Raw genomic sequence first — 144,179 nt, 5'->3', positions numbered from 1 at the left:
GTATACTTTACACCCGAAGACGCATTTTTGGGTTTAGGGTTGTCCTAACTCCCACAAAAAACAATTTATCATAAAATTCAAACGATAGACACACCAATGGTAAATATTTATAGTCTGTAAGAAAAATTACCGCTCTAGTTTTATAATCCAGGGAGAAAATATGGGAATACGTTTGTATAATGAAAAATCAGACCACCTTTCCTCTTAAGTCATTCGACAATTGGCCATTCGACGGAATTAAGATTTTGCTTAACACATACTGTAGAAATTAAATAATTACCACGAAAATATAATTCTTATAAAAATGCGTAAAACATGCTTAATTTATTAATATACACAGGTAAATGTATTCACTAAATGCAGCACTAAGCACCCGTCTTGTGTTCCATACAACTTAAGTTCCGGAACTTGACTTGTAGTCAGTAAATGTGCAGCAGCGTAAAAAGCCGCGAAATGAAGCTTCGAATTCGCAGTAAACTGGCATAGACAGTTAGTCTTTTTTACTCTACTTCGCGTTTTGCACGACAATGTTGACGCGACAACGCTCATTTTTGAGAACACAATTTCAAACTATCGTTCTATGAAGCATTATTTCTATTTAATTGTTCTTCAGCGGCTTAATTCCATTTGAAAGGGTTTGAACTAAAATATTTTTACTATTTACTTTCATGTGACAGGTGATCGAACTACGCTTGGTTTGGTTTACTAATACAGTGCCCTATTGACCAATGGTTTCGGAAAGATTAATGATTATGGCAACTTAATTACAAGTGATTATATTGATACTGATTTGTTAAACGTAGGCAGTGGCAAGCGGTGATTTTTTTATTGGTAATCTACAAAAAAAAACATAAATTTGTACCTACATATGGATACATGCAGATACCATATAAATTGCTATTTTTCTGTGGTTCTGTGAACATCATCTCTTTGCTTCAGTTATCAATAACAAAATGTTTATATTTATTTTATTTATTTGTTTTTTATATACCTACCTAAAGATACATATTACAAAAAAAAACGTATCCCTAACTTTGTGTGGCCAAGAGCCCTGTGTTGAGAGAAGGGATACAACAACATAGAAAGTGGAAGCATGGGTATGCGTATATACTACAAATAAAAAATATTTTTGTTTATTTCAAACTTAAAGTACAAAGATAGTACTTTGGTGGACTATTGCTAAAAGCAACATCTCCCAGCCAACCAAATAACAGACTGGTCAAAAGAAGAGTTCGTCGATGATTTGTTCTAAAAAACCATAAATATATACTAAAAAAACCTGATTAATGAAAAATAACAGCTGTTCATTAATTTGGAGATAAGGCTTGCATATATTAACTTTTTTTTTAATAGTACATTATGTTTTACATATTAAATGATAAGGAATGTGGAATCACATAATGAGTTTGGAAAGATAAAGGAAACGAAAATCAAGGAAAGAAAAAAGGATAAAAATATATGTTTAAAAAAAAACCAGTAAAATTCAGGGAGTTCGGGATTCTGAGGATATACCTATATAATAATCTTTGAGGCGTTTCTTGAAGGTGGCTAGAGAAGGTGCATTTCTTTATATGAAGAGGCAGTTCATTCCAAGGCTAGCAGCTTGAACGGAAAAAGAATAGCTGAAAAATGATGCGCTTTGTCGAGGAATGGAAAGTGTTTCCTTCTGAGAAGAGCAAAGCGAAAGATCAAGGTCAGAAAGGTAAGTGAAATTCTCAGCAAGATATTTTGGAGCGCAAGGATCGTGAATAACATTTTAAAGAAGTGAGAGGGACTGAAAGTTTATGCGCTGATAAAAACAAAGCCACTTGAGTTCGGAGCGAAAAGGATACATGGTCATACTTTTTGAGATTAAAAAAAATACATTAACATAATTTCGATAAACATCTGTACAACACGCTTAATAGTAGATACTATATATAAACACATGTAATGTCTCGCAGCAGATGTTACCAATAATCTATCGAATCAACTCAAACGGCAATTACTATTAATTTCGCGATATATTATGTAGCTATATTCGAAACTATTTTAATATCTAAAACAATTGTACAAAAGTTTATAAAAAATTCAACAGTGACATTCAGTAGATATTATTTTAATTATGGTTGAAATGTCAACACGAAGTACTGTGCCGACTCAAAATCTCAAAAAGGATCACGTCGAGCACCACCTGTCATGTTATGGCATGGCATAATATGTCAACTATTTCATTGTAAAGAAATCATGTACGAAACTTTATTTTTCAAATAGACAATCTTAAAATAATATCGAAATCTGCAAGCTTACTTATGTGGGAAGTCTTGTTTAAAGGTTTCCGCTCTTTTACTTCACAAAAAGTCAACAGATGGAAGAGTTGAGGAAATGCGGATGATTAAACATAGACAGAAAGGTGAATGTTGCACAGTGTGTAAAGTGGCTACTTAAACTAGCCACTGACTGTAAATGCCCAGACTTCTTTATTTCCTTCACAAAAATGTTTTCCCTCTCTATTACAACAAATTTAGATTTAAATAACTCCCTGGGGAGATAATCTAGCTTGTCTACAAAGCATTGTTGATCTAATGAGGTTTTAACAGTTTGATAGGCAAACTGGTACCCGAGTAAATGTTTCTTAATGTGTTGGCAATCATTTAAAACGTTTAAAATCAGGTTATTAGTTTTGCAGGCGTAATTTTTTTATTTATAATGAGGTATTCACTACCTATCGGAATTTATCGTAGAAATTACGTAGGTATACAATAATCACAATGGCGATCACGCATGATAAATACCGATAAATCAAAGCCATCACTATTCCTTGATCATGGCACCCCCACTCTTTCCGCAGGGGGCGTGTCCACCGGAAAACCGCCAATCACTTGTGGCGTGGGTGTGCTACCTCAACCAATCGAGAGGCGTTCTAATACGGTTCAAATTCACATTTAGAAAAAGAACATGATGAGTTTTAAGCCAGTTGAAAATATGTTTTATTCATAATATTCAAAATAAAAATGGGTAAGTTAGTTCAATATTGTAAATTAACCTCTACGTACACCACAAATAAGAATTTGTGGTGTATGCGTTCGAGTAACATGCTCAGATTCAGTTCGTGCCAAAGACAACATTATTTTTTGTGACTGATTAAAAAAGAGGTACTAAGAAATTTCATAGTTCAAATAGAATATTTGCTTATCAAATGTGTCAGAGCGAAATTCACTCAAAAATAAATGACAGGTTGACACAGATTTTTACTTGATAGCAGCTATCGAACCGAAAACACTCACCCAGGGTTTTATTTTTAACAGAGCTGTTCTTCATTCGTCTGGACACAAAAAAAAAACAATTATATAAAGTAGGACTACTAGTTGATTCTGAGGATGTTAAAGATCTCGCCCTCTACTAAATACTCAGTTACTTTATGGCTTTGGAGGTGGAGATTTTGCGAAATGAGAACTCTCGCCATACACACAGCAACCTGGATTGAGGACAGGGATTCAGACCTGGGCGTGGATAACGAGAACTGATTCACGGGGATCAGTCACAATAGATCTTTATATGTCGCAGTGACGTCAGGATCTTGCATAGCACTGGCCCCCATTTTTTTGAAAATAATAAAAGTATCTAGGTCATGTGTGAATTTTACACAGTGTGTAAAATTTACCTTTCTGCCTTTAGGTACCTAGTTGACTTCCATTTTCACGCATGACATTTTTCGTTAGTAGGCATATCGTCGCTTCAGTTCGTTTTTGTCTAACAGACCATTTTTAACTAAATTTTGTTAACTGTACAGGAGTTCTGAGATAACTTTAATTCTTAAATTTCACGTAAAAATATTTTTTTTGAAAAATTGTTTAAGGGGTTTTCCAACGAATGTTGTCGTAAGTTGTGGTCATTATTTATGACTATTTTTTAAAAGAAACTTTTAAGCTCTATTTCTGCAGATTTGTGTTTTGGTCTGTTGGACAAAAACGAACTGAAGCGACGATATGCTTGGTTTGTATAACATTCCCGTGCTTGTAAGTTCACTATAGAGAATGAAAGAATAGAGAAAACTAGCGAAATCTTTAGTTGAAATTTTTAAATAATAAGTAGGTATATATAAGGTTACTATTTGCAAACCCAGCAAAATCCATCTTTCTTTATTTTGAGCAAATCACAAGAAACTGATACAATACTTAACTTCAACTTTTTATTACAATCAGTAAATATTTTATACGTAAGCAGTGATGACATAAGCATTATTAAGTCAAGAAACAGTAGTAAAATATTAAATTCGATTTTATACATTCCAACTTTACAATACTCAAGTAGAGGTTGCCATGTTTGCAACAAACCCGATAATTTAAATATATAAATATAAGTTATTACATCATTACAATGGAATTCCATCAAGAATTGTCAATAAATAATTTAATTAAAATTTTCATAATGTTATGTAGTGTAACAACATCAGCGTGTCTAGTAAAGCGAGGATGTATGGAAATTTTCTAATAAAAAAATCATATATGATATGAGGATATTAAAAGCAAACTTAGAAATCTCCACCAAAAACAGAAAATGTGTTATTGATGCCAAAATAAACTATATATAAAAACCTACCTACCTAAATAATAGCGTAATTCAAAACAGATTTCAATTATACTACTTGACACCGCAAACATAGCATTCTCCATTGAGTTAGTGAAGCGTAATTAGACATCTCACAATTCTCTTTTCAAAGTTTTTCGCAAATATCTTAGTAACTTCTTCAATGGAGATTTCGATGTTTGCTTATAATACCCTCATATCTCAGAAAGGGGTAGACCCATCGTATAGTTTATATATCGTAGAAACTTTCTCTGGACTCTCTCGGTTATCTATATTTACATTATAAATAGGTGACAGATTTGAGATTCATATTATTACTGAGACCTCACCACTGAGCAGTAAAATAATTGTACTAAATTAATCATGTTACAATGTTATATATTTAAAGAAAGGTCATTAGTGACAAATCCAAGAATTCGCATTGTATTGTTTGAAATATTGTTATAAATATCAAATACAATATTGTGAAACCTCGTTAAACACTTTCTCCTGGTCTACTACTTCGCGCAATAATAGTTTCTCACAAGTGCGAAGAATCGCTACCATGGTAGAAACCAGAAACCCGATACAAGTTGTAGTTATGAAGGAAGTTTGATACGATGGATTGACGGAGAGTCGTGATGTCCTCCGCCCGATCTAACTGCGGCTAGAGATAATTGTATCTCAGAACAGAGGAAACACTATTTTCTTGCTTTATTTCTAGTAATTTCACATACTCTATAGCAGAAGCTGAAGTAACGGGTTTAATCGCGTGAGATAATTTAATCGCTCAGTTCAAAAGTTAAGCTTTTGCGTTTAATTTCATTCAAACACATGGAAAACGCGTTAATATCCATGTTTTTTACACTCTAAGGGTTAGATGATAAGAATTTACAAATAAAAAAAAATATCGAGTATTTTAAAATAAAATTTACAACAATCTTACTGTAATAATTAAAACTAAACACAAGTTATTGCGATTTATAAGGTCGTTACTAACACGAGCCACTTAAACGATATTTTCAGTGGACTTAATCAGTTTATTTATAAGGAATTTTTACATCCTTACCTACTCATATTATGTGTGATTCTTAATTGGTGTAATTTAAATTTTAAAAATTATTTCTGATTATCTTTGTTGCATTGTATTCTTTGGAATTTGATTATTTATTACATTTACCTTTTTTTCTAGTATGTTTTTCTATGTCACTATAATTTGATCTAATTAATTTTACTATGTATTTTTATTGTTATTTATTGTGGCTTGACACGGGCATAGCCTTAAAAGCCTTAAAAAGTTCATAAATATTTAAACTAGTGTAATTTTTAATGAATAAATAAATCAATAAAATTATAAATGTGAAAGTGTGTTTCTGTTTCTTCCGCCTCTCAAGGGAGCGACCGATTGACATATTTTTCTGCATATGGATAGCCGTAAATGTGATAAGTAAAATGGGATACTTATTTTTCATCCCGAATTAAAAAAAAATGCAATGAAAAAAACATAATAAATCAACAACGGCCAACAACATAAATTTCAATAGTTTAAAAATATATTTTTATGTTTTATAAATTATTATGTTTACATGTTTTTTTTCTAATACAGTCTACTTTTATATATTTAGTGAATGTTATAACAACGTTGACTTGCTTTATCTGCGGTTAGTTTGGTCCAAATGTTTGCAGACTGGCTAGATTTCCTCCCTAGGGAGTTATTAAGATCTAAATTTGTTGCAACAGAGAGCGAAATAAAACCAACTCAAATATTTGAAAAACCATCTGGGAGTTTCTCACTTAAATCTCTTCCCCTAAGGGAGATCCAGTCCTGAAACAATGATAATTAAAAGTATAAAATTTGAAAATTGTTTTCAGGCGTTGCCTAGTAGGTGATTTCGTTCAGCCGGATGAATCTCACCCGCATGAAAAGGGTTTTAGCTCCTTTACTTCACAAAAGTAAAAAAAAAGTCAACAGATGGAAGAGTTGAGGAAAAAACTAGTATCATTGTATTTTTACAAACAATTCCTTTTTACCTTTTTAAAATGTTTTCCCACTCTGTTGCAATACACTTCGAAGAAAACTCTGTGGTAATCGGGGTCCTGGTTTTATTTCACTCATGGTAGGTACAGTACCGTTTATTGTGCTCGGATATAAGATCGATAGGAACATAAATATTTCAGTCAGTTTTAACCAAACAAGTAACCCTTAAACACCTTTAAAATCATCTTCCGTCGCATTTCTATAGTCTTACATGTATGTGGCGGATGCTAAAATGATTTGCACGTAATATTAGAAATAAAGACATTAAACTTAAGATGCAAATGGAGGATCAAATGATTCAGAGCATTAGTCAGTTTGTTTCGGATATCCAGACTACGCTCAGTTTTTTATTATTACACCTTAACACGCGAGGGAAAATTACAGGCAGAACATATCCCAAAAGTCAAGACCCCAGTATGAAAAATCTATAGGAATATATTTGGATGATCTTTAAAGAATACTCGTCCAAGTTATTGTTCTTCACACACCAAACGGTATTTTGCATTGCGCCAGGACGCAAGACAAATATGTAAATATTTCAGTTGAAATGTTAATCATATATTTATTAAGGAATTACGAGGATGTGAGTCAGAGAGCGGTTTAAAGAATAGGTCGGGTGGGTGCTATGGTATTTGGACATGCCACTGTAATTGGACATTCTAAATTTATTGGTCCAAAATAAATAAACATAGGTAATGCGTTCATTTTGCAAAAAAACTCGCCAAAAAAGTGTCTATTTTATGATGGGGATAAATTTGTACATTTACTCATTTGTTTTAGCACCCACCCTATTTGAAGTGTTTCTGTCACTCTTTCTCAGATGTGTCCCCGAATAATGCGAAAAGATAGCTACACGTTGGACTGCTTATGTTTAACTAAAAGCGAGCATTCCCGTTTTCCCTACGGAAACACTGCAATTTTTTTTTTAAAGAAAGGGTGTCAGAAAGAAATTTTCAGTATCGGCGAGTTTACCATTTTTTTAGAAATAATGACTGTTTCTATAATGTACGTCTGAAGACGGCGGTTACAACTGGGCGCTTTTAAGAGTTTTTGGATGGTCCTGGCATCTATAAAAGATATTTTATAAATCCTTATAATAAACTGTAACTACACTTTAGATCTAAATTGTGTAAGAAAATAATCGTAATCCAAAGAGAAAATACAGGGATACGTAGAAAAGTCAGACCGTGCATCTCTTGATGTTTTCCCGTAGGTAACTACCGTATAGCAATCCATTTTTAATGATTAACGATCTCAGTGTGTTTGCGATATCCTACTTCCACATAATATACGTTTACATCTACTTTGTATTTTACATGCAGTCGGTGCATTTATAATCAATCATGCGGGTAAGGTAATCGATCGATTAAATACTCAGGAATTCATTTGATTGCGCCAAGAATAAAACACAATTTTCGTGTAATTTCGCATAACTATGTGAACCAAAATTGCAGTAATTTCCATTTATAATTGACGAAATGATATTTTCCGAGGAGAGGTAGAGGTAACTAATTATGTATTAAACGTGATGATTCTTCATTTATATTATTAATAAAATATATAATATCAGTTTCTTATTCATGGGCACATTTTTTTTTTTTTTAAATCTTTAAATAAAACACACACATATTCTTATTTGTGCTCCAATAATAACAATGTAGGTACATGTATTTCATTTATAAGTTGTTTAACACATATTTCCGACCCTTCTGTTAGAAAATTGTTTTTCTTCTTCATAAATGTTTTTTTCCAATATCATAATATTATTTTACCGCCTTATATAAAATATCCTCAAAATTAACATATTCTGTTGAAACTACCGTTAAATTAAACTGTAAAGAAAACTGGCAAGTTAATTAATTTATTGATAATAAATTACAGTAAAATTATACATATATGTAGTACAACAAATACAATAACATTATGAAAACATTACAGATTCATATTTAAACTCTAACCGAGGCAGTTTTTTTTCAGCTTTAGAAAAATATACGAGTACTTTAGGACTTGAAATGATCTAGGAAAACTAATGTTTATTTTTTATTATTGAAAAGTAAAACAAAAAGGGGCATAAACGGGCATAGCCTTAAATGCATTAAAAACCCAAAGTACAACATGGTCCTTCGTTCTTCATGCACTTATGTCATTCTTACAGCTTTCTTGAGAATAGAGAAAAAAATACATACTATTCTCTTTTATACTTCAAGATAAATATGAATTTGTATGCAGTAAAGGATAGATACCAGAGGCGAATGGTGATTTTATTTACAGGTAAGCTATAAAAAATATCATATATTTGTCCCTACATAGGAGGTACATAATATAATGTAAGTAATATGTCCTATAAATTAATATTTGTCTGTGGTTCTGTGTGATACAACAACTCTCATCCATGAAATCAACTCAAACGACGTAACTTCGTGATATATTATATTATATAGATATATTATCCATTACTTTAATACATAATTTATTAAAAATTAAATAAAAAATACCACTATGAATTCAGTCGATATTAGGTATTCAATTGAAATGTCAACTGGCCGAATTGTTTTAGTAATTAAAAGTGTTAAAAACGGTCGCGTGGAGCGCTGTATGTCCTGCAATATGACGCACGAAAGTAATTATGGTCTTATGTCAAAAGTGCCATTTTAAAGAAAAATAGCCCTTAAGAAACAATGTTTGAAATACTGTTTTCCAAATCAAGAATCTTCAAATAATTTGTGTAATCTGCAAGTTTAATCTAGGAGAAAAACCCGCACTGGGGTTAAGACATTCAAAATATAGTATACTTATTTGTATGAAAAAATAAGTTGGAATAATCGGCTAGTTTCTTGGCTCACCGCAGGCGCTGGGCGCGCTTTATTAAAAATTATATTTATATTAGGATAAAAATACAAACGGTGGAAATGATTAAAAATAAATGTTAATTATTTATTTGTTTTTCTGTAAATAAAGTTACAATAAAACATGATTATGGTTGGTCAAATATAATGGGAAGCTGCGCATAATCGTTTCTATATACGGTTCGCCCCTGATAGATACATATATACAGAACTGTGTATTTAGTTTATAATACTCGTATAATGTGTTGAATACCCAATGACTTAACTGAAAAAATAGTAATTCCTGCCTCGATACAGGGCTAACTAGTGAGGCAGGTAATTAAGAAATAAGTTTCATTCAACCTTTGAAAATAGTTTTTCATAGTATTAAAGTTTTTCAGATAAATAATGTCACTGACAGCTGCAAGCGCCGCAAGCTAGTGTCGTGTCTATGGTAAAGAGTTTCAAAGACATATATATGAACGAAGGGAATATGTGCATTTATGTCTTACATGACTTTTTTAATGTGTCGCGGGGTTCATAGCCCATTGATCGATGACCAACACCGATGAAGCAAATCAACATTTTATATTGAATATAATACATTACACTCTTCAAGACTAACAGTATTGTACATAAAACGTCTGTCTACGTCAGAGCAACGTCCTGCAGACATACCAAGGAACGTGGCCTATAAAGATACCACAGGGCATCGTAACGTCCAGTCAGCTCAGACAAGTCAGCCCAACCAAGTCAACCCGGTCGTGCAACAAATCAGCTCCAACGTGTAGTTCGGGTGCAGCCAGTCCAACTCCTCGTCGCCGTAACACTCGCGCGACACAAAACAATTCATGATTTATTCACTATAAAATGTATACAATGTGGAACACCAACCTTGTCTCTGCTGGGCTTTAAACCCTATACAAAAAGCAATATAAATATGTGACTAACATTTGTTATTGTGATGTTTGTATCCTATGTTCGCAGTGAGATAGTCGCAATTTTTCGTGTGAGGAGAAAGTCGGATAAGAACCCCACGAGGGAAAGCGAGCTACATAACGTAATGTACATGAATATTATAGGACTCGGGTGTCAGCGATGCGGGAATTTGTATCCAGATGTCCAGATAAGAATGACGACTTTACAAACAAGCGCGCCAAATTTCAAACAAAATTAATTATTTGTAATCTTTAGATCCAGATTTAATAATTTTGATTTGAAATCGGTTAGGCAAGCCCGGCTTTTGGGCTTCTATGGTAATACCGCCACTGGTAGATATACCTGTTTGTTTGAATTGTCTTTGTATTAAGTTCTTGTTTTATGAAACTATGGGACCTTAATTGGGTTATTAAAGCGGAATATTTCTTAGTCGCCATTAATTTGGGTCCGCCATGTTGGCTATTTTTGAAGTCTATCGTACAGCATACGGCATTACCGCATCCATAATTTAGCTGGCCATTGTGGGTCTGTTGGTTGGTAGCGGTTCCGTCAGAACATTGCAATTTAGAATGATTTGCCGTAATGACGGTCCTCCGCGGCCAGAAAGCGGATTGAGCATAATGAAGCGAACAATTTGCATATATTAGTTGCATCACATGAGTGCCGCCCCCGGCCCATCTTGCCGCCCCCGGCCTCGCTTTGCCGCCCTGACTCCTCGCCGCCCGCTTGCCGCCCTACTGGCCCAGTATGTATGTATCTACTCGCACCCGTTGTGTCACGAGAGAGAACCATGATAGCGATATATCGATCTTCACGTAATACTTACAATATCAGTATCATCATCATTCCTTTTCTGCACGTTGGCGTTGTGATATATGGCACTGCATTGGTTCGCAAACTGCAGCGTTTCAGAATATCGACGATATAAGAAAAAAATATATATTTATTTTCTATTTAATTTTTTAAAGACATAGGATGCGGTGGAAATGCAATTACTAAGCTTCATGTAGCCAACTTTTTTTTAAAAATTATTTTATTTATTTTACAGAAACAAACAGTCGACAATGATTTAATAATAATAAAAAAAATACGGTGTAAAGAGAGACCAGCGAAGTTTCTAAATAAAAACTATACATATTAAATTGTGGTACAACAAAAGGGTGTGTTTATGTGTATTCGTGTGGGATTAAGTGTTTAGGTGTGTGTAGGTGTGCGCATCATTAAATAGCAAGTGGGATCGTATCGCAGCCAGAAAGAGAGTCTTAATTTATTTAAAAATAAATTAAGGGGCGTGTTAAATATATCAATAGACGAAAAGAAAGCATTATAGTTAGAGCAAGAACGATAGAGGAAAGAGTGTTGTGCATAGTTAGTGATACAGATTGGCAAATGGAATAAATACTTATTTCTTGTCAGGCGAAAGGGGACATTGAGATTAATTTTGGAGAGTAGGTTAAAAGAGTCAACTATATTATTTAATAATTTATATAAATAGCATAATTCAGATATAGTGCTTCTATTTTTAAGGGTAAATAATCCATTTTGTTTAGCAGGTTGATTGTAATTGCAAAGCGTTTTATTGTTTTTATAATCTAGGTATTTTTAAAATTTTCATCGAACATTTTTAATCCTTTCTATGTTTGTTATGTATTGAGGGCTCCAGACAACGGAAGCAAACTCCAAGTCACTGCGTACGAAAGTGTTGTATACAGTTTTCAATGTGTTTGGTTAGTTTATTAAGAATCTCGTATTTAAATAATGTAAGAATTGCGCTAAAATATTAGGTAAACGAGTGTATAAGATATTTTTTTTATTGATTCTAAAACACAAAAAAAACTTTCATTGGTTCTTTTATAAAGTTGCTACACCTAGCGTAGGAATTTTCCCCTTGCCACCGTCAAAACTATTTCTTAATTATTGTACGTCTTCTGTATTTGGGTGGTTGAAGAACACAGATTTGTGTGTAAAATAGAGCCAGATGCTGGTAGTAGAGTGGTTGGCACGTTAGCCTACCATGCTTGAGGTCCTGGGCTCAGTTCTTGGAAGTACTACGTCACGATTCATGTTTATTTGTTCGTGGCCGTTGAAATTTGTGGAGAACAATTTCACGAATCTTGCAGTCACAACAACCAAGACCAAACACTTCGTGTTTTTCTACGAACGTCATGTGGAGTTTATTTTTTAAATTTATGCATAAAAAACATTTCTCCACAATATCCATATTGATTTTGAAAATACTATTAATTATTAGTTTTTAGTATATTTTTTTATTGAGAAATATTTTTCGACAAAGTAATTATAAAGTTATAAATGTTTTGTGCATACATAGTTAATCATAACGTTTCTCACTCTCTAATAAAGTGAAAAACTCGTGTAAAGATAAGGAGTTCGTTTCACATTAATTTTTATATTTATATGTATACATATGTATGTTTTATTTTATTTGCATTTTATTTTTACTATATAGAACAGATTCTTTAAAATTAGTTATTATATTATAAAATATACACAATTTTTTACTGTATGGAGTTCAGGATAGGGTGGGTCTCATGTGTTTTTAAATTTATATTTAAATGTTTTAAAATTTTCTATTGATTTAAAAATTTCCGGATTCTAAAACCATTCCATATATTTTTATCGGTATTCGTAGTATTGAGATTCCTGAATATTCGGACTTTATTTGTTTATTTAATAAATAATTCCATTAATTATTAAACACCTATTAATTGAAAATAAATTGTTTATATTCTAAGCAGATACACAATGCGTTGTATTATAACTTTCAGGAAGGTAGGTACTCAATTTTTGTTTTATGAAAAAGGTAGTACAGAAGCATTTCAAAAATAATTTTATAACTGAAATGTACACCGCAAGACAAATAAATTTACGAGTTCTCAAAAAAAACTAAAATTGACATATAATGAATTATTCTTGATATTTAATTAGTTTTTTTTATATTGTTTGACATATGTGATGACTACTCGTTATTTTAAGGTTAAAATAAAAAATCTTACTCATGAATTGTACTTAGAAATTGCCATTATATATCAGGTATCAGATTACCCGAACCTTAGAGACCCATAACGGTTCATTTATGGTCGAGTGTTTGTGATGGAATAATAAAAGACATGTTATTTTTTAATTCATATTTAAGAAGTAGGTTCTTATCGCTTTATTTTAAATTAAAGTATTTTACATTTAAACATATTTATAACATATAAAAATATTTAGTACTTAGTGAATTCACCTTTATTTTTTATAACATGTAAAATTCTATTATTTAGAGAAGCGTAAAGCGAATCTAAAATTTCTGATGTTATTTCTTCTTCCCAAACTTGAATTAAGTTTTTTTTTAATTCCTCAATGTTTTTTGATTTTTTTTTCCCGACTTTTTTTTTCATAATCGCCCATAAATTTTCTATCGGGTTCAAATCAGGGCTATTCCCGGGCCACGTCAACGATTTTAAGCCAATTTTCTCCTTGAATTCATTGATCTATAAAAAAACAATAAATTATTTATCATGTGGTCACAAAATGCATTTAAAAATATATATATTTGTACTCACAGTGCGGGCTCTATGGCACGGCGCAGAATCGTCCTGAAAAATTGGGTCCGCGGTATACTGCGTAATGTCCTCGATTGTTGGAATAATATGTTTTTTTAACACTTTTTTGTACTGAATGGCATTCATCGTACCCTGTACAAAATTTAGATGTCCTAAACCGTATGCTGTCATGCACCCCCAAATCATCACGTAGGGTGAATGTTTAACGGTTCGAGTGACGCACGACGGATGATATCTTTCCCCACGTTTTCGTCGAACTATCTTTCTGCCGTCTGGACCAAAAAGGTTGAATTTTGATTCATCAGAGAAAACAACATTTTGCCAATCCTCCAAGGTCCAATTCTGGTGCTCTTTCGCCCAATCCAGTCTAGCCTTCTTCATTTTGTCCGTGAGTAATGGTTTCTTTGCGGGACTCCGTGCTTGGAAACCATGCTCCAACAGCCGCCTGGACACTGTTTTTACTGAAAATGTTGATGTGCTGGTAGACTGCACCTCTGCGTGTATTTCAGGTGCCGTTAAAAATCGATCGCGCATAACAATTTTTTTTATTAAGCGATCATCTCGGGCAGATGTCACGCGCCCCCGTCCGCTTCCTTTTTTCCGTTCTATGGATCCAGTTTCTTGGATTTTTTTAAATAAAAACCTCACTGCACCTTCTGAATACCCAACTCGACGAGATATTTCACAATTAGATATGTTTTCTTGCGACAATGTGATTATTTTGGATTTTATCGCAATCGACATTTGCTTTGCACTTTCCATGATTGTTGTGTTATGTTCACTCAAACGCGGGTAAAACAAGACTGTTGAGACATTTTAAAATGTAAATATTGTAGAAAGGTGACACATAGTGTCCTTAATTTATTAAACAAAAGAAGAGGTATCGATAAAGGATTTCTTAGAAAAAGGGTTCAGTAAAGTCAAGGTAGCAGGTAAACTCGTAATTTTTTTTGTCTTGCGGTGTATATAATTTACGACAGAAAACATAATGTCTTACTAGATGTACAGACTCTACGTGCACAAAGGAATTAAGAGAAAACGCGGACTTCATATTAATGCATTTAGGTATTATTTTCTCCCTGGATTATGGCACTAGAGAAATGGTTATTTTACATACTATAGATATTTATCATTGGCGTGTCTCTGGCGTTTGCTTTTTAAATAAATTGTTTCTTATGGGCGCTAGGACCATCCAAAACCCCCCGTCTTCAGACGTAAAACGGAAAGGTACCGACATAAAAAATCATACTGATGTTCTTTCTCAAAACAAAACAAAATCCGTTCAGTTTTGGTGTGCGGAAATCGGGACAACGGAACGTCGATTTTGTATATTTTAGTTAGGAATAATCAGTCCGACGTGCAGTCGAGAGGCGTTTGCGAGAGAGTAACGGAAAAAACAATGTTTGAACATCTATTTATTAAAATTTTAACTCTTAACGGAGTCTTATAAAACGTTACCCTCCCGGGACCGGAATAAATGGAGGTGTATCATACTTCCAATACCTGATATTACTGGAGATCAGGGCGCTCAGCAGCTCAGCATTGAGCAAGATGATGAGGAAGAAGGCTCCATAAACATATTCTTCAGTTAGCATAAGTAATGTAATGACGATAGGTTACGTTTTTTTAGTTTTGGTATTAAAATTATAAAGTAGGCACTTATGTAAACAAGTATTATTGTCGGCCTCCCTACCATGCAAGAGGTCTCGGGCTCGATTCCCGACATGGTTGATATGAAATATTTATCGAAAGGGGTGTTTTCACACTAAAATATTTCATTGTCCCTGGACTGGTACCTGAAGCGTAGGACTGATCATCTGACCTTCATGTAACAAAAATGATCGAGATATACCGCGATTGATCTACCAATGCAGTGCCCTATGCGTTTTAAGGTGCGGAAATTGAATGATGATGATGTACATAGATACCGCGCATTAGATAGTCTAAAAAAATAATATAATAGGCCAGAAACCAGAAACAACCAAACTGAAGCCGACTAAACTACTCATAAATGAGTGGTTTTTTGTTTTGGCGCCGATTTAAATTAAATTATCCCGTATTGTGTCATTTGTAAGTAGTGTCTAAATACTGCTGGGATCAAAGGGGAATAGGATGAGATCACATTTCATGTGTTAGTAGCGAATTCACAAATAATATTATTTCAGAATTCGATTATTTTACCGTCTGTCGGATTGTAAAATAAAACAGGGTAGACATTTTGTTAGTATTGCCAGGGTAGTCAATTTTTTTATCCGGCTTTCTATTTAAAAAAATGTTTAATATTAAACAGTATTGATTTACTTAATTACTAAACGATTATTTAATCTTTTTTTTCCGTTTACCTAATAAAAGTACCCTTTTTATCGTGCAGGCAATAAAATATTTTTTGTGATAACAGAACATTACACAAAATTATCTTATATTTGCATCATGATCATATATTGTTCGCGATCAGGTAACACTACGCGGCCACTTCACGCATGCGCGCAAGCGGGATGTCAGACTTTTGGACACAGTGCGATGTACGCAAACATGATTCTACGCGCCTTCTGGTATATTATAATTCTATGTCTGAAAACTTAGTTTTTATTCGTTATGTACCATAATGGCATCGTTTATATAAACCGTTTATTCATAAGATTTATTCAAAGCGAGTTAAACACGACATTATTCTGTAAAGCTCGGTGCTCCGCCCCTTCCCTGCGGCCCTGGGCGGCTTCGGGGCCCCTATTTTTACGTGCGTTTATTTCTTTTCGTAAAACATGAATAAATTTATCCTAAATATCAGTACCGGTCTACGAGTATGTAGATTACGTCCATTTATTGATCGCATAGTCGGGGTCAGGGATTGTATTAACTTATGGAACATAGTTATCTTAATTAATATTCATTAAAATAACAACAACTTTTAAAATGACAATGTTTGTTATCAAGTGTCATTATATTATTTTGTTATTTGCAATTATCTGCATAGTACGAATTTACTCGCAAACGAGTAGGGGCGTATTATTTTAAAAAATAATACGCAATTAATTTTAATTGAGGTTTGCTAAATAAATCAAATGTTATCACCATAGAATTAAGAATAGTCCAGAAACCACATACGCACATCAAACAGAAGGAGTCTAAACTACTCTTTATGGAGTATTTTTACGTTTTGACCATTAGTACGCAACTCCCGATTTGAAATCAACTATGCCAAGTTGTGTCGTTTTAAAGTGTAGAAATACTGCTGGGTTAAAGAAGAAACAGGATGAGATCACATTTCATGTGTTAGTAGCAAATGCATGTGTAAGTAGCAAATGCATAACTTAAAAATTTAAATATTTTCCATCTGCCAGATTGTCAATGAAAACAAAATGGACATTTTGTTAATGTTGCCAGGGTAGTCAAATTTTTTACTATACTTTGCTCATCTAATGAGAGAACTATAGAAAATTGGACCTCTCGGATTAAACAACGCCGTAGTGTACATTTGACCGGCATTGTCTTTAAAACATGATGGCATCAAATATTATTTTACATGACATAAAAATATCCGCTTTATGTAAAATAAAATTTGTTTTATTTTTTAAGTTCAAAGTTCATTAATTTAATTATTGACAAAGCGAAGAAAACTGTCAAAAGTCGGAATAATCCTCGTGCGTACATGAGAAGATGTATGCATGTTGAGGAAGCGTGGTCTGTACCCACGAAAATACAGATTAAAGTGGAGTTATATCATCTCTGCTGAGGAAACGTCGTAATGGTTGGTTAGTATTTTGTGTAAAAACAGAAATACGACCACTTAATTTATTAAATAATTTTCACTATTTTTATCTTTGTTTGAACATTTAAATTCCTTCAAGGACGTGACATTCAATTTATGTTTTTTTTTCTTTTATTTGGATATACGAAATCAAACAAAATAAAGAATAGTTTACTGAAAGCGATGAAAGGAGCTTAGGATCTACACTAAGCAGTATAGGCACGACAACGCCAAACGTTATGTTCGGGGCTCGCGGTCGAAACGCCGAATTATTTTTATTCACTAAAAAAGTTGTTTATTACGACTTAAGTACACCGAATGGACACCAAATCACGTTACGTTTGTATGATAAGTGATAACACGTATCCGTGGAGCGGAGCAGACGGGCAGTAAGACGGTAGTCCGATAGGAAAATACAGCGGATAGCACGTATTTGTAGGCCATTTGCTTTGCTTCGATATTTTTAATTATAAATAGAAAAAACGTGAGAAATCTCACAAAAAAAACTTATGACATGTTATCTCATTCCTTTGAAGTATATTTCTATGTTTTTTTAAATAAAAAAACACCACGAAACAGGCCCAAAAAGCGGCTTTTTAACTGCGTCTATTTTGATCCACTTCGCCATTTGCGTTATTTTTTTAACCATCGGGATTTACGCGTTAATTTGCATGAGCTGACGACTGGTTAAAGTTGTCCACTGTCCAAAATTTAGACAAAATGGCAAAGTTGCTTAAGGTGCCACCGAAGTAAGTGATAAAAGTAGGAGTAATATTCAATCAAGTAAATAAATAATACCGCATTAATGAATACTTGATGACAACCCCTGATGCTGGAGAGCCCCGGTAGAATATTCTCGCAAACGATTAAATTATTATTGGTCAAATTATAGTAGGAATGATTATACACCTTGTCTTCACCATCTTTCGCCCATTTAGCTTTATGGAAGGAAATCTTTATATACACTTATCGGCACAGATTCACTACATTTCCCATAACATTTAATACCGCATTAATTCTGCTATTTGAATACAAATTGTAAATTATTTGAACGATTATGCATCATCTCACATTTAATGCAGCAACCTTTACTCGTGAAAAGTGGAATTGATTTCAGATAAACAAAATGCAATGTATTTTATTTATGTCGATAGATTTAAAAACCAATTGACTTCTTGTACCTATCTAAAAATGTTGGAAAATGATGAGAGAAAAAAACTGGCTTTTAAATTACACTATGATTTCATAGGAATAATAGCAGTAACGCATTACCTAATATACGCTTAATTTATTGGTGAATCGACGTATTTAAATACTTAAGTTTAAATTACTGTAAATGCCTACTCTGATCCATTAATTAAATAAATTAAAACGATGCATATTTTAATAGGTAATCTTAATCTTAATAGGTACTTTTAATTTCAATTGGTATGTACACATTTTTTTCTTAAGATTTAAATTTACATCTGGTTTTTATTTTTTTTTATTTTAAAAAATCTTCTTTTAGTTGCTTTTATGAGCACCCACCATTTTTCTTTCTAAAAGCATTAAAACCATAATGAATGAAATTAGATTTTTTTCGAATATTAAGATGGCATTTTATATTACATAACTATGTTCCAAAAGATTATAGTTAATATATTTTTTCCGTATGCTAATTCATATTCGGTACATCTTCTTTGTATTTAAAATGATAAGAAAATAATGTGAATAAGATGGAAGAATAATAAGAGTTAGGAATGAACCTATGAAATTACCTACATGCAGAAAAAAATACCACTTAAAATATAGCTTGATTAGAATGACAGCTGTCAAACTTATTTCATTAGTGATGGGAAATTTCTGATCACTGATCAAATCGATTTTATCAGTTATTTCATGCAATCATGAAACTCTGTTTCCGAAAATTGATATAAAATAACGCGATAACAAGCCTATTATAGCGTGTTTAACACAATTATTCACCGAAAAATGTGACATTTATACTTTTTTCATGAACAACATCCAATGAATTATTTTTTTATTCGATCAATTTGTCTCATCTCTAACGTTTTTGCAAAATAATGTAACCTTGTAAGAACGTCGTTAATAATTAAGTTTATTTTAGATTTCTTTTGGTTTTAAAGCTGATTTTATTCATTAATGTTGATTTATGTTTCAAGCATTGTATTAAAAAAATAAATTAACACGCCAGATACAATTAATTTTTTTGTGTCAATATAAATAACTCCTTTGACGTTTCTACAAAGTTATGTCGTCACTTTTTTTGACAACTGTCATTCTAATCATGTTACATTTTGAGGACTATATTCCTGTTATTATATACCGACATTGAAATAAAATATTGCACATTCTGAGAGCATAGCATTAAGATTTATAAAGAAAACGGAGCCATTTTAATATGAACGATTTTTTAATAGACAATGTTTTGAGTATGTCCAAATCTTTTAAGACAGGATGGATATCCTCTCTAGGGAGTTATTTAAATCTAAATTTGTTGCAACAGAAAAGAAAAACGTTTTTGAGAAGGGAATATGGACGCCTAGGCATTTACAGGGCTTATGACCTGTCATTGACTGGTTTAAGTGGATACTATATTCCATATTCACTTCTCAAATATGTTTTCCCCCTATGTTGCAGCAAACTTGGATATTTTTTAATATTTTAATTGCATTTTACAAAGAAATAATCGTCACCCTGATCTCAAATTGCAGAAAACGTTAAGTTGAAAAAAATAAGTGTCAATAATCAACTACTGGTATGTAATTTACCCCTTTCCGGTTTTCCACTCCGAGGTGTCGCCCTCTCGAAGCTTCTAAAGACATTGTCACGTGACTGAAAGAAATAAAGCATTTTTAACAACAATGGCGTCCTCCTGCGGCGTTAATCAGTAGCCACACGCTCAACTTGAGGAGTGCGGATAAAGAAACGTATCTTTATTCTGTCACAATGGTGATTCAACAAAAGGGTAGTGAAATATTAAGTATTAACGTAATATTATGGCACGAGAAGACCTCTATGGCGGCGCATTGTGAATTAACTGTAACACAATGTCGGGAGTTAAGGAATAATGCAATATTCAGGGAAAGGAGTGGAACAATGATGGCGACTTAAGACATAATATATATTACATAAAGCATTGTCAAATTAACAGCATGGAGTCCACGGCGCGTGAGGACTGAATTACTGTAATCAACTCCTGAGGGGTATTTTCTACATAATAAGCGTTCATTTCTTCTGGGGTTCGTAGGGGTGAACTATTTATTTTATTTGAGATTTTAACACTATTGATTTTACGATAGTCGATTTTAAAATAATATAACAAATCACCCTTTTAAAACTATCAATGATACTTCACATAGTAAAACAGCATTTAAAGCATGTATAAATCTTGATAAAAAATGCTTGCTTACGTACTGAATAAAATTCATATAACCACCTACGTGAAAGCTTTCTAGTTTTATGAAATGTGGCAAAGTGGATGTTTAGCTAACAGTGCAACTTGATTATAAAGGACTCCTTTTAAATTTTCTATTAAATTATGCCTGGGATATTTTTATTGCTTGTTCAAAGCATTTAATATACATACATGTGAAAAAAAATGTTCAAAATATTTAGTAAAATTTAGATATTTTCATTGAATTATTTGACAATATTAACGCGCTAAAGGCTTTTACATAAATACTAAAATGTATTTAAAGTAGGTAAAAACATTTAAAAGTAAAATACAAGTACATGCGTACATTGCAAGTTAGTATTTTGTACGTGTACCTATACCAACCAGGGGCGAATCGTGTATAGAAGCGATTATGCGCAGCTAACCATTATATTTGACTATCCATAATAATGTTACGTTGACTTTATTTACAGAAAAACAAACAAATAATTACTCTTTCTTATAAATCATTGCCACCATTCGTATGTTTCTCTAAATATAAATAAAAATATTAATAAAGCGCGCCCAGCGCCTGCAATGAGCCAAGAACCTAGCCGATTACTCCAGCTTATTTCTTCTAAAAATAAGTGTACTATATTTTAAACATATTAAACCCAGTAGCGGAATTTCGATCCAAAAGTTAACTTGCAGATTACACAAATTCTTTGAAGATTCTTGATTTGGAAAACAGTATTTCAAACATTATTTCTTAAGGACTATTTTTCTTTGAGATGATACTTTTGACATATGACTCGCAATACACGTGGCGCTCGACGCGGCCTTATTCATTTTTTGGCATTATTCATTTCTAGAACAAATCAGCCAGTTGACATTTCAATCATTCAAATACGTAATACTTACTGAATTATAAACTTTTAAATAAGTTATGTCTAAATTAATGGTAATATAGCTACACAATATAATATATGACGAAGTTACGTCGTTTGAGTTGATTTCATAGATGAGAGTTGTTGTATCACACAGAACCACAGAAATAATAGCAATTCATAGTATATTATCTAATTAACATTATATTATGTAACTATGTAGGTACAAATAAATTATATTTTTTATAGCTTACCTGTAAATAAATTCACCGTTTGCCACCGATAGGGGAGAACGGGACGATCAAAACTAAAACAGAAAAACTCAAATAACTTTTTGCAATATAAACCTGGCGGAAATAAATATTTTTCTCACTCTAAAAAAAAGTAGCTTTGGCTTCCATTGTCCGGGGTACAAGGTAATAAGAGGCACAGGATGAGGGTTATGAGATCCACACCTGAACAGTAAGAGTCATCACAATAATCTCTTTAACAAAAATTAAGAAAACATTCATGTAGCCTTTTTCTTACAAACAGTAAAATGTAATTGAGCATTCGAAGGAACGTCCAAAATAATCAAATGATATTTTAAAAATAATAATCTCAAATAAACTAACAAAAATTACAAACATAATATTGGGGTGAATCATATTATATGAAACATTGAGCATGTGCCCAATTGCCCGATTTACCACAAATTACACAGTCACTAGATTTATTTTCAACATCGTCGCAAATATAACGATGAGCTAGTATAATCTCTGAATAAAAATCTTATGCCTTTTTCGTTTATTTTCTTAACTTTTTATTTCTTCTCTTAAGATTTTTTTCCCGGTTGGTGTTTCTATATTTAGTGAGACAGGCGCCGTGGCGCAATTGTTTAGACGGCTAACTATGAGACTGGCGTCGCGGGTTAGTTTCCCGCCAGTTGCAAGAAAGAAATCCAAGAAACATTTTTTTCTCAATTGGTCAAACTAATCATTTCTCATATTGGTGGCACGATTAAGCGTATACAAAGACCACTGCAACTTTTCTATCATCCTGTGACGTTAGTGAGAGATTTGAAATTATCAAACACACTCTTACAATCTATATAAACTGTGTACTGGAAGTAATGCGAGCAACTCAACCACTATTATTCCAAAGATAAATTTTTAGGGTTCTATTTTATGGTTGAAACACCATGATGTAATAAGCTGTTATTCCATGTCTCTAACAAATAATTGATAAAATGACAAACTTGTGACAATATTTTTTTTTATTTTCACTCTCCTTTAAATACTCCGCAAAGATCTGAAAAAATTAGAAGCTGGAAACAAAAAAACCAAAGTCGCTGCTGATGACTGATGCTGATGACTGTGCTCAAGCACGATACACCAACAAAGATGCGATGCAACTGGATAAATGTACTCTCCCAGAGTTGCTCTAAACTTTGGAACAACAAACCGCTATCTAACACTTTCAGACTTACATACCATAGAATGGATTCCATTACTCCCATTACCCCGTGTTCCTCTAATATTCAATTCGTTAATAGGAAGTCAAAAATACACAAACAGTTATTCCCTTCTCAAAAATGTTTTCCCTCGCTGTTGCAACAAATTTACATGTAAACATTCTTGTTCGTTCCTCCTTTTTTTTAAAAAAAAATGTGAATAATAGGTATATATCTACGTACAATATTCAAAAAACTTTTTAACCTACTTATATTCAAATAACTGGATATAAATATTAAACACGATAAATATAAAATCCCCTTGGAAAAACTAGCAATAAATCAGAAATAAATTGTCGGTAAATCATTATATGAATATTTCCGCAAACATTTCCTTTGTTATCCCTTAGTCCAGATGTTTGTTGACCATAAATAAGTTTTATGAAAAGATTTCCCGCCATGTTTTCCGCCGTTTGTCACATCCCTTCCTCTACATGGGCACAAGGGGAGGTTTCCGACGACATATTTCTTGGTCTCTGTTATGAATACGTAAATAATTCTTCCCCTTTTAAATAAATAAACTATAGTTTTTTCACGTAGTTGATATCATATACCCAAGTACGTTCTAAATAGAAATGGAAAATAATATAGCCACGTTAATATTACCTTAAAATAATATATTTTTTAGTTCCTAACAAAGGCGGAATGGTAAATGTTGCACAGTGGATAACGTCACCACCTTAATCAGCCAATAACAGTTCATACGCCCGGTAAATGTCCTTCTCCCACTCCCCTTCACAATAATGGTTGCAATCAATTTTAACCTCCAGAAATATTAGTTTTAAAGATTACTTTCATCATCAACATTCTCTTATGCGCACCTTATGGTGCATAGGGTGCTGTATTAGTTTATCAATGGTAGCATATCATTATATATTTTTTTGTTTCATGAAGATAAAGTGATCACTTACAATTTAGATACTGCCTTTACAGGGACTATGAAATATTGCAGACCTGTATTACATTATGATTAATAATAACAATTATAGTACCGAGATTAGAGCACGGCTATCGGCAACAAACAAATGCTATTATGACTTGTTTAAACATCTGGGATCCAAATTTTGCACTAGAAAAACTAAGACCATTATTTACAAAACTCTCCTCAGACCGATCATTGTATATGGTGCCGAATGCTGGGTTATGACCAAAAGAGATGAAAATATGGTATTAGTATTTGAAAGAAAAATATTAAGGAAAATATTTGGTGCTGTCAACCAAAACGGAGTGTAGAGGAGACTGTTTAATTTAATTTATTTCACTGTATGGTGAACCCAACATTGCACAATTCATCAAAATAAGAAGATTACAGTGGTTCGGCCATGTGCACAGAATGAATGATAACCGTACCCCAAAAAATATTATTTATACAACTCCGGAAGGCAGACGAAGCAGATGCAGACCAAAATTAAGATGGCTGGATAATGTGGAAAGTGACCGAGCAATTGGCTTGACAAACTGGAGAAGAGCCGCAGGGTGCAGGGACGAATGGAGACGAATTCTGGAGGAGGCCAGGGCCCACAACGGGCTGTAGCGCCACTGATGATGATGCATTACATTATATGAAAACCTTCGGTCTGCTAAATCTTTACATTCTTTTGTAATTCCCATATAATAAGGAAAAAGCAATTCTTTGTGTTTATCCAAATTTTTGTAGACAAGGACTGGATTCTACCCCCTAGGGAGCTGTTAATTTGGACAAACTCAAAACATTATTGACGAATCCACCCAGTCCAAGAAGAAGTATAACAATTGAAAAATAGAAAATAGATGTTCAAATATAGTCAGAATGGTTAATGTCACACAGTGTGTAAAATGATCACTTAAACAAGCTAACAACAAGTCATAAGCCATGTGGATGCCTAGACTTCTATATTCCATTCTGTGAAATGTTCTTCGTGTCTGTCTAATATGTTAATAAAGAAAAGAGAAACAGGAAATAAATTATCCGATTTTGTCAAAATAAAAAAACGTTTACTTAAATCAGTTTTAATATTAAGTTACTTAAATATTTCTATTAATATCTTTCTTCTTCTTTCTCAGCCTGTTTCCATCGACTTCTGGAAGAAGGCCTCTTCGATTTGCATCCGTATCGCCCTGTTCTGTGGAGACTGCATCCAGGCCACGCCGACATGCCAGTCTAGGGTCTAGGTCATTTTTCCTCCTTAGTTGAGGCCGCCCTACATTTCTTTTTGTTGTTCGTTCTCTCCAAGTCAACAGGATTTTTGTCGATTTCTCATCCGAGCTTCTGGCTACGTAGCCTGCCCATTGCCGTTTCAGGGTCGCTATGAGGTGTTAGATACCAGTAACTTTTGTTTTTCATCTAACCTTTTTATTTCTGACTATCTCTCGAGCTTATCCCTAACATGGTTCCTTCCATAGCTCTTTGAGTCAGTCGTAGTTTCTCGGTGCTTTGTATAGACAGTGTCTCCGCTTCTTGGCTATATGTAGCAACCGCCAGCATACATGTTTAATTTACTTTTCACTTCGGATCGATGGATATTTTCCAGTTTTTGAGGTTGTATGTCATTTTTCCAAAAGCTACCCAACTTTATTCAATTCTTAATTCAATCCCTGCAGTCTGGTTTTTCATAATCAGATATTATGCCCTAATGATATGTATTCCTGTAGATTTTCTACGTCCATCACCTTAGTTTTTGTTAGGTTCACACTACTCTGGCCCACGTACTTGGACATCTCGTTCAGCTATTTTAGCATTTCGGCTAATCACTCTGGAATGCTGCTTATAAGTACAATATCACCAGTAAAAAGTAGATGTTTCAGATGTTTTCTATGTGTGCAGATTCCTGTATTTTCCCAATTAAGCTTTTTAAAAACATATTCTAGTGCCAATGTAAAAACTATTCTTATACAGTTGGTCAATGTGTGGATTTATTTATGAACTTTTAGAAGGAATCTTCAGCGGTAAGTAAATGGTGGAATCTTGGCTATACTTTACATAATATATCTATCTGTGATGACGAGTACGTATGGTGGGTGGAGTAGTGAAGATGATGGGGTTGCGGCGAGGAGTGGAGTAGGGGAGGGATACCCACACTCGAAACACGAACCAATGGCGAGCTACTGTGCGAGCGGTCACGCAAACTTCTTAGCCACTCTCCACCAGTGTGACCAAAAGTAAAGAAAATTCGTAGTACTATTTTTTTGAATAATATTGTATTCGTTTTTTTCAAAATTTAGTAAACCGAATTTTAAGATCACCTTTCGTTCCTGTGTGCCCAACGGTTTCGAGTGCTATCTTAGTTCAATGATCCTAATGTATTGAAATTAAATGTTATAAGGCAATATATTGTTTTAGGTGCTTATCTAAGTATAATAAACTATTACTTTATAAGGACGCTTTTTATATCTGAAATCTAACCTCATCTGGTATTTCACTTGAGACGTTAGATTTCATTCTTTATTGCCGTCTGTTTATGTAAATCCACATTTCTTCAATAAGAAATTTAAGTGCTACGGAAATTGTATATAAAATTATTTTCTTACACGCTGTAAAAATTTGAATATTTAAATGGGAAAAAAAGCGTTTTTTTACAATTTAAAAAACTGTCGAGTGAATAAATATTTTTTACTACATATTAGTAGCAGAAAAAATATTATTAAATTTGTAATTTTGAATTCCCGCGAAACCGGCATTGAATTAGCCACCCCCTTATACGTTACGATTCATGTTCATTTTGAACTTTATTTGATTTTTTTTAAAAAACATCGTCACAAATCTTGTCGTCACAATTATCAATGCCAAACATGTCGCCTTTTTCTAAGGATATGTTTTATTATATAATTGCCTTTTTAAAGTTTTGTATGAAAAACTTTCTCCACTATTTCCATATTGATTTTGAAAATACAATTATTTTTTCTAAATCCATTTCATATATTTTTATCTGTACCTATTTATAATATTCAATATTTCATTATTATACGGCAAAGTTTCTTGAAAATGTATAAAAAAAATTGATATTAATACGTTTTCAGTGATTTCAATATTGTCGGTTCACTTTTTAAATGTCAGCACAACTCACCGATGACGACTCTAGGTCTCCAAAATTAACCAATGACAAAGTGACACATTTCCGGTTACCGGAAAGCCAACCCACCAATGACGACTAGTGACGTCACAGGCGGAGTAATTTCAAAATTACAAAAATCATAGCAATGATAATACGACACAAAAAAAGAATTATGCTTAATTTGAGTATATTTTTTTTAAATGTCTGAACTTCCTCATTTATTGAAATATGAATTGTCTTGAGAAAAATTTTGCCGAATTATTTTCAAAAAAGTTATAAACATAGGTGTTCAACAGAAGACAGAATGTTGTATGCAAATATTAATAAATACATGTTTCAAAAATTAAAACCTTCTTAAAAGACGGTTAGTGTTCTAGAGATTGTTATTATCAGAGTGTTTCATGGTTTGTTATAGGAAAGTATTATAAGGATTACATTTATTTATTTCATTTCATTTCAAGTATGTGTACCTAGATATGAATAAATAAAATGTATATATAAGCATGTTAAATAAAATAAGCAATCATAAAAATGTATCGCAAGCCACAGGCCAGTCTCGGCCTCCAGTTAACAAAAATATTGTGAGAATAAATAAAATGGCCTCAAAATTGAAATGTTTGAGTAAACAAGAATGCAAATACTTTTAGTCATAAAAAGACAGATCGTAAGCGCCGTTAATACCAAGACTTTACAATAACCCGTATTAATGTTATCTATCTAAACTGTATCTATCTAAATAAGTAATTTAAATTAAACCATGATTTTGAGGGGACCAGAGAGTATAGCGACGACAGTCAGACAGACAAAGAAGAAATTATTTTTTGTGTATTTGGTCCCTATAATTAATTTAAAAAAATATTTGTTACAAAGTGATTATCCATTATCTAATTATATTGATATAATCGATATAAATATATGAAATATACCTATAACAATGTTTTGAGTATGTCCAAATGCTTGCAGACTGGCTGGATCCTCTCCCTAAGGAGTTGTTCATATTTAAATTTGTTGCAACAGAAAAGGAAAACACTTTTGAGAAGGGAATTAGGGAGACTAAGCATTTATAGGGCTTATGACCTAAAACAGACTATGACAGGTCTCTTGCAACAAATATAAATAAACTTACCTTTACTTTTTATTGACTTTATATTATTGTGTGTAACTCTCTAAATCAAGATAATTATTTTGTTTGTATAAGTTTATTGTTTCATCATCATCATCGTACCCTTTCAGAACCTAATGGTGCATAGGGCACTGAATTGGTACACCAGTCCCAGCGTATCTTGATCATTTTTGTTACATGAAGGTAATATGATCAGTCTTACGCTTCAGGTACCAGTCCAGGGACTATGAAATATTCTAGTCTGAACACACCCATTTAAATCAACATTTCACATCAACCATGTCGGGAATCGAACCCGAGACCTCTCATGGCAGGCTAACGCGCTGACCATTACACCACAAGGTCAAAGTTTATTGTTAACTTATATGTTACTATATTCACTTTCGCTATGTATTTCCTGCAAGTAAATCACTTGCCAAACTATTGTTTAATTTTTATTTTCTTATTTTATTAAAGAAAGGTATTAAATAATCTAATTATAATTTAAAATATTTTTGAATAGTATCAAAACTTTTTTAGAACATTGAACGATGCGTAACCTATTTCACAAGCAGTTGGAAACACGTCGTATGAGGGCCCATGAATATGCTAAGTTTTTAAAGCTGTATGTGTAGATATGCCTTCTGAATATTAAAACTTGGAAGAGAACCAGTAAGGTGACTTCCTGCCATGTATTAGTGACTTTTACACATTCATTTCACCACATTTACATTTCTACATATATACAAAGACACGTTCAAAGTACAAAAAAGTATTTTTCGTTCGTGTATAAGTTAATACGACCAAAATAATAAAGAAAGAGAAGAGTTTGTAATGGCTCTAATATTTAAATAATTTATTCAAAGTTGCTTCAAATTTATACCCCGAAATGTCGAGACTATTGCATACTAATAACGTAATAACATACGTAATTATGGGTATAACTCCACTCGTCTACTTAATTGAGATTTTTTCAGCCTATTTAATTTTATCACAATACTCTGATTTCGAAGAATATATTGTATTTTTGTTAAACTATTTTTTTTATATATTTTTTTTTAAATATGGGAATCGCATTTATTACCCTGCTTATAATGCACAAATTTTATATTTACTTCAAATGGATAGTTATTGATTTTTTAACCCTCAAAAATATACAATTCTATATCTACTTCGAAGAAAAACATTATAATGTTCATACGATACGACGTTGGTGACTCATTGCATGTTAAGTTTAGTTTTTGTAGGACGGCCCTTCACCCGTATTTTATGGGTAGGAGAAGCTAGTACCTAATAGTTCTAGATAACATTTTTTTTAAAATCATTTAGTCTGCTTCAAAATTGTTTAAATTTCTTTATTAAGGTTTTTTTTTATTTTCTTTTCTTGATTTTATTTAGAAGTACAAAATATTTATCTTTATCATTTTTTTATCAGTATGTATTTATACTATGTATACTAGTTATCTAAGTAGTAGTTTTAAATAATAATACATGTAATTTAAAAAGAAAAATCTTCGTTTAGTGTTATTCAAAACTGTTTTAACATTTTTATTAATACTCGTATGTATGCTTTCTTATTTTTTTTTCTTTTTTATACAGGTTCAAAATATTTCTTTGACTAAATATTTTATTTTCGAAGTATTTTTATAACTATTAATATAATTTTTAAACTGTGTTTCTTTTTTTTTTTGACTCCTTAATTTGTCAATAACTATTTAGTTATAATTTGTTTTAAATACTTTATTTTACTTATTCCACTTACATGTATGTATTTTATTGTATATGCAACTTATATGTAAAAGGCACTAAGTGCCGTTTATTTTAATGAAATAAATTAAAACAAATATAATGTGTAAGAATCGGTAGGAATGTTTCGGCTGAGACCTATTTTAAGAGCTTCTCTGCATCTTAAGACGAGGAAACGACAGGAAACTCGCCAAAAGAAGGCGGACTGTTGTCGTTGGTCAACAGACCTTCCGGGATCGGAGTGGATACTTGAAGGTGTTCGGCATTTAGTGTCCTGCAGTCATTGATACCTTTTATTGTCTCAACTACGGGGTCCGGCAGTAAAACAGGATAGTTTCATAATTTAATTATTTCATACACAGTATTTTTTAAATTAATTTAACATGTTTATAAAGTACAAATATGGCCATTTGTCGAACATTTAAAAAAAACTGTTTTCTAAACACTACGTTTGCCAAACGTCCTTCATATGCATTCTTGGAGTCGGCTTTGGAAGTTTTGCATGACCTTAAACAGTATATTGACGGATATTGCTTCAATCTCGCCCCGATTGCGTTGTTTGAGGACTTGGATAGTTCTGGGTGGATCGACCTCAAGCACTCTTGTTTTAAGAAGAAGCACATACAAATTGAAAATATTTTCATGAGTTGCCACTAGGCACTATCTCAAACGTTGTTGTAATACGAGAATATTAATTGTAGTGAGGAAGTTTAGTGGTTTTTAAAAAAATGATGTTTGTTAATAGACTATTAACTAAGCCAATTTTTAAAAAAGTATGTATCTTATTATCACCGTTATTATTATTTAAAATTTGTATTTCTGAAATTACTCCGCGTTTGACGTCTCAAGTTCTCTTCCGCTTCTTCTCGGTTAGTTCTGCCGATTGGTCCGTTGATGGTAAGTAAACCGGAAATCCTTCACAGCTCTCTTATCATCGATTAATTCATATGAACTAGTGATGTCTTTCAAAGTAGTTCGTTTTTATTGATTTTTTCGTACATTTTCAAGAAACTTTGCCAGACAATTCAATGCTCTAATTTTTACCGTGCGTAAAAAAACATTTTTTACCCAATTTCCCGTAGGGCTGAAGTTCCTCAGTACGTTTAATTTGTACCGTTCCACAGTTATCATTAAACGATGAAATATTTCTCATTGTTAGTTTTGAAATACCAATTGAATGTTATTTTAGTTACCTACTTATTTAAAATCGAATAAAATCATAGAAGGACCATTCTGCCTAATAACATGTTTGAAGGAGTCTTTTACGATTCAATAATCCGTCACCGCCTTTTGGGGTTTTTTCCTGGTAGGTAAAATTTCCGAAATAATAACTAAGATTATAGTACATTTTATTATTCAGAGAACTGTGGCATTTCACGTTTATAGGTAGACTATAGTCCATTTAAATAAATGTATCTCGGTTAATAATACGGGATCATGATTTGAATAGCCGCTGACGACAGTAGACTTAATATGATAATGGCGGGTCGCCTCGCTTTACGGGGGAATCAAATATAAGGTATAATCATTATGGAATTATTAACTCGGAAATTCAAAGAAAACTACTATTCCGGTGCCGATTCGTTTTAAATTATTTGATTACACTCATTTGAGGAAAGGCTTCGTAAACTGTGAAATTGTCTCTAGAATTGGTACAGCAAAACGTTTCTAGAAATTTCCAAAATCGATAAATGAGATTACAGCCATAATATAATAATTATCCATACGACTCGTGTTTATTTTCTTTACAATTATTTTTCTTTATTCGATATCCGTATTTTGTATTGTAATAAAACGACTTCTAATAGAAATATAGGTATTCTGAGGAGTAGTGTAATTCTTTTGTAATTCTGTTGTTAATTAAATAGGTACATATATATTTTTTAAATTTACCTATGTTTTTAAAACACGTTATTGTAAGACATCATCCCCCCTTTATGTACACAAGTATTGTTTTTTTTCTTTTACGTAATAGTCCTCTGTGGTGTAGAGGTCAAGACGCTTGACTAACACACGCAAGGTTCCGGGTCGATTCCCGGTGAGAACACAAAAATTCAATGTGATTTCTCTCAAGCCTGGGTGTTCCTAGATGTGATCACCACTGTAATTGGGCCTCCTGGCCTGTTGTGGTGCAAAAAAACGAATTTCGTTGTAATGTAAAAAAAAAATCCACCTTAATTCCAAAATAATATTTTTTAAAACGCCATTTAGTTCTAAATAACACGGGGTAATTTTAATAACTTCGTCAATAGGTGGCATTTCTGTAGGTCGCAAAATGCTTCATTGGTTCTAGTTTTGCTAGCAAAACCCTAGAAAATAAATTTCAACATTTTATTTCAAATTAAGCCTTATTTCAAAAGAAAACCAAATGAATTTTCAATAGTGCTTCATTTTGAATATAAATCAATTTTCATAAAGTAAAGTCATAGAAAGTCCTTGGTTCCTTTAGCTTGCTAGTAAAATAAGTGTTTTGTTTGTTATTTATTTAACATTTTATTGTGATTTTTAAATAATATGAATGTTTGCTTTTTTTACATCTTTTGAAAAATAAAACCTTCATTTAAAAAATATGAACAATTCAAGTTGAACTTGCTAAAAAGAGTTGGGTTCTTGTGTTTGGCAAGTATATAAAAAATATATAATATGACAAATGCTTTTTTCTTTTCTTTTTGTTTCTGTTTGGAAAAAAATACATAGCGAATAAAAAAGAATAAGTAAATAAATAATTTTGTTGCACAATTGATACAAATATAGATGTGTATTAACGCACAAGCTATGACTACGTGGGATTTTTTAAGTTTTTTTTTAATGTTCTTGTGATTTATCTAAATATTTCGATTTGGAGGCCATTAAAGAGTTGTAAATAACTCACGATTGCAAAATCGGAGTCAAGTTGTAAAAGAGTGGGGCTCGTACCTCGGACCTCTGATGCGTAAACCCGCAACACTAGCCACAAGACCACAACCCGGTTCAAATATATTTTTGATTATGATCTTGTTTTTTTAAATAATATTTCGATCCGACCCGATTCCGATCATATTTAAAGGAAATCAATGAAAATATTTTAAAAACGTCAAAACTTATATTTACTATAAACCTTAACGTATGTATGAAAGGTTGGGTATGAGTATTTATCTATAGCTGAAATGTAGGCTTAGAAAATTTTCTACTGAGTTCTCGGATATTTGATTATTGTTATTAGTCAGTACCGTACCTGTCGAGACATTCCGCCAAATAACGAAATAACAGGCTTCGGCTTGTGGGTCCGCCGCCGCCGCGCGCCGAGGGCTGGTCAACCAATTTGTGGTACTTTATGATATTCTAATTTGTACACAGGCTTACCTTTGGGGAAGATCCATCGGAAAATGGCCCCCAAATGTTCTCAATAATATTAAATGCTCAAAGTTCTGACTAAAGTTTCAAACGTATGTTTAGTCAGGTCGTCGTAAATGTTTAACGACTTTGTTTTAATGCTATACTTAAGCATACAAAATATTTTAAGATGTGTTTTATCTTTGAAAATTGCTTCGTTCTCAATGTCAAGGTAGTTTGGAAAGCTAAGCTAAGACAGAGTGGAAACAAAAATTAAATTTAATTTGTATTTTAACGTGTATATATTTTTTGTCGTGATAGAACTTTCCATTGGTAATACTGTCTCTTCTCAAACTAATGGCGGCATTTTTTTTTACATTTATTCTGACACAGTACTTAAATTATAAACGGAACACCATGCACTCGAGCGACGCTTGCAAATATTGGAAATTTTGCAAACTTTGGAGTTCAGTTTGCTTAACGAACAGGGCTCTTCGTGAAATCAAGAATTTAACAACATTTCAGAAATGGTTCTTTCACAATCCTGTGATTTGACGCCATTGCATTATTTTTTATAAGGCAAATTTACGTCCACGGTCTGTGGAAACAAACCACCAACTCTTGAAATATTGGAAGCCAATGTAACGCGCGTTATTTAGGAAATAATGCCGAATTTATATGCAAAAAGTGACAAAAAATTTGACCGACAGAATGCGTAATGTAATTGCTAATCGCAGAAGGTTTTTGTCTAATATCATTTTCAAAAAATAAATGTCTATTTTCTACACACTAATACAACTAGATAAATTAAATAGATAGGGTAAATGAATGCTTTAACACGGGGTTTGCCAAGTGAGATGTTCGAACAAAAGGAAAATAATACTGGGTCTTACTTACAAACCTAGTATAAAGTTAAGCCTAGCCATAGTGATAGAATAAGAATAGGAATACCATTCTTAATCTATCGTTTTACCTAGGTGTAACTGTATACCAGGTTTATAAGTAAGGCCCACTAAATATTATAGGTATGTAAGACATTTAAGTTTGTTAGTGAAAATTCTTAATGGAAGTTAATTGTTATTTATTATAGAAACTCGTGGATTAAATTATCACTCGTCTTTTATTTCTATAATAAATTATAGGTATGTATTTAAATAATATTAATTTGGCAGAATGGAATATTAGCTATAAGGTGGTTCGATTTTATAACTAACATTGAGGTCCGAGAACGGACGCAGCAGCCTCCTATAAAGAGCGTCTTGAGGATGCGGCGGTGGACCTGGCTTGGAGACGTGCTACGCATGCCCCAGGAGAAACATGCGAGCTCCTAAACCCAAATTGCCTCTTCTTTAAACCTGCGGGCTCACGCCGTCCTGGAAGGCCGTCGATGACGATCTTTTGACTTTATTCGGCGGAATTTACGGGCGTACGATTAACGTGGGAAGAGGCGAAAATGCTGGCTGGCGATAGGGTCTCCTGGAGGCAAGTGGTGATTTCCACATGCTCCGCTTAGGAGCGGATGTGTAAAAGAAGAAGAATTTGGTAAATATTTTTTTTTATTACTTTTTATACTTTTACGCTTTAATATGGCTTTACTTATTTTATAACTACTTTTTTTATTTCCTTACCTCTTTTTTAATATTCATTCCTTCTTCCCTATTTTCCCATCTGATATTTTGCTACATTTTCTTATCTTTTTTGTGAAAATATATATCATTTATTAATATAATAGGTATAACATTACATATATATTTATATGATTGGATTATAATCCAAATATTCTGAAAGAGATCAGTTTGTTCCTAAAATTTATTTTAGAGCGAGATCTCATGCACTGTTTTACGCACCCAGAAGCCATACAAATGCAAGTCAGAATTCACCCATTCATATAGCAATTTGCTTGCTGAATACGGCTTCTGCGGATAATATGAATCTCTTTTTTTGTACATATCGGCAGTTAAGCTATTACTATTATATTCCTATTCATTAACTTCAAACTTATAAATATTTACAGTTTGTGTTGAGTTAAACAGTCCGTAAAGTTATTTATTTAATACATTATATATTTATTTAACACATTATATACTTATAAGGGCTGGCATATTGCTTTAAGGCAATTTTTTCCTACCTACCCAAACCGTTCAGTTTGATAAAATTACAAGTAGGTATATGGACATATTCTTGGTTATTATGCACAATCTTATAATTTTATAAATTTAAAACAAAAATTATTTAAAAATTTACACTATAATATGAAAAGAGGAGAGAAGAGGGGATGAGAAGGAAAAACAGAGAAAGGAACAACTTAAACATTTAGACAGTGACATTTCAATATTGATTTAAACGTAAATAAAGAAAGGGCGTTTCTAACTTTCTTTGGTAGATTATTCCACAATCGAGCAGCTACTGTAAACGAGGAGGCTAGAAAATTAGAGCGATGAAAGGGTATTAAAAGGGTTCTCTCGTTACTAGAGCGAAGAGATAGTTTATGTTGTAATAGAGGTAGTAATAGAACGTGAATGTTTCTTCTGTGCCTGATACTGAGCCAATAATGCAGGCTACAATCGTCTATCTAATTGTTTTCTGGTGAATCCCGTAATTGGCCATGTTATTTGTTGTTGCTTTATATGAATTAGGTTTTAAAATAAATTTAAATATCGATGCATTTACGCAAAAGTTTGTTGTAGATTTTTCATGAAAAATTATGTGCCAGAAAATAAGAATCCATTAAGTAATTATATTTCAATTTTCATTGACATTGTCGCCCAACTGGATGTCTGGAAGTGCTGTCGACCGAAGAGTCCGGGTTTGATTCGGGGAATTCGCGATTACAAATGCGTTAATGCGGCATTTTTAGTTACAAATATGCGGCCCCAAAGGACTTGGTCGCTGCCATGGCAGCACGCGATCGAGTAATAAAACGTCATGCACCGGTCCTGCATTATTTGCAATTTGCTGCCTGCAATTGTCCAATGGCAATCCACAGTAACTTAGTAAAGGTACCTGCATAGTATAAATTGGAACCTTACTGTTGAGGTCAGCATTTTCTTCACGCTTTTTAGTCCTTTAAGGTTAACTCAATTTAATCACAGATATAAGTAGGTGCCTACCTCATAAATAATATGATTAGCTAGGCACTTTTAGCTAATTTGTAAGAGTATGTAATAGAGAATCGCTTATTTTTTAATGTTGGTAAAAATTTAGATAGAACGCCAAGCAACCCCTGTTGGGGATACGTTCTGGACTAGAGATGGGCATTTTGTTTTTTTATAAGATTAGCAGTAACAGTTACCGTTTTACGAATTAAGCTGTTTCGTAAAGACGCTTAAAAAATAACCGTTCAGTGCAGTGTGCGACCCCTCCCTAAAGCCCTCTATTTTAGAGGCTTGTCACAGATGGGAAATATAGGATATGGAAGTTATGAAAAATACACCACAAAATAAGAACCATTTCAGAAAAAAAAAAAAAAAAATTTGCATCTGGCTGGAATCGAACCCGCAACGCCTGTTTCACGGTTGGCCGTCTAACCAGCTAGGCCGCGTAAAACACTATTGTATTGTACAAATTAATTGCACCTAATCAAATGTTGTGTTATCTACATATTCGAACAATGGAAGAAGAATTTTGTTTATATAGCAGATAAGTAGTTTAAATTTTTAATGATTATTATAATCAGACGGGTAGGTTCCTACATTTTATATTATTGATTTTTTCTCTTTAAATTACCATCTCGGAATTTTCATCGTTGCATTTATTTTTATATTATACGTAATTTATAAATAATAGGCGCGATGATTTTGCTGTAAGTGCATAATTTTCAAATGATTTATCAGACGACATACAGCAAGTTGATATAATATGCACCCCGAGAATAATCAGTAAAATTAATTTCGGTTTACCAAACAAAATGACTTTTTTAGATTATTTTTTCCTTTTTAAATTAATAGGTATTTTTCGAAATTATGCTTTTTTGTACAAAAACATACTTTTTAAATATAAAATATTATTTGATTTAAATTATTTATTGACAGTTCTTGATGGAATTCCATTGTCATGATGTAATAATTTTTATTTACATACAAGTTATTATTTTTAAAATACTTAGTACACTTCCACTTCTTTGTTTGATCAATTAGCGCTTTCACCCTCTAATGGGCATCTTCAGACTGGTGAATATCGTCAGTGTAGGTATATTTAAAAAATAAGTTGAAAGAGATACAATACGTAATATTTCAATGAAACAGAGTGGGACAAATTATGGGAACATGTGTTGGCAGTGTACTGTAAGAGAAGATTCTATTCTATGAAAAACAATTATTGTTTTATTACAACTAACGGGACTAAGGAGAGTGAGTTTGCGAATTATATCTGCTGATTTATTAAAATTCTATCGCTTTTATTTTTTAACCTATTTTTTCAAAAAATTATATCTGTCTAACTTTTGACCTTTATGTCCTACACGTAAAATACTTCATGTTTTTTGTTTCGCCAAATTATGTTTTAACATGGTTTTAACCCAATTAAATGTGATGCATAGTTTGATATATCGTTATTATATCTATGTGAAGCTAAATGTTCTTTCAGTCTTTATTTGATTGCTCTCCCGATTTGTCCTATATATGAACCAAGACAAGTACATGTTAATCAATACATTCAGCTTTTTTCGAATTTGTTGACCTGATCTTTACTATAAATTAATGTTTTGCCCAAAGATTTTTTATTATAAAATATTAGTTGTTAACACCAGCTGTAACCGTTTTTTTTCTTCCAAATTTAAAAATGAGCACCATGAGTAAAATAAAATGGTAAAGTTTATACGTCATTCGGAAGATTTTTTTCAGTCCAACTATTTGCTTTTACGTTACACATCATAGAATTAAGAATAGTCCAGAAGGAGCGTAGAATCATATTTGAATACATCGGACTGTGTTCAATAATTCTCCCATTCCGCTTTATTTTCACCGCGTGCATTCGTGAAGTCGCCGGTAATGTTGCTTGATGGGAAAAATAAAAAATCATAACACAAATGTAAGGTTAAAAAAAAGTAATCTGTTAATTTCACTAAAATTTTATTGGGCACGCGGAAATATTGATTGACACAACAGAGGAGATAAGTAAAGGGTTATTTAATAAGAGTAATTGAATTAATGAACTTTGAACATAAAATATAAAACAAATTTTATTTGACATAAAACGGATATTTTTGAATCATGTTAAATAATATTTGTTGTTTTAAAGATAATGTCGTTCAAATATCCCCCACGGCGTTGTTTAATCTGAAGAATTTTCATTAATTCTTTCATTAGATGAGCACAGTAGGGTAAAAAAAAATACTACCCTGGCAACAATAACGAAATTTCCATTTTGTTTCTTTGAGAATCTGACAGATGGAAAAAAATAAATATAGTAATGCATTTGTTATATACACATTTATTTACAAATTACAGATGAAATGTGATTGCATCCTGTTTCTTTAAGATTCTAGCAGTATTTCTAAACTTTTAAAGGACGCAACACGAAATAGTTGAATTCAAATCAGGAGTTATGTACTGAGCGACGTCTACAAAGAAACTAATGGGTCAAAACGTAAACCTACTCATTTATGAGTAGTTGAGTTGTCTTCTGTTTGATGTACGTATGCGGTTTCTGGACTATTATTAATTCTATGTTACACATATTATTTAATTTGACTACAAGCTTTCAAAACGGAATGACAAGTAGACGAAAGTAACCGTTTTCCACACCTCTCTCGATATTTGCGCAATGTACGGTAAAGACGCTATTAATTATTGACTAATTTGTTATAAAATAATTAAGGATAATTACATTATAAACCATTGATGTATATACACGTTTTTTCTAGGCTAGACCGCGAAACTTCAGAGGGATATTATTCATAGTAAGCTTTAAAAAAAGTAATAATAAAAAAATTACAAAAATTCATTTAAAAAATAAAAATATGATCTCAAAATGGGGAGAAAATCTTTAATTTATCTTACTAGCGTCCCTTCCGCAAACCCCTACCACTCCCCGACAAAAAATAATTGCGACAAAAACGTATTTGACCAACGAAGCAATACGCACCAGACGCGGACAAGGGAAGCGGCTGGGTAGGAGAGGAGTAGGGATTTATTGAGGGACTGCTTGTCCGAGAAATTAAGGATTTACTTCATTTTGAGATTAATATATTTCTTTTACTGACTTTTTTGAAAAAAAAAAAGAGTTTTTTTTTAAAGCTTACCATGTCGAATATTCCTCTGAAGTTTCGCGGTCTGGCCTTGAAAAACTGTGTATATATTTATATACACTAGATGCAGCACTAAGCATCCAACTTGTGCAATCAAGTTAAGTTTCGGAACATAACTTGTAGTAAGTAAATATGAAGCAGTAAAAAAAGTCGCGCCATACAGATTAGAATTTACAGTAAACTGCCATAGACAGTTTTTTACTCTACTACTCGTTTTGTACGGCAATGTTGACGCGACAACGCTCATTTTTCAAAAAAAAATTCAAACTATCGTTCTATGTCGCATCATCTCTATTCAATTATTTAACTAATTTATGTTTTTTTTTGTCGTGTTCTCTTCATTTGGAGAAAAACGGACGCAACTTATGTTAACATCCAATATAATGTAAAAATAAGAACTTCAAGAACAGAGGGGGTACTTAAATATTATTGAACTAGGTATTTCAGAATTAAATTACACAATCACGACATGTTCATAAAATATTAAAACAACACTGCGAGACTTCTACCCATTTGCTCGATAAAAAAATAAAAGACGGACATATTGAAATAGGCATTTTATTCAAATAAAATAAGAAAGAGTACATAGGGAACACTATTATTTACTTAAACGTTCTGGCCAACACATTTTTTGTAACAAACCCAAATTGTTTCCTAAGAACAGCTTTATCCAAAGGTCACGTAATGACTAACATCAAATTACGCTTAATTAGATGCTAATATTCAAAATATAGGATTTCTGAGGAGTGGAGAGCGGGTCCCACGCGGCACGGCGCGCGCCGCATCACCCAACAATTTTATATAAAATTATAATAATTCCACTTGAACACTAAATTGGTACCGCGAAGTATGTCGTGTGTACGCCGCGCCACGCCGCAGTTTTCCTCGTAAAATCGGGCGACCAAAAACTTCAGTCACTGAAAATCACAATTTACGATCCACCACAACTTAAAAAATGTTTTATATCTGCCGTAACATTTGTCATTGTCTGTTTCCAGGCGGATCAATAAAAGAGAGTTCTGCGTGTAAAATAGAACCAGATAAAAATCCTGAAAAGGGTAATTTATTTAAATTTTTATTGATAAACCCTTACGGGTTACATACATTTAACAAAATGTTTTCACTTTTGAAATTTACATTCTACTGTTAATGATAATATTTTTAACATCTTTTGTAAAGGTTGTCTGAGTCTTTTGTTTAGTTTTGTCTGGTAGTTTATTGTATAATTTCAGTCCATGGTTTATAAGTCTCGATTGTCCTTTTCTCGTTTTAACAGATTGTATATGATATTTCTCTGAAATTCTCGTATTGTGTTCATGTTTACTACAGTTTTTTTCAAGTTTTAATTCTTCGTCTACAATTACATCAGTGGCTAATTTATGAATAAATTTTAAAGATTCTAGTTTAAAAAGTTCAGTTACGTTTAATTGTTTAGTTTGTTCAAAAAGTTCTTTAGTTGCTGTTAGTTTAATTATTAACTTTAATCGGGTGGAGATAAGTTCGCCTAGTAGTGAAGTTAGATTGGCGCGTTCGCCTTCCGTGCTTGAGGTCGTGGGTTCGATTCCTGTCAGGGTGGACTTAAAAAAATAGTTTTGAAGATAATAATAATTATAATAATAATGATTTTTTAACAAAAATTACAATTTCTTTATCTACTACATACATACTTAGGTAATAGATTTCTCTGGATTATGTCTAGTCTTCCTAACTAGGTACAACCTGTTTTAAGACAGACATTTTCATGCAAAAATAAACACCATCACATGACTACCTACCAGTTAATTTATTATGTAGTTATACAATATATATACCATTTCTTATTTTAGAATGTTTTTTAGTAAGTTTTCCGATTTTTCTCTATCTAAATCCAGTAACCATTTTACTACAAATTTGTTTAATAGAATTCGGGTCATGGTTTTGTAATTTTCTACACTACAACATTTAAGTGTTCCTGGACTGGCACTTGAAGCGTAAGACTAAAAACCGTCATCAACTTTGGTAAATAAATGTGTCTCTGGTGGTTGAATTGGAGTCCTAGTGCCAACTAGGAAGAAAAGTGTGGAGTTGGAAAAACAAGGATGAGGGTTGGCTGAATGCTGTCGAAATGCGATCTCTCAGGTGAACGCATCGTAAAGCCGTGTACGATAGGTCAAACATGTAAAGCTGAAAGGTCTGCAAGCGTTTGGACATACTCAAACATTGTTGAATTAACTACCTGGTAAAAGAAGAAGTATAAACATTCAAAAAAAATTTTTAAGCGTTGCCTAGTAGGTGATTTGGTTCAGCCGGATAAGTCTCACCCACGTGATAAAGGTTTCAGCTCTTTTACTTCATAAAAGTCAACAGATGGAAGAGTTGACGAAATGTGGATGTTTAAACATAGGCAGAATGGTGAATGTTACACAGCGTGTAAAGTGGTCACTGAAACCAGCCAATGACAGGTCATTAGCCTTTCATATTCCCTTCTCAAAAATGTTTTCCCTTTCTGTTAAAATAAAATTTAAAAAGTAATATAAACCTGTCATAAAAAAATGTGTCCCGCCGAAAAGTCTTTAGACTTAGTGGATAACAAATTCTTAAATGTATTTTTTAATTATAAAATAAACGCTGCTCTGCAGCACTGAAAACTGAAAGCATTATAAACAAAATCAAGAAAGACGTGATGCGTTGGATTGGACAGGTAGAGAGAATGGCTAAAAAGATGTAGATGCGAATGTTGGTGGATGACAGAAACGAGGAAGATCGAGGAAGACATAACATGACCAAATTATGTTTTATCCTATCTGCCTACTCAAAGGGGAAACATTTTCAAGCATTTATCGTATTTGGTCATGCCATATCTTTCTCTATCTTTGTCGTTTTCAGTTTTCATTATCATTCGCATCTTCGCACTTTTCGTTCTTTCGCTCTACATGTCTAAACCAACGGCGCACTCTTTAATTTTGCCGATACATACAACTTGTCTCAGCTTTGCACTCTGCATGGATTTATAATGGTCTACTAAACAATGGTCCCACGACTCAGACACCACAGAAAGTAATTCTTTACATCACAACACGGTATTCAGACTATTCAGAGTATAATAGGGTGACCAGATGGCAGATGGCCACCTTATCATCTTGGAGATTCCTTGGCGTCTCGCGCCTCGTGGCGAAAATTACATTGTAGTTTCTTGTAGCAACTGGGAATCCAATAATAATGATTTATCACGTCAATAAGATGACCCAATAATCAATTTGTTTTTGAAATATATAATTGTATTTTTTGCACCACAACAGGCCAGGATGCCCAATTAAGCGCGTAAGATTTTTTTTTTAATACAGTTTCCCGTAGCACTGAACTTCCTCGTTGAAACACCATATTTAACGAGCTTGTAACGTGTTGTATCTATTTAATTATGCATCTTTGAGTTTTACAATGTAAACCATGAAATATTGTATTTAAAGGAAAATATTGAAAACATTCATAATTTTATAACTATATTATTTATTTGATATTTAACTTTCTGTCTGTACTCTAGTAAGAAAAAAAACTCTTAAATGTCCTTGGCACGGGTCACCCTAATAATTACACATTATTTTTTTAATTTTATATATTTTTTAAACATAAATACATCTTTTTAAATATAAATTGATTTTTAGCACCGCAAACAACGTAGTTATGCAGAAAGCAGTCAGCAAAAGAAAAGTAAAACCGAGATAATAGCACTTTTGTAAAAAGAGAGAATAATTAAATTCACCAGTTGGAATGTTTTTTACTTTGACAAATGATAAGTGTTGCATACATTATTTTTTTATGGTATGAAAAATAATTTAATGATGTATTTGACCATTTCTAATGATGTTTAAAGTCTGGCTGACAACACAACCTTATATGTGCATTTCGCAGAACACATCCAGCCCTAGTAAACCTCTGATGTACATGTATCGAACCTATTATCAATATTTATATTAAGCTACTAAATTATAAAGAATCACTAAATTCATTTGTTATACTTACATAAAAACAACTTTATTTTGTGTTAAAGGATTTCTGGCGATCTTTCAAAGTCTGGCTGAATCGAAAGGTGTTTTTTCATTACAAATATTTTTGAATTAATGAATTTGTAAAATCAAAGCACGTGTATATTTATCATCTTTAATTTATTTGAGAAAACTAGATTTCTGGAGGCATTAATCTTCCTACCAGCATTTATACCGTATGATTTCCCTGGTGCTGTGAGCGCTTTCTGCAAATTGAGAAATGCCGTTTATGTGATTACCATTATTTTCAGAAGGTAAGAATTACAGTTTTTTGTATGAAAGCGGCCTGGCTGTTTTTAACAGAACGTAGAATTGACTTTACGGCATCCGATAACACCAATATTATTTTTGTTTTTTTTAACTGTGCTTGCTGCATAACTACGTTCAATTACAGCGCGATCACCAACACCAAGGCGTGAGTAGGTAAAATCAAATTTAGTGATCGTGTCAAAAGCAGGCAGAACCGAAGGGCATGTATGACAAGATGTATGAATGTGGGAGAAGCTAGAAATGTATACCAGGATAGACGTGTGTGGCAGTCCATTCTCTCTGCCTAACCCTACGGGGAAATGGCGTGATGGTAGTAGTAGTAGGTATCGTGTCACTGTAAAAAATAAACCCTAATCTTCAAATTAAACTAATGAATTTTAATAATAATGAATAATATTATAGCACAACATGATTTATTTATTCATTTTATTCCATTACAAACAATGAGTAATGAAAAAAATAATGTGACCTCACTGGGGTTACCCGTGCCTAAGACACTTAACAATATACTTTTTTTTTACGTGTGAGATGTTTTACAAAGAATACTTAATATACCTAGAGAGATAATAGACAAAATGTTATTATTGTAATATTTTAAATAATTTTAGTGATAATGATTTGTGTAATTTTTTTCTCTTCACTGAGAATCGAATCCGCAATCCCCGTGAGTGACAAGAGCTTTTAAGCCACGAGAGCTGAATTATTAAATAATTGTCCTTCATATGAGTTTTGATTTATTTTTATTATTTGTGCAGCTTCATTATAAACTTACCAATACATCGCTCATAAAGCAAGAATACTCCAATATTCAAAATATTGTATCACTTTATTATTACTCTCTGGCGTTTATTTTTTAATTTTAATTTTAATAGTGAAGATTTATCATTAATATAAGATTTTGTTTGTTAAATATTGATTATTTTGTTGTAATTTATCTAGTTATTAAGTTCCATCTTCCTTCTAATATTTTACTGTAAGTTTCTATTTTCTGTTAAATATGCGCTATCAGGTTTTGGTGGTTTTTTTTTTATGATAGTGCCTATTTCAATATATGTTAAAATTTTGCTAGTTTAGTTATATGTTTATTATTACAATTATTATTTTATGTTATTCCTGTACATATATTTTTGTTGTCTATTGTTTGTATCTATATTGTTATTCCTTTTCGTTTGTGTTTTTCTTATGTTTATTGTAAATTAATGTAACTTGTTTACGACCGATGTTATCGTGTTTTGGTAGAAGGCCCCTAATAATGGAGAAAAAAATGTAATAATTTGCAAATAAATACATTTTTTTTAGTATCTACCTCATATTATGGTACCTACACAGTTAATTTAAACAGAAAATATTAAAATTTGCAATCATTACAATTACAAATGTATTGTGAGTTTACCCAGTGGAGACACAAGACACGTATTTCTCGAAATGTGTAAACTTGTTTTTAAGCCTCACGGAAAATCAAAATAGATTAATCGTTATTTAATTCTGAAAAAAGGCAAACATTTTCATAAAAAATATAAATTTACTATGATTTTGAGAAGTACCCGCTAAAGATATCGAATTATGCGCTGTATACTGCAGATTACTGTTTTACTGGGAGGTTTCAACGAGTGTCGGCAAAGCAGGGAGCTGTTATGTCGAGCTGGTTGTTTTTCTTCGCCGTTTACTATCTCGCTCTTTTGACCACGTTAGTTTTTGTGACAGCGAGTGACATATTTTTATGAGATACGTATTTTACGTATTTGACAATCATTTTAACTAAGCACACGTAAGTCAGAAATTCTGAAATTGAATTTATATAAATATTCAATACTACCGCCCCTTGAAACTTATTCTTCCGTAGACAGTTTTAGGTTAAAATTTTGACATTTCGTTAACGATTTTTGCCGGCAGACTGAATAAAATTCTATGTTTGGTCGAATTCAATGATTAAATCACGTGAATATTATTATCAAAATCGATTGTTGATGCCCTTTTCAATGTAAACAACGTATCTTCATCGTCTATTTTTAGGTTATTCAATGATCGTTTCCAATTTGGTATACCACAATAATCAAAAATATCTTCAATAATTATGAATATTTACTTAATGTTCGCTTTTTGTATTAGAATATTTCCTTTTATCTTATTAGTTTATAATAAACCTAAATCCTTCTGTCACCCTATTTCATAAACAAAGTTAATCCTTATGCAAGGTATTAATGTGCCTTCCTTTAGAGCATTCTCATGTTAATTAGAATAATAACTTCCCCTAATATTGGTATTTCACTGAAATAAGTGATATTGAATTTATTTATTTAACAACCCACACATCTGTCAAAAAAAAAACATAATTATAAAGAAGTTAAAAACACTGTATTCTTCATAATTACTTTAATTGTTATGTATGTTATTAGTTGCATTCATCTTGCTTCATACCAGTCCTATTTGATTTGAAAAAGAAGAAGCGTTAAATATAAAAAAATCAAACATTTAAAATCTGTACTGAATATGCAGTTTCCGCTGTAATGGTCGGTCAAATATAGATTTATTAGTCCTTTTACAGATAATAAACCATAAAACATTTTTACAAAGGGCACACTCATTGTGATTTTTCACAAAAGCGATGTTAAAATAGAGTAGACTCAGATGAAAGTCAGATTCTTGACAATCTGACACGCTCGGTAATCTGACACCACTTCTACCTTATTCATCAAGCTTTTTCTTAACAAAGACAAACATCACAACTCTACCCCTTAGGGGGGGGCAGACAGGATAGAATGCCACATCACCATGTCTTTGCACACATACCTCGCTTCCTCTACAACTCTACATTCATACATCTTCTCATGCACGATTATTCCAACTTTTGACATGTCCATCTTCTAGTATTGTTGGATTTGGTTATGCCATGTCTTTCTCAGTCTTCCTCGTCTGCTGCATCTTTTTAGCTGTTATTTCGCTGTTCATTCGCTAAACATTTCTTAAACAAAGCAGCGTTCTTTTCTTAGCCTTATATAAAGCACATATTGAATATTAAGGTACACAGTAGTAAATCAATGTTTTAAATTCATAAACAGTTAAAATTGTTTTGTACATTTAGGTACTGTATTCTTAAGTGTTTCTCAGTACTGTATTTACAGTTAATTACTTCATATTGTAATACAATATTAAATTATTTATTTATTTTACATGATACTTTTATTTTTTCTTTTCAATATTAACACATAAGTGAGCACTACCCGTGTCAAGGCATTTATTTACATTATTTATATTATGTTCCTATGTATAATAGTTAGTAACCAAATAATATAGCATATACAAACACACATATATGTATACATATGTAGAACCATGGCAGTTTTATGTCTTACAGGTGATAGTATGGCTCAGATAAATCCCTTCTGATAATACGCCACCCTTCCAGTCCCTGTCAGATTTTCAAGAGTAGTCTACTGTATACTTATTTTATTAATTCATTCATAGTGACTTATGTTTAATTGCATAGATATAAGTATGGATAATGCACATGTTAAATACAGTTTTATCTCATAAGCTTAGATATCTAGCAGAAATGGGTCATAAAATAACTTAATCACTATTTCCACAATTAGCTTTTAGCAAAAGCCCGGCATCGTGCTTACTTCATGAATATTTTTTGATAATTTTTATCTTTCTAGGTGAGTCATAATGCCTCCTAAAAAGGTAGAAGAACCAGAGAGGAAGCCATTGATCGGTCGCGTAGGAACCAATCTGAAGGTTGGAATTGTTGGTATTCCCAATGTAGGGAAGTCAACTTTCTTCAATGTTCTGACAAAAAGTCAAGCCGCTGCAGAAAACTTCCCTTTCTGCACCATCGACCCAAATGAAAATAAGTATTTTTTTAAATAATTTTGTTTATAACGCTTAAATATAAAAATTGTTTCGTACTGTCAGTATTAATATTTCGCTTAATATGCAATCGTATTCATATAGCAGTTGTAGACACAACATAACCTTCTTCGGGAATCGTGGAAGAGTCTTTTCGACTCAATGACTACTCATAAATCCGCCTCATAGTTCAGTGGTTCGCTCGTTTGTCTACCAAACTTAAAGTCCCATGTTCGATTGCTGATAGGGTTGACTTGCTTCTGTAGCACAATCACAAATAACTATCGACGTGCTTAAAAACATGCTAATCATTTGAGCGATCACAATGAACAAAAATAAACATGCTTAAGTTATTGCAGTCATAAGTTAACTCGTGTGTAATCTCTAAGTCAACGCTCGTGTCGGGTTGTTTTTTGTTTTCCTCATAAAGAAATACAGTTCACCAGCGAAAAATCGGCATTCACTATAAAAAATAATACAATATATTGTATTTGCAAAATAGTGAGGAGTATCTAATACAAAAAAAAGATAATTTAGTTACAATTACTGTGGCGACTGTTTTTTTTGACATTTGGCTTGCCAACTGCGGAAATACAAAGCATGATAAAGAAAGAAAAATAGCAGTTTTGGAATATTTTCCATATTTACTCCGGTAAAATTCAAATATGTGATTGCGCAGCAAGATTATACATCGCGAAATGTAAATATTTTGACATTTAATATTAGGTGTTCACGGATACGTTAAACAACCATGATGAGAAATTTTTATCACTTTGCTTATTAGCACATCGATAGTTATTTGTGATTGAGCTACTGATAGTATTAATGTTATAGTATTTTTTAAAGGTGGTTTTACCCTTCTATGTCACTGTTCCTTGATTGGCACCTGCAGCACACCTCCTTGTAACAGATGAGTGAGATACACACATTTGGTGTTACCAAGGCAGTGCCCCATGTACAATCGGGTGTGGATAGGGGATGATATATATTGTAACCTAACCAATGAAACAAAAAGCTTTGCATTGTGTACAAGAATGATACAGTGTGTGGTTTCATCTTAAAAGATATTTGGATTGATTTGTTCCTATGATTTTTAGAATCTTTCTACCAGAAATATATGTTTTTTAAAAATCTGTTATATGCTAAGCCCACTCTATACTTTCATTACTACCCTAAAACACTTAAGGCAAGTGTGATGAATGCACAGTATAAATACAATGTTTTCAGAGTATCCAAAACAGTTTTTTTTATTCTCCTACATTCAATTCTTGAATTACATGTTTTTAGGTCTTACTTTTAAGTTCTAATTACTTACTGCTCAAATTTAGGGTTACTTACCAATGTGTAATGTGTGCCAATTTATGATTAAATACTACATTTAATATAGTTGTGCCTGCTACTGTAATAAATAATCTTAACCCCGGGATAAATTTTAATACTTGGATATAGTTTTTCCTAAAATGTGATATATTTTAATAGGAAGCAAAGAACTCTTTTTGTATTATATTATTGAAAATGTAGGTATTATTGGATGGTTAAATAACGACATTAACTCAAAACACCCGATTAGCAGTAAGATTCTAAAGCTTTTACATACATATTGCTTTGTAGTAATATAATAAGAAAATACCCCTGTATATGCACAGGTTGTAGTGTATGCAATGTTGGCTATTTATTAGACAAAACTATATTTTAAAAATATTTAATATAGTTTTATTTGTTTCAGCTGTATTATATATTTAAAAATATTTATTAAATAATGTTTGTAATACTTATTTTTTTCATATTTATTTTTAGACTAACCTGATAATTACATACTTTCAAAAATTTTAATACTATAATAACATTAGTATTAACTCATGACAGCCTTGCCTAAGTACTATTTTAGTCACTTTAAGTTCTTGCTTATTTTATTTTAAATTTGAACAGAAAATGGTTTTAAAAATAAAAACCGCTCATTTAAAAAACTCATATTAGAAACTGTCAAATATTTACCAAAAATGTGTGATGATAATAATGGAGATGAACTAATTCCATCTAAAACAGATGTCTTAGGTTTACCTTTTAATAATAAACTCGGAAATCTAAAGATAGATAGCGATGGATGTTGGTCCAAATTAGAAGCTCAAACCAATTACCTGGAAAGTCCACCGACAACTTTTATTATCCTTTGTAAACCAGGATTAAATGAGAAGTTCCTCGGCGACAAGATAGCGGAAAATTGGAATTGTATGCACGTAGATCCCGATGAAGTTATTCAAGAACAGATCAATTTAAGAAGTGATACTGGAAGGTGTTTAGAGTTCAATCTAAAATGTGGAAATGTTGTCACAGCCGACATTATTTTAAAAATAATAGAGAAAATTTTACAGTCCGAAGTTATAAAACATAGAGGATACGTTATCTCAGGGTTGCCTCTCGTTGAAACATACAAAAGCAACGATTGTTGTAACACGTTGTATTCTGAAGAGGCGTTTTGCACTGTCGAAGATATCTTAGTAAATTTAATTATGGTTATCGATTTAGGAGAAGCAACCAAATCATACATTGGAGAACTTTCTGAACGTGAAAGTGAAAATGCTGAATTTATCTCGAATTTGGAATCTCCTACTGGCATCGTAATAAATTCTAATATTGATGATGTCATCGACTTCAGAACCAAGATTTCTGGAATTGTACAAATTCCAGAGGCACGGGAATTCTGCAGGAAAATTTCCTTAAAAGACCAAATTAATTTCATTGCTAGTTTAAAACCGAATCCAACAGTCTTGATAAATATATCGTGTCCAAATGAAGATGTTGTTTTTTTAAGAGCGCAACATTTTTTTGGCTTCCCTAGTTGCGAAATTTTAAGTACGCCTTTTAAAAGTGATAGTTACGAAAACATCTCTGAAACCAATCGAAACAATAAATCTTTTGAAATTGTCTCAACGTATCAGTGCTGGAGACCATTTAACTTTCCTAACTTCGTCGAGTCGCAGCTAAAAAAATTTACTAGGAACTCAAAATCATTAATAAAACAGTATATTTTACGTTATAATCCAGAATATGTGATAACCCTTGATGGAAGACGTAGTGCTGTTACAAATTTGAATATAATTAAAACCAAACTTTCCCAATTACCTTTGTTCCGTGTAATTTTACCCACCGTTTTAAAATGTATTAATATAAATGATCCGGAGCTTGAGAATATTCGAAATTCAGAAAGCCTTTCTAGTGAAGAATTTTTGGATAATATTGAATATAAATTGAAGCTGGATCCTCAATTTCCTTATTCTGAATCATTGTGGCGAACGAAATGTCCTGTTGCTCTGAGTGAAGGGAAAGCTGTCCTCGGTTTGCCTAAATTCGCGGTGATTCTTTTTGATCATGTATATTTGCTTTCTACAATTGACGCCCTTAAAACATTTTGCATTAATCCTCGTCCGTATTTAAAAGAGGAATATTTAACACCTACATGCCGAATAGCTATCGTTGGAACAACAAAATCTGGTAAAAGTACTCTCGCTAAGTGTTTAAGCTGGATATTGAATGGTGTACTTATCGATTTCAATAGAATACACCGGAAGCTTTTATCAGAAAAAGAATCTGTAATTCAACAAAAACATTATGCTGAAGCCTCGGTGTATCTAATGCAAGTGCGGCAAGAAGTATGGATTGAAAAAGAAAATGCACGTGTAAAAGCTCTCGAAGAATGGAAACAGGAACGATTAAATGTCGTGGAGAAATACGCAGAGATAGATGAATCTGAAATTCATGAGTTACTATTATCATTTAAACAATCATCGAAAAGTACACCGGTAAGTTCGAGGAGAACTTCTAAAAAGTCATCGTCTATTCGTTATTCTTCTTCAGTACGTCGTACATCTACGAGAGAACCTTCAGCAAAAGGTACTCCATCTATGATACCTGCACTAACTAGTAGTACGTCTGCGATAAAACAATTAAAACGTACTACACAACGCCCTGCATCTGCTTCCGTGGCAACAGAAAATAGGAGACAAACATCATCCAGCTATACACGTCCCCCATCAACTGCATCATCTCTCTCAAAGAAACGATCGTCAGCCAGTTTTCTATCCACGGCTGTCGTATCTTCAGTGGGAATTCTGAAATGGATTGTAAACAAAGTATTTGGCGGAGTAGTAGATGAGTCCGTGTTTATTGGGTTTTGTCAAAATGTCATTACGGAACCTGATACGCTTTTGAAATACGCTCCGTTACTATTGAAAAATCCTTGTATACAAGAGTTGCCATCTCATGAAGAAATACTAAAGCGCGCAAATGAAGTCATAGCGGGTGAGGACGCCTTTGCTGATGCAATAGTTACTGATGAAGAGATTATCGATATTCTATTGACGAAAATAAAAAATATTGACAAAAACACTAAAACGAAAGGCCCGAAAACATATGGGAAATGGATTATAGATGGTATGCCTTGTCAATTGAAATATTGGGACGCTTTAGCGGAACATAATTGTTTGCCTGACGATGTATTCATTTTGAGAGAAAATGAAAATATCGACTTGGAAACATTTCTTCGACATAAAACCAGGAGGAGAAATGAAACTTCACTTAATAGTATTTTCGACCAAATGAACGAACCCTTATTAGAACTTCGACAAAGTTCTTTGCAGTTACGTAATAAATCTTCAGTTATATCTGAAATATCTAGAATGGTCACAACGCTATTAGAAAAGGATTATTTTGAAGATAATAAATTGCGGCATGTTCCTTGTGAAATAACCGCTGAGTCGCTTCAAGCATTTAAGACATCTGAATTTGATGATTTTTTAAATAACATCAATCAGTTCAATGAGGATTACAGTATTTTAAAGTCATTAATAGAAGGTTTTATGATATCTCCATTTGAAATCATCATTCCGAGTACTTGGTCTCCGTCAGAATTAATTTCGGAAACTTTGAAGTTACTTCGATATCGATATGGAGTAAATTGTAAAAAAAATGTATCAAAAAATAATACTATAGTAGAGGTTCAGTCAGAGAATGAAGTTAACGACATGAAGTTTTTTGGCGTGTGCGGTCCTTACTGCCCCGTAACATTCTACAAGCATTCTGTTCTTTGGAAAGGGAAAGAAGAGTTCGCACTGAGATATAAACAAAAAAGTTTTTACATGTCGTCTTTGGACGCCCAGAATGAATTTTTGTCTGATCCTGAACATTTCATATTCTCAGAAATACCGATAGACCCTATCCCGCCATGGAGAATATGTATCACTGGCCCAATAGGGAGTGGGCGGACTACTATTTCTAAATTGTTAGCGGAACAGCTCGGTTTGATCTATGTGAATTTCTGTAATTTTGCATTCAGTTGCTTATTACTATGTCCTCGGGACAGAAGTCGTAATTTTTATAATTGGTTAAATGAACCTGAAATAACAAATATTCTCAATGAGTCCATTTTAATGCAGTCTGACTCTGATTTGGAAATCATTGATCAAATGAAGAATTATTTTATCGACCAAACTAATCTGTTACCAACAAATATTTTAAACAGTATTCTATCTAAACTTTGGTTTACAGAACCATTCTGTAAAACGGGAATTGTAATAGACGGTTTCCCATGTCATCCCGCTGAACTTGATATACTGAAAGAACACTTTTACTTGCCGGATGTAATTTTAGAGCTACGCACAAGTTACAAAGAAGTTTTCAGTCGAATGTTTCGATTAAATTGTTCCATATGGAAAAATCAACAAGCAGCATACAAAGAGCAATACGAAATCGAAAAGCGAAATCGTATAGCAGTCTGGCAATCTCGTAGGAGTGCACTTTTCACCGCGTATTCTATTTATTTGGAAATTGAGCATTTTGTTTTTATTACTATTGATTCACATCATGGTTCGGAAGCTGAAGATCCCATTACTACATATAAAACAAATTCGTTCATCTGGGATAAACTGCCTTCGAATACAGCTTTACATCCCTCAGATGATTTTCAACGAAGTGATAGTAATCTGTCAATAAAAACGCGTTCTGTTTTCTCAGATTCAACCTTGAGTTCGAGGTTGCCATTATTTGAAATATCGGATGAAGGAATTGAGTTTATGGTGTTTCAAGTTGACGGCGCTCTCCCTGTACCAGTTTTTAATAATGATTGGGAAACTGAAGAAAGTGCACATGAGCGCATCAAAACGCGTATTGAAGTATGGTACCTATCGGATATGGAAATGTTATCCAGTTTAAGAGAGTTATGCGAAAATGAACTTTTACCTTGGATTACAGTCGATTCATTAAGAAAAAATGAGAGAACTTTAAAAATTATCCACAGATTTATTTCCGAAATGAAATGTAGAAATGAGTCATTTTTCGAAAACACGTTGTTAATTGACGAAGAATTGGCCGAACTATTACTTTTAAATGGATTTTACTTTTTAAGTAAATTTGGAGTAACTTGTCCAGTAAGAGTATTTGAAGACGACGATACTCTTGTTCAGATTTATCTTCATAATAAGTTTATGAAAAACATTTATCCCGTCATGCATAGATCATTTATTTATTTCTGTTCTGGAAATGAAAACTTTGTAAAATTCTGCGAAAACCCTTTGAAGTTCATATATTCTTCAAAAATTGATAATGTCATTCATATCCCTATTCGATTAGCTATTACAGGACCACCGAAGTGTGGAAAAACTACTCTATCTCATAGGTTTCAAGAAGAATTTGGATTTCGTATATTGACCAGCGAACAATCTATCCGTTGTGTGGTCGAAGATTTTTCTTGGACTTTTTTGGCTCGAGAGATCCAGAATGTCTTATCCCAGGGTGAAACCGTCCCCTGTGAGCTTGTAATGAAAGCCATAAAACTAGCGTCCACTGACAGTAAGTCTTTATCGCAGGGTTTTATTTGCGATGGATGTCCTCAAAAAACAGGATGTACAGTTTTTCTAGTAGAATCCGAAATATTCCCATTCATGATTCTAAGTTTAGAGTGTTCTATGGACGTTTGCTTTGAATATCTGCACACCACTCCGGAGTACATTAAAAATATGCCACGGATCTCTATCCCATTCTTATCGCATATGTATAATACATGGTCCCAAAAGCATAGTTTTTTTGTAATGTCTGTTCGACAATGTTACCAAAATTTAGAATCTCTTGATGCGTCATGGTCCAAATGGCATTGTTGGTGGGAAGCGAAAAATTACTTTTCCAAGTATGTTGCGGATATTTCTCGTTTTCTAGCCAACGTTTCTGCAACAGTCATACCCATGGACCGACTCTGTATAACTCAAGAAGAATTTTACAAGCATTGCAGCCAAGTGAGAGACTATTGCCCGCAATGTTTATTAAATGGTATTTTGACCAGAAGTGGCCAGATTTTCAACAGAATTGGGCTAGTCCAGTGGACAAAGATATTTTATTGGATTTGCCACGAGCATTATGAAGAGTTTCTAATTTCCCCATATATTGTTGAACAATCTTTGCCAGTAAATCTTCCAGAAAGGAGATACGACTTTCACTCAAAAGATTTTTATGAGAACGGACGCTGCATAGTCACATTCTCTGATAATTTTCCAACAAGGACGATCGTCAATGGATCTATGGAATTCGCAGCTGAATATATGAACGTGACTTATCTTTTTTCTGATAAAAAATCCCTCGATAAGTTCATGGCTGTACCAAAGAAGTATTACGATAAAAAGATTCACTTCGAAACAGACAATCCATTACCGGTGTTAGAGGTATCTCAACTTCCAGTTCTGGGATATCTAGAGCAGTGTTTAAGTGATATTGTAATAAAAGCGAGTGGATACGTTGCCAAGGTGAGGCCAAAGTATCCCGGATTATCAGCTTCCGTGTCGGCGGCGATTCTATTCGGACTATTCTTGAAATGTAATAATCCAAAGGTGTCGCCGAACAATTTAGAAACATATTCCAAAGTTATGGAGGATTTCGAAAAAAGGTGTACAGTGGTGAAAGAAACTCTAGACTTTATGAGGTCACACAAGAACCCTTTCATTGAGAAGCCGGTGTGTTGCGGCATGTCTGATACTTACAGTGTATTCTCGTCTATGAGTGGAGAATCTTCAACACTGTCTGTGAGGTACTTCAGCGCTGATGAATTTAACACGAGTCCTCCAAAACTTCTACCAGAAGATTGATTATTACTTATCTCACTATTATTCGTTCATTCCTTTCTTAAATAATGTTTGTTGGTATATTTCTTTTAATAACAAAAATAAATATTTCGATTCCCTTTATTGATGTGTTTATTTTAAATAGTTTTTAAAAAATTAAATTTTATTAAAGCGCAAGATTAATAATTATATTTATTATTTTATTTAGTATGAGAGGCTGCCGATAAATACCTGCCCTATTGATGGATGGTAAACATGATTTGGTTTGACGTATCTATCATTAGAATAAATATAAACTAATAATTAGTTTTTAGATTTAGAATATTGAGTTTTTTTTGGGTTTCCACGTCTCGATAGTAGATACTTAAGCGACGTTTCAGACAGCAATGCTGCATGTTATGTAGTTTTTTCTCTTGTGATTTGCACCTTAAATTTGGGCAATATTTGGAGTATATCCAAATCTTTGAAGACGAGTAGGTTCTTAATCTTCTTAGAATTTTTTCTAGCTGAATAGGATGGCAGTAAATATAATTGTGTAATTGTAGTTTTAACAATGTACAAAATGGTTAATGTGAATGAATCCCCATTTCTTTGTAATTTATATATATATATTTTTATTTTTACTAAAACTGAAATCCCACCAAGCCACTTTCTGTAGCTTGTTGGTGGAGATTATATTTATACTGACTTATATAATATTATCTACACTTATAAAAACAATGAATTAACAGATAGGTATAATTAACAGCCGGAAAAATCAGAATATACATGTAAATACAAATATAATTTTTTTCTTATTTTTTTTTTTAATACAAGAAAATATATGAAAAATAAAAATATTTACACATAAGCTAATATTCAAACTTTTGATTGAGTAGCAACTCTCATATTTTGCTCTTGTTACACGTCAAATTTAAGTTCTTCGGACAATAAATTAAAAATGCCAGGTACTAAATATTTGAGAGTTCTATTATCGTATTTATTACATACTTTTGGTTCTACCAAACTATCACTATACGTGAACGGTGTATTATGGTTATGTTTGAGAGGAATTTTGAATAAATTACTATTAAATTTTTGTTCAGGAAAACATTATCATTTCTAATTAATTATAAATTTATGTTTTTACTTGGCAGTGCACTGCATGAAGTAAGAAAACGCCTTTAATTCTAAGTAAATCTTGGTGTGGGTATATTTGTGTTGACCAGTGAATTTTGTTCCAGCACGTCGTGTACCAATTCCCGATGAACGCTTCGATTACCTCTGCCAGTTCCACAAGCCTCTCAGGTTCTTATAAAACATTTTAACATATAAATTAATTAACCGAAATATTGTGCATAATTATTATCTGAACAGTTGCATTCTACCTAACGGCCTTTTCGATAATGCTTCAGTTTTAATGTCGTAATAATCATTAATTACATTCCCAATTGATTTTTTTTGAGAACACAGAACTTGATCATCAACGTCGAGGTATAAAACAAATCAAATCATCACTGTATTGATTTGCAAACCGCTTCATGCTGGTAAATGGTGAATTAGAGTTGTCAGCTAAATATTAGATATGAGGTTCTGCAAGGGAAGCGATTTGCTGAATGTCGATAAATCCAATGTGATGGTTTTTGAAAGAAATTAAACTATGAATAAATGTTAAATCACTGTGAATGGGGTTATACTAAAACAAGTAGAGGAATTTGTGTATCTGAGAAGTTTGTTTACTAGGGATGGAATGACTGAGAAATATATTGATAGGAGGGTGAGTGCCGAGAACAGAGTGAGCGGTGCACTTAAATCAACCTTGGCAAATAAATGTTTGTAGCTAGAGGCAAAATTAGCAGTTCACGATGGAGCTCTGGTCCCGACCCTGGTGTATGAGATCGAAGTATGGACTTGGAAAAACAGCGACGAAAGTAGGCTGAATGCTGTCTAAATGCGATCTCTTAGGCGAATGTGTGGTAAAACTATATACGATAGATGCACAGATGTGAGATCCGTACATTATTCAAGGCGGAGGTAAGCATTGTCGACAAAATAAAAAAAAGGAGCTTTGCGTTGGTTTGGACATGTAGAGCGAATGGACAGCGAAAGAACGGCTAAAAATATTTACAGTGCGAATGTTGATAGATGCAGAAATAGAGGAAGACCGAGAAAGACATAGCATGACCAAAGCCAACAAATGCTTGAAGGTGAACATGTTAAAAGTCGGAATAATCAGTGCGCGTGCATGAGAAGATGTATGAATGTAGAGGCAGCGAGATCTGTATGCAAATACAGAGTGATATGGCGTTCTATCCTCTCTGCCTACCCTTACGGGGAAACGGCGTGATGGTTTGTTGTAGATTCTTCTTATTTTAACCCGTGTGTTTTTTTGGTTGGCTGAAAGATATTGCTTTCGGCAATAAGTCCGCCAAAGTACTTATTCTTTGTGCTTGAAGTTTTAAAATAAAAAAAATGTAAAATAATAAATTGATTCCAAAGGATGAGAGCGCAGGCCCTTTTCCCGGACGTGTCTTTCTTAAGTTTCGCATATTCGCTATCAATTTTTGAAAAAGTAATTTGGTGAAAATTTAATATCTCTATCTTTTAATATCAAACCGCGAAAATAACAAAATATAGAAATTTTAAAACCTGTCATTGTACCCCTTTCTCCGGTATTGTTAATTTGTCAAATACCTACGCATGGTCACTTAGGTACATTCATTTATTCTACAAAGTTTCCCTGTGAATACAGTATTAGTTTATAATTGGGACCGCAGCCATACTTTAATTCAACACGCACGCTGACAACGTAAAAAAACAATTGATTTCAAATCATAGGACATACTATTATAGAATATTTTTTTATTTAAAAAAAAAAAAAATAGCGTTTTTATAATTTACCCAAATATTTCAATTTTGGTGGCCATTTTCAACGAGTTGTAAATAACCAACTATAAGAAAATGGAAATCAAGTTGGTGTAGAGTGGGTTCGAAAGGTATTTTAATAACATAAGTATCTACTGTAATTTGTGATCCATTATTGTATTTAGAATGAATTGGGTCTTCTTTCTGTAATGTTCTAAATATCTGAATAAATAAATGAAATGAACCTCGGACCTCTGATCCGTAAGTCCGCAATACTAGCCACGGGACCACAACCCGATTCATATATTGGAATGGCTGTGGATCCAAGTGTAAATGCAGAAGAAAATATTTTTTTGTAATATTTCTTGTGTCCGAAAAGCCATTAAAATCTAAATTTACGGCAGTAGCACTACAAAAAATTTAATTGAAAAAAGTTTAAAGCTAAATCATGATTGCGTTTTCGTAAAAATGGGTTGTTTTATCTTACTTTTTTCATGCAACCCCTTTTGGTTCAATTAAACTTTAAACTATTTTTAGTGCAACTGTCCTTAGCGGCTCTTATCTCAATTCCGATTTTTCTGATCTTAATCGCGTCTACACACATTAATCCGATTAATGTTACAAAAAAACATTTCTCCGACGAGATAAGTAAAAATGCTTAACTACTATATTTTGCGTTTGTCCAAATATTTGTAGACAAAATACCGGATATTACCATCTTGAGAGTCATTAAGATTAACAAATTTTAACAGAGATGAAGAACATTTTAGAGAAGGGAATATAGAAGTTCAGACATTTACAGCGCGTATGACCTGTCATCGGCTAATTTAAGTATCCACTTTCCACACTGTGTAACATTCACCATTTTGCCTATGTTTGAACATCTATATTTCTTCGATTCTTCCATCTGTTGATTTTGAAATGAATCTTTTCATAACAATAAAAGTTTCAGCTGTTTAACTTCACTAAAATTTAAAAAAATCTCATTATTTCATGTCTTTTTGTTTCCTGCCGTACGCTAAATAAATAAATTATATACAAATAGCTGACCCGACAGAAGTTGTCCTGCCCAAACGTCGGCTTGCCTTGGAAAAATACTTTTCATTGATAATTAGGTACCTAGATACTTGTTTGTGATTAAATTTCAAAACTAAAAATTGACAGTATTACAAAAATATTGAATTTAAGTAGGTACTTGTTTATGGTTGAATTCCAAAACATAAAAAAAAAATTTTTTCAAACGTCAAGCTCCGGTCGTCTCACCAACAAAGGGTGTACTTATGCAGGAATACGATTTTTAAAAATGTATTGAATTTAATATTATTTTAGTATTACCAAAAATCAAATAAAAAGAATTAAATGGGTAGAAATTATATTGAATTTAAGGAATGAATCTGATTGAGATCCACAAAACACAAACGTTGTTTGAAAACATTCAAAAACAAACTTTTTTTCTACACAAAAAAAACAACATCTTTCAATTTTTTTGCAAATGCATTCTCCTCGAATGCAACCCTGGTAGATCGATGAATAAAACATTTATGCTCCTAAATTATTTTTTTACATATTCGATTGAAGATTTTAATATCCACGAACACGCACAGCGCAAAGTTCTATATTTCTCTGAAAACCGCACGTAAATCGGTTTAGCCGTTTAGGAGGAGTACGGTGACATCACACGTACAGAGGAATCGCATGACTATAGGTTTCCTAAATACACCTACAACTCGCGATAATTTCCGTTGTCAGGTAAGATAAGTAAAGATGTAACAATTTCCCCATGAAGTAAAGCCCCGGTTCCTCCGCTACGTGAACCTTATAATCACAATTCAAATGATGTCAAATCACGCGTGACAGTACGCAAATGATTGCCTCCTTTGCAGGGAAATTCAACCTTCACACCAGCAAGATGAAAATCGTTACATTGATGAAGGTATGTATACCTCTAACGAATAACCTTTTCATAAAAATATTAAATTATAATATTATAAAAATTTCCACGTTGCCCTTAAATCTCGTACGATTAATCGACCTTATGGTGCTCTAAAAATGTTCATTACGTAACAGCTATACAGCAAAAGGACAGCTTTTCGACAAAAATCACAAAATGAATTAATATTGAGGCTGTTCTATAATAAATTTTGAACTATTTTATATAAACCAAAAAGCAGTAAAAAAAATTCAGTACCAAAAACGGTAAAATGTGTTTTTTTTAAACAATAACACGATATCTAGAGATTCGTTAGCAAAAACACATTGTTGATATGACACGTATAGGTTTTATGCTAAGAAACAATTGACATAGGTACTGTGTTTTTGCTTATGATTATTACAGTGTTTTTTTAATAATTTGCATAAAGTTAAAAAATTACATATCCCAAAATATCTCTCAATTTTACTTCTTTGTAGAAATTTAGACCTTAAATAAATTTAAGTTAGCCGTGTAAAAAAAAATGTCTCAATGAACAGGATAAAGAAAGCTTAAAACTAATAAAATTTCATTGGAGTATTAGAAAAAGACGAAAGATAAAATATATAAAAGCTTTTGGGAAAAGCGGAGCTGCAATTCTTGGTTACGAAAGTCCACGATGTATGCGAGGGAAGCGATTCGCTGATGAATGTCGATAAATCGAATGTGATGCTTTTTGAAAGAAATGAAATTATGACTAAATGTGAAATCACTGTGAATGGGGTCATGCTAAAATAGGTAGAAGAATGTGTGTATCTGGGAAGTATGTTTACTAGGGATGGAATGAATGGGAAATATATTGATAGGAGGGTGAGTGGTGGGAACAGAGTGAACGGCGCACTTAAATCAACCTTGGCAAATAAATGTTTGTCGCAAGAGGCAAAATTAGCAGTTCACAATGGAGCCCTGGTCCCGACCCTGATGTATGAGAGCGAAGTATGGAAAAACAGGGATGAGAGTAGGCTGAATGCTGTCTAAATGCGATCTCTCAGGCGAATGTGCGGTAAAACTATGTACGACCGATGCGCGATCCGTACATTATGTTTATGTTGGGCTGAGATAAGCATTATCGACAAAATCTGATTGGTCAAATAAGTAGAATTGTAACCAAGTATTTTTAATTGGTAACTTATATTTAAACAAAAGTTATTATATTGTTAATTACTAAACGCTTTACATACATGAATTATTGTGTGCTGATCTATAATAGTTAACAATTAGAATATCTTTGTTTTTATTTCGGCCGTGCAGTCTTAAGCACGCGATTTATTCGCTTTTTCTATTAGCTGTTAGTTTCTTAGATTGATCTCCTCTGGCATTTTCTATGTTGTGCATGCACCACGGAGCAGAGAACCACGTAGAGTAGAGTTCCATTTGAATTGCTAATTTCCCCTTTCGCGACGGAGCCACCCTCGGACCAACCCTGCGAGACGATTGGCGCACCCTTTGCCAGAACGTCGATTGCCTCAGCCAAAATTACGCTTTTTTCCGTGTTGGAAGAACTCGTATTCGGTTGGTTTGCATAGGAGCCTTATTGGATACCGAGGGGTTAGGCGAGAAATCAAACTTCTCCTTGATCTTTTCTGTGTAGGTTTGGGCCAAATTCCCTGGTTCCTGTGTACCACCCGGAATCGAAATAACTTTGCATTTTAGCATTCCTCGCTTGAACAACCGAACTTTGTGAAATGTAACTTGCCCCTTATTTGCATTACATTCGGAGCTAAGGGCTCCAGCTACAATTTACAATATGTATTCGGTTTTTTTTTACCTTGTTTTTATTTTTTTTATTTTAAAATTTATTTATTAACCTATACGGATTATTACATTCAATTTACAAAAATAATATATACATTTTTTATCCATACTCTGTTATTTATTTATTTATTTATTATATATACGGCCTTATTATATGTAAGCCAATTACAACAGTTACACGAAGAAACATTAATGCAAAAAACCGACCTAAAATAACATAAAACTGTGTAGCAAAGACAAACAAGGGCAAAACAATAATGGTATATAATATATTAATAAAAACGAAAGACATAAGACTTCGAGCTAAACCATGCCAATCCAACTTCATCCCACACTGTTTAGTCGCGAAGAGATCTACGAAAAGCCGGAAGATCTATCGCAAAGAATTCCAAGTCGTGTGATGAATTGACTAATCTACACATTCTGGACATTGGGGCATAAAAACAAAAGTTGCTCTTAAATGATTTTATAAATAACAGATTTTGACTTCCAGTGACATGGTTGGGAACATGAAAAGAAATTGATTGCAACAGAGATGCGACATCACTTATAGCATTAAGTATTTTGAAAATTCATATAAGGTCCATCTCAGTTCTACGTCTCTCCAATGAGGATAGATTAAGAGATTGCTCTATTTCAAAATAGGAATAATGACCCCTTTGTAATCCGAGCAACCATGCCACTTTTCTTAGGAAACGGTGTTGGACAGACTCGACATAGTCAATATAAGTCATGTAGAATGGAAACCAAATAGGAGAAGCGTATTCTACATGGGGTCGAACTAGTGAGCAATAAAGAGTTTTGATTGTATTAATATTTTTGATGTCTGTCGTCACTCTATTGATAAAACCGAGAAGTTTGAGAGATTTGTTAACAATATTATCAATGTGTTCACGATAGGAGAGTTTACAATCTAAAGTAATGCCAAGATCCTTTATTGACGAAACCATTGAAAGTGAAGTATTTTTTAGTTTGTAGTTGAATTGTATAGTTTTGTTTCGTCGCGAGAAAGATATTATTTTACATTTGTCAATGTTAAGTTGAAGACAATTGATGTCGCACCATTCATTAAAACAATTAATAAAGTGTTGTTCAAAAAAATATTTTTTACATCTTTTGATAAGTTTGTCTGAGTATATTTTATCGGTATTGAAATAAGATATTGAAATTAACCGCTATCGAATTAATCTAATCAATTAAAAAGATTCATCAATGTTTAAATATGTCCAAATGCTTGCAGACTGGCTGGATTTCCTCTCTAGGGAGCTATTCATATTTAAATTTATTGCAAAAGAGAGGGAAAAAGCATTTGGACATACTCAAACATTGTTGAATTAACTACCCGGTAAAAGGAGAAGTATAAAAATTGGAAAATCGTTTTCAGGCGTTGCCTAGTAGGTGATTTGGTTCAGCCGGATGAATCTCACCCGCATGAGAAAGGTTTCAGCTCCTTTACTTCGCAAAAGTCAACATATGGAAGAGTTGAGGAAATGTGAATGTTTAAACATGGGCAGAATGGTGAATGTTACACGGTGTGTAAATTGGCCACTTAAACCAGCTAAAGACGGGTCATAAGCCCTGTAAATGCCTAGACTTCCATATTCTCTTCTCAAAAATGTTTTCCCTCTCTGTTGCAATAAATTTTAAAAGATTCACGATTATACATCCTTAATATATTTTTTAAGCTGTTTCTTGTATATTTTTTTCATTTATGAATAAACAATACAATACAAGGCATCAATTAGTTGACCTACCTTCGAAAAATATGTCGTTACCTAAGCCTTATATATTTTTTTTTACTTCCAAAGAGCTTAAAGAAAAAAATATATATAAGTATCTACCTGTACAAAAAATATGCAAAAATTAGACAATCAATATTAACGTAAACAATTTATTCAGATATATAAACAGTTTATTAACAATCATAACAGTTCCGTTATCTACTACATTTTTGTTTTTAAATAAGCAATAAATTTCGATGGTAACGGTACTAATATTTTATTCGTGCGACATCGGATAAATTTTCTACGAAGTTTTAAAATATGCCCATTTTGAATTACTCGAAAACGAGACGTTTCGCGTCCTGTGGGACAAACGGCACGTATGACGTTTTGGCGCCAAACTTGTACGCAATGTTTAATGGAAGCGCAGTCGGCGGTCATAACGCGTGACGTCAAAATGACGTGATGCCAACTGCGAGCCGTTTTGTATGTGCTCATTTGTAAACTCGAAAATTATAAATGAAAACTTGTTTTGAATACATTATATTTTTAACGTTATTCCCGATTTGTGAAAATACCCTGTTATGTGTAGTCTGTAATTTGTACTTTCAAAATATAGATAGGTATTATTATTATAGTCATTATTTTGGATTATTTCCTAAACAGTTTCAAAGATACGCGCATTGTTTACTAACTTCAATGAATTATTTATTTATTTATTTAACTTTTTGTACATAATGTTATTTGTACATTGGCGGGCTTATTGCTAAATGGCAATTTCTTCCAACCAACCAATAAAATAAAAGTTTTATTTTTATAATTCAAGTTACAGAACATATTCAATAGAAAAAAAAAGATTAAAAATTTAAAGATATATAAAAATAGAAATAAACGTATTTGTTTATAAATTACCTTAAATCGAAACTATTACTCAATGGGAAAAGGGAAAAAAGAGGAAAGAAGAAAGAGGAAAAAGGAAAGGAGGAGAGATTAAGGAAGAGAATTACTTGTTGTGTTGTGTGCCTCCTTTGTTTATAAGCTTTTTCACATCCCTACTGGGGTGTTCTAGGCTGCGCGCCTTCAACTGAGGCGCCTAGTTGCGTTTGTGTCAAAATCGACAAAATGAGTTCTTTTTAAATATCCCCTTTATTTTCATACAACCACGAAAACGCCTTAATAGCATAACATTAAACATTTTTAAACTCAATAGTTTTGGACCAACTGGCCATTACGAAAAGGGAAAAAGGATACATTTTCCTTGGTTTTTCAGCGTTCCCAAACTCATAATTAACCACCCAAATATATATATTTTTTCATGTTTCCTTCATAGATACAATAACAAAACATATTCTTTGTCAACAGTAAAGTTCCCGCTTTTCTGAATGTGGTGGACATTGCTGGGTTGGTAAAGGGAGCCTCCGAAGGACAGGGCTTAGGAAACGCCTTCCTCTCCCACATCAAGGCATGTGATGCCGTCTTTCATCTTTGCCGTAAGTGAATACACATTTTATAAATTAAAATCTATGACGTTTATTGAAATAAATAAAACAGTTAAAACCTTTATTAAGGGCCAAGACACAAATTAATTAATGAATAATTAAATTAGCCGGCCGCCGACGCTAGATGTTTTATGTATAATACCTACTTACGCAGTCCCAAATCCCGTCTTATATTTTTCAAAAATTGTACAATTCGAATCGACGGGCTCTCAGCTCGACTTTTGTCTCCGAACTGACAAATATATTAATACATAGGTGCTATTTATTTAGGACGCCGTGCGTGAATACTCTAAAGCTAGGGTTTCCTAGGACAGCGGTGCCCGTATCTCACGGCCGTAGTGAACGGTGATGCGGTGGACAGCCGTCGTAGAGGTGGCTAGAGAGTGGTTTTATATTTTAACGGTGTTATCAACACCGTTTTCCTAGGAAACAACTCTCTAGTCACCGTTACGACGGCTGTCCACCGCATCACCGTTCACTACGGCCGTTAAGATACGGGCACCGCTGTCCTAGGAAACCCTAGCTTAAGTAGAACAGATCGTCAGATCTGAAAGAAGACAAAGAAAGAAGAAGAATAATATTTTTATGGAAACACGCGGTTACAGCGTTTCGAAATATTCCCAAAGTTTGATAGAATTACTGTAAAAAAATTGATTGCTTTGTGGTTTCAATGCATTTAGAGTATTTTTTAACTTATTTGATCTGGGATTATGAAATATTTTTTAAATAAATTATCTGCAACAGGCGAACGAAGGGTGACAAGAAAAATATTTCGCGAATTTTTACCTTTTAAGTTCCTGTATTTGTTTCTCATAGAATTTTTAAAAATTAAATTTGAGATTTCAACCAATTCGATATTTAACTCGTACTGAATAACAGTCCAATCATCAGTAATATTGTTTCTGTTGGAATGATACGAAGTCAAGTTTCTAATATCTGACCGTAAAAACTAAACAACTAAACGTAACTGAACTCTTTAAACTAGAATCTTTAAACTTTATTCATAAATTAGCCACTGATGAAATTGTAGACGAAGAATTAAAACTTGAAAAAAATTGTAGTAAACATGAACACAATACGAGAATATCAGAAAAATATCATACACAATCTTTTAAAACGAGAAAAGGACAATCAAGACTTATAAACCATGGACTGAAATTATACAATAAACTACCAGACAAAACTAAACAAAAGACTCGGACAACCTTTACAAAAGATGTTAAAAATATTATTATTAACAGTAGAATGTGAATTTTAAAAGTGAAAACATTTTGTTAAATGTATGTAACCCGTAAGGGTTTATCAATAAAATTTAAATTAAAAAAAAAATAAAAAAAATATTAGTGAGATTCATCAAAATTCATAGTTTCATTTAACAACGTTTGTTTATGTAAGTGCCGAATCACAATAGAGTTCTGGCGCCGACGCTAAAGTATGACAGCAAAGTGTGGAATTGGAAAAATAATTATGAAAGTAGGTTAAATGCTGTCGAAATGCGATCTCTCAGGCGAATTTGTGGTAAAATGTTGTATGATAGGTGCACAAATATCGAGATCCGTGCACTATGTAAGGCTGAGACAAGCATTATCGACAAAATCAAGAAAGGGGCGCTGCGTTGTTGTGGACATGTAGAGCGAATGGAGAGCAAAAAACCGGCTAAAAGGATCTACCATGCGAACGTTGATAGATGCAGAAAACGAGGAAGACCGAGAAAGACATGACACGATCAAATTCAACAAATACTTGAAGATGTACATGTCAAGAGTAGGAAAAATCGGCGTGCGTGCATGAGAAGATGTATGTGTGTAGAGGAAGCGAGGTATGTATGCAAAGCCAGAGTTATATGCTCTCCATCCTTTCTGCTTACCCCTACGGGGAAACGGCGAGATGTTGTGTATGTCCAAATATCCCTTAAATCAGACTAAGGATTTTAAAGGTTTAAACTAATTTACCTTAAGAAAATCAATAAGAAAAAGAATTTTGAAAAGGTTTTGGACCAGGAACTATGAAAAAAAATATTTAAAAAATATATATATTTCACGTCGACCATGTCGGGAATAAAACCCATTCATAGACGCAAACTAATCACAATATTACTAGGCCATTAGTTCTTTATAACCAACTGTCCACAGCGAGAGTTTTTTTTTCAAAAATTTAACAAAAAATAAATACATATACAAAGTTACCCAATCCAAATTTATAAAATATTTTATTTTATTTATTTGTTTATTTATTCAAATTTTTCTCATACAAACTATAAACAATAATAAAAATAATGTGACCTCACTCGGGTTACTTTTTTGAAAAATTTTTACATTAGAGAATAAACAAAGAAGACTAACTTAATAAACAGAGATAATTAACAAAATATTCACAGTTTTAAAAACTAGGTATATATGTACATCTATATTTATTATATTACAAAACGCACAATGAAAAGAACATAAACCTAACATAAGCTATACACTTGTGGAGCGGTTGATTCAATATTGATTTGGGCGAATGAGACAATCCATTTTACTTCTACATTTTTTTTGCACCACAACAGGCCAGGAAGCCTAATTACAGTGGTGAATTACATCACAGAGCACCCAGCATTTTAATTTTTGTGTTGTCACCGGGAATTGAACCCGGAACCTTCCGTGCGTGAGTCAAGCGTCTTCTACCTAGCTTCACTATCCACATTGCCTTTTTAAACATTATAAATAGGTAATTCCCTTTTATACGATCTTTAAAACTAGACAGGAGTGGACAAAAGTAAATATTGTTTATTTAATTAAATTAAAGAAAACGTCAATAAGAGAGTAAAAGAACACTTTAGATGCCAAAATAATAATCATTTATTCTGAATCGGCAAACCATCTGATATTATAATTTCAAAAAAGACTTTGGATTTAAAGTTCTTTATGTTTAAAATAAAATGTTGAAATAAGACAACTTAGAAATTTTAGAAATTAAAAAAGCAAATCATAATAGAAAAATAATAATAATAATAAATAACCAAATAAACAGTATTTCTACTACAAAAGTCGACTCCTGTCTAGTCTTAAAGATTGTATCCATCTCACATTACGCTTCCCATCCTTCTAAGAAAAAAAAAATACTAGATTTATTAGCTCCATATATATTATTTATAATGTAGCCACTCCACAGACCCATAGGCACTTTCTAGAGTGCCCGGTGTATTATTTTGTTTATATGGATGTGTAGGAACTCTCACGTCAACTACAATACGATTTATTCACAAATAATAATTATAAAATGAATTAAAAACAAAATAATTCAATATTATCTCATAAAACATAAAAAATAATAACATTAGTACTTGCGACTCTCAATCTTATTTATTTTGACCTTGTCCTTGGGTGCAATTTACAGTCCCATCTGTCGTCGTGATCTTCATCACGAATTGTTGTTTCTTGGTGGTCCTCGTACCACTCTTCTGCTACCGCGTGCCGCCACTAAATACCAACAGCTTATTACACCGGTCTCTCTGTATTACCGTCTAATGAGGAAGTTCGGCGGTTTTATTTATTTATCAGTAGACTATTTAACTAAGTCAAAAAACATTTTTTTAAATTTTTATGTATCGTATTATTTGCGTTATTATTTTTTAACGTTTTGTATTTCTAAAATAATTCTCCGTGTGACGTCATAGGTTCTCTTCCGCTTATTCTCAATAATCTTTTTTCAACATATCTTTAACGATCGAATCTGGGTAAAAATGAATACATTTATCGAGTATGCTCGTCATACGATAAAAAATTTACCGCAATAGATCTTTTCAACGAAATAAAATACTGTTGTAAAAATGTATCGAAATTGCGATAGAGACGACACAAGAGCAAAAGTTTTTTTTTAGTTACTATTTTTTTATCGTTTTACTTATTAGTTTTCATTATTTTATTATTAATTATATATATGTACGCGTATGTATGTGCATTAGTGTATGCCTATATGTTCATGTGTGTATGTATGTGTATGTAAATGTATATATATATACATATACATATATATATATATATGTTCATGTGTGTATATGTATGTATGTGCATGTATGTATGTATATAAATGTATATGTGGATGTGTGTGTGTATGTATATGTTTGTATGTTGTATGAGTAAATTTTTATAATTTTTTTTTTCATTGTTTAGTATTTACTTACTATTTCTTCTTCTTCTCTTCCTTCCCTTTTTCCCATACCACTTCCTTTCACCCCTAGCGAACTGTACGTTTTGTTTTTTTATATTTTTGTTTCCATATGAAACCCATAATTGGTCTTGTTATTGGTTGTTATTCTTTATCTATTGTTTATTATTATGACTGTGTTGGTTTCCAAAATAAATAAATAAATGAAATTCTCGATCAGTTCTGCCCATTGGTCCATTGACGGTAAGCAAACCGGAAATCTTCCATAACTTCCGCAGTGCTGGAGTTCCCCATTTTCCCGGCGTTGCTACTACTGGGTTAGTGACTCCACTTTGATCATTTCTGTTTATCGCATCTAATGAATGAAATCGCACTTTTTCTTTTGACTGTCATGCAGTTAAGATTCCAATTTGGTATTTATCACAGTGCAGCTTAATTTTATTTTCTTGTATACGTCAGGGGAGATTCCGATGTCTTGCGGGGTGCAGGACACCCCCTGGCACAGCGCCACTCGGTTAACTTTAGACTGACTACCTTGTCTGCGTAATCTATAAGCGTGAAAGCACTACAAAGATTGATATGGATAATCAACGAATTAATTTTTGTGTTTTATTAAAATAAATAAATAAATAAGACTGTACTAAGCAGTCTTAATGGAGACCTTGCACCGACAAAGTAAATAGTGGAGGGAGTTGTGATTGTCCCGCACGATGCACGACATGAAGGCAGAAAACATTAAAACACAAATTATATCCATTATAGCGCAAAACAGACGATAAAACTACGTGCAAATGACTCTATTCCGTTTTATTCCCTCTATTTATCCTCTTGACGTATTTTTCAACGAAAAGCGTTCCAGAAATTAAAAATTATTAGCGATTCTACCATTTTTCAGTTTGTATCTTTTTTACATAGTGAGGATTTTTTTATTTTTTGTTATATTAATTTTAAAGGAATAACGAGCTAAATCTTCATTTAGAGGCTTGTCATCGGGTAGGAAAGAGGGGATATGGAAGGAGGTAATGAAATATACACCACAACACCCAGACTAATTTAGAAAAATCTTTCTTTGATTTTTTTCTTGCAACTGGCGGGAATCGAACCCACGACGCCTGTTTCACAGTTAGCCGTCTAACTAACTGCGCCGCGAAGTTTTTTTTTTCATACATTGAGGATAGCGTTAAGATGCATTAAATATTTATAGCGGATTTTTACAATTCTAATGATATAATTACACTGGTTGGCTTTTTTTTTTTGTTTTGAGCCCTGACGCCATTCCTCTTGGTTCTTATGTTAAATGACTTGCTGAATCCGAATATAACCCCCGTTTTCCTCCATCACCCTCTTTTTTGCGGGAGCCCTCCTTATTTTTATCACTTTTTGGTAATAATTTTATGGCCATGGATTTGATTTGGAGGGCTGTAAATTCAAAATTCATGTTTTAGAACTTTTCACCCCTCTTATCCCTCTAAAAGGCTAAAATAATCATTTTCATCCCCTAAATGATCGAAAAGTGATAAAAATAGGTGGGGGCAAATAATAGTAATTTTTATTATTACTGCAAAAGTTACAGAAGAATAGAAAAAAAAAAAATAATATGTATAAAAATATTTTCTTCAATCGCCCAACTCCTAAAAGATTCTTAACCTTCAAAACACAATGGGTTTTATAATTATTATATCAGTGAAAAAGCGAGATATTTTTCTATGATAGACGGATATTTTTTTTAAAACGGAAATAAAAAAAAAACCTTTTTAGACCTGTTGTTGGCACACTGTATACACCGTGACATTCATTATTCTTCCATTATATTTGACCATCCATATTTCTTGAATTTTTACATGTTCTGATATTTTGTATATAAAACAATTACCGTTTGTTAAATTTAAAAAAATAATTTAAATACAGTTCTGTGTGTTGTCTGTGTCCAGGCGGATGAAGAACACAGTTCTGCGTGAAATAGAATCAGAACCTTGGACGAGTGTTTTTGACTCGATAGCTACTCTCAGGTTAAAATCCGGGAAAGGGAAATCAATTGAAGAAAAGTTTGCCTGAACGTGGTTTTACACTTGTATATTTCATTATCACTGTACTGGCACCTGAAGCGTAATACTGATTACCTTACTTTCTTGTAACATATGATAGAAATACGCTGCAGTTCCCCATGCACCATCAGGTGCGGATAAGGGTTTGATAAAAATGATTAATCAAGTATAATTTTGAAATAATTTGTTTCTTTTGATCAGGTGCTTTCGAGGACGATGATGTAATCCACATAGAAGGGGACGTCAATCCCACCAGGGACTTAGAGATCATCGGAGAAGAACTTCGGCTGAAGGACGAGGAGTATCTGATGCAGAACATAGACAAACTGGATAAGACAGCTGGTCGTGGAGCAGACAAGAAACTCAAGCCTGAATTTGTAAGTCAAAACTTTATTTTATTCACAATATATTTACGTAACATTTATTGAGACACAAATCCCAACTCCATGGAACCAAAGTCCGGAGTTGAGTTGGGACGAATATAAATATGCATAACACTTTAATAAAATGCATATTACAATATATATTATACAGAACAAAAATATCATTAAAAAATACATGGCATATTAACATATAAAAGAACATACAATGAAAAAACATTTGAAGTACAATAAGATAATCAATTTCAAAATATCTTCATTCTAATATTTGCTTCCCATCAGTTTTAAATTATCAATTTGTTATAAAAATGTTTATTTTTATATACCGTCTCAAGTGAGTTCTTTCCCTGGGAATAATTATGTTAAATACATTATGCAGGCATATGTTTTATTCATAAATTAAAATAACTTATCTGACACATCAAATCGGTTGGTTATTTATTAATTTGTAATAACAGTTATAACTAAGATTAATCACGTTCAAGATGATAATCAGGATAATTAGATTAATAATGTTAAATAAAACTTAAAACAAATTAAGGATGAATACGATAGCCGTTTACTATCCGATGTCCAGTCCGGCCCGTTTTTATGTCGGATACCAGGGCCCCGATTACAATGGGAAGTTAACAGAGTTATCTTTGACTGTCTTTGCAGAAAAACCGATATTTGTGTACGAAAATGAGTATATTTGCATGAACATTTGAAGTATCTTCGTCGGTAACCTATAATTGAACATGTTTAGAAGAAAAAAATGTATGCATATTCTGCTTTTCATACAGAAAACTTAATTTTACTGTGTAGATAAAATTGAAGATAAATGTTAACTTGTCATTGTAATCGGGGCCCAGGGCCTGTATTATTTATTTATTATATATAAGGCCTAAGCCAATTACGACAGTTATATGAACAATCTTATGAACATGAAACCGATTATAAAACTAAGTAGCAAAGACATACAAGGCAATAAAATAATGGCATATAATTTTCAATGAGAAGTTAACATTTATCTTCAATTTTATCTACAAAGTAAAAGTAAGTAAACTGTAAGAAAAATATAATCCTTTTTTTTCTAATAGTGAGTTATTTACAACTCGTTGAAAATGGCCATCAAAATTGAAATATTTGGGTAAATTATAAGAACGCTAGTATTTCTTTAAAAAAAAAAAAAAAAACATGTTTAATTACAGGTTACTGACGAAGACGCTTTAAATTTTTATGCAAATATACCTACTCAAATAGCGTTTGTGAATACAAACCGTGATTACATACTGGCCCTGGGCCCCGATTACAATAGGAGGTTGACTAAGTTACCTTTAATTGTATATAAATAAAAATCGTGTTTTTAAACAAAAATGTGAATGTTTAATCTGTTAGGTCTCCATTTTAATACGGGGTTTGATACTCTTAAATTGACCTCATCAACAAAACGTCATATAAACCACTGCTATTTTTTTATTTTATTAATAACAAATAAAAATACAATATTACAACTAAATACAATTATTTACATGAATCAAATACATATATTTACATTAACGTTTCCCATTACGTAAAATAAATAAACAATTCTTGTGTACATAATGGGGAGTGACGTCTTACAATATTTTCATTAAAAATATTTTTATTTATTTATTCATTCGAAATTACACTCGTTTAAATATAAGTGAACTTATTAAGGCTTTTTAGGCTGTGCCCGTGTCAAGCCATAATTATTAACAATAAAAAATACATAGTAAAATTAATCAGATTAAAATATAATGACATGTGATGCAGTATAATAACAATCCAGAAAAAAAAGTTATTAGTAATAAATAATAAAATTCCAAAGAATACAATTTAAAAAAGAAAATCAGACATAAATATTTAAATGTAGATTATAAACGACATAAATTTAGATTCATACATAATCAAATATACAAAATAACAGTACCTATCATTTAAATCAACAAAATATAAGTATATTGGTAAAATATAGTAGTATTAAAAAAAAAATATAAAAAAAAATAGTATCATTGAAATCAATAGAAAAAGAATATATATATATAAAAACACAATTGAAATGATAATTGAGATATGGTTTCTAGAAACTCATTCTTCACTGTAGTAAGAAATAGGAGTAATAAATAATATGCCAAATAAGATTGAGTACTAAATTGAATAATACATAATTGAAAACATAAAAATATCAAGAAATATAAATAGCAAATAAAAGTAAAAGTATGGAAGGAAAGCAGATTTGTATTTTTTTTCTAATTGCTAATCTCGAACTTCAAAAAAATGACAATCTCATACACGCTATATTTATTTTCAATAAGAATATTGATCTTCTCGAATTTTCAGGGCGTGTTTTCTAAACGAATTGTTTTTTATAGGACGCTCTGCAAAAAATCAAAACTGTTTTGGTTGATGAGAAGAAACACATTAGATTTGGGGATTGGAGTGCGGCGGAGGTAAATATGATAACTACAGTAAAAATCCAATTATCCGGATTAAGGAGTGCCAGATTTTATTGCTTTTGAAATGATACAGTAAATTGGTATCACATTAAACACTTACTTAAAGTCCGGAAAAGTTAATTGCACAGTTAAATTAAAATTAAAAACTCCTCCTTTTTTTTATTTCCTTAAAAACGATCTGGATATTTGGCAATCCGGATGACTGGAGTTCGGATAAACAGAACTCTACTGTATATATAAAATTCTTTACAATAAATCATCTCATCGTTTCTTTGAATCCCCTAAAATAAATATGTGTATATTTATGTTTTTCCTTTTTTTAAAAAACTGTTATTACTATTTTATTTTATTTTTACATCTGAGCATGTTTTTCATTCTTTATTTCAATTCTTAATTTTTAATTACTCTTACAAATTTTCTTCGTTTTTAATATTATTTCCACTTGTAAATACCCACTACAAACTATAAACTTTAAAATATCATTTTTTCACTTAAATTTTAATTTTTAAACAACTTTCATTTATGTTTTTCTTTTTCCTTCTCTTTTTTATCCTTTCATAATTAACCATACATATAATTGCTTTATAATATGGAAACTTCTCTGGTCCATTAGAATTAAGTCTAATTGTGTAAAATATTAAACTTTGTAACTGTACTGTATGTTTCCTAAATAAAAGAAAATAAAAAATAAATAAAAAAAAAATGGTTAGTTAAAAAGTCAGAATACGTCTCCATGTTGTCTTGACCATATTTTTTTAAAGAAACTTGCTTGGTCTTTTTATAAAACTTTGTTATTTTGAATATATTTTTTATGTTAAACCCCACACGAATGAAATACTTGTGTGTTTTGAAAAAATATATGTATCTTCTATTTAAGGAGAGGTTAATTATTTTATCTATTCACGAAAACACGTTTTTCGTATTTAAATGTATCAACAATAACTCACGCGACGCGACGTCCGTATGGCTTCAATGTTTATCTCAAACTATATTTTCAAAGGCTTAATTTGCATTTGAATAGTTATTAATTTCACTTGGTTCACTCGTGGTTCACTCCATACAAATTTATCAAAAAATTACGCACGGCAAATTAAAGAAAATTAATAATGTTTAAGTAAATGACAGACCAAATACACATATTTAATTTTTTTATTTGCTTTATAATCTATATTTAGTGTTAAGAAAAAAAAATGCAAATCATCCTTTTAAGACTTTAAATTGTATCCATAGCTAATTTTAGTCGTCCCCGTGATGTAATGGCCAGCGCGTTTGCCTACCATGCAAGAGGTCTCGAGTTCGATTCCCGACATGGTCGATATGGAATATTTATTTAAAGGGTGTTTTTACACTAGAATATTTCATAGTATTCTTATACTTGGGAGTTCATATAACTGAGGATGGAAGCATGCACAAAGAGCTCGCACCCGCCTAGGAATTGCTGGAGCAACTTTTAACATTATGCGTGTTGTCTGGAACTCTTGTCTATACTCGGTCAAAACGAAACGCCTATTGTTCAACTCTTATATAATGCCAGTGCTCCTGTATGGGTGCGAATCTTGGCACCTTACCAAAGCTCAAAACACCAAACTTCGATTTATAACTAACATTGAAGTCCGAGAACGGACGCAGAAGCCTCCTATAACGAACGTCTCGAGGATGCGGCGGTGAACCTGGCTTGGACGACACGTGCTGCGCGTGCCTCAGGAGAACCTAAACCCGAATTGTCTCTTCTTTAAACCTGCGGGCTCACGCCGTCCTGGAAGGCCGTCGATGACGATCTTTCAACTTTATTCGGCGGAACGAGGCGCTGGATTGACGTGGGAAGAGGCGAGAGTGCTGGCTGGCGATAGGTTTTCCTGGAGGCAAATGGTAATTTCCACATGCTCCACTTAGGAGTTGATGTGGAAAAGAAGAGAAGATATTTAATAGTCCCTGGACTGGTACCTAAAGCGTAAGACTGATCATCTTACCTTCATGTTACAAAAATGATCAAGAAGTGCTGCAAATGGTGTACCAATGCAGTGCCCTATGCACCATTAGGTGTGGAAAAGGAATGATGACGATTTTTTTTTAAATTTGCTGTTTAATAGTCTGTCAACAAATAAAAAAAAAACACACGCTTCCTCATTATTGTCGTCATTCGAGGGGTTTATGATTGCCCAGTTACGCGTTGGAAATGTGTTTAATTATAATAATGTCAATTGTAGTAGTCGTAATTTGTTGATTGCATGTAGTTCCTATTTTCAGATTGAAGTTTTAAATAAGCATCTCTTCTTGACGTCAAAGCCTGCGATGTACCTCGTGAATCTCTCTGAGAAAGACTACATTAGGAAAAAAAACAAGTGGTAAGTAACAAAATGAAAGCTCTAGTTGAAGTTACGAGGATATACAAATGTTCCTTAAACCCCGTCACATCCGAAACCGCGATGATCAGTATGGGCAAGAAGACATATTAGCATATTCAAAAAATATTTAGAACGAAGAAAATTAGTAAAATTAAATATTGGTAAAAAAACAAATGGTTGCTTACTTCTGCAGGGCAGTGTCAAGGGGAGTGCGGTCGCGCGGTTTACGGTGTATCATACTCCCCCCTCTTCGTTTCATCCCTGCAGCATGGCATCACCAACACCCTGTAGAATGGCATTTAAAAAAAACATTGTATCATGTTTATTTTACAGCACAGGTTGTGTGTTTCCTGTATTTAGATCGTGACAAATTTTTAAAAAGTTGACTTTGTAACAATTGGTCAAGATTGTAGAACAACGAAGCGTGTTTGTTTTCAAATTTTAAATGAGAGCTGTTTAAAAAAAAAAACATTTTATCTCACAAATTGATAAGTACAAAAGTAAATATTTTGATACTTTTATTAGGGACTATCAATTAGTGACCGACCGAAACAAGATTTTCAACCGAAACCGAATTTCGGCTTCTGCTCTAGTTTCGGCCGAAACATAAATTTATGGAAGTATTTATAAATGCATCTACACCATAGATTTCATAATGTTTTCTAGATTTAGTATGCCCACGCACAGGCCATGCCTATGTGGGTTTTTTTTATTTTTATAAATTAAGTGGTATGTATTATATAATAAAAAATGTAACCAAAATGAACAAAAACAACAAGGGATTGAAGCTAAAGAAAAAAAGGAGATAGAAAAGATCGAAATATTTGAAATTTATTTGAAAAAATATGTTATTGAGAGATAAAAAAAATGTAATGTCAATAAAAGTTTATATTAGTTCTTAAAATGTTATGAAATAACTTAATAAAGCATAAGTAAATTAAAAAAAATGAAAAAAATAAGTTAAGCGTGACTTCGAAACGCCCAAAACTATGCATTTTTATTGTTAAACCTTACGAGTTCATTAAAATAAGCGTTGAATAAAATACACAATGAAATTTAATGGTTCGTTATGTGAAACTTCTGTGTAACAACAGTTATTTAATGTACGCTTTATGAACTTTAACTTAATTACTATAAAAGAATTACAATACAGAAGATCTTAGAACGAATAACAAATCACAAAATCAGTCTAGTTTTTATTTTAGACAATGGCAAAACAATAACTCATTAACTAATGGACAACAATCCAATATCTCTAACTACATCCGAGTACAGCCAAACGTAATCTGACACATCCCGACCACAGGTTTCGGCCGATTTAGGTCGGTCACTACTATCAGTATTAAAATGAATGCTGTCTCATCATCAATATTTGTCATTTGTGTCGAAATTCCAAGGTTTACGTTTGCTTTACCAGGTTACTAAAGCTAAAAGAATGGGTGGACAAGAACGATCCCGGAGCACTTCTCATTCCTTTTTCTGGATCTTTCGAGAATAAATTAGCTGACATGGAAGGTGATGAAAAAGCTGCTTATTTGAAAGAAAACAACATCACTAGGTGAGTCTTTTGGTTCTACTGGTTTTATTTTTTATAACAATTTGTGTTCTTTGTTTTTTTTATTTTTTATTCAACTTCATCTTTTCCTGCTACCCATGTTTTGTAATTTAGCATCTAAAGACTCTCAATACAAACGACTACGACTGTATTATTACAATGTAAATTAGAGAAAAAAATATTGCCTTCAATTGGCTCATAAGAATCAGCCAGTGTTGTTTCACCAATTTAAATTCCATCTTTTACGAGATTGTAACGTGCCTAATTAATTATGCCTCATTGTATTATCTATATATATATAAGGCAATGTTCGCGTGTGTGTCCTCGACGGACTGAATAACTACTAAACCGATTTACGTGCAGTTTTCAGCGAAATGTAGAGCTTTGCCGTGAGCATATTTATAGCTCTTAAAATCTTCGATTTGTTAAGTTGAAAAAAGTTTAATTGTTTACCAGGGATGTATTAGCCGAGAATGCATATATAAAAAAATTGGAAGGATGTAATTTTTTGTGTATAAAAAAGTTTGTTTTTAAATGTTTACAAACAACATTCGTTTTTTTATGGATCCCAATCAAGTTATTTCCTTAAATTCCTTATAATTTACTGGGGTTTTGGTAATACTAAAGTAATATTAACGGACATTCAATGCATTTTCAAATCGCATTCCTTAATAAAAGTGCACCCCTGTTAATGAGAAGAGCAGAGTTTGAAATTTTCAAAAAGAATTCTGTATTTGAAAATGAATTATTTTATGTTTTGGAATTCAAAAATAAACAAGGTTCCTAGATCTTTTTTCCTTTTATCCGAACAATTTTTGCACGCTTTCATGCACAATCAGGCATTTGGGTTTCAAATGAAATATCAAGCTCACGTCAAAACCCGGCTGACGCGGTGGTTAAAGAATGACTCAATACGCGCATGGCAAGTCTGGGCATGCGTTAAGCGTCATAAATTTAGAGGGTTTCGGGTGCGTCATGTGTACTAATAGGTAATATTAAGTAACGTGGTTATATTTAAGAACACCGAACCTGTTTCTATGGTTACGTAAAAGCATTATAAAGTAAAGATTTGTAACTATGTATTTACTTAATAATGTTTAATTTTAAGAGGAAACGCGGTCCGACTTTTCTTCGTACAAACGTATTTCCGTATTTTCTCTTTGGAGTATGGCACTAGAGGAGTGTTTTTTTTACACATTATAGATATTTACTATTGGAGTGTTTCTATCGTTTTGCTTTTTTGATAAATTGTTTCTTATGGGAGCTAGGACCATCCAAGAACCCAAAAAAGCGCCCAGTTTTATTTCCCGTCTTCGGACGTACGGTTTACAAATATGATAAATAATTTTGAAAAACGGGAAAGGTACTGAAACAATAAGTCTCATTTTGATATTCTTTCTTTAAAAAAAAAGACCAAATCGGTTAAGCTTTGGGGTGCGGAAAATGGGACAGCGAAACGTCGACTTCGTCAATTTTATTTAGGCAAAATCAGTCCTAAGGCATTTGCGAGAGAGTGACAGAAAAACAACGTTCAAATACCTATTCATCGAAATTTCCATACACTGCCTATCTTCAAAACTTCTAAAATTAACAATTGAAAATATTTTAAAATAAATAATTGTTTTTATTGAATATAAATATACAGGTTGTTCTTTAAACCCTGTCACATCCGAAACCACGATGATCAGTATGAGCAAGAAGACATATTGGCACATTAAAATAAATTTTTAGAAGGACTAAAATCTTAAAAAATAAAATATAGAAAAAAAAACAAATGGTTTATTACTTACTGTCTTCTTGCTCATACTGATCATCGTGGTTTCGGATGTGACAGGGTTTAAAGAACACCCTGTATATATATTATTCGACAGTGTAAAACACAAAGATTAGATTTAATTGCTACTAAGATGCGGTATAGACGAGAAGGGCTCAGTTTAAATGAACTCTTTAGTTATGGCAGTTTGGCATAGCGTACTACATTCCAAATCCTATTAAAAGTCATACTTAACTCAAAACAGAGTTTTTTTGTGCTTATGGCACCATTGACGATTTATTTGTTTTCAACGTTTTTTATTTAGGTATTTGTTTTGTAATATATCGTAGTTATAAGTTTTGATGTCGATAAAATAAAAGTAAAAACATGTTCGTAATTTGAAAATCGATCCTCGGAATTTTTTCACGAATTCAATTTTTTGTTTGGTTTTTTTGTCTCTTTTTATCTCGTGAAAAGGCCGGCGTACAGAAAGGGACGGGTTGATAATGGGGCTGACCGATGATCGGATTGTAGTCGATCGTAATGACGGAGATAATGACAATAATGTGGAATGATAAGATGAAATGGAGGTTGGATTCGTCATTTGGCCGCGGCTGGATGTGTTTGTGTTTTATTTCTACCTGTTTACGAGCTTTTGGTCGCTTTACTTATCGTTCTGACCACTGGCGTACATAATACTGACCGCCTACTGATGCTGCCGTATTTATCTAATCAAAATTTATATAATTTTATAAAACCGATCAGCCGCACATTTTCGTTCAAATAGCTGTCGTCAGACGAACCGAAATGTTTAACTAATTTTTTTCACTAATCATTAAGATTCTTATGTAATCACCATAATTTCCTTATCCGCACCCAGTGCTGTTTAGGGCACTGCCTTGGCACTCCAATCTTTTTCAGTCTTACTCTTCTGAAACCAGTCCAGAGACGGTGAAATATTGCAGTGTTAAACCACAACTAAAACAAATATTTCAAGGCGACCCCGCCGGAATCGAACACGGAATCTCAAGAATAGTAGACGAATGCGCCGTAAATAAAAAAAAACACTCGTCCATGATTCAAATTCTTCTTTCTTGATTCGTTATATACCTAAACAGTTCAACAATAATCCAAAATGCTATGTTTTTGTGTAAAATTTGGTTTAATAACGTATAGACAACGTTGCAAGCGCGAAGAAAATAAAATTTTAATTCGTGGGTTAACATATTTGTTTATTTTATTTTGTCTATTCTATTTATTGTATTGATTTAATTTATTTATATATATATATATTTTTTTTTTAATATTTTTTTATTTGATCTTTTACAATTTATGTATTTTATTAAAGATAATGTTTCCTCACTGGAGTCCCGTGCCGAAGGAAACATTTTATATAATTTTGAAACATATATATTATATTATACTATAGCTTGCCTACGCTCATAAGTTAAACTCATGTCTGTTTATGTGTTAGCCGTAGGCAAGGCAGTAGCGAGCGGTGAGTTTTTAGATTGGTAAGCTGCGAAAATTCTGATAAAATGTCCATTGCGGTAGTATGGCACATTAAAAAAAAGACTTTCTTATATATGATAAATAATCCTTAACAAATGGCGTTAGCGGCTAAAAGTTTTAGTTAAAATAATATTCTTATTTAACACAAACATTTGATTAACCAAAAAAAGCATTGAAAAGAAAACGTTATTGCAAAAACTAGAACCCGTGGGGACTCGAACCCCAACCTTAGTTACTAGAAAGCGAACGATTCATCCGCACGGTTATTTCATGTACTAAAGCAGCCGTTGCACAGAAAGAAGCTTTTCTGGACTCTATCGTGACGGGGGATGAGACGAGGGTGTGTCATTACACCCCAAAATCCAAAAGACAATCACTTCGGAAGCGTCAATCATCTTCCCATCCACTAAGAAGTTCAAAATGACCCATTCATCCGGAAAAGTTATGGCATCAGTTTTCTGGGACCGTAAGGGGGTCTTTTTGGTCGTTGTTATGCCTAAAGGGACTACTATTTAAAAGCAAAGGCTTACTGCAATACCCTAAAAAACTCAAAAGAGCCACACAGAACCGCAGACGGGAAATGCTGACCCGGGGAGTAAGCCTCCTGCGTGACAACACCAGGCCCCACACTGCGCGAGTTACTCGGGGGCTGTTGACATCGTTTGGATGGGATATTGTCACCCATCCCCCTATTCACCCGACTCGGCGCCTTTGAACTATCACATTTTCACTAAACTTAAAGAGTTTTTAGGTGGTACGATCAGGAGGTCGAAGAAGCAGTGAAAAAGCACCTGAAACACCGGATTTCTATGACACTGGCATACAAAACCGGTGCCTCGACTACAGAAATATCTCGATCTTGACGGCGACTACGTAGAAAAATACTTAAATATATTTGTAAATTATCCTAAGAATTTCAATTAAATATAAGCATTTTTCAATCCTACACAAATGTCGTAACCTTATTTTGTTTATGACCTTCGATTTCTTTGACTAAAACTTGTGTCTGTTTTAATTTTTAAATATCTCATTGTTCTTTTTATTTATATTTTTTTATGTTTTGTAGTTTATATTTGTTTTAACTTTCTTATTATTATTAGTATTTTTGTTGTTTAATTTTTTCATTCATTATCATTCCCTTCCCGCACCTAATAGTGCATAGGGCACTGCATTGGTACACCAATCGCAGAGTATCTTGATCATTTTTTGTCACATGATGGTAAGATGATCAGTCTTGCGCTTCAGCTACCAGTCCAGGGACTATGAAATATTCTAGTGTGAAAACACTTTTTAAATAAATATTTCATATCAACCATGTCGGGAATCGAACCCGAGGCCTCTCGCATGGAAGGCAAACGCGCTGACCATTACACCACGAGGCCGACTTTTAAAATTATTAATGGTATATTTTCTAATTTATATTTATGCTTCAATTTTTATTATTGATTTTATTTGTTTAAGCATCATTTAATGAAAAAAAAACTCATCTAAAAAAGAAGGTCCTGCTTAAACATAAGAATCTCTTAGCTAGTCGGGACCGAAACAGAACCTGTGTACTTTTTAAAACTGTGAAATAAATAAATAAAAATAGTTGTATTTTAAGTACAGTTTTTTTTCCTTCTATTGTATTATATCTATGGTAACGAGTTTCACAGAAATAAATTGAAGCCAAGGAAATATGACTGTATATCATCAATGATTTGCCATATCTTTTTTTTTCAAATTGTTGAGGGTAACGCAATTTTTGCCATAGCTAAAACGTAACTAGTATGGAATATGACCAAATTATCTGAAAAATTATAGATATAAGATATTTTCTATTTGGAAATAGCAGCATTTTAAGCTAAGGCGAAGTGTGACCAGTGTACAGATATCCGCTGTCTGAACGACTAATGTTAAAAAAATGAAGCTATTGTTTTTGTGGAAAATAAGACAGTAACTAGCTACCTTCAGTTTAGCATCACGATACGTTGGGCACGTCATGCGTTTTCCTAACGATATTCAAATAAAGCTTTCCTTATAAAACTTTAAAAATATTCAAATCCGTTTTTCTGTGGCGCCATTGCTCTGTGCGGGCGCGGCCGGACCCTAATTATTTCCAATAATTCCACAGCCGAATATTCCAACGGATGGTCGCGCCGAAGTGTGTGGAGTAGACGTACCATTATTGTTATTATTGTCTTATATCCAAATTGTTTGGTCGTTATTATTATTTTTTAGACGATATTATTTTATTCGAGGATAATCGGCGCGATGTACGCCCGAGACAGACCACTGACCAAATTTGGATGGGATTGCCGTCATTAAATCGTATGTGTACGATTCTTATTTGCATTTGATAATCCAACACCTCGATATTATGTTACTACAATAATATTACAAATAATAAAAAAAAAACACTGACTTTGTAATGGGTATGTTTACATGTTATTCATTAAAAATTCACATTGTCGAAAGCTACGATGATTTGACTTGAAACTTTGTATTTAAAAACGTATTTTTAATCTGAAGTTATGTAGTTTAAGAGGATCCCCTGTCTGACTTTTCTCCATGCAAACTTATTCCCTTGTTTTCTCCCTAGATTATGGCAATAGAGAGATGATTTTTTACTAACTATTGATATCCATCATTAGCGTGTCTCTATTTGTTATTTTTATAAATTGTTTTTTATAGGAACTAGGACCACACAAAAACCGTTAAAAGCGCCTAGATTTATCTGCTATCTTCGGTTTTCAAATACAAGTACCTATTTTAGAAAAAAGCAAAACGTGTGAACACAGTTTCTTTTTCTTATTCTAAAAAAAAAAATCGGTTTAGTTTTGGAAACGGGAATACTAACCCCGATTTTATCGATTTTATCGATTTTACATCATCATTCCAAGTCCGCTCCCTAGTGGAGCGCATGGTATCCACAAAGAGCCTCCATGCATCTATCGGCCGCCAACTCTTTTGCGTCCTCCCAAATCAGGTTCTCGCCCCGAAGTTCTGACAAACTGCCGACGACAGTCAGCAGTTGACGTCCAGGACGTCGAGAACCTGATGCCTTGTAAAGTAGGCAAGCGTAGCAAGGCTCTCAGAAGGCATCCGCAGTATATGGCTTAGCCAACTGTATCGCCTCCGCTCGACGACTTATCGATTTTTAGTTAGGTTTAATCAGTCCGACGTGTAATTGTCATTTTCGCACAGTATTCGGGGACGTATCTGTGAAAGTGATAGAAAAACTGTATTCAAATATCTATTCATCAAACCGTTCTTCCCGGCATATTATCTTCTTAAGGGACTCAATTTCTGTACTGAAAACTTATATGATATTATAAATGTCAATTTCGTTTATGAATTTTTGAAATTTACATTAGGCTCTTACAATATGTATTTTTGCTTGTATTTTTTATTTCTAATATACTTTTTGTTAAAATAAGAAGAGGAACTTGTAGTTCATACGATAAAATATTATTTTATATTTGAAACTGCACAAAGTCACGAAAAGTGACATGAAATCTGTACAGCCTTTTCTATTCATTTCATGGTTTCTTTCCGGAATATTGATACGTGAGTAAAGCTAAAATAAAGATATTTTGTTTGTGATTCCGAATATTTATTTAACAAGATGTCGCCAAAAGTGCCTGATACTGTATTCTTCGTAAGGACGGCAGTATTGTCTCGTAGTAAAACACATCTGCGTTTTTACACATATATATTTTTTGTTTAATCAAAACTTAGGTACTTATATTTTGTAAAACGTATTATATTTGTTTTCCGTTCCCCGCGTGTGCCCAACTTTCCTTAGGCTGAATGAGGAAGTTCAGTGTCTTTTTTACTTTTTTTATTTGTTAATAGAATATTAAACTAAGCCAAAATTATTTTATTTTTATGTATCGTATTATCAGCGCTATGATTTTGTAAAGTTTTGTATTTCTGAAATAACTCCACGGGTGATGTCAGAGGTTGTTCTATGACAGTTCTTCCGATTGGTTCGTTCACGATGACTAAACCGGATATCCTTAAAAGCCCTCATATCATTGGATGGTTCATATGAACCAGTGACGTCATTCAAAGTAGTGCGTTTTTATTTAAATATTTATTATTATTTTTTCGTACATTTTTAAGAAATTTTACCGTACAATTTAATGCTAAAATTTTTACCGCGCGCAGGAAAACATTTTTTGTATCCAATTTCCCGTAGGGCTGAATTTCCTCATTAAATCGAATCGGGTTTTATTTTACCAAACTTAAATATTATGCATTTTTCTTTAAATGTAATACTCTCGTTGCGTTTGCTAATTTTGATCTGATTTGCTCCGCCGTGTTTTAGGTTTTGAAATCATTAATATTTTCCTCGGTGTTTAGTTTTCGCCGCTGTTGGTATAATGGTTGAATTAGGATATAGGTAAATAATTTTACCTCAATTTCGTTTCTTCAAAAGAATCTCAGTGTAGGTATTATGACCTTAAATTTAATAATGACCCGTCCAAAGGTCCACATCTTAGTTCTCACGCCGCCGATCATTCTCAAAACTGCACATTAGCATATCATACTTTTAATATTACGACGCATAAGCATGCCATGGAGATTATAATAATATAACTTAATGATCTATCGAAAATCCTAAACTGGATCGCGCCACACTGCGTTCAGATTTTATTTACCGGCGAGATAAATGAGAAATTTTATTTTAAAATAAAATGTTTTGTTCAGAATTTCGATGCATAGATCAGTTACAAGCCGTTATTAACGTTATTTGAACGTAGTTATGCAGAAAACAGCCAGCTATAGAAAAGTCAATCTAAGATAATAGCACATTTGTGAAAAGAGTGAATAATCCAATCTACACAACAGTTCGAATGTTTTTTTTACTTTTACAAATGATAAAAAATGAATATATTATTTTTTTTATATTGCAAAAAATAATCTTATTATGTATTTGACCAGTTTTAATGATTTTTAAAGTACTTTTTCTAGTGCTATGGGAGATTTTTCTAGTGCTGTGGGTGTTTTCTGCAAATTGAGAAATGTCGTTTTTGTGATCGACACTATTTTCAGAAGGTGATCATTACAGGTTTTTTGCATGAAAGCGGTCTGGCTGCTTTTAGCAGAACATAGAATTGACCTTACTGCACCCGATGGCACCAATATCTATTATAGCTGTTTTCTGCATTTATACATTAATTTTAAGCACTCGAAAACATTTTTGTCTGATTTATATTTCTAAAAATGTATTCTTTCGTAGACAATATAAGTTTTGTAGGTAAATACTTTTTATATACATTTTTGATAATCATTAATTTATTTTTAATTTTGATTCTTAGATATTTTTTTACTTGAACTAATAAATTCAGTGTATCGACATGTAATTATTATTACGTAGATGTGGTTATTCATATTTTCATTTTAATGTGAATTAAATTTAATTAAAATTGGGGATTAATTTATCACCAGTTATGTTATGCATTTGAATTTAGTTTAATCATATTTATAAGTAAATGAAAAAATATGTTCATAACTTGATTAAAATTTAATAATGAAAAATAACGATTTATTTTACGTAGCTATTTGCCTACTATTGGTATGTATTTAAGGGGAAAGACATAATGTAATAAGAAATAATAATTATGTAATCTGTTAATATATATTTTTTTTAAATGTGTAAATTTATTATTTATTTCTTTATTTATTTATGAGCCCTATGGGCTTTTACAATTATTATAATATAATACAATTAAGATACTTTTTATGTCACACTTGCATTTTCAATATTTGATATTTTAAGTGTTACGTATTTTAATGCTCTTCCTCTCCGAAAAAGAGGCAAGTTCTGAAGAGGGACTTGCACTGAATTATTAATAATATCATAATAATTGATATAATAAAAAATATAAAAGTATTGACATATTTTAATGGTCCTTTATATATTACTAAGTTGTTTAAAAAAAAAATATATTTTACTGTTTTATTTCCTTAATTTCTCTAGGGAGACTATTAAAGTATTTCATGTCTAAATATGTGTAATTTTGCTCGAATTGTTAATTATTTTGGCAATTTAAGCTAGTGCATAATTTATATTTTCCCATGTTTTTATTTTTGACTGCTAAATGCACTGATATGAGTGCATTTTATTAAAAAATGAAAACCTTCTTCTTTGACTTCTCCCTTCATCTTATGATTGATTATTAATCTTTATTCAGATGTTTTATTTTTTTAAAAAGGCGCTATTTGCTCGGTACATATAATTTCAATATCGTTCCAAATAAATTAAAAATGTGTTCAAGTGTTATTGTTATATTATTTATTTATCCTTGGATATTTTCAGTGCTTTGGATAAGATAATAGTCCACGGATATAAAGCACTTCAGCTGGAATATTTCTTCACCGCTGGAGCTGATGAAGTCAAAGCGTGGACCATTCAGGTATTTATAAAACATTCCCATTTAGTTTGTTTAATCAAAAGTATTTTGAATTTGTTAAAATTAGAAGAGTAGACCAAAAGACCCTCTGATAAGTTCATCTAGATTTAGGAGAATTGTAGTATAGTGATCGCACCACCCGATGATAAGACATAACCCTAACGGGTTTTTTTAAATTGTAAATAAATAAATAAAAAAAATAAGCTTTGTTAACAATGTGTCAACTTTCATATTTCCTTTTCAAATAATTAGTCCATCCCTGTTGAAATAACTGTCTAATTAAAATTACCTACAATGTTTTCTAAATTTTTACTTTATTATTTACGTTACTATTAAAATTTTGGGTCATTTTCAACTGGTAAATAGAAATCACGTCATAATTCTTGGGCAACTGATACACCAGTCCGTGACACTCCACAGTGCCACAACACATTTATTTCCAATGTATGATTACAGAAAGGAACGAAAGCTCCACAAGCTGCCGGCCGTATCCACACGGACTTTGAGAAAGGCTTCATCATGGCTGAGGTTATGCACTTCAAGGACTTTAAGGAGGAAGGAACTGAAGCTGCGGCTAAGGCAGCCGGAAAATACCGCCAGCAAGGTACATTTTATATTCACAATGCTCTTCTATCAATGTTATTTTACTATACTAAAAGCTTATAAACAAATACTAAAGCACATTTTAAAATTGATTGAATTGAAAATCAAAAAGCCAAATTGTATGTTTGTGTCAATAAGAACAAACAAATGTATGTGACAATAATAATTTAAAAAAATGGAATAAAATTGCATAATCTCAATTTGGTACTAATTGAAAGGACGTGTTTATTACTATGCCTTTTAAATTCAAAGTAGGTCTGTGTGATGTGGTATTTTTCCATTTTTATTCTGATTTCAATGTTTTTTTATATTAAGACAGTTAAGTACCGTTCAAAGTACATAATATTGTATGATAAGAAAGTTCTTTATATATAACCATGGACTTTTACAAAGACAGGGGTGATTGGGTCTCTTCTTATTCTTATCAGCCCGTTTCTCTCCACTGCTGGATATAGGCCTCTTCCAAATTTTTCCATGTTCTTCTGTCCTGGGCACTCTGTTTTCATCCATGGCCCACGAGTTCGATGACGTCTTCAGTCCATCTCTTTTGTGGTCTCCCTACTTTCCTTTTACTTCTGTAGGGTCTCTAGTTTAGTATTCTGGGGGCCACCTATCGACTTCTTGTCTCGCCACATGACCCGCCCACTGCCATTTTTGTCTTCCCACTCTTTCTGCGATATCGGTCACCTTTGTACGGCATCTTATCTCCTCATTCCTTATTTGGTCTCTTATGATTGGGTCTCTAGTGTGTATTTTATAATTAATTTCATTTTGGTATTTTTACAGGACGTAACTACACTGTTGAAGATGGAGACATTATATTCTTCAAATTCAATGCAGGCGCTGGTTTGAAGGATCCCAAGAAGAAATGACGTGACAAAGTAATGCTCCTTATGGTGCATTTACTTTACTTCAATATGATTCTATTCTACATGTTCGCTGTACCCTAAACTATCAGCGTTTTGATCAACCTCAATTTAAGAGTTCCCACTCTATTTTATACCTAATGAGTTTATTGTTCATCGTCTATAATCCAATTTTATACATTCTTCTGCCGAAGCAAAATCAATACAATAAAAATATATATTTTCTTAATTAAAATATGCATATTTTTATTAGGCGTAAAATTCAAATAGATTACAAAAACTACATCAATAGTTTAGTGGTTTACGAAAAAAAAATTAGCGCTGCCATCTTTTGATAAATAATAAAAATATTTATTCTATCTCACTGCCATCTGTGGGATTATCTGTAAACTATCTTTAGTCTGCATTAAATTATTTTGAAAACATGAGATTCGCCATTTAACTTTATAAATTACCTTTGATGCTTTATGCTTTAGTGGAATAATTATAACTTTTACATTACTACATAGGTATTTTTGAAAATGTGTCTCATAGTAAAAGTATATTACTATCTTGTTTAAAATTGGTTGATTGAGGCACATAACCTTTTGAAATTGCAGTTGAGTAGAATTAATTGAGGAGTTATTGTTAATGGCACCCTACATTTTTTTAATATTCAGTGATGAATTATTTATGTATGTAAATTAAACATCTTAAAAATGTGGAATATTCTTTTATTGAAGAAAACCCATGTTTATTTTTCATTCAAAATGTTTGCCTTGTGGTTAAGTGGTTAGTATATTTGGCAACCGCACATGATGTTGTTCAGCATTCAACTAGCGATAATGTTGACATGGAATACATAATATTGCATATTTAAAAAGTACATGGTTTTTACTAAAAAAATCATTGTTTCTCTGGAATTTGATCTTTGGCACTGGCATCTGAAATTTAAGGTTGTGTATTTTACGTTCATGTAACAAATGATCGAGATACACCGCAATTTCTGTACTGTGCCCTATGAACCGTAAGGAAAGAATCAAGACAAAAAGAAGAACATATGTATAATATTAAGTTATATACTTACATAATAAAATATATTATAAGCATAATTATTATTTAAATTAAGTTAATTTTACAGCTTCATTGCAAATCTTTTAAGCACAGTAATACAAAAGATATATCATTTCATGAACTTCTTAAACATGGAAAATCTGATAATATTTACGTAACATAATTCCTACAATCTCTATAATACAAACACATATCTAAATATCTTTGTGTTTAAGACATACTTAGCTATTTTTTTTAATATTCCAAATGTGTTTGATAAATATTTTTTCTAAAATACGTAATAGGTTTCTGATATAAGTGCAGGTAATTTCCATATTATTTTTTTTACTTTTATACAGTTGGCTTAGCCATATACTGCGGATGCCTCCTGAGAACCTCAACCATGCTTGCTTGCTTTACAAGGCAACAGGCTCTGGACATCCTAAAAGTCTACTGCTAGCTGTTCGTTGCCAGTTGATGCCAGAACTACAGGATGCAGACCTGATTTGGAAGAGTGCACTGAAGTTGGCGGCCTACTATGAGCCCTAGAAGCTCTTAGTAAACACCATACGGCACAACTAGTAAACACCATACGGTACAACCTAGGCCTAGGACCTTTGTTGTGCTTCATTAACTGGAATTGCTTATGGTTGTGTTTTTGACCATCAATTTGAGCTAGTATAAATCACACAGTATTATAATGTAAAATTAGGGTTGTTCTATTTGAAAATTATATTCTCCCCTTGCATTTGCGCGGGTGGACTGTATTTCTTCTGCTTTGTATATATCCACCTGCGACAGTAGTCTCTTTTTAATCCAATGGTAGAATTCATACTCTGTCACCAGCGTATTTTCAAAATACTTTTCTACTGCATTCATTTTTATTGGGAGTCTATTCTTCCACTTTTCGTGTTGATCTGGAAATTAAATTTTATTTTGAAAAACCCTCGATAAAATATTAATAAAAAGCGATATGTACAAATGAAATTTAAGTAAGAACTACAATAGTTACAGTCCATTCAAGTAAACCATGTGGTGTATTTGGACCTCTCTTCTTGAGGTGCATAAAAACAACAAAGTATTTTTAAATACAGCATTGATCTTAATATTTAGTTTTACATTTTGAATAGTTTTACAATCCTACTTAAAAGAGTTAATTAAAAAATTATGATTATTTTAAGACGGAAAAAATACTCTAGTTCCTCATTAATAATTCCAATTATCTACCTATTATCTAATTACCTACATATTTCTTACCTTTAAATTTTTTCATGTAGATTTCTTGCGATCCATGAAAATAGTACCTTACTTTTTTTTCCAAAACATACAGCGTTTCTTCGAGGTATTCCAAAAGTCCCACGACTGGGAAAAACTTCTCAACATTTTCTTTAGCTTTATTTAAAGCCCACACGCTATTCAATTTGTTACATTCTGAATCGTATCCGCAAAAGTATGGTATTGTGAAATTGGTTTTAAAAATATTATTTGATAATTCTAAATTCTTATTATTATCTATGTTCTCTTCATTTGATCTTGATATGTTTCTCCACATTCTGTAAAACATTAGTGAAAAACATTATATTTAATCGAAACATTTGTTTAATGATATTGGCAACGACACTATTCCTTGAAATTGCTTGTATTTTTAGCAATAGTATATAAATTGGGGTATGGCGTCAATATGTACTTTTTTTTATTTATAATTTTTAAAAACCTGTTAGTGTTATATTAACATATTATGAAGTTAAATCTTGTTATGTCTTGTCTGGTTAGTGTAGACATAATGTGGTTTTTACGGTGCTTTTGATTTAGATTGATACACAATGATGGATTTTTGGAATCAAAATCTGCCAAGAGAATAATTTGGTTTTGATTGTTTTTGAAATAATTGCTACATTAACTCTGAAAGAAATAGTTGGCCCTGTGCTTTGTTTGAAAATACAGTGGAATCCGGATAATGTTATCAATCGGTCATTGTTATCATAATCTGTCAGTCCCAATATTATGTCAGTCATTCTATGTGAATCACATAAATCACATTGAATAAGTCCAACTTCGCTTGTTTCAAAAAGTAGCGTGAATGCTTGGACTAAAGAGAGATAATTACATATTCCTACGCTGATATAGTCAATGTCAAATATTTCTAGTCTAAAAAAAATATAGAACCAATATTGATTCCATATTTATGTTCAGCATACTAATTAGTATAATCGATGTGCCATCATTACTGGGCAAGTAAAATTCCATATTCGGACTTGTAGGTTGAGAAACAATGAAGTACTGTACTATCGATCAGCATAAAACAAACTATGGCCTTAATTCTCCAATGACCCGTCTTTGTCATATTGTTAACTCAAGACAAGATCTGGACTTTTTTGGTTTAAGTTTACAACGATTTTAACGAGCACTAAATAAATAGACCAGATCTTGTCTTGATATCCCTTATGTTTGTCGGTGCTTTTTTCTTTTTTCAAATAATGTTTTTAACTATTCTTATATTGTAATATTCATACCCTATAAATTGTATAAATGGACAATGTCCATTAATAAATAAATAAATAAAACCATCTACATACAAATAATCAACATATTGTGATTCAACTTTGCTTAATGTAATCGGTTTTAATCATGGATATAAAAAATGATCCTATTATTCAAAACGTTCTAAACATAAGGGTCCAACAACGTAATTCTTAAACAATAGGTAGGTACATAACATGGTTTTTACCATAACTATCACCATAAGACTGTATAAAGTGTATTCTGTTGTGATTAATCTAATTTATTTTGTGATTTTTTGACATAATCTGTTGTGTTATAAGACTATAATAACAAAGTTCATCATAAATAACCCTATCCCATGGCAGACAAAAGGAAAAAAAATGTGTGGATTTCATATCTTCAAAAAAAAGAGGAAAATTTTAGAGCGCTTTAATCAGTTTCCTAAAATGTGTAAACAGAATGCAGCTGTGTACACAAAAATTTTGCAACCCCTCTTATGCAAAATATAAAAAAATAGAACAAGCATAATATAATAATACAATATATAACATAATATATAAGCATAAATACCTAATCAAAACATAGATTAAAAGATCGATTGATCTGGGAAAGACAATTAATATGTTATCCAATGATCAGCAATAATCAGTTCTGTTTAGTACCACATAGTAGCTTTATTCATGAAACAAATTTGACAAAATCATGGTTATATCTAATTTTGGTACTAAAAATAACAAAAGCGTCTATCTTAGGCCACCATAATATTTGAGATTTTTGGTTAATATGACTGCTAATTTTACATAATAATATTCCGTTTAAACATAGCCTTTTCTTTATTTCTGCTAAGAAAAGAGTTTAAAAGAAATTGGAACTCACTGGTTATATTGATCGCTCAAAGACAAAAACCTGATTTACTCCGTTTCACTTACAATGGAGATAGCCACATTTGTTTTTTAGCGTGACCTATATATTCCACTACCCATATGCTAAGTGGATTTCTGTTGTAACTACAATCATAGTAATTAATTAATTGTTATTACAATAAAATTGTTGAAGTTAACTTTAGTATGTTTAAAAAGCTAAAGTGGCTATTACTTCTGTCTTTTCTTGTCTAGAATGACAAATATTTAGCTAGCAGGGTGCACACAACGCAGGCCATCCTTGGGTGCAGAATCCAGAATTATTTCTCCCAAATATTTTGAGTCATCTCAAGTTTTTTCAGTGGCATGAAATATTTCAAAGATTCAAAAAGAGCTGCGTGCTGTCATTTACAAAATATACACATAAAATTTGCTTCTTTTTCAAAATGGCCAGGGGCATTTTGTAAATTGGCAGTCATCTGTATTGTAAACATAAAATAAATAATCAAAAAGTAATAATAGCGCTTACTCTGTTGAAATCCTATGTCTCGGGTTTCTTATTAAATTGAAATATGTAGGAGGGTTGGTTCCAAATTTTGTAAAATTGATAAAATACGTCGAGCAGTCGAAACTCAGCGGAACTCCTAAATCTCTAAGGATTGCGAATACTTCATCAGATATGGCCTTCTGAAAAGAAAATCTCTATTTAAAAAATATACACTTTTATAAACAAAATATACACAAAAATAATAAATAAATCACCATCATTGGATGAAAACCCCATACTACCACCAGTGCCGGATCTAACGCCCTGTCACTCGCTAAAAAAGGACGAGAATATGCATATTTGTAAATTAATATGAGCATTTTATTCTCTCCTTCCTTATAAGCAAGTGTCTTGTTCTTTGTACCAACTGAACCTGTCGTTCATCTGGCTCTGACTATTACAACTTAAAAATAAATATAATTTTTAAAATATAACATTCCGCGTTATAGTACTAACAAGTCACTGTAAGAATAATACAAAAATACCATACTTATATTTTTTTACAAACACCAAAGATTCGATAGCAAAATAAGACCAATAAAATTCATAGCAGAAAAGTTTATTCTGAAATGCAGGGCTTTTGATTTATTGGTTATACAACGAAGGGAAATATCCGAAAATAATATGGAAGAATTGAATGGAGGTGGTTAAAGGCATGCAGAATTGTAAATTTTACTTAAAGTGAAAAATAATCACTTAATCCAGCCAATGACAGGTCCCATAACCCATTTAGCCTGCATACCTAGACTTCCATATTCTCTTCATTAAAAAGTTCTCCATCTCTGTTGAAATATTTATCGGAGCATATTGATTTATTTTGCTGTACACAAAAACGTGACCTATAGTAAACAGTAACCTTTGTCCTCGTATAAAATTGATTTTAAATCATCACCTGACCTTCATTCCAATATTGGACCTTTCATTTTTTTATCTACTTTTTGCCAGATATCAGTTAGCACATGACTGTGTCCTTTTCCGCCATACTCCTTGTAGTAACGTGTCTTTTAATGGTCTCCTAGGTTGCATGGGGTTCATTATTTTATTTTTTTTAACTTTGAGAATTTTTTACCATCCTCTTTATTGGTTAGGACTCTTAAATTTATTTTAAATACATGTATTTTTTTCATATAGCATAATAGAAAAAAAAAGGATTTATCAAATTTCCAACTAACGAGTAATGCAGCGGTTTCCATCCTGGGAGGCGCCAATAAAAAGTAATAATTATCATGCTATAGTTCACTAAATGTTTCAAAATGAAACCTTAATTCAGTTTTGGATGAATCTTAGCGAAGAATATGAATCTTTGTTTTGCAAAGAATTTTTATTTATTGATTATAATTTTTTCTTTGCATTTTACAATAGGTATACATAAGTTACAAATACAAAAAAAACTATTACATTAACACAAAAAAAAATTCCACAAAGACATGGCCTGTGTGCGGGTATGCATTTTATTTCAAATTGAAATAAAGTCTACTGGAAGAATACGATAGATATCAAAAAAATTAGAAATGAGTGCCAATATTAGAACCAATTTTTTTTGTCGCTCAAAATGAGAAAATTACAATTAAAGTATATTCTTTTCATTAAAAAAAGTATTTATGCCATTTGTAATGTCGTATTTAATTATGCGAAACCAGCTATTTGGCACTGGCTGAAATGAAAACTAAATATCGAGCTAGGGCCCCGATTACAATGGGAAGTTAACATTTATCTTCAATTTTATCTACAAAGTAAAATTAATGTGTGTATGAAAAGCAGAATATAGATACATTTTTTTCTTCTGAGCGTGTTCAATTATAGGTTACCGATGAAGATACTTTAAATTTTTATGCACATATGCTCATTTTCGTACACAAATATCGGTTTTTCTTTATTGACAGCTGAAGATAACTCTGTTAACTTTCCATTGTAGTCAGGGCCCAGGTTGTTAGTAGTCGAACACATTGCTCCCAAGATTTGATAAATTCTGTGCCAATAAGCAACAACCCTCGCATTAAATTTTTAAATTATGTAGGTACCATCCTCCAAAATAAATATACATGTACGTATATGTTAAAGCATAACCTTGTTATTATGCTGTTGATTGTAATTTACAGTTTTGTTGTTGTGATATAGATTTTATTATTGAAAATCTATTTATATTATTTTAACTATAAAAAAATTAAAGATAAGGAGGTGCGGAAAAATGTTTTTTTTTCGGGGAGGCGCAGTAGCATAAAGGTTGGAAACCGCTGGAGTAATGACAATCGATAAACTAAAGGTCAAACAGCACTAGAGCGGCACTGCATGTCGCGCCGCGACGCGACATGCAGTGCCGCAAAAAGAAATATTATTTTCACTGTTTTGGATGAAACAAACCGTACTACAGCTGCGCTACAGTGCACAGCAATCCATACAAAATTTTGTCTCGCCGCGCCACTGGTGCAGCGACGCTGTAATGGGGTTTGACCTTTAGTGGTAACATTTTCACGTCATATCTTATTGTTTATTTTACGGATTTTGTTTTTATAAAAGACACAATTTAATTTTTCATACAAAACCACGTTTACCTTTTTTTATACTAATTTAAAAATTACATTTCGATTAAAATTTCTTGAATTTTATTAACAACACCACTTTTACTAGGTACATACAAATATGTAGATTTGATTATTTCGGTGATCTGAACTATAAAAAAGCGTCTTTGAGTTAATTAAGGTTAAGTTAAGGCGCTCTATAAGTGGGCATGTACTTAATGTAATTACCTATGATAATATCTAATGCTGTGCTTTCAAAGCGGTTTATAATACTGCCCTGTTAAGGCAGTAACCGACGAATTGCAAATATTACATAAGATTACTGTTTTATGCTTTGCTGATCAGATTGCATTTTTTTTCACGAGGGAATATTTAATACATAGAATTAAGAATAGTCCAAAAGGAGCGTAAAATCATATTTGAATACATTGGACTGTGTCCAAAAATCCCCCCACTTTCACCGCGCGCATTCGTGAAGTCGCCGCGTAATGTTGCCAAATGGGAAAAAATATAATCACAAGGTAAGGTAAAAAAAATAAAACATTTTTTTCATTTCTCTAAAATTTTATTGTGTACACGGAAACATTGATTGACACAACAGAGTAGATAAGTAATCCGTCATTTAAAAAGATTAATTTAATCTTTTTTTTAAATTTAATTTCATTTGACATAAAACTGATATTTTTATAAATAATATTTGATGTTTTAAAGATAATGTCGGTCAAATGTCCACCACGAAGTTGTTTAATCCGAAGTCAAATTTTCATTAGTTCTATCATTAGATAAGCAAAGTAGGGTAAAAAAATTACTACCCTGGCAACACTAACGAAATGTCCATTTTGTTTTCTTCGACAATCTGACAGATTTTTAATTTTCAATTTTTAAGTAATGCATTAGCCACTTACACATGCATTTGCTAATCACATATGAAATGTGATCCCATCCTGTTTCATTAAGATCCCAGCAGTATTTTTACACTTCAACACGGCATAGTTGAATTCGAATCAGGAATTGCGTACGAAGTCAAATAATGTCCACTTGTGCTACCGTTTTATAAAAGTTTTCGCGTGGAAGAAGGGTGGTAACGAAAAACGTTGTGATCGGGCCCCTGAGCGACGTCTACAAAGAAACTAATGGGTCAAAACGTAAAACTTCTCTTTTAAGAATAATACTCTTTTAAGAGGAGTTTAGTCGTCTTTTGTTTGATGCGCGTATGCGGTTTCTGGACTATTCTTAATTCTATGATTTAATATTCTAGAAGCAGAAATGACTTGTTGGTTTAGTAAATCTATCGAATATAGAATTATGACTATTCTCCATGATATCGAATATATATTACAAAAAAAAACACAAAACGATTTTTTCAGCTAGACTTTTTGGCATATCAGGGCAGAATAGGCAACGAAGCTTCAGAGAAAGAAAACAAACTAGCTTATAAACAGAAATAATATTATTTGAAAAATACTTACTTGCTCGTCGATTTTTCCAGATTTCCCGCTGCGTAAACGGATATGTCTGAAATTGTTGCTTCCTTGAAGCCACTGCAGAATCAAAACAAACATTTCGCTTCCCGCGCCCGGCACAAAATTGAACATCAACACATGGCTATCCGGCTCCGTCATCTTCCTCAACTCTGATAAACTTTTAGTAACTCGCTTATTCGGCGTCGACGTAGGTCTGAGAACATTTTCTAATTTGACACCACCGTTCGGAAACAATGCGCAACCATTTTGAAAAAACAAAAGAGTAACCGTGAAAAAAAACAAAAGAATCAATATGATTTTCACGTGACCTCGACAAAATGGGCGCATTATCTTCAAATTTGCATTTTCGTCGAAATATAGGGACGCGACCAATATTTTCGTAAACACATCGGGAATGTGAACAAATCTATGTTTTTCTGCGAACTGCGTGTATTATTTTTGAACAGCAGGCTTGCGTATACAAATATATACCTACACAAGTAAGTACAATATTTGAAACTTTCAAAATGTCAGTAGGTCAGAACGAACGATCTCCCATGAACGACCCAGTAGGTACCGGCTTCGGTGGACCGGTCGTGAAGAAGTGATTATACGCAAATCCCAGGTATGAGGTATGAAGACTACGCTCGATCTCGCGAGATGAAGGCTAATAATTTCATTATGTTATTTTTGGTAGGTATATAGGTAGATTCTACCTACATAACAACTAAGCGTAATAGATAGTCGTTGTGCATAATCCGATGATGGCATTGTGCAACAATTCTCATATCTCTTGTACGAGTAATCAATGTGTTTTCTAATTGTACTTTTTAAAAGCATGTAAAGCCAACTTTCGCAATAAATTTTATATCTAGAGGTCTATGAACGCTCAAAATGTTCACTACATAAGTATAGAAGTACCTAGCTATTATTGAAAAGTATAAAATTGTAGTCTATGTCTGTGTCCGGAGGATGAAGGATACAGTTCTGAGGGTGAAAAAGAACCAGAATACTGGACGAGTGCTGGCATTTTGACTTTATTTGGCTGCTCAGGTAACAATCCAGAAAATTGAAATCCAGTGGAGAAACGTCCGTCTCGTAGTGTAGTAGTTAGCGCGTTCGCCTACCGTGCTTGAGGTCCCGGGTTCGATTCGAAATAGTTGACATAATCCTTAGCAGGTTTTTCTAAACAATTAAAAAAAGTCTTGTTTTTGAATGTGGTTTTCCACTTAATTATTGCATTGTCCCCGGACATTCATTCATCTGAAACTTAATGCTGATCACCTTACCTTCCCGTAACAAATTATCCAGATAGGCTGCATTTGATTTAACAATCCAGTGCCCTGTGCACCACAGCGTGGTAATAAAGGTTTGATGATTATATTGTAAAAAGCAAAAATACACGTGTAAAGTAAATGAAAGTATAAATAAAATGAAATTTATAATGTAGATTTTTAGAAGGGAGATGTTTGTGTATTTATTGCAATTTTGGAATATTATCTAATACAGTAGACGCTTTCTTAACCGGCGCCGCTTTAACCGGCCTCTTCTAAGAATGCCTTTCTAGGAACTTCAAGATGCAAGCACTAGAGGAAGAGGAAGTCGACTGTGAGGAGTACGAAGAAGACAACACGGTTAGCCACGACAATGGAAAAGAGGCTCTACAGGTGGCGGCGATGTACATTCAGCGGCAGAATGATTTTACTGCAGTAGATGTAATGTTCATAAAAAAATGGCGTGACTACGCTTTCAAAAAGTCGATTCAACACAAGAAGCAGCAGAAAAAAACTGAATTTTTTACTCCATTGTAGGCCTACTTTAAAAAAAAAATTGGAGTGATGTGTGGCTTTTTCCTGTACATATTTTTTATAGTTTGTGGAATGTTAATTTTTAATGTGTGAGTTTCTAAAACAGAATAAAAATTCCGTTTTCCAAGTGTTTGAAAAAAAATGTATTTTTTTCTTCCTCGTGAAAGTGTTTTTCACTACTTTCTCTTTAACCGGCTTTTTCGCTATCCGACCCTGGGTCGGTCCCGTCAAGGCCGGTTAGGAGAGCGTCTATTGTATGTATAATTTAGTGTAAAATGCTGTTTATTGTCTAGTGGTAATAAAAATAAAAAGGATATTAAGATCGTAGTGAAAATAATTAAACTAATATGCAGCTTTCCCTACTTGACTCGTACAACTGAACTGTACGAAAAAACACACTAGTTTGACATAAAATACTTAACAAAAATTGAGACGGTAAAAATTGTACACAAAATTTCATTAGGAAACTTAAAAGACGATGGCATAACATTAACCAAAAATGCCGACATACAAGTACACAAATATGTGTCTATTAATATTTGCTACCTACCCTCTCACTCTCACATACTAGAATTTGAATCATTGTATTGTTAACGACAACAATACCATATATTAAATCATCATCATAACCCGAGACCTCTTGTATGTCAGGCAAACGCGCTGACCATTACACCACGGGGCCTATAAACCACATCGAAATACAGTCAAAAATAATATACACTACAATGACTTTACTTACCAAGTATTTGAAAAATTACATTGGATTTAAATTTAAACCTAAAATCTACATGCTGACTGCACTAACCAGACGAGACATAAAACATGACTTGACCTTATAATATGATCGTATAATTCTTTTGGGTTTTAAAATTGTAAATATGATAAATAAAATAAACAAAAAAAAACTACCACCGGCCCAAAAATGCGTCCAAGTAGCACCTGTAATATTGTCCCAATAATTAGAAAAATACTTCTTTTAGATGAAAAAAAATATATAGATAAGTACGAGTATAATGTTTTATTTAATTCATAAAAAAGATTGGTAAACATATAACTTAGAGCCAAAATAAATTATTTGAGTAATAAATGTCAAATGGATTTAAGTAACAATGGTTATTTTTTTAACTTTTAAGATATATTAAAACCGTGTATGTAAATATTATTTTTTACAAGTTCAGCAACTAGATAATATTAACTGGTGACATTTCTGTAGTCATTTTAATATAAATATCTTAAGAACTTCAAAATTGCAAATATTCACGGTTATTCAATAAAGAATAATGTGACAACTATACTTTTACCTGTCTATATTACACCCAGTACCCCCCTACTATATTTAGTAGATAAATTTGTTTATTTATTTAATTTGAAGTTACCAAATAGGACACCGCTTATAATCACATTACCAAAAACGACCCATGCCTGTGCAATAAAAAAATATTGGTAGGTACACAAGAAATACTTGGTTTTAAATTTGCCGCCGATATTTTAATTTTACAGTAGTAACAGGGTTGTCATTTAATTAGTATAAAAATAGTTTTCATGTAATATTGCGGTTTGCTCCTTGCTTTCAAAATAGTTTTTTCTGTGCCAAACATTTTACGAAGAATCTGAAATATGAGTACGTGTCCACTGTTCGTGTAAAAATCGTTCCTCAAATCATTATTTTTATTATTATTACTATGCACCGCAAATTATAATGCACAATTTTATTTACCTTGGTTGTTTTTACTTTAACAGGTTTTTTTTGGTACTATAAGTTATAGGTATCAAGAATACACAAATATCAGAATCAGGAAAACCGTGAAAGTTTTGAAATTTTAATAAATTATTTACAAATTAGTTTTGATAGCCCTTGTTAGTCACATGATTTCCCCTAGAATTTGATTCGTTCCTACGTGGCCAATAGAATACCGCAATTTAACCGGCGCGCGGCGCGGCTACGTGTTTACTTCTCGTTTGTTATGCCAGCTGATGAAGTGATTATTCTCAGTGGAAAAATACCTGAAATAAAAATGGCAGCGCAGGAACGCGACGAATCTTTTGAATTTACCCGTGAAGACATAGATCGGTTTTCTGATGCGTTAAAAGATAAAGAATTTAGGAAGTTGTTTGTTGAATATTGCGAAGAAATCCAAGACCCGGCTAATCAAGCTTTATATCAATCTGAAATTACCGAACTGGAAAGGCAGCGTGGTGTGAACGTGACTTTTATAAATCCTTCGCCCGGTTATGTAATTAAGACTAGCGTTAGCGGAGATAAAAAAGCTTTTGTAAATGTGTGTTCCAACGAAAAAGTCGACCAACCTTCGTATTCTATTCAGGAAAAAGGAGGAAAACGCGGTATGAATTGGAGAATTCCACATAGTATGGCGCCCCCGCACAATGATTTTGACAAGACGAGAAATCGATGTGTCGTGTACGATGTTGTTTTTCACCCTAATACACTATACATGGCTGAAAAAAATGCACAATTCAAAAAAATGCTCAGTGATACGGCCGTCGAAGCTGTCGAGTCCAATCATAATGTTAAACTTGACAGGAAAAACTTGAAATATCCCAAAATGTCGTATAAAGGTCCCGCTATCCCCGCAGTTGTTAGAAAACCGGATCCAGAATTTACCGGCGAGGGAGAAAAACCCGTTGATACGGAGATATTAGACAAGCTTTACCCCCAGCAAAGTTTTCCTTCAAAATCTAATGTCAAAGTCGCTTCATCGCAGTCAACTCAGCCAGAAGTGTCAGAAGATGGTGAATACACTATTCCAAAGTATGTTTTAAAACAGCGGCGTGATATTGAAATTTCTGAGTTCACATACGACAAGGATGCCAAGCAGAATACTGCTACTCCGACAGCGCTGGTAATAGAGGTTATATTGCCGCTCCTGTCATCATCGGCGGAAGCCAAGCTGGATGTTAAGGATAAAAAGTTGTCTCTCATTTCTGACACTCCGGCTCGATACAAACTAGACCTTTCGTTGCCGTATCGGGTGGACAGTGACGCCGGGTCGGCCAAATTTGATCTCAGTAGTCGACGACTGATAATAACATTACCGGTTGTAACGGATAGGATGAAAATCTCCTGGCGCAGTCGGGAAGACAGCGGGGTGGAGAGTGACGGTAATTCTCCTTGTGCTAGTGACGAAGATAATTCTCGCAGTCTCGTTACTGAAATATCTGATAGTCAATCGTCAGATAGTTTTATTGAAAGTGCAACATATCGGACTAAAGTTGATAAAGTAAATAGTTTTCTTAATCCCGATCTAGTTTATTTGTTACCACCGTTTAACTGTCACGTTTTAGATGATACGATAGCTTTAACACTCCACGTTAAGAATGTGGATCCTGATTCTGTGGTTTCCGAAATATTAGCCGATGATAATTCCATCCAATTGAAGTTTAGTTCCATCGGTGCTGGATATTTTCCTATTCACCACGCCTTGTTTTTAAAGTTCCCCGCTGATAATATGTGTCATAAACCTACTATCGAACCGTGGGACAATAATGTGATTGTTCAATTGGAATTTGCTAACTCCCGTTTACCTGATCATTACTTTGTCGGACTGGATTCCGATTCTTCAGAGAAGAATGTTCTGGATGTTCCGGTCGAGAGCATAGTTCCACCTTGCGAACCGGAAGAAGAGACGAACACGATTCAACCGACAGTGGAAGTGACCGCCCGAGGGAATAATGAAATCAACATTTCTCTCACGGTGGATGCTGATGAGCCAGAAAAGCAAGTGGAAGTGAAAACGATTCCCATTCCTCAGAAAACGGCAGATTGTTACGACTCCGGTGTGGCTTCTAGTAATGGCAGTTCCAAAGGAATATTGAAGTTCCGATCTCGAGTAGGAAGAAGCTATTCGGAATCGAGTGTGGACTTCTTGGACTACTGCGCTTCACCTTCATTTTCAATTAGTTCCGCTGACTGTATACCGGAAGAATCATCCAGTCTAAAGAAAACTGTACGATTCAGCAATGTCATTGCGAAGCAAACATTTAGGTATTTACATTGCCGATTTTATTTAGCAATTATATTAACTTTCCACACCTTTACCCTTTTACTATTTATCATCTTTAAAAACAACTCTTCTCAAATGCTTAAGAAAAGAGTTCTGCGGTGGTTTGGACATGCAGAGCGAATGGAAAGTGAAAGAACGGCCAAAACGATTAACAATGCAAATGTTGTCGGATGCGGGAATATAGAAAGACCGAGATAGACACGGCATGAACGAATCCAACAAGTACTCGAAGATGGACATGTCAAAAGTCGGAATAGCTGATGCGCATGCATGAGAAGATGTATGAATGAAGTGATATGCCATTCTATCCTCTCTGCCTACCTTTACGGGGAAACAGCTCATTTGCGTCATATTTTGATTTCAAATAAAAAATGTGCTTTTTTTGGCCCGAAATACAGGATTAAAAAGCAGCAATACATGTGGTCACTAATAATAACCATCATGACGAATATCTAAATAACAAAAAAGAGGACAACTGATAATTATAGCTGAACTCTTGTACACTTATGTACATAAGGAATGTGAGTTATGCGAAGGAAATGCATTATGATCTGTTTATAGTTAATAATACACCTTTATCTGTTGTGATATGTGTATTATGTTTTAAAAAAAATCTCTAGCATGGTCTTGAAATGCGGCCAACAGGTTGGCCTAGATAATTTATTGTTTTCTTCCTGTTTGGCTCAGTGAAATATTTTTTTTGTTTTACAGAACAAATAGCAGTATCCTCGGGCAAAAGTCCAAGAATCAGAGGAAAAAACGAAACAAAAAGAGAGCGCATGAGAGGAGATCTAGCGAAGGCGATCCAGAAGATAGTGGTTCCTTGGAAGCTGTTAGCGATGAGGTAACATTTTTGCTTTAGTCATTTTGAGATATTTTAAGTGTTTGGCCCCCATGTGTGAAATCAGCCCTGGGCTCATATGTTCTATTTACATCCTAAATACACCATTAGATCAAAACAAGAGAAACAAAAAATAATTTTGTTTAATATTTTATCTGTTTATACTGAGTCAGTTCTTCGATTAATAATATGCATTGTTATAGTAGAAATCACAACCATAGTCATCTGGTTCTAAGAATTACAAACGGTTTATTGTTCCTTTAAGCCTGAAAAATATAGTAAAACTACATACATAATTAAATTGTTCATTTGAGAAACCCCATTGTCAGTTTATCTAAACTTTTCATCAAAATTGTTTTGTATAAAATTTTGACTAAAACGTTTATATCTAACATAAATGAAAAATTACCTTATCTAGTATTTGTTCATTAAATACCTTTATTTTCTAATAAAACGTCAGTTTCTTAACGGAATGAAGTGCGTTTTGAAGTCACATCTGCCAAACACCTGACTTGTGGGATTTTTCAAATGACCGATTAAATTTTTAGGGAGTTCCAGGAAGAACTGTAATTAGTAAAGGGTTGTCAGCTGCCAGATTTGGTGAATTTGAGTATAATTACTAATCAACATAATATTTTCCTTGAACTGATACAGACTTGTACAATATTTTATGTGTGCCACTAGTACATTTTCAGAAGCCATAGATAAATTATGTGCTTCGAGTGGCCTTAAATCTTGTGCATTATTGATATAAGTACCTAGTAAGCATGGATAACTAGAGATTATTTTTTGAGCTGCAGGTCAGCTCGCAGCTCTTAGCAGTACTTGAGCTGGAGTTTTGAACCGGCTCACTGACAGCCGCGAGTTGCGAGCTCAAGCGCGAAACGGCTATGGTAGTGAGCCGAATGATACAGGTCGCTCTGTTCGGCTCAACCAAATTTATGGTTAACCGAATCACGGCAAACGCTGAGTCGGATGACCTGATATTTAATTTTCTGTAAAATTTCACATACACGTATGATTCGAACGAACCTCACAATGTACCGCGCTGTGAGCTGCCTGTTAGAAATTTGATCTGCATCTCAACAGCTCAACAGCTCAAAGCCTTTGAAACGTTATTTTAAACCGGTTCAAAATTGAGTTACCCATGCCTATTCTCGAGGGCAATGCAATATTTTAGATCAAGCTAGATACGCCACGCTAGTGACATAATACATAATATGTATATGTATTTAATTTTCCAGACTCCAGCAATGTATTTAAAAACTGTTTTTATATATATATCTTATTAAAATAAATATTTATTTGCATTCTTGTGGTTTTCTCGAATATTTTAATTATCTTTTTGTCGTAAATAACCATGTTGGAAAATGGGAAATATGTGGCAGAAAAGGGTTCGAACTTTGGACTTTTGATCTGTGAGTCCGCGACACTTCCACTGGACCACGACCCTTTTATTTCCTTGTAAAATGCTTTGAAGTTGCATTTTATTTTAACAGGATCATTTTATAAGTATGATCTGCCTCCAGTTTTTGTAATTAACAAATAAATAACGTATCTCTCAGAAGAAGTTTTGAATTTAATTTCCGATGAATGTCATCCTCTGTCACATATTGCCATTGTACAAATCAATTTCTAGAAAATTTATTTTATAACATGTGACAACATGTGTGGTATGCCGCCGCATGCTTATGATGAAATATACATTATGAATAATGTATTTGTATATTATGTGAAAAAGTTTTAGCTTATCTATCTGGAAATCTTAATTCTATACACACAATACCGATAAAAACAGATAAAAACACTTTATGTACTTAAATACATTTTACCTTTTTTAGAATGTGTTTGAGAGCGGCGATCACAATGGCAATTTCCCTAAGGATCGAAGGGACAGTAACATGACGGATACTGATGATGGAGAGTCGGAAAAAGAAACTCAGAAACAAAAGAAAAAATCGGATAATGGGAAATTTAAAATGCCGTCATTTCTGTCAAAAGACAACGGGAGATATCAAGAAGTCAAATTCAAGAACGATCTTATCTTCGACCTGGATATGTGAGCGGGAACTCTTCCAATGTCCCAGACACAATACTGCATGGTGCATGCGTACGTATACCATGTAACTGTTGAATACTTTTGTTATAATTCACAATATGTTCCCTTATACATATGTATAATATTAGTTTCTACACGGTGTTTGAACTTTTAGAAGATTAGTTTTTACTAACAGTTAATTAGATGGTATGTAGTCATTTACACAAAAATAATTTAAGGTTCATACTCATACACCATGCTTCATTGCTCATTGAAAGTCAAAATTACTTCTAAGATTTATGATTTGAGTACTCAACTGTGCAATTTGATTGTCACCTATTTTATCTTTAATATTTTTAATTTGGAAAATTGTTTAATGTTTATAATAAAGCCACTTTTATAGCATTGCGTCTTAAAAAATGATAAGAATTTCATATCAAATGTATTTTCTCCAAATATCATAGTCATGTTCTTTAATATTATATAGAAATGATTTAAATACATTATTTTCATGTCTTGTTATTTTTGTAGATTGCTTGCAATATTTTGTCATAATATTGTATATTAATCAATTTACTTTTTTACACACATTAAAATATTTTTTATGTTGGATTTGTTTTAAATGAGAGTTGTTTGTAAATTTTGAAATCACAACCTGGAAGTCCTAAACAAAAAAACAAACTTTACTTTTTTCAAAGGGTAAATAAGCACATCTGTATTCTTAACTTTATGACTGATTTTGGCATAATTATATGTATATGTTTAACTCGTCATACTATGGTAACCCAATTTAATGTTACATTCCTTATCATTCTCATTTATTAAATTAATAAAAATGTGTTCAAGGATAATGTATCTTCCATCTTTATTGTTAATGTAAGGATGTCATTATTATTGCAACCAAATACAGAAGGTTTTACTTTTAAAATTTTTAAGTACTATGGTACTATGGTAAACTTGTTGTTTATTTGAAAATACAAATTGAAATATGTACAACCAAAAGAAATCTGAAAAAAAAAATGTAAATTGCCTATTAATTTTTATCTGAATATGATTTTAAGGACATCTTAACTTTTCTTTAGACCACAATTAAGATTTATTTTGTTTCAATTGTATTGTTAAAAATAATTAAAATCCCCGCAATAATGATGTATTGTTGCCAGAACGATATCTTCACCTGAGTCGTTTATAAAACATTTAAATGAGTAGAAATAAAAAATCTTTTTTGCCATAAGTAAAGCTAAAACTTTTTGTTGATCACACATCGTATTTATAGTAAAAAAAATAATAAAATTACTTGCACGACTATTGGTAAACAAATAAAACCTTAAACGCAATAGATTTTTACTATGATATAAAATATACTTCTTGTTGTGAACCTATTTTATAATATCATCTGTATTTTGTTTGCAATGTACATCCGAACTGTATTCCTAGTGTAGTCCTTATAGTACAAAAATTACATATTTTTCAATTTACAGTGGCGTATTAATTCTGATAAAGAAGAACAAAGTACAATTTTACAAATTTATAGCTTTTAATATATTTAAATAAATTTACATAACTTAATTAAAATAATACACTGATGTATCACTCGTTTAATTGTTTTAATTTTAGTGATAAAAATTGTAATGGACTTCACATATATAATATATATTTATACATACATGTATCGAAATGTTAAAATAATTGCATGCATTCATTGAAAAAATCTCTTACACGATCTTCATAGTGCATAGTATAGATAAAATAGGTAACGTGGTTGACTTGTTAATGAGCTTTTTTACACATTATAATATTACATATTAATAAAATATATATATTACAATGCATAATAACAACTACAGACATTATCGGCGTACTAATTTTAAGTTGATAATGTAGTCTGTAACATGTGTTTTCGCTCATTAAAATGTTCACAACCTTATGCTTATTTTTAAATTGATTTCTGCAATTTTTGATTACTTTTTTCACTAACATTTTTATATTCTTGTGAAAACAATCAGTTTTATAAATTACAGGAAAAAAAAATCTTTATTTAAATTATTGTTGTCTCGGTGCTAATTAAAAAAAATATTAAAGTCATTTACAAAATAATGTTTTAGACTGATTTGAAAAATATAACATTTGATATTTCGGCTATAAAAAATTGTTAGCAAAAACTTGTTTGAAATAATTTTATAAAGAATCACTCCCGTTAATTAAAATATGTGTCTACTACTTATCCACAATATGAATGTTCTATTAGCATAAATATTTTTTTAGTATAACTGATATATCTTCTGCTACTTACTAACTTAACATTGAATTAAATGTTTGCACTTTAGGTGTAATCAAACTAATAATGATTGTTGTAATGTCTGCAAATGTATTCTAAATATTAGGATTATTTCCAACTAAAAGTTGCCCAGTGTATTTTATAAATGTAAATGTAGTGATTAGAATTTTGGTCGTGCCTGGTTTTACCAATGATTTAAGTAAAATCTTCACTAACTGCATACCAATGTGTGATACAGCGCAATGTGATTTTTGCATTTTGTTTATTATTAGTCTATGTTTTATGTGAACCCTGTCAGTTTTTTAAATCAATAAATAAATAAAAGGTTTCATTTTTCTTTTTATTTAATTCACAAATCAAATATAGTTGTGACAGCACAATTTAAACAAGTAAAATTGTTCATCGTTGTATTTTTACTATAAAAATAGTTACAGAACTCTTACAAAATAAATATGGTTCTCTAACTAATGAGAATATAAGAATTCTCTAGTTAATCTCTGGAGACTGATTTGCATACCAAACATTTATTAGTTCAACATTATTACAACAGACATGGAAAACAGTTTAGGTAAGGTAATAATGAAAGTCTGGGCATTTACAGGTTAGGATATTTTTTTTAGTTCAACAGAGTGAGCATACTCACGTCAGTATCATGTAGCTCATAAGTTTCATAAATACAGTATACCAATTCTGTATCTATAGTATATAAAAGTTTTTCTTAAACTTTCTAACACTGTAGGTACTTCTGAAAAACTGAGAATGGTTTATTTAGCAATACATAATTAATTAACGTAAACGTGTTCAAGTGATAATTTTATCTTTACAAAATAATAATAGATTACGCTACTAGATTTGATGTTTTCAAAGCTCCACTTAACACTCTTGGTCGATCATTGTAAATTCTAGTTGTGTTATGACTCTTACTAGAAGTTGTCCAGTGCTTCAATATCAATGCAAAAATAACAATTAGGATTTTAGTCATGTATTTATTTTACTTGTGATTCGAGTAAAATGTTCACTTACTGCATATTAATACTCTAGTCTGTGATGTGAATAAACTATTTTGTTCATTTGCGGATATTTTTTTGTCCTGAATTTACATTTGTGTAATTGATATTTTCTCTATAGTTATTTATATTATATTTTATTATAATTAAAAAATCAGCAAGTGTAACATTACTAAATAAATACGTATGTTTCCTTATACATCCAAAGGGGTTATCTTATTCGAGAAACCGGCAAAGTAAATCTTGACCTCACACAAACACATTAGTAATCGCCACATACAGTTATTATTGATCGTGAACTCTCGAGAGTTACATTTCCTTTCTGGTGCTCGGATAGGTGCCTTTACGTTTGGCACGCAGTGAAATTACATTAGTGTTTCTTTTTTATTTGCCAAAATTTAAGAACAATGTTTCCAAGTTTCTCTTTGGTTTTTTGTGTATTGTGGCTATTAAATGTTCACGTAAATATTTCTGATGAAAGTGCATTGGCAAATCCAATTACGAGTAGCGATTTCTCAATAAAGAAATCTAATTGGTATAATGATAGAAAACATCGAACTCGTCGATCACCTTTTAGTACAACTTTATTAGATATCAATCCTGCGCTTAAATTGTCAGTATCTGGAACACCTATGAAAGAACCTTCAACAACTCAAAAACCGCCTTCAACTGAGAAAGATGCTCATTTGCTGAATGTAAATTTAGATGTTGATCCTGTAGTTAACTTGCTGGTTTCTAAAGGGACCACTAGTACTCAAAACCCACTAATTACTTCTACTGGTAATCCTGTAGTTATAAACAGAATACCAGAAGTTCCAAAATGCGGACAGCGGATCGTCCAACACACAGAACTCATAACAAATGGAATGTCCACTAAACCAGGAGACTGGCCATGGCATGCTGCTTTGTATCGTATCAAGAACACAGGATCTACTATGCAGTATATATGCGGTGGTACATTGCTTTCACAAACCCGAGTTTTGACTGGTAAGTATTCATCTGTTCTAAGGTTAATTTTTAAAATGCACAATTTATAAATAAAAAAATAAGAAAACAGTAAAACTTTTAACAGCCCATAGCGATAACGTGGCTTCGAAAAGATCAAATTATTTTTTTATTATCTTTAATTGTATTGACATGAAAGGTGTCTTATTTTTTATAATTTATGAAAATTCCTCAATTAAAATCACCCTGTCTGAAAGTAGCCCGGCAAAAAAAAAAAATAGATTAGACCCAACAATCGCAGAAATCTTTTTAGAGAGGTCATTCCACTGGCCATGGATAACTACTTTGTAAAGGTAATTTTTCAAATTTATTAAGGAGCACCAAAAGTAAAACAAAATGGCAAAGATTATACGCCATTCCAAAAAAAAATTTCTGCTCTATAAGCCATTGTGTTTGCTTTTATGTTTTACATATAATTTTATTTGATTACAAGCCTTCAAAATGGAATATTAAGTGGATGAAAGTAAACATATTCAACGCCTCCTTTTTTTCTTTTACCATTTTGTTTTACTTTTCGTGCAACTTATGTTTAATTAATTGACACTTAATATTTAAACATATTTATGTTATAGCTGCACATTGTGTCCTTGAAAATGAAGCTACAATCCTCCCGGAAAGACTCTCCGTCACTCTTGGAAAATATAACCTCGCTGGTGGAGATATTGGTGCACAAGAAAGGAATGTATGTATTCTAAGCATATTTAGAAAGCTATGTATAATGTTGTTCATTCTAATCTACTTTCAGGCAGTTATTTATATATATGTAGTACTATAAGTACAAACTTAAGAATTCATTTATAGTACTAACATTATGTAAATTATAAATACCATGAAATATTTAACTCCGACTAGGTTTTCAAACAGAATTTTGGAAAAAAATTGATCGGAACCAGCATGAACACGATCACAATACTAGAGAAAAGAACAAAATTAGACTTCCATTTAGGAAAAAGGCAAAGTCACAAAATTCAATTTTATTTAAAGCAATTAAAAAGTATTACGAAATGGAAAAAAATATTTATGAAGAAAAAAACATATCAAAATTTAAAATAATGGTCAAGACATATGTGATAAACAATTTATAAATTAAATATATTTTCAATGTTATTATTAGAACACACATAACAATATGTATGATATGTGTGCCCTACTTTAAGATTTAAATAAATAAAAAATACCTACTATATCTTGTAATATTACCTCTGAACTAGTCATCTTAATTTTTATCTTAATTTTGAATTTATTCATACTTAAAAACATATACATAGGTGCACAGATTTTCACGGTCACTGTTATCAATACCTACGTGCAGTTTTTGTAAGTAATGTTACTGATGGGCTATCCAAAGTGCTTAAAACACAAAATATTCAACTAATATTTGGGCATGAGAGTAACATAACATTTATTAAACCCGAAAGACAAAAACCCCCTGGAAACTAAAGCAGTTTACAAACTGAACTGTCAAAGATGTTGAAAGGTGTATATTGAACAAAGGAAAGAGAGTAAAGACAAGAATTAATCTTGGGTATCCTAAAAAGTCAGCAATAAACCCAGAAACTACAGCGCTACATATAATTAGAGACAGAAACACAAAGACATCCAAATAACACAAACAGAGATGATGGGCTTAAATTAAAATCAACATGATTCTCAGCACCAACAAAATGACACTAAATATACCTACCTTGGACTTGCATGGACTGCAACAAGGTACAAACTACTAGTATTGAGTGTTAACATAAGTTTTTTCCAAATGAAGAGAACAAAAATAATTTACAACAGATTAGTCAATTATGTATTCTCCTTTATTATTTTATAACAAATTTGTCAATAATTCACAGCATTTTCACCATACACTGCAAATGTCGCAATCGGCTTTGGCAGCTTTATTTCTTTGGTTGAACGCGAACAGAAGGAGTTGTCGAAAATACTCACTTTTGTCCTACTTGACATTCTATTTTCAAGGCTTGTAATCAAATAAAATTATTATTAATTACTATGGAATGTAAAAGCAAACACAATATCTTGTAGAGACGAAAATTTTCTTTACCATTTTGTTTCAATTTTGATGATCATTTTTTAATTTATGTAAAATCTGACACAACATTTTCTACACAAAACGTAGTTTATGTTAAGGATGACTCCAGTAAGGGTAGCTGAAATGTCAGAATGAGTCCAACCTACACTGGTTCACCCAAAAAAGACCATACATGTTTATTTCACACTTGGTGAATAATTAGAACTCCAAGAGACTGTCAACACAATATTAAATATAGTTCTTTAACTTATGTTCTATTTCCATTTACAGGTATTTGACATTGTCGTCCATCCAGACTTCTCTAGATCTTCACTCTCAAATGATATTGCAATAGTAAAGCTTTCGGCGAGAGTTAACTATTCTAATTACATACAACCAATATGTTTATGGAGCACCGGAAACAATGATAAATCGGCCATAGTAGACAGCATCGGAACTGTGAGTGTTTTTTAGTAGATTTTTATCAAAATATGTATAAACTGTTCTCGTCAAATGTTTTTACTAATATAGTATCTATCTTAAATAAGAGGCAATAGCTTAACATAGTATAAGCAAAATATGACACTAAAAATTCCTTTCAATGCAATATTATTATTTTTAATTCATCATAAAAGTTGGTATTGTTATTCTCACATACTAAAATTTGTTTTTTTTTTTTGATATTGATAATTTGAAATAAATTGCTGTCTGCAATAAGACAAATTTCAAGTGCATCTTGTATGTTGTATTAAATAAATTCTAAGCTGTGATATAATAAAATTATTTGGATATGTACGAAGTACGAAAAGTACGACTTCATTTTATGTTTTCTTTCTATTTCACTACTGTAGTGCATTGTCTCCTAAACATTCATTTATACTGCAAGTTAATTCTACAAAGTACAATTGATATCGTATTAACTAATTGTTTTTCCAGGTTGTGGGGTGGGGCTTCACAGAACAAGATACTCTCGCTTCCCAACTGACAACTGCGACAATGCCGATAGTAGATGATATCGTCTGTATCAAATCAAATCCAAATTTCTATTCAAATTTCATCACTGAAGGGACATTTTGCGCTGGATATAGAAATGGTAAATATTCTTATTTTTAGTGGTGGGGGTCAGTGCTATGCAAGCTCCGGACGTCACTGCGGCCTGTGAAGATCTATTGTGACGGGTCCCCGGGAATAGTTCTCTCTCTTCAAGCCTAGGTCTACAAAGAGCCGTGGAGCCGTTCTACTGTGTGGAAGGCGAGAGTACATTTTGCTAAATCTCCCCCTCTAAGTCGGGCTATTAGGTAGGGGGCGAGCTCTTTAACATCCTCAGGTTTAACCCGTGGTCCCCCGAGAATGAGTCTCCTATTATAATGTAAAGCATCACATTCACATAGAATGTGTATAGGTGTTTCCTCATCTGCACTGCAGAACCTACATCTGGAAGTTTCGGAAATGTTCATTTTAGAAAGGTGTTTGTTCAATCTGCAGTGCCCTGTAAAGGTTCTAGTGATAACCCTCACTTGATTTCATCTGAGCTTTATAAGGTCAAAAGCAGTTCCTTCGCATGGAGGAAATGGTAATAAGAAATATTTCTTATACATTCCTAAATATTTGTAACAATAAGCGAAGATGGTGACAAACAAGGTGAATACTTTCTATAAAATAATATGAGGTAAATGTATGTACATATAAATATTTTAGGGTTTTTAAAAATATCTTTGTAATGTAAACACTGACCTTTAACTCCAAATCTAAGAGAAAAACGTTAACTGATATAGTGACTACGGAGGTGTGATACTGGTTCATAAAGAATCTATTTTAATATTGAATTGTAGTTATTGAGTTGGTGTTTCTTTTGCAGAACTCCATTCAAAAACCTAACGGAAATTTTAATATTAAATCAAAAACGGATTTAAGTCTATGTATTTATTTATTTTGATAAAATTGAACAGTGAGGAATTTCAGTGCTTACAGCAAATTGGAAATAATAAAGGTTTTCAATAAAAATGAACTACTTTGCAGCATCAAAGGTTCATGTGATCACATTTTTACAATAACATTTAGCGGGTACAAATAATTTGTTTGGGGTTCACAACTTCTAAATATCAGATAAACTCACCGACCTAAACTTGTGACATCGCAGGCGGTGTAGTTTCAAAGTTTCGGTGGGATTTAAAAAAATTTCAAAACCATATCAATTATAATACTATACATAAAAACATCATTATTTTTTGCTTAATTTGATAGTCTATTCACAAAAAATTTACTGTTTTTAAAACCACTGAACTTCACTCATTAGAGCATTTTCAAAAGGATGTGAAGATTTGTCAAAAATAATATTTTTTAAATATGTCCATAGACTTAAATCTTTGTTTTGATTCGATTTAATTAAATTAATTTATTTTAAATATAACATTTACATTACAAACATATATTCAATACGTACATATTATAAAAAAGAAAAAAATACATGAAAGAGACTCATGTCAAAGTAGTAGGAGAATTCTGCTCCGGAAAACCCCTTCGGATACATGGAATAGATCAATATCCAGAGGGATGTTGTTCAGCATAGCGGTAGCCCTTCCAATAGGCATAACCATAGGCAGGTTGGTCCTGTATAACGGAATATAAAACAATCTATGCTGACACTGTCTTAGATAATTATCAGGAACATACAAACCAATGCTCATCATGACCTCAGAATTATCGATCATACTGCGCAACAATCGATAAAAATGTGTAGTCAAATACACATCCCTTCTAGTCTCTAAACTGTTGTAGCCAAGCATATCCTGGAGAAGCTCGGTTGGGTAGAGCCAAGGATAATACCCGCTTGATATTAATTATTAATTGATATTAAGTTCCTACTGTAAATGTATTCAATTAATAAACACTTTGTTTTAAGGCCACCTGAGTTTATTTCGAAGCACTACTAGTTTTGGAAAGCACAGCATCTACAGATTTTATTATAAATATAATGGAATATTTTTTATCATAGTATAAATATTACATTTTACTAGTTGTGAGATATTGCACTTTAAATGTTAAAAGCTCATCCCAAATCAACAATTTAAATAAAGCTGCAAGTAAATATTTATAAAAAATATTCTTTTTTGAATTTACAAAATATGAACTATTTTTATTTACATTTTAAACAAAGATTAATTTATGCCATTTATGAAGACATCTCATTTAAAAAAAATGTGTAGTTACGAACTAGTGCCAGAAACCTGACGTTTATAAAAGAAGATCTAATCTCTAGTAGTAATTGTGATTGAAATTGTCGTATCAACGTTTTGTTTTTACGCTTTTACTTGATTATATAATATACTAGGTAAATGTCTTTGTCACCAGGAACTAGTGTCTGCAATGGAGATAGCGGAGGTGGTATGTATTTCTCCCAAAATATTGGCACAGGACAGGACACGTGGATGCTTAGGGGAATAGTTTCCCTTAGTGTTTCGCGCAAAGATAAAAATGTTTGCGATCCTAATGAATATACAATATTCACAGATGCTGCTCAATATAGGGACTTCATCCAAAGCAATATTTAAAACGTAATAAGTAGGTAAGGAGGTGTATTACAATGATTCAATGATTATGTTTTGTGAATTTTACAAATTAAAAAATTTATAAAGATTACGTAATATTATTAATTATTTCTACTGACAACATTTTTTCACTCACTACATATCGTCATGATTGTAGAATGACTATGCATATGATTTTACTTGACAACGATACATGTGATGTACTTTGCATGAGAGTGCTTTAAATTATTTTTTTGTCACTTTATATCTCAACTTCATAAGTACTTACTTGTAGTACCTTTGTTACTTGTGTTAGTTATATATATTTTATATTTTTAAAATCTGGAATATAAAGCCTTTATAAAACCCTTTCAAAATCAAACATACAAGAAAATCAGTTTTGCATTTTTCACATATCTGTCGTTGTTCTACAACGATCACTACGATATGAAATCCCACTGTTTGAAATTCTATTCTTATGTTGTATTAATGATGAGTATTTATATAAAATATCACATAATATTTTGTTCTTTCATCGACAGAATTTTTATTTAAAAAAATTTAAGTTGAGGTGTACAGCGTAATAAAAATGTAATAATATTTTTTTTTAAATATTTTCTAACAGTGAAATAGATCAAAATTTTTTCATAAATTTGAAATTTCAATTAAATTTTTAATAAATTTAAAATTTCAATAAATTTGATAAAACTAAAATTCAAAATGTTAAATAGACCATAATTTAATTTACAAAGATATAATATATCCAATTTAATGAAATTTAATTTTAATATTAATAATTTATAAACAGTCTCGTAACAATATATCTTTTTTGTATACAAAAATTAAAGTAATAATGGTGACAATAAAATTAAAAACGTGAAGTACATTCCAATTATCCGAATCAATTGGGACTGGACCCCATTCAGATAATAAAAAATTAGGATAATTGTTTTTTTTCCCAAAAAAGAGTCTATTTTAATTAATTACTGTATTTATTTTAAAAATGGGAGAAAAAACTATTTTTAAACAAATAGAACTTTTAATTAATTAAATAAAAAGGTAGCACTTTTATATGTTATACTTTACATGCAGGTCAACGACACACTGACTGACTAATCAAAACTAACAGTGGTGGAAGGGAAAAATATTCGCAGAGAGAAGAATCATTATTTTTCAAATCGCAGTACGTTTCCAATTTTTTTTTCTGAAATTCTGAAAGATTTTTTGGATAATCAGCAATTCCGATAGTCGGAGAATGAAGTTAATAAGGGTACTGCATAATTCTAAATAAATTCAAGAAACATATTCGAGGTATGATTTGATTTTTTTAGTCTAGGAATTTTTATATTTGTGTGAACCGCTCTGAATATTAATAGTTCTTCGTAACTTCCCAGGATTCCACTCATTCCACAGTTAAATGAGAGCAAACGAAGGAATATTGTTTGCACATTCTCAATAGTATTTTTGTGAGTAATAAAATGAGGTGACCTGATTACAATTACACTTCCAAATTCTAAGATACTTCGAACAAACTAATTATATAAACATATAAAGGATGCTGGAAGATAAACTCATTTTGTGAAACAGAAAAAGCTCCTACTGCGTACTACACCCCCCATAAGGATTGACAAAGATGGAAATACCACATGCATTCTAGTATACAATCCTAGTTTCTGCGCACTCAATAAATCTTGCCATGCAACCCCTTGAAAACAGAACATTAAAATAAATCATTGTCATTCCCTTTCTGTACCTAATGGTGCATAGGGCACTGCATTGGTACACCAATCGCAGCGTATCTTGATCATTTTGCTACATGAAGGTAAGGTGATCAGTCTTATGTTTCAGGTACTAGCCTAGGGACTATGAAATATTCTAGTGTAAAAACACCTTTTTAAATAATATTTCATATCAACCATCTTGCATGGTAGGCAAATACGCTGACCATTACATCACGAGGCCAACAAATAAATAGGGTACCTAAAGTGCAAGATCTGGAACGATATGGCATGTGTGATCAAAAAATTAGCTTGCAAAGGTTTTAGAAATGTAGGGTAAATAACCCAATTTTATTTGTACACCTTTTTTGCAGTTTATTTTTGTTTGGATAAAATTTAGCATTAGCCATTAAACAGTTACATAATTGCATTTCTATTGTGATCAACAATAGACTTTTTGAGAAAAACCGCATCGTCTGCCTTCTTCAAGTAAATTTATATGTAAAATTTTACTTCAATTAGTCATAATTTGCATCAATATAATAGGAAAGTGTCTTTTGCTTGCTGAAAAACCAGTTTATTAAATTAGTATAATTTTTACATAAAACTACTTACTTACATTATTCATATTGAAATATACTAAAACATTGATGATGCATTGAAGCAAACATATTTTTATACTCATCATTTGTTATATCATAAATCTTAAATAACTAGGCTATATAATAAAGGAATCAAGTTGTGGTAAAGTGGAGACCAAATCTCAATAATTTATTTTCACCTGTCAAACAGGAAAATAATTCAAATGAATAAATGAACTTTTCTGAGTTTTGTCATTTCTCTTTATTAAAGTGATTTGCTATAATAAGTGTAAATTAATGAAATCCAGATACTTGGCTACGTCTGTAAAGATCGTGTAGAAACGTGGGTTGCAGAAGTTTTTATCTAACTGGGAGACACCGAGGGAAATAATTCCTCTGAGATGCCACACATCTTCATTTCGACCCTTTGATGGGAAATACAGCCCTCCACCACTATCACCATTACATGCACCAGTTCCTAACAAAACAGAAACAAATCAGTACTTCTAATAGTATCAAAAACAATTCATATCATTAGATTAAAATGAGTTATTTATTACATTTATGGTTAAAAATAACACTGTTTTGAAGACAAAACATGGGTTTCTTATTTCTTATGATGTCATGTTTTATTTTTAATTGACTTCTTTCTGTCGTTGCACCACAGCAGGCGAATGAGCCCAATTACTGGTGAACACAGAACATCCCGGATGAAAAAAATACATTTAATTTTTGTGATCTCACCGGGAATCAAACTCAAATCCCTCTGCGCACGAGGCAAACGACTTAGCCATTACACTTCAGGGGCCGTCTTATCTCTTATTTTACTATTTACTATTATTTCTACCTTTTTTCTGAATCTAAACACCGTCATCAACCACTTTTATATCTTTTAATATTGATGTAATTAAAAAATACGGGTGAATATGATTTTTATTGTCCCTACGTATTATATGCAAGACCGAAGATCTAAATTTGGAACATAACATTTTTATATAATAATAATTAACGTCACCCTAACTTGTAAAACTCATATAAGTCCACAAATTTGGGCGCTTTCTTTAGGACTTCAAATAATCTATACGTGGGTAAAACTTGTATATTCGTACAATGTTCCATTATTTTTTAAAAATATAATAAAAAAACTTCGCTACCATTCGCTAGTGAAGCAAAAACTATTTTTATTCTCCTCCGAACAAAAGTAAGTTTGAGACTTACAAGTTTTACAATTTAGGCAGGCGCTATGTTTTTATAATATCGTTGACGAAAATTTGAAATGCTTGAGGAACAAGACATAAATTGTTCATGAGAGGGAAAAGAAAATAAATAAAAAGTATAGTTTCTTGTTTAATAATATATAATACAAAAAATAAACATCGAAAGAGATGTATATCGTTTCCCCAAATATTTTTAATTTTGTGTAATTTTTTTTTTAAAGTCATGTAAAGAATCAAGTTGTGGTAGAGCGTGTTTCGAACCACGGACCTCAGATCCATGAATCCGTGACACCATCGCGAAACCTCATCCTATTCTATGTACACTGTATGATATACTAGAGCAAACATTATACAGCAAAAAATGTTATTTATGTAAATAAATTTTATTAAAAATGACAATTGATTATTTATTTTCTCTTTCTTTTCCTGAACAAGTTACGATTTTTTTACAGAATTAAAAAAAGTACAATATAAATTATAAATATAACAATATGACCAGCGATATTCTGTGCTTTGTGGATATGAAGGATTCAAGTTAGGGTTGGTATCGACGATAATGAGGAAGTTGACAAATTGGCGAGGCTGGGAGCCGAGACAGCCCCATTAGGCCCAGAAAACTACTGTGTGTTGCACAAATGTGCTCTTCATAATGAACTTAGGCCGTGGACCAGGAAACCGAGCATAATGCTCTGGCAAAATGCACCTGGTCAGCACCAAACGAAGGAACTACTAAAGGGGTACTCGCAAAAGTTTATTTCGATTCAATCAAAGTTGGGTGAAACTGCTTACAGAGCATAGCAGATTGATTATACACCTTGCTAAAATCAACCTTTCTGAAACTTCAAGATGTTGGATCTGTAGTGCAGATAATGAAACACCTTTACACATGTGACAGGTCCTTGTAAATTAGTTCTCACCAAGCCCAGGTCTTTAAAGCTTCGGGTTATTAGATTGGTGGGGAGTGCTCTAATATCCTTAGATTTAACCAGTGGTCCCCCGAGGATGCGACTTCTTTTGTAATATCAAGTGAGGCCAATTCCACGTTATTTGGGCTAATTGAGTCGGCAATGGCCTTCCCTGGCCGCCTATCCTGTTTGGACAACCGTCTGCCTAACAACCTGTATAATGTTATTGATTGTTTTTCTCTTTCATTCTCTACTGTGGAAAACACTAGTTTGGAGCTGGCGGTCTAAATGGACGCTGGCACAGCACAGATGAAATGAAACGCACTTTACTCGTAGTATGTTATTTGTGTACTGATAATATAATGTTTTTTAGCACTCACACGTAGAATTATTGTTACATGGAGTGCGCTAGGAAATGGGAGGGACGGGTAGGTAGGTATAGATTAGGTTGAGCGTTGGTCCGAACATATGACATTATTTGAAAAGTGACACCTTTTTATATTCATTCATATTGATGGGGAAAAGAAATATACATAATATAATAAATTTATGATACATAATAATTTTTACCGTTAGCAAATCCGGCACATATTGTGTAGTTTGTAAGAAATTTGGAGAAGAACAAAGGATCACTCTGTATGCACTCCAAGTCACTTCTTACTGGCATCACAGCTTGTTGCAAGGCATATGAAAAATTTGATTCAAAAGAAGAACCCCATCCAACAACCTAAAACAAAAATAACCAGTTTTTTTTTGCTCTTCAAGATACATTTGTTACTCAATAAAATAAATATTTTTTATTATCAGTAAAAAGGCTGAATAGTGCAGAGCCAATTTTACCATACAAAAAAAAACATATTTTATTTTCATACACCAACTGTAGAAATAACAAATATTATTTATTAAAAAAAAAGTTTCTAAAAACTAAAAACGCAGCAAAATGCTTTCGCTGCAGTGCAATGATCTCTTAGCTGGTCGGTTCTGGTTTGGAGGCGCCAGAAACTTAGCTTTCATCCTCTCGTTATCTGCTATCATCACCCTGTTAGTGTGATCCCATTGCCCTGGGTTCGCGACGTGGATGCTACCGAGTTGGACTAGTCAGTAGGGTACCAGGTGGAATGCAACTGGGCGTTCGCAGCATTTTAAAGAATCACACCCTCCAGCAAGATGTGACTCACTGCGACCCTACTGACAGTTTGAATGACTATTAAGAACTCTAAATTATTATTCTGAAGATTTTGGAATTGATACCTTAACACATCTCAAGAGAAAGCATAGACCTTACATTTAAGAAAAAACATTTTGAATGGCTGATATGCAAATGTGTCAATATTGATTATTGATACTGATTTCTCCTTTATATTTACCGGTTCAATTTTAATATTTATTTTTATATTATTTTCAAACAATCTCTTATAATTTTACGAACAAATATACAAAGAATTAAGAATAGTCCAGAAGGAGCGTAGAATCATATTTGAATACACCGAACTGTGTCCAAAAATTCCACCGCTTTTACCCACTTTCACCGCGTGCGTTCGTGAAGTCGCCGCGTAATATTGCCAGATGGGAAAAATATAATCACAACACAAATGTAAGGTAAAAAAAAAGCAATTTGTTAGATTCTCTAAAACTTTATTGTGCACGCGGAAACATTGATTTACACAACAGAGTAGAAAAGTAAAGGGTCATTTGATAAGAGTAATGGAATTAATGAACTTTGAGTTTAAAATATTAAAAAAAAAAATTTACATTAAACGGATATTTTTATATCATGTTAAATGATATTTGATGTTTTAAAGATAATTTCGGTAAAATGTCCACCACGGCGTTGTTTAATCTGAGATCCAATTTTCATTAGTTCTCTCATTAGATTAGCAAAGTAGGGTAAACAAAATTACTACCTTAACAACACTAAAAAAATTACAATTTTTTTTCTCTGACAATCTGACAGATGGAAAAATAATTCAATTTTTAAGTAATGCATTTGCTACTTACACATGCATTTGCTAATTACATATGAAATGTGATGTCATCCTGTTTCTTAAAGATCCCAGCAGTATTTTTACACTTTAAAATGACACAACACTGCATGTTGAATTCAAATCGGGAGCTGCGTATTGAGCGACGTCTACAAAGAAACTAATGGGTCAAAACGTAAAACTACTCTTTTAAGAGTAGTTTAGTCGCCTTCTGTTTGATGCGCGTATGCGGTTTCTGGACTATTCTTAATTCTATGCTTATATATATACACATATATATATATACATTTATGATTTTGTTTACACTATTTTCTAAATTATTATAATTTATTTTTACATCTATCTCTGTAACGGAAAAAACCCCACCCGTTTCGCGGTTCAGTGAATTTGTTTATTTTTCCTTTATTTGCAAATATTAATGAATAAATAAACAAAAAAAAACAAAAAATATTTTAGGTTATCTTTTTACATAGTTTTATTTTTCGTTCATATTTTATGTTTCTTTCTTTTAATATTTTTACTCATATAGATGTGTAGGTATTATAAAATATGTTGTATTTGTATATGAATGCGAGCACATATTATATTTTTTATTTTAATATCTGTTATGTTCACTTCACAATATACATGTGTGTAAATTTACTTTGTAATGTATCAAAAAGTGTAATGAAATGTTTAAAAATGTAAACAAAAATTAAATGGCAATCATATCGGGAATCAAATCCATGACCTCTTGCTAACAAGGTACCGGCGCAAACCAATGCACAACAAGATGGGGCCTAATCTTAACTTGATTTATTTTTACATGATTTTCGCTAAAGAGTTGAAAACTACTCGACGGTTTTTTTTTTTTTTTTTTTCACACATAACTGTATTTTGTATGCACACATGACAGATTTTTAACCATGAAAGGCACAAGATTTTTATATTTACTTCTCAATGAAACATTTTAAAAATTCTTTCTCCTACACATGAAAAAGCTTTTATTTTATTTAGAATACAAAATACTTACGTATCCATTTTTCCCAAATATACTATATCTTTGTGTATCTGTATCATGCCAGAGACAAATTGGTTGAACGTAATCAGTGAATGTTGCTTCTGATGTCAATTTTAGCAGGGAAATGTCGTTTTCCAATGTGTTCCATGTAAAACGAGGATGAATCAAAATTTCGTAAATCTACAATAAACATAATTAGATCGAATCTCAAATATTAAAACATTGCAAGTCATCAGAACTAAGTCACAGGGGAATAACTACAGTATAATCCGGATATTAGAATCGCGGAAAATGTCATTAATTATCAAATACCAAGTAGGCAGAGAACAATGAATGATGAGCACTACAATACCCTCCCTTCGGTTTTCGGACACCACTTTCGTCACCTGTGTCTGTATCTCAGAGGCAGACGGATGCAAATTCAGAATTTGATGAGATGACATTTCGATTTTCGTATCCAGTTTATGATCATGTCCATTGATTTAAAAAAAATGTAAGTCTTGTAATGAAATAACCAATGCATTAAGCTACTGAAAATACAAATGAATGCTATAAATTATTAGAAATCACTTAGAGAAAGTAGATTCTTTAGGGTTTTGTTGAACATTTGACGTTTGGATTTGCATCCGTCTGCCTTTGAGGTACAGATTTGTAAAGGAATGCTATATTTGTTTAGTTTTTTACCAATTCCTATTTGTGACGTTGCATCATGTACACTTGGCAAACTTCCACTTTGCCAATGTACCTATTAGTATTTTTAAATTGTAAACCTTTTAAAATCCTTTATAAGTTGCCAGAATTCTCTCTGTCACTACCCCTACTGCCAGTTTTTGAGCGACCTACATTTCGGAAATGAATGATTTATTTATTTTATAATTTGATTGCATAAAATAAGCAAGTATACATATTTAGTAACATAGATTCCCATCTATATAAAACTACTGAATAGAACATGAAAACGGAGAGTTCTCTGTTTAGGATAGTCTCCATCTAACATGGCTCAGCCTGTTCTAAGATGGAGATTTTTTATCTTTTAAAGCATAAGTAGTTCTATACTAATATAACAAAAACAAAAAAACTCAAACTACCTTATTATAAATGCCTAGCTAATCAAATGTAAGAAATTAAAAATCGTTATTATACAAATATAAAATATACCTATTTATGTGCCAAGAATACATGTTACTTAAACATAAATAATATACTGTAGTATATAATCAAAAAACAAATATAAATCAATGAAATTAATAAAAATAATATGTGTACCAATTATATAAAGTACTACGTTTATTGATCTACATATATTTTTCAAAAAAATCTCTAGCTACACTATTTATATGTGCAGTTATTTTTATTTTTAAATTTGTTATACATTTTGAGTCTTTTATATTTGGCAATAAACCATTAAATAGTTTTGGAGCAATTACATTATTAAATCATCATTTAATTATTTCATTTGTTAAATCCTAATCATTCGATTATTAAATTCATTCGATTATTTTTATCTCTACTCTATACAAATTACGTTGATAGTCGACATTTCGCTCCTTCACTCTCATTGGTTTTATTATCAATCCATAATGGGGAAGTTCAGTGGTTTTTTATATATTTTTTATTTGTTAAAAAACTTTTAAACTAAGTCAAAATAATGATTTTTTAATTTTTATATATCGCATTATCAGCGCTACGATTTTTAAAGTTTTATATTTCTGAAATAACTCGTGAAAAGTAGTTAGTTTGTATTAAAATGTTTTTTATTATTTTTTTCGTACATTTTCAGGAAACTTAGTCGTTCAATTTAATGTTCCAATTTTTACAGCGGGCAACAAAACATTTATTGTATTTTTATGAAGTTTCTCATTGGTAAAAAACCATAGACCTAAAAAACCAACATCATCATCATTCCCTTTCCGCACCAAATGGTGGATAGGGCAATGTATTGGTAAACCAACCGCAGCTTATCTTGATAATTTTGTTACATGAAGGTCAGGCCGATCAGTCCTATGCTTCACTGGTCTGGCCTAGGAACAAAAACATACTGCAGCGTAGAACCACCTATATTATAAGAAAATACATAATCTATGTAGTCGTATATTGTAAAAGCTCTGTGGACGAAAATAAATAAATATATGTATCCGCATCGGGTTCGAATTTTCAAGAGGCGGTCTGACTTTTCTTCATCCAAAAGTATTTCCATATTTTCTCCCTGGATTATGACCCTAGAGCAATGTTTTTTTTTACAAACTATAGATATTTACCAGTCTCTATTCTTTTGTTTTTTTGATCAATTGTTTCTGATGGGAGCTAGAACCATCCAAAAAACTAAAAAGCGCCCAGTTTTATCAACCGTCTTCGGACGAACGGTAAACAAATAATTTTGAAAAACGGGAAAGGCACCGCCGACACAGAAAATTGCATTCTGATACTCCGTCTTTAAAAAATAACGAAACCAGAAAAGTGCAGAAGTGCAGAAAACGGGACAGCGAAATATGGATTATGTCGATATTACTTGGGTAAAATCAGTCCAACGTGCAATTACCTTTTTCTCACAGTATTGGGAAGCATTTGCGAGGGAATAACAGAAAAACAATGTTTAAAAACCTTTTCATCAAAATTCCCAAACACCGCCGATCCTCATAATAACCCTATGTTAGTTTGTTAGTGACGGAACGTTTTCAAATAAAATAATATTCTAGTGTGCCTACTAACTGTTTACTCGGTTCACCGACAGGCACTAAAAAATTGACATACGGTTTATTCGAACGCGCTGTACCCAACAGAAAAGTAACTACGCTCCCTCTAGTACATATTAGTTTTACTTCATTCTAGCGATGTCCAGGACTTTTTCGATTAAGCCCGATCGGTCGAAAAAATAATATCGAGAATGTTTCTTTTCTGCCGTTCCATGTTGTTCGCTTCTTTATTGGATTATGAATATGTACGAGTATATCGCGTTTTCAATAAATTTGAGTCCGAAAATAATAAAACGGCATTTCGGTTTCGATTCTAAACGTCACGCCTGACGGTAGTAGAGTAAGGTTCGAACTACGGACCTCTGATTCGTGAATCCGTGACACTACCCACGGGACCACAACCCGGAAATCAAAGATAAACGCAGTAAAATGTACATTCGCAAATTTTACATGGCTTAACATTTTGTTTCAAACTGTTATAAAAATTGTTTTTGATTTGATATAGTTAATGTAGTTTTTTATTGTGTATAATTTATTAACGTAATTTTTTTATTGATAATTAATTTTTTAATGCCGATATGTTTTCTTGATTATGTACACAAGTATCCGTGTAGTAGGTATAGTGAGCGGCGATAGCGGGGTGGTCCGCGGTCATTCGGGTGAATACAAAAATATTTAGGCAAGTGACCGTGGATCGCCGTACTGTCGCTTTTTGCTGAGCTGCCTGCGGGGTGATACCCTACTGTTACCACACCATACATCCACAACTTACATCTATCTTGGTACGGGTTTACCTACATAGATAGATTTAAAAAAAATGGAAATACATAGACAATATTGTAATCTTAGGGATTATATATATACATATATTTTAATGTAAGTACGCATTGTATTAATATTATTTTTAATTTGTAAACGTTTTTTATTTCTTAATGCCCAATAAAGATATTATTATTATATCTATATTTATGATAAATAATTGTGAAAATAACAAAAAAATCGAGTGTAACCGTAATTGAGAAACTTGGTTTTATATATTTTTAAAAAAAGGGAATAACCCGCTAAGCCTCTTGTCAGCGGGTGGAAAAGAGGGGAAATTGAAGAGGGCAATGAAAAATACACCACAACCTAGACCAATCGAATTTTTTTTCTTGCAACTGGCGGGAATCGAACCCGCGATGCCAGTTTCACAGTTGGGCGTCTAACCAACTGCCCCACGGCACATAATTTAGTTACTAATATAATTTTCTTATTACATTATTTAATCCTATTATTCTCATCACTATTTCAGTGTTTTTCATTACTTAAAGGGGAAGAAAGGTGTTTAGGAAAATCGAGAAGGGAGGGTTTGATTAGAAAAGTATAGTAATAAATGACTCACACCCTTCTCTTGTAAACCGATGTCACCTCCGAAATAATTATGTTTCCCCAAAGATACAAACACCCTTTCGGCGATCACAAGGGCGCCATTTTCTACAACACAGTGACCAGCTGAAAGGAAGAAGAAAAATTCGTTATGTCAGAGCTTTTAACAAGAATTTATGTTTATTTAATTTATTAAAAATATCTTAAATACCTGGCTTATTGATGCATGGCAACTTCATGTTATCAATTAAAATAACAACAATAAAAATAAACATAACAAAACAAATACAAATAATAACTAACATAACATAAATAAAAATAATCGAATACTTAAAAAAATATATCAAAAACTTTTACTTTTTTTATTTCGATCTACATATTCATACTCTAATAATATTCACAATAAAATGTTTTAGTTATTTATACTTATTTTCACACTATTTATTGTGCACGGTTATTTTAAATGTAGGAATTTATTAATGTTGATGCATTAGAGCTCGTACCCAGTTGGAGGTGACAAAAGAAAACGATTAACATAAATATAATATTTATAACACAATAATGTAATTTTTTATACTTATTTAAACACTATTTACTAAACACGGTTGTTTTATATGAAGGAATTTATAAATGTTGATGCATGGGAGCTTCTACCCTGTTGGAGGTGACAGAAGAAAACTATGTTGGGCTTCAATGTGTATTTATTAGATGTTGAATAAATAGATTACTGAGAAAGTTCAGTGGTTTTTTTACATTTTTTATTTGTTAATTGACTATTGAACCAAGACATTTTTTTTTATTTCAATTTTAGTTTAGCGTAATATCAGCGCTATAATTTTTAAAGGTTTAATATTTTTTTAATTACTTCACGTGTGACGTCTCAAGTTTCCTTACCCTTCTTCTCGATGAGTTCTGCTGATTGGTCAGTCGATTTACGGTAAACCGGAAACCTATTACAATGATATTTTCATTGGTTGATTGGCGTCATGCGAAGTAGTTCGTTTTTATTATGTTTTTCATACATTTTCAAGAAACTTCACCGAAATATTTAAATCTCTAATTTTTACCGAGGGTGAGAATACATTTTTTATATCCAATGTCTCATAGAGCTGAACTTCCTCATCGAGAGAGTAACTGCGTAAACGCTTTATATGAGTAACTAACTGACTGACTTGGGAAGGTAACTAAACTGTGTAACTAAGGGTGCTACTACTTATCCGTAGAAATTGTTCTGTGTTCACTTTACTTCCTAGTAGAGTCTTGAGGTCATTTACTATTTCCCTGGCTACCAGCAATTTGATATCCGTTCGTGTCATCGGTAATTTAGATGTTTTGACGATCTATTTTGTACATGTGGGCATTGATTTCCGGGCGAGTCATACAGTACCCCTTTCAAGCGAGATGGTCTCGCGATACGGCGTAGTTTAAAAAAAAAGGGGGGAGATTATTTCCTTTTACGTAGAATATCTCAGCGCCTATGATTGATAAGTACTGCTATGTTGTGCTGACAATGAAGTGCTGGCGAAGTTATTCTTGAATTTGTTGACGCCGATTTTGGCTCGTACAATGAGTGCAAGTACTGTTGTAGCATTCCACAAATCGATAAGATTTATTGCTTTTGCGATTAATCGAAAGAACAGTCACTTTTTAAATTCTATGCATTTCATACTTTAGCGAGAATTAGAAAAAAAGGTTTTTTTTGCACCACAACAGGCCAGGAGGCCCAATTACAGTTGTTCATTACAGCACAGAACACCTAGGCTTGAGAAAAATCACATTAAATTTTTGTGTTCTCACCGGAAATCGAACCCAGAACCTTCCGTGCGTGAGTAGAGCATCTTCACCACTACACCACTGAGGCCGTCTTGTCAGTATGGGCCCTTTTAGTTATTAAACATGTATGTATATATATATTACTATGGAATATAGTTCCTCATCTATTTCCCACAACTTTGAATATACAAAATAAGGGTGGTCTTGTTCCCAGGGAAACATCAGTCCTTATAAGAGAAACCATCTAGACCAAATTCCATAAACTTTAATATACATATTCCCACGTATTTTTTATATGATCCCTTTCAGCTACGAATATTTTACGTTATAAATATTAAATACACTGTCCCTTGTGTTGGTATTACGGTTTCCTCCATCTACGGGGTTTACTTATATTAATAAGCTAAAATTACATTCATCAAATTTATACACAACTTTCAATGTCTTAGTGTGTTTGTTAAACGATAGAAAATAAGTAACAAGTTAAACTATTATCTACTTTTATTTCAACTACCATAACACCTACCAGCAAGCGCGGAAATTATTCAAAGCCTGACATTTGAATAATGCAAGAAAAATAAATCAGGCTGTGGTATTGTTTAAGTACAATGTAAAACCTATATTATGCTGTCCAAATTAGCGACCATTCTCAGCTTCCCATTATATTTGACTTTCGATAATAATGTTTTACAGTTACTATGTTTGTGGGAAAATAAAAAAAATCACTGCTCGCCACTCCTGAGTACTGAGAGTATGTAATTTTGTCCGTGTGACAGGGTACCACGACAATATGATGAGAGTATATGTATCATCCTCACCTGTCACGACTATAGTCTTGGAGATGAGACTTCCTCCACATATGTACTGGAGGACAGCCAACCTCGTCCTTAGTCTGAACACCGCCACATGCCAAGGCCAGTCCCCCGGTCTGGCTTCGACTCCTGACATAATCAGCTCCTTATGTTTCACCATTTTTAGTCCGCAGGCAGGACTCGGTGGAGTCTCAGTGGTCTCCTGAATAGAAGGATGCGTAACAGGGTGGTAGATCGCGCTGGTTGAAGTTGATATCGCGTACTGGTCCCAGACTCCCTTAAAATAAACCACCTTTACTTGACATATTACATAGATAGAGATTATTTTTGAGAAGGGAATATGAAAGTCTGAACATTTACATTTAGAGATAATCAGCTATTAGACCATCAATTAAAAAATAACATCCATTCCAATTATTTCGACATTCATGTGTGCGTCTGTGTCCGGGTGGATGAAGAATGCAGTTCTGTGCGGAGACGAAACCTCTGGTTCAGACCTTGGACGAATGTTTTTGACTCGATGGCTGTTTTCAGGTAAAAATCCTGAATAAGTAAAACGAGTGGAGATAAGTCTGTCTCATTGCATTGTTAATGACATGTTCGCCTACCATTCTTGAGGTCCCCGGTTCAATTCCTGGCAGGGTAGATGTGAAATATTGATTGAAAATGTTGTTAAAACTGCAATATTTCATTGTTCGTGGCACTGGCACCTGAAGCGTAGGACTAATCACCTTACTTTCAAGTAAAAGATGATCAAAATACGCTGCATTAGGTTTACAAATGCCACACCCTATGCACCATTGGGTGTGGAAAGGGGAATGACGATGATTTTTAATTTATTAGTTAAGTTTATAATAAGATGGAAAACGTCTAAGCATTTACAGGGCTCATAAACTGTCATTGGTTGATAAACACTACATATACTATTTTGCCCACGTTTCAGCATCTAAATTTCTTTGAATCTCCCATCTATTGATAATTGCTTAGTTAAAGGCCTGAAACCTTTATTGATGTGGGTGAGATACATCTGACTTAATTGTTTCACCTACCAGGCAATACCGTCTTTTTAATTGGAAATGAATCTTCAATGCAGGGTTTATCTTATGTATTATATTGTGTACCTATGGTTACTTTTGCACCGTGACGTCAGAACTTGTTATGACAGAATAATAATTTGGGCGGTGTAACGGAATCCCACCCTTTTTCATTAAATTTTTATTCAAATTGGTTGGAGCCCAAAGCTAATAATTAAACACTGTGGGTACATAAACGCTGAAAACTTTTTTCCTTCTATTATATTTATAGCCTCTGTAAGGTATTGACAGATATTTGTCGGCTTCGTGGTGTAGTACTCAGCGGATTTGCCTACCTTGCAAGAGGTCTCGGGTTCGATTCCCGACATAATTGACATGAAATATTTATTTAAAGGGTGTTTTTACACTAGAATATTACATAATCCCTTGAAGGGTACCTGAAGGGTAAGACTAATCATCTTACCTTCATGCAACAAAAATGATCAGGACACACTGCGATCGGTATACCAATGCAGTGCCCTATGCATCATTAAGTACGGAAAGAGAATGATAATTATGATGAAGATATTGACGAACACGGCTACCGTTGTTTTGAAAGAAATAATAGTACCGCCTACGATTTTGTGATTAAAATGAGGAGTTGAGAATTACACTAACTAATATAGTGAGTTATTTATTTTTGGAGGAAATTTGTGCATCTGAGTCGTAGCTAAGGGCTCATCAGGGGAGGCTACTGGGAGCGCAACCCTCAGGGGGGCGGGGGGCACTTTACAGCCAACGTTGCCAACTCTACCGATTTTTCGGTATGTCTACCGATTTGGGAGTAATCTACCGATCTGCTGAATTCGTTTTTTTAACATCTTGAGCAATTGACAATTTTACTGACATTATAGCAGCTATTTCCCCGAGATCTTTCAAAACTTCTTTAAAAAAACGGTTTTTAGAGGAGTGTGACAAAATCGAGGTAACAGTTTTTGGCAGCGTGACTTGTCACAAGAAACAGTTTAATTAGTAATAAGAAATGTTTTAAAAAGCTATAAAAAATAGGTAGTGGAGCTGGGTAGAAGTAAAATAGATTGTCTTATACGCCCAAACCAATACTGAATCACCTTCTCCACAAACGGATAGTTAACGTTATGTTTTTGTTATTTAATTGTGCGTTTTATATTATAAATAATATATGCATACAGAAATGAAATATAAACATAAATACGTATGTTTAAAACTGTCTATATAATCTCAAATGTAAAAAAAGTATATTGTTAAGTCTCCTCGGCATGGCTAACCCCGGTGAGGTCACTTAATTTTTATTGATAATTATTGTTTATACTGTGAAAAACAAAATCAATAAATTATAAATATAAAAATCAATAATTTTTGTGAAACTATTCTCGCTGATAACGAACCCACCGAAATTTACCGATTTATTTTTCAGAATCTACCGATTTTAGCTTGATAGATGTTGGAAACATTGCCCACAGGCATTTTCTCTTTCTTTACTTGAAAAAAGTCTTGGGGAGCGCAAAATTCAAATCTTACCATGGGCGCTCATGACCCTAGCTACTAGCTACGACCCTCGCTAAGGAGTTAATACTTCTTCTGCGTATATATTTCTTTAAGGTTTTTTTTTGAATTTCTAGTAGTTCAAGAAAAGCTTTTTGTAATTAAACCAAATATGTTTATGTTAGAAAATTAAACAAAATAATTCTAACATAAACAAATTTGGTTTAATTACAAAAAGTACACTTTTTTCTTAAACTTCCATAAATTAAAAAAAAACCTTAAAGTAATATCTACGCAGAAGCAGTTCACAATTAATAATAAATATAAAATTTAATAATCGTATTTGTCTTATTCACTTCATTTGAAATGGTTCAATAGATTTGTTTTGTGGGAACAATACCCTACTCCCTACATTATATTATATCCGATATGTGGGATGAACTTTTTCTTATATACCTATGTATTGTAGGTTTAAGTTGTAAGTGATTACATTTGACACTTTATTACAGACACTATTATATCGGTGTTTCTATATCATTTCTCAAATTATATATTTATATGATGTTAATTATAAAGTTAAGTTATTTCTAGTTTCTAGTATAAGTACGTAAATGTAATTCTTCCGAATCTATTAAAAAAATAAATTAAAAACTTATTTTCTGTGAAATTTGTCTGGATAACCATTATTAAGGTTATATTAAAAATCCAAAAACAAACTTCCACATCTGTACTCGAAATTTCAAGCTCCCAAAGAAGACAATTTTAAGAAAATCTACAAAATAAACTTGCATCCAATACATTCTTAATACTTCGAAATACGACTCAATTACTACAAAATAAATCTGTTTACATAATATACGTAATATTTGCTAACAATATTCTTCTTCATTTTCTTTTCTGCACCTAATGGTGTATAGGGCACTGAATTGGTACACCAATCGCAGCGTATCATTATGATTTGAAGAAAAGATGATCTATCTTGCCAGGTGCCAGTCTATGAAATATTATAGCATTAAAACACCATTTTAAATAAATATTTCACATCAACCATGTCGGAAATCGAACCCGAGACCTCTTGCATGGCAGGCAAACACGCTGACCACTACACCACCAGGCCAACAATATAAAAAAGGTAAAATATTTTAATTTTTTACTAGCTAAGCATAAAATTTTAAAGTAATAATACAAAGCATAAATCAACTAAAAAAAACTTAACAATAACTTAATTACTTATATTAAATATCGCTTTCAATAAATTTCATTAAAAAATCTAAATATCAATCATACATCTTCTTACGATGTTTTTATTATTATTAACAATTTCAGTGTATTCTTCATTGTTATACAATTTGAAATGTACCTTTCTAAGCACTAAAGTTTTACTATTTTTTTTTAAAGGCACTCCACATATCATAAATTAATTCTACTATTGATTTAACTATACATTTTTGACAAAATATATATATTGAACAATATAGACACTTGTTATGAATCAGTTTTTTTAAACTAATATTCCGAGTACCTATCTCTAAGTCTAAATATATATACTGAATAAAATTACGGTGATTTATGAATATTTTCAGACATGTCTTAGTTGGAGAAATAATTCGGAATCTTACTCATTCAACTCAACTTTATTTGTGGAAATACGTACATTGATTCCACCATATGTCACTGTAAATATGTATGTATGGGAATCGATAATATAACATCAATTGTATCCGTTATTCAAACATTACCCCCTTTGAAATCCTGCTCGGGAATACTAAGAAACCTGTGAAGATTTCAGGAAAAGAAGATTCGTTTCATTAGATTATTTATTACCGGAGATAGAGTTTTGAATTGAATTTCCCGGGATGCCAAAGAAAAAGAAACAGCTACAAAATGTACCTAATATCCCCCATTTAGCCAACTAAGAATTTTTAAACATTTTTTGCACTTCGTCGCAGATCTCATTGACTTAAATGAAATTCCGACTGAAATTGAATTTTTTATATTTACGAAGCAAGAGCCTGTAGCATGTAACCAAATCGTCAAATCGTCCAATCTAATCGGCCGATCTTTTGGTCAATTATCGATTTCCGGACACATTTTACACGTCCTCTTGGTGGACCTACGTGAAATACGACTTTCAAAATATTATATATAATAATTTTTCTTAAACTAAAGGGCCCGGATATGACATTCCGCGTCGCTTTCCAGATCAATTATTTTGTACTCTTATTTTTTTTCATTGTAAATATTTTATTTACAAAAAAGAAAACAAAATAATTGGGAATATAAATGAGACAAACAACCTAGATAGGCATAGCCTGTGCGTGATCACAGAAAGAAGAAATATTTCACTGCTCTATTCTAAAAATAATAAATTATAAGTTCGCATGAACGTATTTTAGTAAGAAGCTAACGACACGAACAATTCGCCATAAGAAAATTCATTAACTCACCCATGAATGTTCTTTTTTTAATTGAGAAAAATATATTATCACATCTTAACTTTTTCAATTATTAAGATTTGTAAATACCCGATTTATTTTTTGCTTGTGTCGTTTCCCTTCTAGTTGTTTTACGAAATCTGTGGATTTTTTAATGTGATGTCACAGAAAAATGAATTAAAAATGTGTTCAATAATTGACTATTATAAAAAAAATCAGAGAAAATAAACTACTTATAAGTAAAATATTCATGTTATTGTGTGCAAAAAATACAATTTAAGGTACCCATCATAAAACTTAATTTTTATGTCATGGTTTAGAAGAATAAAATTGGCCAATTACCCACAAGTATATAATATCGTGTCAACAACCAGATTTTCCTAATTTTCACAAAATAAACGTTTGTTTTGCCCAAATCATACACTAGACAAATATTTGAAAGATCGGCAACATGCTGAAAGCCATATTACCTGAAATAAATTTTCGCCATGGAACATATTGCAACATCTATGAGGTGTACCAAAATGAGCAAAAAGGTAATGATCGGCAAAACACGTTAGAATTTTTACTTAGGTGTATTTATCGTTCGTGCATTCTGTCATCTTTATTGCTTGTTGTAAAAATTAATTTTTCTCCATAATTTATTTTATTTTATTTTATATTAATCTTCTTCTTCTTTTGCTGCTCCTACCGGAGGTTGGCGACCATCATTGTGAATTCATCACGATCCTAAGCCGGTCTAACCAGCGCTTCTGCATCCGGCACACCGAACCACTGTCTGAGATTTCTAAGCCATGATGCTCTTTTCCGCCCCATACCCCGCCTGCCATCTATCTTTCCTTCCATAATAAGTTGGAGAAGGGCATACTTCTCATTGCGGAATATGCGACCAAAGTATGAGGCTTTTCTTCTTTTGACAAGGGTCAGTAACTCCTTCTCTTTGTCCATAATACTCAAAACCGCTTCATTGGAGACACGATCAGTCCATGAGATTCGAAGCATTCTTCTGCACAACCAATTCAATTTTGTTCGTCTTTGAAACTTGAATTCAGCCCTCCACTCCATACAGCAGCACTCGCAATACATGAGGGCATTGGAAGCAAAGATAGCAACCTCAAAAAAAATTAAATATTTTTGGTTATGATGTAATTCTGTAGTTTATCAACCTTATTTGTATAAAAATCATGAGTTGAGTTGCAAATGTAGTTCAAAATCATACTTCTGATGGTTTGAAAATAGTGTTAAGCAAACAAAGCAATATGCATCAGCCATTTTATTCGACCAATGACTAGACTTGAGATTTTAATTTTCAAAATGGCCGTGCCATACAGAAAGTTTTTTGAATTCGTGTTTTTATTAAAGCTAATTTATTAGTATAAGTTTAAGTTCAGTGAAAATAACATTTCTAACATAAAGACTCTTTGGCATTAGTGTAGCAGTTTTTGCTATTTTTCTCGAAAACACCAAAACGGGAGTTTGCTATTTTTGCTTCCAATGCCCTCACATATGTTTCCATTGCTCTCCATCTTGTTCTTAGTCTCAGATCTCGGTTGTACGAGAGTTTCTGCATTTTATAAAATGTTGACTTCGCAATTATTTTAATATTTTTACTTTTGTTTCCCATAACATGAAATGGACTTTAACTGCTAAATCGTATCGATAAGTAATTGTTAATATTTTTATAAACTCGATATTTAAAAAAAGTAAAATAAATATTAGCTTAAGATTATCTCATGTGTGGCAATTGTGTAACACGAGTCTACATAAGATACAAGACTTGACGCATCTCTATTATTTATTTAAATGGTGAAATTGTATTTTTTAAAATCTTCAAATGGACGTTTTCACATCGGATTTGGAAAGCAAAGTATAAATATGCAGGATTTAAAAAATTATAAAAAAAACATTGTTATGCGAAGAATATACGAATGAAAGTGATGCCAATACCACAATAAATATGTTTTACTGTGTAAGAAAGAGCGCGAGAATAAAACTTATAACAAGGAAGATAGAGACGCTGATTTGTTGCTGATGTTTGTGAGAAAGAGACAAAAACATAATAAGAAATTCGTTCAATCGGTCGCTTATTGGCAGTGATCGGGAGTGTATGCTAGTTATACGACCAGCGTGTTAATGATTTAAATTTATTTTGCTATAACAGCAGATGCAAAATTTTTCATGCCTTGATGCCTAAAATCCTCTGACTGTCAAAACAAGTCATCGAAAGGAACAAATCCATACGGCGCGGCAGGGTAAAATTAGGGTGGACTGATTTTTAAAATTCATTTTTTAAAATTCGTAATCAATAATCAGAATGGTTTTTTTTCCGTACGGGCGCAACTCTATTACCCAGTGGCGAGTTTTTACTCGAAGATAAATACACAGTCATTTATCAGTATTACATATTATTAACCGTTTACACTCGTCAACGTAATGAAATGTTTTTTATCTGCTTTTTAGTAAAGTTTACTTTTTGCAGATTCTCAACTTTGCCATGGATCTAATACGAGCATTGTACTTACTTTGTTGACGCCGTTATTACAAATGTCCTCCGTGTTGATAATGGCACTTATTAGATTTGGAAATGGTTTCCCCGTTCTTGGTTGAACCGTCAGTGAAATATTTTCTCTATTTGAATTTTTGGTTTTTATATCCATAGACAATGAATCGTCATAATAGAAAAGCCATTTGAAGTTCTGCAACATAAACAATATGTTTTTGTGACACATAGACAAATAAAAATTAAATATATTGCCGATATTCCATATTATACAAATTTGTAATGAGCGACGTGAGTACACACATAATTATTGACAAAATATTTATTCATTCCTTTAGAACAATAACTCTACCACGGAGATTCATGTCATATATATTTGAGTGTGTTTATATTTGTCTAGTATTTTTTGAGTATCTTTAACAATTTTTTTTTTTTGTGCTGATCAATAGGCTTATAAAAGCTCTAATATATTGGCATTATTGACAAAAAACATGTTGAATTTAACTTAACCTAAACAATCTTTACAATCTTGAAATCTTTGATGTCTATCAAAGAAACCACTTAAAATTACAGTAGGCATTGCTGTGGCAAGATTTAGGCAGACATGGAAGATGTGTTATCTTTAAGAAAGCGATAACAGCTCTTGCTTCTTGAGTACTTACCTTTGCCGTGGGATGGCGATGGTTTTTGTTAAAAACAAACATCCATGTAGGTAGATAAAGTATCATCGGAAAGCGTCTGGATTTTATAACAATGTTTTGTTTTGAAATTATTATTGTATTATATATTGTTTAATAGTTAAGGTAAAACAAGGGGTTCAAATTTAATTTGTTCAACCATCTAAAAATAAACACATAACACATTCTGTCGTTAAAATATTTATGTTGATTTGTAAAAAGAGGAAAAGAAATCCATACATAAATATTTATATGTTAAATATATATACATGTATGACTGGATTTTTGATTTTTATAGTATAAAAAAATATATACTAAATTTTTTTAAAGGTTAATTATTTATTTTTTATTATATTTTATTTTTAAAAATCTCGTGAACCCCTGAGCCCTTAGCACGAGACTGTTTGTTTTAAACCTAGGGCATTTAATAAACATTGCAACAATACCAATAAATGAAGAATTTATGATTTGTGCCATTTCTATTATGCTGCGTTGTCTTTTTATAAAAGTATTTAAAGTATAATGTATCGCATAGTATTATAATAGAGCACAATGTATAAAACAACTGTGTAATATGTTTAACTATATTGTTGTAGTATTATTTCATAATTTTCTAACATAACATTAACAAATTACAACAGGGATGGAGAATACCTTAAATAAGAGAACATGGAAGTCTAGGCATTTACAGGGCTTATGACCTGTCATTGGCTGGTTTAAGTGGACACTTTACACACAGTTCACTATTTAGCCTATGTTTGAACATCCATATTTCTTCAATTCTTCAATTTGCTGATTTTAGTGAAGTTAAGGGGCCGAAACCTTCATTGTTGTGAAGAGATTCATCTGACTGAATTATTTATACTAAAAAACAAAACAATTTTCCAATTTTTAGTGTGTAAAGTGGCCACTTAAACCAGCCAATGACAAGTCATAAGCCCTGTAAATGCCTAGACTTCCATATTCCCTTATTTAAGGTATTCTCCATCCCTGTTGTAATTTGTTAATCTTAATGACTCCCAAGGGGGTGAAATCCAGTCTTTTGTCTACAAACATTTGGACAAACTCAAACATTATTTCTAACATAACACTGTTTAATGTATTTATATTTATGTTTATAAAAGGCATTTGCGTCGTGTACCCAAATAAGTAAATAAAATTACATCGATAGTATTGTTTAGCAAAATTAGTATTGTTTAGCAAAGTTTAGTTAACTGTTCCGAAGATTCTTGGCAGCGGGAAAAGAACACGACGTTGGTTTTAAAATTGTCTACAGCAAAGACAGCATTGGTACGCAAAATTACGGTGAATACTCTTATACAGCATACTCTATTTCTTTATATTTTGTACATTATTTGCATAGTATAATGGACTATAGTATTAGCTACAAATAGCATGTGCCCTATCAGCACGATGGCTTTGTGTTTTTGTGAAACTACTGCTATGGTGATGGGATTTTCATGTTAGTTTGATTAGTATTCTGACTAAGATACGGTTAAGTCTCGAAACCGGTTGATATAGAAAAGTTAGTAAACGGTTATATATTGTACAATTATTTAGTAACTTTTAATGTATGCTTCCACTTCCTATTATATTATATCCCAACTCAACACAGGGCTTTTGGTCTCATAGAGTTGGGATCATTGAGATATAATATATAAAGTTGACACTCCATACAAATCTGAGCTAAAAAGTCGTCCCCAAAGGAAAGGGAATGACCAGCGGAAAAAGCAAGTGTCGTCACGTCATATCCCGTCGACTTTAACAAGCAAAACAAGTAGTACAGTAAAAAGCACGGACTGTTTACATCGGTCTACTTTAAGTTCTATTTAGTATGTCGCCCCCTTCCGCATACGCATCACCTTTGTTTATCTTTTCACTATACGCTCGACTAACTGAGCAGGGTAGATACAGGAGATAGCTTACGACTGATAAATACTGGTAATATATAAATAAAAGTTTTTTACATTAAAATAACTATTTAAAACAAGTATTGATTAAGATAAAAACATTACTTACCGTTGAACGGTTATAACATCGCTTTTTCTATTTTTTCCAGATTGATTTGTGCAGTATCTTAGCGCACACATAGGCATTTTAGTAATTGCGAGGAATGCTCGCAACAGACTATAGTCTGATCTATCAAACATATGCTAATTGGCCGCAGGTTAAGGGACCATATTTCGAACGCTAACGTTTACTCTAGTTATACGTATACCTTAATTGTTGGGATACGATATTTTATGTAATATATTTTGTACTTACTAGTAAAAAATACATAATTTTCAAAGAAGGTTTAACATTAATGTATGCATAGAATATTGTTACACTCTACTGCAAAAACTACATGAAATATTAGAGATGACTTTCAAAGTCTTGTGTATAAAATAAAAACAAAGGTGTAATTCTTACCAAAGAGACGTTAGCATATGAATCAAATTTTAATTTGATGTGAGCAATATCTGGAAACTCACTAAAGGCACTGGGAATTATCACAATGGTGTAGATATACGGATCAGATTGATTGAAAATTTCGACAATTTTGTTTGTTTGATTACAAGGAAAATCATATAACAATTCACGATCCTGCGCAAGCGATGAACACACACAGGATATTAAAAAAAATAAACGTAAACACGCAAAAAATGTTCTAGACATTTTGAAATAATTATTTTCTCCCACTTTTTGAATATCCAAACTGTGCGTTGGAAGTTAATCGCTTAACTGAACTTTATACTGGCGATTTCGGAAGTTAATATGACATGAGTTGTTCGGAGAAACGCGCCGGTGGCATTGTAGGCAACAGCGGTCAAAAATACAATTTTTACGAGTGATGTTAATTATTAGCATAGCATGCGAAATGCCATGCTCAATAGCAATACAGTAGAGCTCCGTTTAGCAGAACTCCTGTCATCCGCATTACTAAATAACCGAATCGTTTTTAATAAATAAAAAGATAAATTAACATTATAATAACAAATAAGAAGGGACTTGGCGCGGCGGCGCGCCAGTGCCGCATTTCAGTAAATTATTGTTTAAGTTAGTTTTATTTCAAAAGCAATAAAAAGGTGATCATAGGGTAAATTTTACGTGTTTTTCATAAACATTGCCCTAATTAAATTCAATTAATTTCTTTAAATATAACATGTACATTACAAACATACATTTAATACGTACATATTATAAAAAAGAAAAATACATAAAAGAGATTCATGTCAATGTAGTAGGAGAATACTGCTACGGAAAACCCCTTCGGATACATGGAACAGATCAATATCCAGAGCGATGTTGTTCAGCATAGCAATAGCCCTTCCGATAGGCATAACCATCGGCAAGTTAATCCCGTATATCGGAATATGAAACAATCTATGCTGACGCTGTCTTAGGTAATTATCAGGAACATACAAACCAATGCTCATCATAATCTCAGGATTATCGACAATACCGCACAACAATCGATAAGAATGTGTAGTCAAATACACATTCCTTCTAGTCTCTAAACTGTTGTAGCCAAGTATACCCTGGAGAAACTCGGTCGGATAGAGCCAAGGATAATACCCGCACAATCTCATATAGAGATATCTCAGAAACTTCTTTTGGATTTTCTCTATCATAAGAGAGTACTGCAGTTCATGTGGCTCCCAAATCATCGAGCCACAGTCGAGTCTACTTCGCACCAAAGAGTTGTAAAGAGTTCTCAGTACGCGGGTATTTTCAAAAACCCTGGCAGTACGCAGAACGCATCCCAACATATTCAATGCATTAATACTCATTGTCTCCATGTATTCATGAAATGTCAGAGTGCTCACAAATCTAAAGCCCAGATCCTTAATATTTTATGTTCGTATCAGATTCTGGTCATTCATTTTGTAGCGAAAAAATACAGTTTTTTAGTTAATTTAATGGTTAATCTGACAATCGGGATATCTCCATATCCGAATAACGTCTGGCTTTCATTAATCCAAATAATTGGAGTTTTACCGTATATTTTAAAAAAACATTCATAATTTTTCAAGATTTTTCAGAATATTTTAGCAATTTTCGAAATTAATAGTTTTTCGCAATTTTCTACTCATTTTGATTCATCTAGCTTCTTTAGAGTTTTTATCACTTCGGGATTTTTAGGACATTAATTGACTTGGCGGGCCTTTAGCAATTAAATAGTGTTTCCTCTTTTCACAAATAACATTTATTTATTTATTTACATACATAAGTTTATTGTACATTATTTGAGACATAAGTACCAATTCCATGAGACCAAAAGTCCTGTGTTGAGATGGGACTAGCAATTAGTTGACACAGATACATGAGAAAAAAAATAAATTATTTAGCATGTGAATCAATGTCCATTATTAATTAGATTATCTCTGTATTCAGTTGAATAAAAAAATCAGTCCCATGTGTGAAACAGAACCAGAACCCTGGACGAGTTTCTTCGACTCGATGGCTGCTCTCAAGTAAAAATCCTCAATAATGAAATCGATTGGAGATAAGCTCGCCTCGTGGTGTGGCGGTTCGCTTATTATTCTTGAAGTTCTGGGTTCGATTCTTGGCAGGGTAGA

The 144,179-nt window shown here is 32.4% G+C and overlaps 5 protein-coding genes and 1 long non-coding RNA gene across 8 annotated transcripts; 4 read left to right on the top strand and 2 right to left on the bottom strand.

Annotated features, from left to right (window-relative positions):
- Positions 1-45,744: 45,744 nt before the first annotated feature.
- On the top strand, positions 45,745-90,659 carry LOC148277448 (obg-like ATPase 1). The gene is made up of 11 exons (XM_088232876.1): positions 45,745-45,917; positions 47,809-47,999; positions 57,327-57,387; positions 65,752-65,879; positions 72,284-72,459; positions 74,838-74,915; positions 77,169-77,266; positions 78,684-78,824; positions 88,394-88,490; positions 88,944-89,091; positions 89,877-90,659. The coding sequence occupies exons 2-11, from the start codon at positions 47,819-47,821 to the stop codon at positions 89,960-89,962; spliced, it is 1,194 nt and encodes a 397-aa protein (XP_088089002.1). The 5' UTR covers positions 45,745-45,917; positions 47,809-47,818; the 3' UTR covers positions 89,963-90,659.
- Positions 49,981-56,214, top strand: LOC148277449 (adenylate kinase 9-like). The gene has a single exon (XM_088232875.1). It carries the CDS (start codon positions 49,999-50,001, stop codon positions 56,122-56,124), a length of 6,126 nt encoding a protein of 2,041 aa, XP_088089001.1. The 5' UTR covers positions 49,981-49,998; the 3' UTR covers positions 56,125-56,214.
- Positions 90,660-91,271: 612 nt separating the features above from the next.
- LOC148277447 (uncharacterized) lies at positions 91,272-99,414 on the bottom strand. The gene is made up of 4 exons (XR_015823472.1): positions 98,886-99,414; positions 94,880-95,037; positions 92,246-92,541; positions 91,272-91,905 (listed from the first exon to the last, which is right to left on the bottom strand). It is a non-coding gene; the product is annotated as an uncharacterized LOC148277447 (long non-coding RNA).
- A 3,264-nt stretch (positions 99,415-102,678) lies between these two features.
- On the top strand, positions 102,679-110,195 carry Nop17l (PIH1 domain-containing protein Nop17-like). The gene is made up of 3 exons (XM_088232868.1): positions 102,679-104,690; positions 105,421-105,553; positions 107,392-110,195. The coding sequence occupies exons 1-3, from the start codon at positions 102,703-102,705 to the stop codon at positions 107,611-107,613; spliced, it is 2,343 nt and encodes a 780-aa protein (XP_088088994.1). The 5' UTR covers positions 102,679-102,702; the 3' UTR covers positions 107,614-110,195.
- Positions 110,196-111,129: 934 nt separating this feature from the next.
- LOC148277445 (chymotrypsin-like protease CTRL-1) lies at positions 111,130-121,337 on the top strand. Of its 2 annotated transcripts, XR_015823471.1 has the most exons (6): positions 111,130-111,860; positions 112,451-112,560; positions 114,187-114,354; positions 114,832-114,988; positions 117,247-118,733; positions 118,817-121,337. XR_015823471.1 is itself a non-coding variant. In XM_088232871.1 (5 exons), the coding sequence occupies exons 1-5, from the start codon at positions 111,281-111,283 to the stop codon at positions 117,444-117,446; spliced, it is 1,215 nt and encodes a 404-aa protein (XP_088088997.1). In that variant the 5' UTR covers positions 111,130-111,280; the 3' UTR covers positions 117,447-121,337. The 2 variants fall into 2 exon arrangements, 1 of the variants encoding a protein (XP_088088997.1); XM_088232871.1 differs by having other exon boundaries at positions 117,247-121,337.
- LOC148277444 (chymotrypsin-like protease CTRL-1) lies at positions 119,960-142,395 on the bottom strand. 2 transcript variants are annotated; one of them, XM_088232870.1, is made up of 7 exons: positions 142,030-142,395; positions 138,963-139,136; positions 131,475-131,745; positions 128,900-129,009; positions 124,838-125,005; positions 122,414-122,570; positions 119,960-120,199 (listed from the first exon to the last, which is right to left on the bottom strand). In XM_088232870.1, exons 1-7 carry the CDS (start codon positions 142,273-142,275, stop codon positions 120,000-120,002), a joined length of 1,326 nt encoding a protein of 441 aa, XP_088088996.1. In that variant the 5' UTR covers positions 142,276-142,395; the 3' UTR covers positions 119,960-119,999. The 2 variants fall into 2 exon arrangements, 1 of the variants encoding a protein (XP_088088996.1); XR_015823470.1 differs by lacking the exons at positions 128,900-129,009; positions 131,475-131,745; positions 138,963-139,136; positions 142,030-142,395 and adding an exon at positions 125,138-125,460.
- Between the last annotated feature and the right edge of the window lie 1,784 nt (positions 142,396-144,179).

The sequence above is a fragment of the Micrasema longulum genome, unplaced genomic scaffold (assembly GCF_059751315.1).
Source record: "Micrasema longulum isolate JH-2025_06_02 unplaced genomic scaffold, ASM5975131v1 h1tg001032l, whole genome shotgun sequence".
Taxonomy (NCBI): domain Eukaryota; kingdom Metazoa; phylum Arthropoda; class Insecta; order Trichoptera; family Brachycentridae; genus Micrasema; species Micrasema longulum.
This window is presented reverse-complemented; position numbering and strand designations above follow the sequence as displayed.

Bases quoted from the DNA above. Each gene is read 5' to 3' on its own strand.
- Nop17l (XM_088232868.1), top strand. From the start codon at position 102,703: ATGGCAGCGCAGGAACGCGACGAATCTTTTGAATTTACCCGTGAAGAC. The intron at 104,691-105,420 runs GTATTTACATTG...TTTGTTTTACAG, and splicing joins ATTGCGAAGCAAACATTTAG to AACAAATAGCAGTATCCTCG. The intron at 105,554-107,391 runs GTAACATTTTTG...TACCTTTTTTAG, and splicing joins TGGAAGCTGTTAGCGATGAG to AATGTGTTTGAGAGCGGCGA.
- LOC148277449 (XM_088232875.1), top strand. From the start codon at position 49,999: ATGTGTGATGATAATAATGGAGATGAACTAATTCCATCTAAAACAGAT.
- LOC148277444 (XM_088232870.1), bottom strand. From the start codon at position 142,275: ATGTCTAGAACATTTTTTGCGTGTTTACGTTTATTTTTTTTAATATCC. The intron at 129,010-131,474 runs GTGAGGATGATA...TCTTCCTTTCAG, and splicing joins CAAGACTATAGTCGTGACAG to CTGGTCACTGTGTTGTAGAA. The intron at 120,200-122,413 runs GTAAAAATTATT...CTGTTTTGTTAG, and splicing joins ATGTGCCGGATTTGCTAACG to GAACTGGTGCATGTAATGGT.
- LOC148277445 (XM_088232871.1), top strand. From the start codon at position 111,281: ATGTTTCCAAGTTTCTCTTTGGTTTTTTGTGTATTGTGGCTATTAAAT. The intron at 111,861-112,450 runs GTAAGTATTCAT...TTTATGTTATAG, and splicing joins ACAAACCCGAGTTTTGACTG to CTGCACATTGTGTCCTTGAA. The intron at 114,355-114,831 runs GTGAGTGTTTTT...TTGTTTTTCCAG, and splicing joins TAGTAGACAGCATCGGAACT to GTTGTGGGGTGGGGCTTCAC.
- LOC148277448 (XM_088232876.1), top strand. From the start codon at position 47,819: ATGCCTCCTAAAAAGGTAGAAGAACCAGAGAGGAAGCCATTGATCGGT. The intron at 77,267-78,683 runs GTAAGTAACAAA...TTGCTTTACCAG, and splicing joins ATTAGGAAAAAAAACAAGTG to GTTACTAAAGCTAAAAGAAT. The intron at 78,825-88,393 runs GTGAGTCTTTTG...GGATATTTTCAG, and splicing joins AAAGAAAACAACATCACTAG to TGCTTTGGATAAGATAATAG.